The following is a 141,464-nucleotide window of genomic DNA, read 5'->3' as shown; positions in this document are numbered from 1 at the left end:
CATAGATGGCAGCCCACCAGGCTCCCCCATCCCTGGGATTCTCCAGGCAAGAATACTGGAGTGGGTTGCCATTGTCTTCTCCATGACATGATTTAGGGTCGGGGAAATATTGGTTTGGTGTGTGAGAGTTAGATAAGAAGGTAACTGGGGATATAAGCCCTGGATTCGTTGGTTTGCATATGAAAGGCGTGCTTATAAGCAAGTTATTTGTTGTTGTTTAGTTGCCAAGTCATGTCTGATTCTTTTGCAACCCCATGGACTGTGGCCTGCCAGATTCCTCTGTCTATGGAATTTTCCAAGGCAAGAATACTGGAGTGGGTTGCCATTTCCTTCTCCAGGAGAATCTTCCTGACCCAGGAATCGAACCCGGGTTTCCTGCGTTGAAGGAGAATTCTTGACCACTGAGCCACCTGGGAAGCCCAGGCAAGTTATTATCTTGCTGGGGCAGTTTCTCCCAGCAAGATAGTCTTTTTTTTTAAGATGTGCTGCTGCTGCTGCTGCTAAGTTGCTTCAGTCGTGTCCAACTCCGTGCGACCCCATAGACGGCAGCCCACCAGGCTCTGCCATCCCTGGGATTCTCCAAGCAAGAATACTGGAGTGGGTTGCCATTTCCTTCTCCAGTGCATGAAAGGGAAAAGTGAAAGTGAAGTCGCTCAGTCGTGTCCGACTCTTAGCGACCCCATGGACTGTAGCCTACCAGGCTCCTCCGTCCATGGGATTTTCCAAGCAAGAGTACTGGAGGGGGGTGCCATTGCCTTCTCCGTTTAAGATGTAAAATCATCATAATATACGGAACAATTTAAATATTTACATTACAATATGTTTATCTTTATATATATATGTATATTTATCTTTATATATGGGTCCTTGGCAGTGAATGCGTGAAATCCTAACCATTGGACCGCTGGGGAATTCCCTGATACATTTTAAACATACATTTTTTTTTTTGGTCCAAATCTTGTAATGTACTTTTAACTCATTCAATATATTGGCAAAGTCCATTCCTTTTGTCAAATGCTTCACCTTCCAATTAAAATAAGCAAGTTAATTGGGCTTCCCTGGTGGCCCAGTGGTTAAAAATCCACCTGTCAATGCAGGAACACGGGCTGGGTCCCTGGTCCGGGAAGACTCCACATGCCGAAAGGGCAGCTAAGCCTGTGCACCCCAACTACTGGACCCTCAGTCTCTAGAGCCCATGAGTGAAGTCTGGGCACCTAGAGCCCATGCTCCACAGCACAAGAAGCCACCGCGTTGAGATATCTGCACACCGCAGCTAGAGAGGAGCCCCAGCTCGCGGCAACTAGAGAAGCCCAAGCACAGTAATGAAGATCCAGCACAGCCAAAAATAGAATAAATAAAAATCAATGAATCTTAAACAAATAAACAGATTAGTAATGGCCCTGTGATGACAACACCTCACTCCGAAGTCTGATGCTAAATAAATTGAGAATATATGTCATCTTGTCATGAATTTACTCTTGAATGAAATAAGGTGACATCATCTGCTGTGTTTCTTACCTACATTCTCTTTGTTCTATTCTTGCAGGACCTCCACTCAGGAGGGTCTTTGATGGTAGTCAGGGAGCAGAAGAGGGAAGATGGCTGGGTAAAAATGACCATCCGTGCCACCACACTCCACAACATATCTGAATTCAGAACACCTCATCATGAGCCAAAATACCCTGTTGGTAATCATGCTTGCCCATGACAGAAACGTACACAATCATCCCTCTCACCTGCAGGGCATTGGTTCCAGGATCTCCATGGATACTAAAACCCAAGGATGCCCAAGTCCCTTGTATAAAATGGCATTGTGCCCTCAGCCCTCTGTATCTGTGGTTTGGCATATGTGGGTACATAGTGCCTGCTGTATAAGTCAGAAAGAGACAGCAAGTCCAACATAGAACCCTGAGTAAACAGGACTCTTTTGTTCTTGTTCCACAAAGTTTTACACACTAGGGAATTAAATCATGTTTTTCTGTTGAATTTTTTTCAGTTTTTTATTTTGAAATAATTATAGATTCACAGGAAGTTGCAAAGGATGTATAGAGAAATCCCCTGTATCCTTTATTCAGTTCTCCCACCCCCATGGCTACATTTTACATAACTATAGTACAATATCAACACCAGAAAACAGATTGGTACTATATGCATGTAAAGTTTCATATCATTTTATCAAGTGTAGATTTGTGTAACCAGCTTTGCAACCAAGATACAAAACTACTTACTTACCGAAAAGATCTCTCTCCTGATACTCTTTATAGTCACTGCCCCCCCCGCCCCAATTTCTGTCCTTGATTTCCGGTAATTAATTTTCTACTTCTGTAATTTTGTCATTTTGAGAATGTTATATAAGTGAAACCATGTGACATTTTGAGATTGTTTTCTTTTTCATTCGGCATAATGCCCTTGAGATCCACCCAAGCTGTTTTATGTATCATTTGCTCCTTTTTAATGTTGAGGAGTACTCCGTGATATGGATGTACCATAATTTGTTTTACCATTCACCTACAGGGGGACATCTGAATTGTTTTCAGTTTTTGGCTACTACAAATGAAGCTGCTGTGAACGTTCATGCATCAGTTTTACATGGGTGAAAATTGCTGTTTGGGAGGGATAAACATATAGGAGTGTGATTGCTGTATTATATGGTGTGTGTGTGTGCATGTGTGTTCAGTCGCTAGTTGTATCCCACTCTGCGACCCCATGGACTGCAGCCTGCCAAACTCCTCTGTCCATGGAATTTTCCAGGCAGAAATACTACAGTGGGTTGCCATTTCCTACTCCAGGGGATCTTCCTGACCCAGGGATCAAACCCACGTCTCCTGCGTCAGCAACATTGGCAGGTGGATTCTTTACCATTGCACTACCTGGGAAGCCTGTGTTATATGGTAAATATATACTTTGTTTTTTTGAATAACTGACCAACTATTTTCCAGAGTGACTATACCATTTTACTTTCTCATTAACAAATGTATCAGAGATTTGGAAATTCAGTTTCTCTGCATCATCACTAGCATTAGGAATTGTCATTAAAAAAAATTAGCTGTTCTAATAGGCCCAATTTTTTTTTTTTTTGTCACATTGTGTGGCTTGGAGGATCTTAGTTCCCTAAACAAGGAAGCCCTTGCCCCCTGCAGTGGAAGGGTGGAGTCCTAACCACAAAACCACTAGGGAATTCCCTCTCCTCTCATGATAGTCTTAATTTGCATTTCCTTGTTGGCTAGTGATGTTGAACATTTTTTCTGATATACTTATTTGTCACCTGTATATCCTCTTCACTGAAATCTCTCTTCAAGCTTTCTGCCCATTTTCTAGTGGGTTATTTGTTTTTTACTGTAGAGTTCAGTTCAGTTCAGTCACTCAGTTGCGTCCAACTCTTTGTCACCCTATGGACTGCAGCACACCAGGCCTCCCTGTCCATCAGCAACTCCCAGAGTTTGCTCAAACTCATGTCCATTGAGTCGTTGATGCCATCCAACCATCTCATCCTCTGTCGTCCCCTTCTCCTCCCACCTTCAATCTTTCCCAGCATCAGGGTCTTTTCAAATGAGTCGGCTAGTTATATATTTTTAGATAGTAGTATTTTTGTAAGATATGTGGTTTGCAAATATTTCCTCCCAACTTGTTTTCACATTCTCTCAATGGCTTTTCACAGAGCAAAAGTTTTTAAATTGATGAAGTCCAATTTATCGATCTTTTTTCTTTGTGGAGCACTTTTTTTTTTTTTTGCATATGTCTTTTATTTATTTATTTATTTTTGCTTTTAATTGTAGATTTTTCTTTTTTTTAATTTTAAATTAGTTTATTTATCTATTTTTTAACTTTACAATATTGTATTTGTTTTGCCATACATTGACATGCATCCACCATGGGCGTACATGTTTTCCCCCTCTAGAACCCCGCTCCCACCTCCCTCTCTATCCCATCCCTCCGGGTCATCCCGGTGCACCAGCCCCGAGCGCCCTGAATCATGCATTGAACCTGGACTGGCGATTCGTTTCACATACGATAATTTACATGCTTTAATGCCATTCTCCCATATCATCCCGCCCTCGCCCTCTCCCATAGAGTCCATAATAAAAAATATGGAACGCTTCACGAATTTGCGTGTCATCCTTGAGCAGGGGCCATGCTAACCTTCTCTGTATTGTTCCAATTTTAGTATATATGCTGCCGAAGCGAGCACGTGGAGCACGTTTTTGGAATCAAGTTTAACAACTCTTCTCTAGGCCCTAGGACCCAAAGATTTTCTCTTGTGTTTTCTTCTAGAAGTTTGTTAATTTCATGTTCTACATTTAAATCTGTGATACATTTTGCGTCAATTTTGGTTTAAGGTGTGAGATTTAGATTGAGATTCAATTTTTACTTTTTTCCCTATGTATATCCAGTTGCTCTAGCATTGTTTGTTGAAAAGACTGTCCTTCTGGACTTCCCTGGTGGTCCAGTGATTAAGACTCTGTGATTCCACTACAGGAGGATGTGGGTTCAGTCCCTGGTCAGGGAACTAAAGGCCTGGATGCTGCTTGACAAGGCCAAAATATATATGTATGTATGTATGTATGTATGTATGTATGTATATGTGTGTATGTGTGCACTTGTGCTCAGTCATGTCTGATTCTTTGCAACCACATGAACTGTAGCCCACCAGGCCCCAACGTCCATGGGATTCTCCAGGCAAGAATACTGGAGTGTGTTGCCATTTTCTTCTCCTATATATAAATATAGAGTAAAAGAAAGCCTTTAGAAAAAGACTATCCTGTTGATACCACACATTCTTGATAACTGTGGCTATATAATAAGTCTTGAAGTAAAGTAGAGTGACTCCTTCCACTTACCCTTCTTTTTCAAAATTATTTTAACTATTCTAACTCCTTTGCCTTTCCATATAAGTTTTAGAATACTCTTGTATACATTAAAAAATATTTGCTTTTTGGTGAGAATTATGTTAAACTTGTATACCAGTTTGGGAAGAATTGACACCTTTACTATGTTAAGTCTTCCAACCCATGAAAATCTCTCCATTCATTTAGATCTTCTTTGATCTCTTTCATCAGTGTTTTAGAGTATTTACCATACAAGTCCTGTACATGTTATGTTAGACTTACACCTATTTTTTTGAGTGACTTTAAATTGTGTTGTATTTAAAATTTTGTTTCTATATGTTTATTGCTAGATTATAGAAGTGAAACAGAATTTTGTGCAATTACCTTATATCTTAAAACTCCACTGAATTCAATTATTAGCTCTAGGGGTTTTTGTAGATTCCCTGAGATCTTCTGTGCAGATATTGTGTCGTCTGCAAATAGATCTATCTTCGCATCAGCTGGCCAAAGTATTGGAGTTTCAGCTTCAACATCAGTCCTTCCAACGAACATTCAGGACTGATCTCCTTTAGGATGGGCTGGTTGGATCTCCTTGCAGTCCAAGGGGCTCTTAAGAGTCTTCTCCAACACCACAGTTCAAAAGTATCAATTCTTCTGTGCTCAGCTTTCTTTATAGTCCAACTTTCACATCCATACATGACTACTGGAAAAACCAGAGCCTTGACTAGACAGATCTTTGTTGGCAAAGTAATGTCTCTGCTCTTTAATATGCTCTCTAGGTTGGTCACAACTTTTCCTCCAAGGAATAAGTGTCTTTTAATTTCATGGCTGCAGTCACCATCTGCAGTGATTTTGGAGCCCCCCAAAAATAAAATCTGCCACAGTCTCCACTGTGTCTCCATCTATTTTCCATGAAGTGACGAGACTGGATACCATGATCTTAGTTTTCTGAATGTTGAGCTTTAAGCCAACTTTTTCACTCTCCTCTTTCACTTTCATCAAGAGGATCTTTAGTTCTTTTTCACTTTCTGCCATAAGGGTGGTGTCATCCGCATATCTGAGGTTATTGATATTTCTCCCAGTAATCTTGATTCCAACTTGTGCTGTAGCCCGCCAGGCTCCTTTGTCCATGGGATTTCCCAGGGAAAAATACTGGAGTAGGTTGCTATTTTCTTCTGCAGAGGATCTTCCCAACCCAGGGATCGAACCCTTGACTTGGGTACTAGATCTCATTTTGGGAATTCCCTGCTGGTCCTGTGGTTGGGACTCCTTGCTTTCACTGCTGAGGGCCCAGGTTCAATCCCTTGTTGGGGAACTAAGATCCCACAGAAAAATGGTGTGGTCCAAAAAAATAAAGAAAGAAAGATCTCTTTTTCTTTCAACTACTCAAGGACATGGGGCCTGTCAGCCATTCACCACTGTATCTTCAGTTTGTCCCATCTCCATCAGCAAATATGTAAGGCTATAGTATTATTCACCTTTAATTGTTCTCATGCTTCATGATGTGGTTGGAGAGACTTAATTTAAAGGCTCAACAAGGTTTATAAATATACATAAACAACATATGAAAATGAAAATTTTAAGTACAGCAAATGATAATGTGCTAAATTGCACAGATTCTTTAATAATGCAATAGAAACTTTGAAAATATAGAGAAAACTGTGGTTTTAGGTGGGGTAGAAAAAGAGAGAACTGAGGACAGCTTTCTAAAATGCTATATTTGTCCGAGTTCTCTGTTGCAAGCAATGGAAATAGATTCTGATTTTAAGTTAAGCTAAAATAGCTCATAGAATCACTGGGAAAGCTGGAAAACCAGGCTCAGAGCCTAAACAGCTATCACCACAGCCAAAACCACTCCATAAATGGTGTCTGGTGAGGATACCACTGTCCACTAGATGTCACACCTCTCACTGTTGACACCATCAGGCAGGGACTTGAGCTTGGCACTGTTGCCACAGCTGCCATAGAAACAGGAAGTTGCTGCTGCCAGGAACACTGTTCCATTGACTCTGCCGCTTTTCACCAATAACTCCAGAGTCAAAGTCTAAAATAGCTGGGTCTGTTTGACCCAGCCTAGGTCAAGGCCAGCACTCAGCTTCCAGAGGGGGCTGGGAGAGCAAGTATCTGGCATTTTCAGCTTCTGTAGTGAAAAGTAGGGTCTGCTTCATAAAAGATTCATTAGATTGGACATTCTCAGATGCTGAGCAGCCTTCACCCACCCACCCACCCCAAAAAAGTAACAGTTGGCTGAAGCTAGAGGGCAGAAAAAGGAAGGAGATGGTTAGTTAAGAGATCAAGAACTGGTCCAGGGCAGCAGGAATGAGACTTGAAGGAGCCTGGGAGGAGCAATTGAGGAAGGAAAGGATAGAGGCCAAGAGCTTTGGAAAGTTCTAGGGAGAGTAACAGTGTGTAGTATTCGGATAGAGAGAGACGTCTTGAGACCAAGGGCACTTGAAGTGTAGAGGTAGAAACCAATTATAGGGAATTATGGAGAAAATGATTATAAAGACAGGAAGGAATCTGGTATTGAAAATGCTTGTCTCTTTTAATGATCGCAAAACCACAATCCAATGTGTGTTGATTACTTTATAAAGATGATCATCTTTTAGTGGTTTGATTCATTTTGGGGGCAATTATATTTCTCTTTTGTGAACTGCCCATTCATATATTTTGCTTATTTTTCTACTGAGGTCTTTATTTTTCTCCCAACAAATTGTAGGTGCTTTTTATAGATTAAAGGGCTAGATTGAGGGTATAAATTTTGAGGAAAGGAACTTTTTTTCCTGCTCAGCAGTAACAGTTTAAACAGGCAGTTTTCCTTACATTCTCCTGTGAAAAAGGGCCGATTTACTTTATTTTTCAAAATAACAAATTTATCAAAATACAATTCTGCTGCTGCTGCTAAGTCGCTTCAGTCGTGTCCGACTCTGTGCGACCCCATAGACGGCAGCCCACCGGGCTCCCCCGTCCCTGGGATTCTCCAGGCAAGAATACTGGAGTGGGTTGCCATTTCCTTCTCCAATGCATGAAAGTGAAAAGTGAAAGTGAAGCCGCTCAGTCGTGTCCGACCCCTAGCGACCCCATAGACTGCAGCCTACTAGGCTCCTCCGTCCATGGGATTTTCCAAGCAAGAGTACTGGAGTGGGTTGCCATTGCCTTCTCCGAAATATAATTCACATACCATAAAATTCATCTATTTTAAAGTTTACCATTCAATGGTTTTAGTATATCCACAGAGTTGTGCAAACATCACCACTAATTCCAGCAACTTTCATGCCCCTAAAGAGAAGCCATAAACCTAATAGTAGTCACTCCCCATTTCTCCTTCTCCGCAGTCTCTGGTGATCAGCAATCTTGATGTTGCTATTGATCAGCCTACTCTGGACATTTAAAGTAAATGGAATCATATAATATGTGTCCTTTTGTGTCTGAGTTATTTCATAAAATAATATTTTTAAAGTTTATCTGTGCTGTGATATATATCAAAACTTCATTCCTTTTTACTGCCAAACAACATTTCATTGTATGTGTATACTACATTTTGTTTAATCATTCATGAGTTAATGGAGATAATGATAGTAACAGATTATTGTTCATGGACTAGAATAGGAAACCACAAGTCTATAGTGATGTAAATAAATTGAATGTACAATGAGGAACAGGATATTTACAATTTCAAATACCTCTCCACAAAATACTTATTAATTACTAAAAAAAAAAAAAAAAAAAACTTCACAATGGCGATTCCTGGTAGACACTACCTTAATCAAGCAACAGAAGCAGACATTATCAGTACTGGGAGGGAATGTTTGAAATCCTGCACCACCTGAGAGGATGCAATGAGAGAAGTGCATCGTCTCTTTTATACTATTCCAACCAAAGATGCATAATCTGAACCCAATCACAAGGAAACTTCAGCAAACCCAAATTGATGGATATGAAATAAGACTTGCAACCTTTAAAAATGTCAAGGTTAGGAATGTCAAGCAAAGAGTGAAGAACTGTTCTTGATGAATAAGACTAAAGAGATAGGACAACAAAATATGATGTATAATTGAGTTGGATTTGGGGGGGATAACTAGAGACTCTGGAAAGGAGCCTGAGAATTAACTGGTATTTATGTATCAATGCTAATTTGTTTTGTATTGGAGTTATGTAAGAGAATGTCCTTATTTTGGGAAACATCTGCTAAAGTATTCAGGAGTGGTGGGTAACAGCAATTTACTCTCAAATTACTCAAAAACAAGAAAAGCTCTACAATTTTTACAATTTTCACTTTTTTCCAAAATAAAAATATGTAAGAAATACAAAATAAGAGGAAAAAAAACCAAGAAAAGCAGTACGTGCCTTAATCATCTTTGGATCAAGAGGAAATAAAAATGGAAATAAGGATTAATTAGGAAACATGGCTAGCCTCAGGGAATTGTTGTTGTTAAGGAGAAGGCAATGGCAACCCACTCCAGTACTCTTGCCTGGAAAATCCCATGGACGGAGCAACCTGGTAGGCTGCAGTCCTGGGGGTCGCTAGGAGTCGGACACGACTGAGCGACTTCACTTTCACTTTTTACTCTCACGTATTGGAGAAGGAAATGGCAACCCACTTCAGTATTCTTGCCTGGAGAATCCCAGGGACGGGGGAGCCTGGTGGGCTGCCGTCTATGGGGTCGCACAGAGTCGGACACGACTGAAGCGACTTAGCAGCAGCAGTCACTAAGTCATGTCCAACTCTCTTGCGACCCCAAGGACTGTAGCCCACAAGGCTCCTCTGTTCGTGGGATTTCCCAGGCAAGAATACTAGAGTGGGCTGCCATTGCCTTCTCCAGGGCATCTTCCTTACCCAGGGATGGAACCTGCGTCTCCTGCATCGGCAGACTGTTTCCTTTACCGCTGAGCCAGGAGGGAAGCCTCAGGGAATTCCTATCTGTTATTAGGCTAAATAGGTAGTCTATTATTGGGATAGATACCAAGTGTGCTAAAAATAAGCTAGATTGTAAAGTAATTAGCCCCCAACTAAAATAAAAAAAAAATAAGCTAGATTAACTCAGGTTTACAGTCTTAAATAAATATTTATTTAAATCACAGAATAACACTTTAAATTGGAATTTCTATAGGAAAATTCTTTGTTACTGCAAGGGTGAAATCCTTTAGGCCTATTTACCCCTGTGCATACGATTAGTTTAATGTTGCTATTCTTAATACATCATGGTTTCTGAGGTGTTACAGAAAAGATAGTTAGGTCTAAAGAATGTTTGTGTGTGTGTGTGTGTGTGTATAAATCAAGTTAATTACTTTAGGAAAGAGCTAAAGTTATGAGTGATTAATTTGTCTTGTTTTGAAATGCAATTATGTCTAGACTATAACTATTTAGAATTAAGGTCCTTGATTCTTTCTAATTTAATAATTGTTTTATTTGTAAAATTTTAAAAAATGAAGTGATAATCTAGAAAACTATGAAAAAAATTATATATAAAATCCCATAGGACACAGCAGAAGGAAATGCATAGCCTTAAATATTTCACTATGAAAGATTTTTTTTAAAAATTCATTGCCACTTTATGAAACTAGAAAAAGAGTGACAAAATAGACTCAAAGTGGAGAGAAACAATAAAGACAACAACAAAAAATAATGAATGAGAAAACAAAAAGAATAGTAGAAAGGAAAAAAATAAGTTCAAGTGTTAATTATTTGAAAAGACCAGCAAAATACATGAATATCTCATGAATCTGGTTAGGGAAAAAAAAAAGAGAGCAAAAATGTCATGGTTAAGAATAAGAAAAGAGATACATTCACAAACACAAAAGAGGTTGAAAGTTATGTGCAACTATATGGCAACAATGTGAACAACTAGAGGAAGTGGATAATTCAAAGAAAGAAAGTTACTGAAACTGACCTATGAAGAAACAGAAAAGGTTACCACAAAAGAGATCAGGAAGATTACTACAGATTTACCCTTCAAGACAGCACCAGACCCACGTGGTTTCACAGCTGCATTGTATCTATCTTTTAGCAGAGATGATTCCAATGATGTTTAATTATGCTAGAATATAGGGAAAACAAGTTTCACTCTTTTTATAAGCAGATCTTGTAACTACTGATTTAATTTCTTTAATGGTTATAGGTTTATTCAGGTTGTCTATGTCTCCTTGATATAATTGGGTAAATTGCATTTTTAATGGGAACTAATCATTTGCGTAAATTATCAAATTAATTGGCACAAAGTTCTTCATATTGCCTCATAGCTTTTTAAACTGATCCAGTACCGTCAGTATGGTTGTGTAGGTGGTTTTGTGCACAAGCTTATCTGGACAAGGAGTGAGTGGGAGCAGCCTGCATCCAGCTTTCCAAGTGGCAAGCCCTAGGTTAGGGTTGCAGCCACCCACAGGTGAAGTGAAAGTCGCTCAGTGGTGTCCGATTCCTTGCAACCCCATGAACTACACAGTCCATGGAATTCTCCAGGCCAGAATACTGGAGTAGGTAGCCTTTCCCTTCTCCAGGGGATCTTCCCAACCCAGGTCCCTGCATTGCAGGCAGGTTCTTTACCGACTGAGTGATCAGGGAAGCCCCACAGGCGAAACCTTTTCCTAATTCTCGCAAAGGCACTGTGAGGGTTAGTGATAGCCAGGCTATAACTTATCTATCTTCCCTGCTGGCTCAGACAATAAAGAATCTGCCTACAATGCAGGAAACTGGAATTCAATCCCTGGGTGGGGGAGATCCCCTGGAGAAGGAAATGGCTACCCACTCCCATATTTTTGCCTGGTAAATCCCAAGGACAGAGAGGAACCTGGCAGGCTATACAGTCCATGGGGTGGCAAGGAGTTGGACACAACTGAGCGACTGAACTGAGCTGAACTGAGTGACTCTTTCCTTTTTTTTCAATCCCTCTTTTTCAAGATTGTTTTCTTGCCCTCTCTCTTTTTTCTCTTGACCAATCAATTCTGCTAGTTTTGCTTGTTTTATTAGTTTATTTCAAAGAACTTTCTTTTGTCTTTTTTTAAATTTTAAACTTGTTATTTTGTATTGGGGTATAGATGATTACGATTAAAGAGACTTCTTTTGTCTTTCTACCATCTCTGTTGTATTCAATTAATTTCTGCCTTCATTTTTATTACTGCCACTCTTCCTCTTTCTTCAAGGTTATTGTGCTTGTTTTTTCCTTTAGTTTTTTAACTGGAAACTTAGCTGAGCAATTTTTTTAACTTTTCTTTTGTAATATAAACATTTAGGACTATACATTTTTCTCTATAAATCACTTTATCTGCATCTAATGAAGTTTTGGGGGGAGGAGTTGTTTCTATACTCATTATTTATTGAAGTATAGTTGATGTACAGTATTATATAAGTACAATATAGTGATCCACAATATGGTGAGGCTTTTACTTAATTCTGAAAATGTTCACACTTAAAAGTTGAAAGAATTGTACAGTGATACCCAAATGCGCAACACCTAATTTCTACAGTTAAGATTTTACTTTATCTGCTTTATCATACAAATTTCCATTTATTCATCCCTTCTATTGATTCAAGGGTTTTATTTTTTATTCACTTGGAAGGAAATGACAGATATTCGCACGTTTCACTCTTAAACACTTCAGCATGCATATCATTACATGGAGTTCATTATTTTTATTGATTGATTGAAATTTTAAGGTCAGTGTATTAAGCTCAATGATGAAAGCTGTGATAGGCTGTTTTCCTGAAAATTATTTTTTCTTATGAAAAAAAGAAAAGAAAATCAATACACACCCTCAGCATAGACACAGATGCTGTGGCAGTCAAGCCTCTCTAAGATGAGGATAGTTTACTAGTTGGTCAAGTCACTCTCTGGTCAGAAGGATTGTAGTCTGGATCGTCCTCCTTATTCTCTGGCTCCAAGTCATTTAATTTCTGGACCAGTGACTCATCTACCTCCACGTTGTATCCAGCATCTTCTAAGAACTGTATATTAGCTGTGTCAAGATTATGATCTGTTTCAAACAGCTGTTTCCCACTTAATTTACTTTTTCCTGCTTGTTCTTTTACTTTTATTCATTAAAAAAAATTTCCAAGAGTTCTGTATCAAACTTGGCCTTCCAACTTAAGAAATTTTGAATAGTAATAGGAGTACCATAAAATAATTGCTTTTCAGCTTCTGCTCTTCTTCTTGTCTATTTGATCTACCATTTCACTTAATTTTATTGCACAGCTATTGCTAAAGTTCATACTATAGAAAAACTTTCTTCTGCCTGTAATGCCAGTAACTTTAAAAATGTCTGAGACTTCATTATCTTCTTGGTTTTTCTGGGAGAGTATTTCTGAGATGGGAGCTTCATCTGGGTGCTTTTCCCTTCATGTAAACTTGAGGGGAGGCAGGACTGTTTCACTGTTTTCTCCAGCCTTATACATCACTGGTGAAGCTGGTTGGATTTTTCTGATACTTAGCTGAAACACTACCAAAGGAGAATATGATATCAGGAGAGTTCATTTGTATTTCGGAAGACCAGTTGTTAAGAGGATTGGATCAACATACAATCAAGCTCTGAAGGAGTCAGGGTAGATGGACTCCAGAGATTCCAGTTTTAAATATATATATATTTATTTATTTAATATTCTTTTCTATTATGGTTTATCACAGAATATTGAATATAGTTCCCTGTGCTATACATTAGGACTTGTTGTTTATCCATTCTAAATACAACAGTTTACATCTACCAGCCTCAAACACCCAGTCTATCCCTCTCCCTAACATACAGAAAAGTGCAAATATCCTAAGTGTACAGCTTGATGAATTATCACAAAATGAATACATCTAAATCAAGAAATAGAAAAGGATTCCAGAAACTCCCTTTATGTAACCACTACCTGGACTTCAGACACCATAATTAATTTTGTTTTCTTTTTGAACTTGGTGTAAATAAAATCATATAATTTGTATTTGTGTGTGTGTGGCTTTCTTTGGTACAACACTGTATCTGTGAAATCCATATAGTTGCATCTAGTGATAGTCTTCTTTTTCATTGCTATATGGTATGCCATTGTATGAATCTATTACAGCTGAAATTCTACAGTATTCATTCTACAGTTGAAATATTTACTACTATAAATAATGCCATAAGAACATTTTTGTGTGTCATTTTTATTGTGGTAAAACATGCATAATATTTCCCCTTTTATTTATTTTTAAATATACAATCCAGTGGCATTAAGTACATTCACAATATTGTACAACTATCACCACAATTCATTTCCAGAACTTTTTCTTATCTTTTTGATGTGCATAGGTGGATATTTCTCATGGGTATATACTTAGGAAATGCTGGATCACATTGTATATGTTCAACTTTACAAAAATATTTCCAGGCTTCCCTGGTGGCTCAGTGGTAAAGAATCCACCTGTCAATGCAGGAGACAGAGGTTTGATCCCTGATCCGGGAAAGATCCCACATGCTGCAGATCCCATGGTCCACAGCTATTGAGCCTGTGCTCTAGAGCCCAGGAGCCACAACTATTGAAGCCCAAGAGCCCAGAGCCCATGCTCTCCAACAAGAGAAGCCACCACAATGAGAAGCCCATGCACCACAACTAGAGAGTAGTCCCCATTCACCACTAGAGAAAACCCACGCAGCAACGAAGACCCAGCATGGTAAAAAAAAAAAAAAAAAGAAAGAAAGAAAGAAAGAAAAGATTATTGCCAGTGTTTCAAAGTGGCAATAGTAACTTACATGCCCACCAACCCTATATGATAGTTCCCATGGCTCTATGCCCCTTAAATTTTAATTTTTAATTATTTTAAATTTTAATTCTTTTATAAATTTGTTTTGTATCTTTTCTCACTTCTCTGATAACTGTTTAGCACCTTTTCATATACTCTATGGTCATTTAGACAATAAAAAGGGCCAAAGAAACAGAGAAGACACAACTGTATCTTATGAAATTTGAAGCTCAAGTTGTATTATTTGTGTGTTAGCGAGCAGTTTACATTTCTAATAGTATGTCTCGCATTGACTAAAATCAACCCCACAGGCCAATATCTCTCACACTTCCACACTGCACGTTTGAGATTATATCTTAAAAAAGAAACAAAATCCTTTACAGCCACTTGAGTGGGGTTTAGGGACTTAAGAGTGGCAAAGGCATGAATTGAATCCACCATGTTTAACAGAATATCATGCTTTCTAATTACTATTATTACCAAAAAGTGGGGTCTAGCTGCTCCCCGCTCAAAAACCAATAAACAGGCCAAGCTGGTGGAACGGAAAGTTTGCTTTATTTCAGAGGCCAGCAACTGTGGGGGAAGGGCAGACGTCTGTCTAAAGGCAAACTCCCCCCCTCCCCTCCGACGACCCCCTCTCCCCTGACAAGCAGAGGGTAAGAGCTTTTATAGACAGGGAGAGGGGGCTACGTACACAAAGCACAGTCAGCTCTGACAGTCATCTTCAAATTGGTCGTCGGTGGTCTTAGCAGCAGCATCTTGGTTATTTTAGGTACAGTTAATCTTCAGTTCCAGGGTCCATTTGTTCCCATTTCTTGAAGCCAGTTCTTGGAATTGTAGCAGCTTATGTCATGGGTACAGCCTAGTTATCATGCAGTTAGCTTCTTCCACCTGCCTGGGTTTCTTTTCTTAATTAATTAATTAATTAATTAATTTTAATTGGAGGTTAATTACTTTACAATATTATGGTGGTTTTTAATATCTATAAGACAGCTCATCTATAAGCCATATAGATATGGTTCAGAGCATTATCTATAGCCCCTGAGGAGGAACTAAAGGTGCTTAACTATGCTTAATCAGTACACCATTATTATTTGGTTTTGTTTGACTGTTTTCCTTTGTTTCTGCATGTTCTCACTCCTCTGATTAAACTTACTCTTTGCCTAAAGTTTTTCCACAGACAAAAGGCAGGCAGAGGACATGGGGGCCAAGGACCGTAGAATCCTGCTCTGTCTCATTATTACTGATATGTAGGGTATCACACTATTGCCATTCCACTCACAGGGAGTGCCTAGGCTCAGTTCTCATCTAAAGACTGTCAACATTTTTGTTCCATCCTCTCAGCACACAGCTTTCCATAAGGCCCCAGGCAGAAGGTTGACAATAGTTTTGTTCAGCTTGCATGTAGGGGCAAGGGTGTCCTTGGCTTCAAGCTGAAAATCCATCCCAGGTCCCCCACCTCCTGGGAGGCACAAATCTCTGACTGCTACCCTTGCTTCCAGACTTATTTCAGAGCACATGGGCTCTGTGGCTTCAGCAAATCCACAGAGTGTTGATGTTTTAAAGCTTAGATCTCTTTACCCTTTTCAAGTTTTATCTATCATTGCTATTTGTCTGCTACAGGGTGTGTGTGTGTGTGTGTTTGTGTGTGTGTGTAAAAGCTATAATCTATTTTCACCTATCTAGTAAGAGTTTCTCTCTCTTTTTTTTTGGCCACGCCGTGCAACATGTGGATCTTAGTTTCCCAATCAGGGATCGAAACTGCGCCCCCTGAATTGGCAGTGCAGAGTCTTAACCACTGGACCATCAGGGAAGTCCTAATAAGAGTTTCTTGAATTGATGACAGACAGGAGTTGTGACAGGATGTTACCTAGATGCTCCCTGTTGTCTTTGGAATTTCAGCAAAGGTCTCAAAGGCAGAAAGCAACACAATAGATGCCAGGCAACCTCTTCTCCCATCCACTTCAAGGGGAGATGGGATGAGATTGTGAACCTGTCTGCCAGCATTGCTATTAATAATTACCCGCACTGAATCAATATAAGAGAATGAGAATTGTGTTGGGAAGTTCCCTGTGAGCTCTACATTTCCTCTCCCACCATTCTGGGGTGGGAGAGGGGGATTTTCCCCTTTGTCTAAAGCCAAGTGGGGGCTTGGTGGCTGGTGGCTCAGACCGTTAAGAATCTGCCCATAATGTGGGAGATCTGGGTTTGACCCCTGGATTGGGAAGATCCCTTGGAGAAGGGAATGGCTACCCACTCCAGTAATCTTGCCTGGAGAATTCCAAGGACAGAGGAGCCTAGTGGGCTATGGCCCATGGGGTCACAAAGAGTTGGACATGACTGAGCAACTAACACACACACACACACACACACACACACAGAGCCAAGTGAGATAGAGACCTCCACTAGCACCTCACAGAATGTTTGGCTTAGATCTCCTGGATTTAGAAAGTCCATAGGAACTCATGTCCTAACTCCCACCTGAGGAAGTCCATATGCAAAATGCTGGCTGACCAGCTTTCCTGGGGTGGTGAGTAAGGTGGATTGCATGGAGAGTGAGCTGCACTGCCCTTGCCTGTAGGGCAAAGATGCACAAGTTGTCCTGTGGGACAAGTATACCTAGAAGGAAACAACTTGGAGTCATTAAAAAGGTCCTTCCCTTGAGGGATGCCCTGAGAGGAAAGGAGCCTCAGGAGAGTATATTTTACGTAAGATGAACATGCAGAAGGCCATGAACTTTGGGGCAGGGAGAGAGGAGTCATAGGCAGTTAACCAGAGGAGAGGCATTGCCTAGGTCCCAGTAAGAGAGCTAAAAAAGGCCCACAACAGTGACACAAACAAGAGAGAAAGAGCCAACTTTCGTGAGTCCTCCAACTCCACAGGGAACCAACTTTCAAAGATAACAGCATCCTGCCCTGATTGGAAAAAGCTATGGCCCTTTCCCCTAACCTCTTCTCTCATACCAAACCCTGGGGGAGGGGTTCAGAAATAGCAGCTGGCCAGCAAGAGAGGAGGAGTAAACTCTGAGGAGTAAAGGCCAGGAATGTGGAAAAAACTTGGCACACCTTCCTTTATCACAGCAAGACTCACACCTGAAGCAGGCAGGAGCTAGAGGAGGGGCAAACCTTTAGCTTGAATGAAGTTGAGAGTTGAATTATGTTTAGGGCAGGAGTGAAGAGGAAACAAGGGAGTTTTCCAATTATATACCCTGGGGGCCAGCTCCCCTGATAAAAATAATTATTCAATATTAGAGAAGGATTGAAGAGGAAAAGTTGATACAGTATAACTATCCCTGATTTAGCATATATGGACTCCAATGAGCTATAAACACCTATTCACATTTTCTTCATATTTGCTTCAGTTCAGTTCAGTTCAGTCGCTCAGTCGTGTCCGACTCTTTGCGACCCCATAAACCGCAGCACGCCAGGCCTCCCTGTCCATCACCAATTCCCGGAGTCCACCCAAACCCATGTCCACTGAGGTGGTGATGCCATCCAACCATCTCATCCTCTGTTGTCCCCTTCTCCTCCCGCCTTCAATCTTTCCCAGCATCAGGGTCTTTTCAAATGAGTCAGCTCTTCGCATCAGGTGGCCAAAGTATTGGAGTTTCAGCTTCAGCATCAGTCCTTCCAATGAACACCCAGGACTGATCTCCTTTAGGATGGACTGGTTGGATCTCCTTGCACTCCAAGGGACTCTCAAGAGTCTTCTCCAACACCACAGTGCAAAAGCTTAGATCACACCAAAAGCAACGGGTAACTAAAATTCATACACAGAATATTAAAGACCAAGTGTACACGTCTGGCAGAGTTTTAATTGGTACTCTGCTCCACACAGTCACTCAGGACCCAGGCTGACAGGCTGTACCTTCTGGAGCACGTAGCTTCCTCAGTTCCACAGAAAGGAAAGAAAGAGCATTTTATAACTACTCTTTCCTGATTGCCCAGAGGTGATACAAGGTGCTTGCATTCACAGCTGTAGTGACTAGAAATAGTCACAAGACTCCCCTTTTTGAAATGGGGAAGTAAGCATTCTTTTTATGGTGCTAAGCATGAGAGGAGCCCCAGATATGGTGCCTGAGTGCTCACTCACCCAGTTGCATCCGACTCTTTGCAACCCAACGAACTGTAGAGCAAGAATATACTGGCGTAGGTTGCCATTTCCTCCTCCAGGGGATCCTCCCAACCCAGGGATCGAACTGGTGTTTCCAGCATCTCCTGCATTGGCAGGTTCTTTACCACTCACAGATGACTAACACCAATTTCCAGGACATTGTACACGGCAGCCTCACTTACAGAGGCTGTCACCCTTCTCTGATAGGACTTTTACCTCCTGAGCTAGTGTATCTAAATCTTTGATTGCAGGTCTCTGTTGCACATGTTATGAAATATGTTCTTAGTCTGCTCAGAAACCTTGTACATAACTCATATTTTCTGGTTAAGAGTCATCACTTTCTCAGATTACTTTACTTTCTTTTACTTCTTTTACTACCATCAATCCTGGTAGTTTTCTTTTCACAGATAAATCACATTAAAGAAAGCTCTTTACTGTCACATTACACAGTTAAAAGAAAAGATTGGATTGAGATGTGGATAACTGGCATTTGACAGCGTTCATTCATTAGCTGATAATTCATTCCCTCATGATGACTTCCTAGTATACATGGATAATCCCAACTCACGTTTCAAACGAAATTGGCTATCCATCTGTGAAAAATAATCTCAGATTTAATTTAATGGACTATGCAAGGATTCATATAAAAAATTCCATGTAAACTGAATATGAGAAACAAAATCATTAAAAGTGTTAACAAACATGGAAGAACATATTAGGAATCTTGACATGATGAAGGCCTCCTTAGGCCACAAAATCCAAACTCAGCAACTGGAAATTCAAATGCCTATAGGGAGCAAGCAAGTAATGTTAAGTGTAGAAAGATGGGTGTGAGAGAAATCAATTAGTAAAATTTATTTTAATTTTACTGAGCTATGAGGTAAGCAAATGCCATTACACAAATATGTGAAATTGGATAGGCTCTAAATTTAATATGAAAAATATAAACTAGAAAATGGGAATCTTAGGGAATGCCCTGGCAGTCCAGTGGTTAGGGCTTAGCGTTTTCACTAAAAGGACAGGGTTCAATCCCTGGTCAGGAAGCTAAGATCCCACAAGCCCCACAGCTCTATCAAAAAAAAAAGAAAGAAAGAAAGCAAAGAAAAAGAAGAAGAAAGAAAGAAAAGAAAATGGAAATCTCTTATGAGTAATTTTTTCTTTGTCTTGTCTCTTCTTGCAAACAGAAACCTGATTTTCATACCAATTTCAGGCTTTGTGTTTCTAGTTGATAGAGGAAAACTTTCAAGCCATTAGTACTTTATTTTGAAGAGTTCAATTTAGCGTCAACATTTTTTTCATGTTTTGACCATTGTGTTTCTTCTTTTTTTATTTTTTAAACTTTTGTACTTAGTATGCAGGACCCTGAGTTTCTGTACTTAGTATACAAGGACTGCCACTGCACTCAAGTGTCCAGGAAAATTCTGGTCGCAGCCTGGAGGCTTCCAAATCGCTTGCAAAAACTCTCCAGGCCTCCTAGCTGTCACGATGTGGACCCCTAGCGGTGAGCGACGTTCTGGTTGAGACAGCAACAGTTTTACTCGGATGCCTGCTTTGGGTTTGATTCTCGCTCCCGAATCGCTCCCATTCTGCACTTCCTCATCCTCAATTTCAACTTCTGAAAAAGAGGCAAACTAGAAAGTAAATTGTTGGCCGTAGTGTGGCTTCTATGGGAGCCGGGATTTCGTCGGTCGCTCTTGCCGAGGTGCGTAGTCTCCCACATAAAGCCTTGCAGGTTTTTTATATTCCCATCACTTATAACCATTTCTTGTCCCCACATAAATTAACCGGGTTGCGGGCAGGGGAAAGGCAAAGAGGCTCCCGGCCCTCGAAGCCACCAGGGTCCCCAGGACTCGAGCACCCCCGGAAGAGTCAACTCCGCTCCCGCTAATCCTTTCCCTTCCGCTCGGCCCACCCCGGGTAGAGCCCTCGGGGTCACGTGTTCGCCGGAGGAGGGGAAGTGGGCGGCTCAGCGGCCGCCATCTTGCCGCTTTGGAGGCGGAGCGTGAGGAGCGCAGGTCGCGCGCTTCTCCTCCCCTCCCCTTGCCCAGCCTCGCACCGCCCTCCGTGCTCCTCCCCACTTCTGGCTCCCTTGGCCGCTCCCTGAGTGGAGGAACCGGGAGCCCCGGAGGGCGGGGGGGTGTGTCGGGCCCGTGCTCGCGCCCTCCAACCGCCAGCCGCGGCCGCGGGGGCGCGCTCGACCGGGCCCCAGCGGCGGCGCGGGGCTGAGGGGAGGGGGCTGCTCCGGCTGCGGGGGCGGCGCACTGCGGCCGTGGCGGCCGGGGTTGGGGTTGCAGCTGCAGCGGCAGGCTGGGGGCCCGCGTCCGGGGCGCCCCCAGGTCGGCGCTGCCGCCGTGGCCGCGGCTGCCAGAGCCATGTACCGCAGCGGCGCCCGCTCCTCCGTCTCTTCACACCGGCCTAAAGAGAGCGGTGGGGGCGACCCGCGCACCAGCCGCAGCTCCGGCTCCTCCTCAGGCCCGGCTCGCCGCACCTCACCGCCGTCCTCCTGCTCCTCCTCGTCGCGGACGCCGGCTCGCCGGCCCCGCTCTCCCTCAGGGCACCGCGGCCGCCGGGCCTCTCCGTCCCCTCCGCGGGGTCGCCGCGGCTCCCCGTCTCCGCCCCGCGGCCGCCGGGCCTCGCCGTCCCCGCCGCGGGGTCGTCGCGGCTCCCCGTCCCCGCCGCGGGCGCGTCGCGGCACCCCGTCGCCGCCTCGGGGCAGACGACTTTTCCCGCCGGGCTCGGCCGGCTTCCGAGGGAGCAGCCGAGGGGAGTCCCGCGCCGACTTCGCCAGGGACGGCCGCGGAGACCATCCAGGCGACAGTGGCAGCCGGGTAATCCCACCCCTCCACCCGGACTCGGTCTATACTCCAGCCCCCTCGCCCGGAATTCCCGCTTTCAGAAACGCTCGCCGCCCGGACGACCTGAGGCCTCCAGGCCGGGGTCCCCACATGGAAGGCCCTTCACCTCCATGGCCCCCATCAGCGACCCCCGAACCTGGAGGTTCCCGGTCAGTCCCGGGAACTTCACTTGCCCGATAACGGATTCGGGACGCGCCCGGGCGCCGGCTCGGGACGCCGTGCTGCGTTTCCTGGGAATAGGCTGCTTCTCTCCCTCTGTGTGAGGTGTGAAAAAGTTTGCCGGGCGAGGGGAAGCTCCTCCACGCTGTGTGCCTGGTACTTTTTCAGTAGTTGGTGTCCTTAGAGTTGGGTGGGTTTGTGTGTGTCCCTCTAGAACTGAGCTGCGCCCTGGATCTTGAAAAGGGTGAAATGTCTTTGTGGCGATTTAGGGTGGCTTAAACAGTTCCCAGGGTAGACACCGAGAGAATGTAAACTGTTAGTTCTCTGTGTTGGAGCTGCTGCTCCGAAATCGAAGTGTGGGTATCGTTGTAATAGCTGCCGCCACTTAACCTAGTTATGTGGCAGGAATGATGCTCAGCCCTTCACTTTACACGTTCTCTGTGAACATTCACAACCTTGAGGGGTGGGGAGGGTTCCTCCTTATCTAACAGCTGGAGAACTCTCAGAGGTTTAAGAAACTTAATCAAGGCAATGCCGGTAAGAAGTGGTGGAGTGTGATTAAATTCCTGGTTCCCAATACCTTAAATTTAGCTGTTATGTTTCCCTGCTGAAGGGACAGAGCATGAGGTTAAGAAGGTTAGTTTAGAGGTAATATTGACTTTTCACGCATCTTTCCATTAGTAGACCCTCTGGGCAGGATCTGGTGTTTTGGTATTTGTTTTTGTTATTAGTTAACCAGTCCTTTTAAAAAAAGTGACAAAGTTTCTCTTTTATTTAGTGGCTCTCTAACAGTATCTGGGTACTTCGGTCATGGGTGAATTGGCTTATTAAGATTTTAAGATTTTCATAGCTGAGTATGATAGTCTGAATGTTAATCACTACAGAGAAAGTAAGGAAAACAAAAAACGACAAGTTTCCGTAACTTCCCCTTTCTTCTCCAATGCACAACCTATTTGCTCCAGTCTTTTGTCTCAGTAAATGACATCACCCGTTGCTCAGCCAGAAACAGTGATCATCTCCCTTCTCCCACACAGTAAGGATAACTTCATCTATCTAAACTATCAGCTCTACCTCCAAAGTACATCCTCCAAACTCTTGTCCTCCTGCCATCATTCTTATCTAAACATTATTATCTCTTACTCAGTTTATTGCATTAGGCTCCATTACACTCCACTTTTGTTACCCTCCAGTTTTTTCTATACCTAGAAATCAAAATGATTTTTAAAGACCTCCATTTTATGTATTTGAGAAATATTTATTGAACGCTTACCATGCTGTTCTGGGCACTGGGAATATAATAATGAACAAGCCAGTCAAAAACCCTGCCCTAGTAGAGCTTATATTCTGACAGGAGGAGTTGGATAATAAGAGAAGTAAAATGTCCTGGCATGTTAAATATGATTAAGTGCTAAGAGAAAAAACAGGAGTTACAATTTTTGGTAAGGTAGCCAGAGAAGGCCTTCTGGGGAGGTGATTTCTTAATAAAGACCTGAAGAAGATGAGGATGTGAACAGAGTGAGCATCTAGAGGGAGTATGTAGTTATGTCACTCCCCTGATTGAACCCCTTCTGTGGCTTGTTAAACTAAGAATAAAAATCCAGATTGCCTAACTGTGGCTTCTGCCTGTTTGTGTAACTTCGCTGCAGTCACGCTGGCCACCTTTCTGTTCCCTGAAACATGCTAAGCTCATTACAGAGCATGCTCTTTTTGCCTGAAACATCTTCCATCTATTCTTTGCAAGACTGACATCTCATCATTCAGGCTTCGGATTAAATGGTATCACCTCAGAAAGCCTTCTCTAACCATCTTATCTGAAGTAGCTCCTTTTCCCCAGTCTTTCATGTTATCATGTTTTAATGACTTTATAACACTTCACAGTGCTATCAGAAATACTTTTTTTTTTTAACCTGTATTTGGCTTGTCTACTTTACTGGAAATGTAAAGATTCTGGTAGCAGACTTAATTTACTCCTCTGGCCCCATACCTGGTGCCAGGAAATTAAAGAATTTGGGAGGATTGGAAGTATGGACTTTCATCTAAGAAAATGATAATTAAAAAAAAAATATATATATATATATGTTTATTTATTTGGCTGCACAAGGTCTTAGTTGGAGCATGGGAACACTTTAATTGTGGCATGTGGGATCTAGTTCCCCAACCAGAAATGGAACCCAGGCCACTACACCACCAGTGAAGTTGTTGATAATTTTTTTAAAGTCCTTTATTTTTGGAGTAGTATCTTACCATAATCTCTCATCCTGTAGGACCATAGCTTTAGGAAGGAGAACAATTTTGAGTGTAGGAATGTCTTGACCCTATTGACTGTTACTATCTTTTACTTTTGTAGAGACGCTCTCCTGGTCTGCGATCTGACTCTTCTTTGGAACAGAGCTTACGGATCACTGTTGGCAATGACCACTTCTGTGTTGGCATACCAGAGCGGAGGCGGCTTAGTGATCGACTGGGGTCACCACTGGAAAATCTGGAGGATGCAGACAGGTAGGCTTCATCTGAGGCAGGGCACACCATACGAGTACTTGAAGGTAGTAATGTTGCTATTTTCTGAATGATGTATTTGAAAGGGTGGTGCCAGCACTGAAGTTTATGCCCTATGTCCAGTACAAAGTATAACATTGGAAAGAGTGGGGTAGACTCTTTTGCTGAAACAATTATGTAGAAAAAAAGACTTTAAAAGATCTAAGACTTCCCTAGTGGTCCAGTGGTTAAGACTCTGTGCTTCCACTGTAGGAGGCATGGGTTCTATCCCTGGCCAGGGAACTACAATCCTGAGTGCAGCATGGCATGGCCAAAAAAAAAAGGTCATCCTGGCCCCAACTGGAAAGGGGGAAGTTGAGGGAATATAAACAGTCGCCCAAATTAAAAACAGTTGTTATAATACAGATTCTAAAATAGTGGAACTAGGGGGTCCCTTCTGCAAAGGAAAGTTCTGGACAAAATAGGATAGCTAGGAAATCTGCTTATTTTTGCCTGCACTGGGTCTTCATTGCTGCAATCGAGCTTTCTGTAGTTGCGTTGAGTGGGGACTACTCTCGAGTTGCAACCCATGGGCTTCTCACTGCAGTGGCTTCTCTTGTTGCACAGCACAGGCTCTAGAGCTTGGTCTCAGTAGTTGGGGTACACTGGCTTAGTTGCCCCACAGCACATGGAATCTCCTAGACCAGGGATCAAACCTGTGTCCCCTGCATTAACTGACAGATTCTTAACCTCTGGACCACCAGGGACGTCCTTAGAAATCGTCTTTTAAATGGTGTTATTTTTCAGCTTGTCCAGCCTGAAATATATAGAGATTCAGAAAAGATTTGGATAAATTCATGTTTATTGTATACACACACACACATATAGGCACTAATAGAAAGTTAGAGATCTTTAAAAATGTTTAATTTCAGTTATTACTTTATAACCACTGAGGGCTAAGGAAGGGCAAATATACTCCACAGGGTGTTAAATATAGATCTCAGATACTAGAAACTTAGGTATGTATGGGAAGTAAATAATCGCATTACGTGTTTTTCACCTCACAAAAGTAAAAGAGTTAGAGTGGGAGTGCAGGGAAAGCACTCTTTCTGAGAACTGAGAACCATGTCTGTTAATGGTCCCTGCCAAGTATATTGGGAGTTTTCACAAATGTTTAGCAGTAGCAGTAAATCAATATAATGTTCTTTTAAACTGTGACTCTTCTTGAAGTAGTGCACAGAATATAGGCAGGCAGGCGGGGGACAGCTGGGCAGGAAGTATGAGGACCAGTGCTGCCCTTTGGTAATATTTACTCCAAAGCTTCAGTGGCTATTCAATGCAGTGAAGCAAGGCAGGACAGTCATATAACACTGAAGCTTCTGAAGACAGAGCTTCAAGGTATGTGACTATATCACTTAATTGAGGCAACAGCCCATGCCCTTCTGGCTGCTTCTATTTTGGGAGATGATTGAGTAGGCAGTCTGAGTAGGTGGTACATGTTGTGATTCTCTTCCTTCCTTAGGAGCTCAGGTTTTGAGGTGACTTTAGCATTTCCTCTTGCTAGTTCTAGGGTGTCAGCTCCCCTTTCCATAAACTTTGTTATGCATGTGTGCTTTAGGTAAACAATTGTCTGTTTATAAGTTATAAAAATTAAAAATTTCCTCTCAGTGTATTTGAGGTAGTAATTTTTTTTCTTGAATCCTATTTCAGAGAGAGAAATTTATTTTAGAGAAAGTGAGATTAAGGTTCTAAAAGGAGGTTCCAGGCCATTCTTTAGACTTTTTTGCCCTTAGCACTCTTGCTCAATCTGCTTTGTGTGGATAATTACTGTCTGCTAAAACCAGGCTATAGGAACGTTGGGATTCACAAAGTGTCTTCCTGACTGTGAGTCCAGTCTTCAGCTAATGAAACAGGCCATTTCCATCGTTTGTATGTAAGTGTGTGTTTATTTTTTCCTGAGACCCTGTATTCTTTCTCTTCCCATATTCGACCTGTTAAATTTTATACCAGGTTTGGGTTACAGCCAGATTGCCAGGGTTGCAGTCTCCTCACCGCGGCAGTTCTCTGTGCAGGACTATAACTTACTCTAAAAAGGAAATGTGAGTAGGTTGTGTGAAGACTCTGAGCTTCTGAATAAGTGTAGACATTAGGTTGATTTCCCTTGTTTATCAGAGTATTCTGCACATTATACGTTCCATTCGTGGTATTCTCATCTCCTAACTCCTCCTTGCCCTGATGTAGGGAGTAGGATTTTTTCCCTGTTACTTGCCTTAGGGAAAAGACAGAAGCACAACAGCTTTCTTCAGGCATTTTGAGGAATCAGCATAGGAAAATAATGGGAAGTTTGAGCTCTGGAGAACCTTTTTTTTCTTATATACATTTTTTAGCAGCTTTTTAATTTAGCCACAATTCCTATACCATGCAATTCATCCATTTAGAGGGTACAGTTCAGTGATTTTTAGTATATTCATAGAGTTGTACATATACCACTGTGATCAATTTTAGAATTTTTCTTTTTGCCTTATCCTTAGCTACTAGTCTCACCTACCTACCCCCCAGCCTATCACTAACCTTCTTCTGTATTTATTCTGGCCATTTCATATAAATAGTATCATACAATGTGTGGTCTTTTGTGACTGGCTTCTTTCACGTAGCATAATGTTTTCAAGATTCATTCATGTTTTTACATATAACAGTGCTTCATTTTTTTTATTGATGATAATAATTTCATTGTATGTATTTTGTTTATCTGTTCACCAGTGTTGAGTGGATGGATAGCATTTTAGTTGTTTCTACTTTTTGGCTGTTATGAATAATGATGCTATGAATATTGGTGTACAAATTTATGTGGACATATGTGTTTTTTTTAAACTTGCTTAAGGGAATTTGTAAACACAGGAAAAGTAGAATAATTCAGTGAGCCTCTATGTACCATCACCTACATCATTCAGTCAATTTTAAGAAAAGAGTTAACGTGACCAAAGCTTGCAGAGAAAGTTTGTCACTGGACTATTCTGAGCTGCAGGAGATGGGGCCCTTTTTAGGACTCACTTTTATTGCAGCCAGTTCTCTATCATCCTTTGGGAAAACTAGGGAAGGAGGACATAAGCTTCTAACAGGCAACCTGATTTCTGCCTGTATTTACCCATTAGCGCCATTCTTTGAGGCGCCATTCTTTGAGGTATCATTCTTTGATACCCATTCTTTTAACTGTTTCTATTCCTTCTTTTATTGGTTTTTGCCTCCTTTTGCAGGAGATTGGAGGTTTGGATTGAGTCTTTCTGAGGGCCATTTCATTATTTCTAGCTTCTCGATATTTAATGTTGGATTAGATTTGAGACTAGTATGTCTCTTGTTGGAGAAAGCTGAATGTAGGAGCAATGGATGAACTTGCCTACTACCCATGGAGCCTGTAATTTTCCCTACTCTAATGTGATCAGAGACTGTATATAGATGGTGTTTTGGCAGTGGAGTGACTCAACTCATGGACATTCCTCTCTGAAAAAAGATATGTTCATGGCTGGCAGATCTGCAGAGTAAAATATTTTACTCTAGTTATGTTTGATTTCAGAGATTATCTTTGGTCATTCTCATTCTTTCCTATTATTTCATAGTACATTGAGACCTCAAAATTCCCCAAATTCTTGGGGAGGAGGTGAGTAACAGGAACCTCGATTCCCATAGATAACATTCTTATAGAAGAGGTGATAAAATTTATCTTTTATAGACTTTAATAAAGTTACTTATAGCTGTAACCCCAGTCTAAAACTGAACAAGGGTTGTGCTAATGAGTGAGAAAAAGCAGCTCTTTGATGTTCTACTAACTTTAGTCCCAGAAATAGGAAAACAACTATTGTAAAAAAACAAGTCATTTCTCGAAACTTACGAAAAAGCAGAAGTAGCCACTAGAAACTGTAGAAGACAGTAATAATTACCATCCTGTGGATAGTAATTCACTTTGAAATAGTGACATGTAAGTTTTTCTAAGTTGTATGCTTAAAGTGTTTTGTTCTTGTTTAGTTGCTCAGTTGTGTCCAACTCTTTGTGACCCCATGGACTGCAGCCTGTCAGTCTCCTCTGCTATGGGATTTCCCAGATAGAAATACTGGAGAGGGTTGCTATTTCCTTCTCTGGGGGAGCTTCCCAACCTAGGGATCCAACCCACATCTCCTGCATTGCAGGTGGATTCTCTACCACTGAGACACCAGAAAAGCTTAAAGTGCTGGGGGATCTTTGTTTCTGTGATTTAAATAAGAAACTTTTAGGGGGCAGTAGAAACTCCCTGGGGCTTATCCAGTGGCTCAGCAGTAAAGAATACACCTGCCAATGCAGTAGATGCAGGTTTGATCCCTGGGTCAGGCGGATCCCCCAGGGAAGGAAAAAGCAACCCACCCCAGTATTCTTGCCTGGAGAGTTCCATGGACAGAGGAGTCTGACAGGGCTACAGTCCATGGAGTCTCAAAGAATCGGACAGAACTTAGCAACTAAACAGCAAAAACAGAAGCTCTGTGACCATAATGCCCCAGAAGAATAGGATACTGTGTGTGGTGTAGAGATCTGAGCTGAAAAGACAGATGTTCCATCCCGTATTTTTACCTTTATGACTTAAAAGTCTAAGACCTTTTTATTTCTATAATAAATATATCTCACTGTAATAGAAATATGTAGTGAGATAACCATCACATACGTTTTTCCTGGGTCCAAAATTAATGTTTATGGATATTCAGGCAAGGCAGAAAAGGGTATAACAAAACAGACTGTGAGGGAGTTTTATGGTTTTTAATATATGACCCAGTGAAACAAAACAATTGCAGAACCTTCTAAAACTTACAAGAAAATCATGCCAATTGGATAGATCAGTGGTTAAAAAAAAATTTTCCCACGGTGAAACTCTTTTTCTCCAACTGAAATATTCTACAGAATTTGACAATATAAACAGGTGAAGTTGGCCTGCTCTAACTCAAATTATGTTTTTACAATATTTGTTTTACACCTTAAAAAAATTTTTTTGGCTGCACCCAGCATGCAGGGTGGTACCTGAGACTGCATTTCTAAAAAAAGTTCGTGGAAAATACTGATGTTGCTTATTCAGACCACAGTTTTAGTAGCAAAGAGCTAGTGTGAAGTTGTGTGACCCAGGACTCTTTGTAGTCTGGTAGTGGTATTTTCATATCTCCAAGACCCTTGCATGAGATTCTGCATCCCCAAAGTCTGATCAAAGAAAGAATTCTGGCCAGATAGATGAGCAATCTCTTCCACTGGTTAGAGGCTGCAGCTGCTTATGCTCTGGGAAAAGGGAGAAGAAATGTTGCACGTATATATGTAGATTTGTTCTGACTTCATGATTACTGTCTTTTGTTCTAAGCATTCTACAGCCTCCTTGCCAGATGTCAGTCTCTTAGTCTTGTCTGGTCTTGCTCTTTCCAAGTCCATTATATTCAGTGATGCTTGTCTTTTTCCTCAGGGATGACCTGACTGATGATTCTGTCTTCACCCGAAGCTCCCAATGCTCTCGAGGTCTTGAACGATATATTTCCCGGGAGGAGGCACCTCTCAGTCCCTTCTTGGGACAACTTGATGAGGACTACCGAGCAAGAGAAACTTTCCTGCATCGATCTGATTATAGTCCTCATATCAGTTCTCATGATGAGCTGTTGCGGGGAACAGAACGGAATAGAGACAAACTCAAAGGCTCCTACTCTATACGACCTGAGGAAAGTAGCCGGGAGGCCAAACGGCCCCGATATGATGACACAGAGAAGATGCACAACATGGGAAGTGATCACCCAAGTTTTACATCAGGAACTCGCAACTATCGACAGCGTAGACGGAGCCCAAGCCCTAGGTTTTTAGACCCTGAGTTTCGAGAGCTGGACCTCGCCAGGCGAAAACGAGAGGAAGAGGAGGAACGAAGTAGGAGCTTGAGTCAGGAGCTGGTGGGAGTTGATAGTGGCGGCGCTAGTTGTCCCATCCCTGGATTGTCAGGTGTTCTAACAGCATCGGAGCCAGGATATTCTTTACATCGGCCTGAGGAAGTATCTGTGATGCCCAAGAAGTCAATTCTGAAAAAGCGGATTGAGGTGGACATGGAGCCTTCCTTGCAGGTCTATGCTGTGTTTCTTCTAGGGTGTCTTGCTCGTCTCTCTCAATATTTTAAAGCCTAGTTACTTTCCCGGGGGCTGTGTCCCTAAGGTATCTTTGGAATATATGTTGGTGCAACATTGTTATGCTTATGAGCTATACCTTTCGGTACTCTCAAAGGAAATTGTAGGCCTCATAATGCAATAACAGTGGGTTTCTATTGTCGTGTATTAGGCTTCCTAAGGGGCTTCCCTGGTGGCTCAGACCAAGGAAGAATCTGCCTGCAATGCAGGAGACCTGAGTTTAATCCCTGGGTCAGGAAGATCCCCTGGAGAAGGGAATGCAAACTGCACTCCAGTATTCTTGCCTGGAGAATCCCATGGACAGAGGAGCCTGGCGGGCTGCAGTCCATAGGGTTGCAAAGAGTCAGACATGACTGAGTGACTTAGCGCACAGGCTTTCTAGACAGACATTTTGGACAGTATCTATAATTTTTTTTTCTCCTCTAAGTTGGATAGTCCTGTAGGATCTTTGAATATGGGTTTCTTGGAAATGAAGCTTGAAAAGCAAAGGGAGGAGCTGATTGAATTTTCCTCATCTCTCTTTAAAGAGAAGAAAAAATGTATGAGTGGTAGGACACTAGACCAGAAATCAGATATTCTGGATCTGTCTCTATCACCACTTGCTATGCGATTTTTAGACAAGTCACCTAACCATTCTGGACCTTGATATTTTTTCCTCACTTACGGAAAGATGGTCAGACATGAGCACTTGTTTTTACTTGTTCTCTTAGGAGCTAAATGTTTCTGAAGTGCCTGAGGGCACTTAGGGAAGTAAGAGAAGGCTGATCAGTTAGGGATTGGAGTTTCCTGACTGTACTTAAGTCAAAGTAGCTCTGCTTGTATGTTTTTTTCTTTTGAAGATTCATAAAAAAAGAAAGCAAGTAAGCTAGGGCAACTCTAAGGTCCTTTTCAATTCAAATTCCTTGTTAAAGACTACAACAAATGGGTAAAAGTTAAGATCCAATCTGCCTTCTTTTCTACTTCCCTTTGCTACAGCAGAACCATCTGGAGAAACGGGAAACCGTATCTTGAACCTGGCTAAGGAACTCCCTTTCATCCACATGTATCTTTGCCCTGTTAATTCAAGAACAACAAAGTATTTATTTTAATCTCAGTTACTAGTTTTCTGAGATTCTCTGTAGAGGCTAATTTAGTTACATTTATCTTTGCAGCTTGAGAGTTTTCCTAGCAGTACCAGCTCCAGCCAGGATCACCCTCTTTACTCTGGATCTCTTCCACTAAGTGGTGCTATTGCTGCTTTTGCCTCAGAGGTTGAAAACAACAAAGGAACTATAGTAGAGACTACCCTGAAGGAATCTCAGGGCAACCTCTACCAATGGGGCCCCCTCCCTGGGATACCCAAAGACAACAGTCCCCTCAGAGAGAAGTTTGGAAGTTTTCTGTGCCACAAGGAAAAATTGGATATGAAGGCTGAGGGACCAGAGCGACACACAGACTTCTTGCTTCCTCATGAGAGAGCTAGCCAGGATGGCAGTGGTTTCTCCTGCATTCTGAGCATGTTAGCAGATTCTACCAGTACGCAGGAAAAAAGGCGACTTAGCTTCCCTGACATTGAGGATGAGGAGAAATTTCTCTATGGGGATGAAGAAGAGGATTTAAAAGCAGAATCTCCACCAAAGCCCGTTGGAAGCTCTGAAAGTGAAGTTATGAGGCAGAAGGCAAGCTCCCTACCCTCTTCAGCTCCAGCTGTAAAGCTAGAATCAATAGAAGAGACCAATCCAGAATATGCCAAGATTCATGACTTGCTCAAGACCATAGGGCTGGATATTGGGGTAGCCGAGATTAGTAAACTGGCTGCACGCACACAGGAAAGACTTCATGGCAAAAAGCCGTCTTGTTCCTCTGCTGACCGGCACTTTTCTGCAGACCGCTGTTCCTCAGTTGACCGCCGTTTCTCAGCTGATCGGCGCTCTGCAGATCCTCACAGACTGGAGAGCGGGGACATGCACCATAGCAATACCCACTCTCCAGAAGTGTCCCGTCCACACCAAGTCTCCCCTGTGGATCCTTACTTGCTCACAAAAAACAGCCCCCCGTTCCTAAAGTCGGACCATCCAGTGGGTCATATTGCAGGACCTGAGGTCGTTGGCAGTGGGTTTCAGTCATCTGTTGCAGTTAGGTGCATGTTGCCATCAGCCCCATCTGCCCCAGTCAGACTTCCACACCCTGCTTCTTTATCTCAGTTTCATGTGCCAAGGGCCTCTCAGTTTGCTGCAGCTCGGATACCTCCAAACTACCAGGGACCTGCCATCCCCCCTGCTTCCTTTGATGCCTATAGGCACTACATGGCATATGCAGCCTCAAGGTGGCCCATGTACCCTGCCTCCCAACCTTCAAATCACCCTCTACCAGACTCACACAGGACAATGCCAGTTAGCAAACAAGCTACCCGTAGCCGTCCCAACCTCCGTGTGATCCCCACTGTGACTCCTGATGAGCCCAAGCATGAGGAGTCAGTGCTGGGCTCAATTCCTACTGCCCAAGTGCCTGTGCATGTGTCCATCCCATCACTCATAAGATATAATCCGGAGAAGATTTCTGATGAGAAGAACCGTGCTTCCCAGAAACAGAAGGTGAGTGTTAGCTTTGGGCCTCCTGCGCCTGCATCTTCTATTTTAACATAAATTTGTATTTGTCTTTTAGAGGGAGCTAAAAATTTGCAAGGTCCAAGGCAATCTTCAGAGACTGCTGCTATTACCATAATTTTTTCTTTGATTGTTTTCTCATTTGGCCTAAAGTCTGGCCCTAGGTCCCACTGCGATTGCTAGACTTCTTTTTCCTAAGTTTGTTTCTCTGTCTCAATTACCAGCCTTAGGACACTATGGGTAGGAGCTGGGAGCCTTGAAGTCTTCAGTATGACTCATCAGAGAGTGAGGAACCAAAATTGGGTTCCTTTCCTGATTTCCATAGAAATCAAGAAATCTGTGTTTTATCCCAGTGAGTTTTGGATCTTTTTTTTCCTGTAGTGATTATGGGGTTTAAAAACTATTGACTAGTTGTTGCTTGGTAACTAAACCAAGAAATAAGCTTTGTTTGTTCTGGTTTAACTTCGAGTCCAGGAATAATAATATATTTTATGACACTTTTTTAAAGTAGTTTTTATACTGTCAAGGTTCATTGGGTTCCTTGACTATAGAAAGCAAGCAGTGGCTGGGGTAAAGATATAATAATTTTAGATGTTTTAAAGCAGTAGGTAAAAATTATGTAGAGATGAGGAATACAGAATAGAATTTTGAATAGAAAAATTAATATATACTGTTGATTTTAAAGGTACTTGATAGCTAACAACTCACTTTGTTAAACACAGTGACCTAAGGGCCATAAAATTGTAATATGTGTAAATTTGGTTTGCTAATAAAATAATTAAGACCTGAGGAGAAAAATAGAAAAGGTGAAATTGGAAGGCTAATCTGTTTTTTTTCCAGTTTAAAAGAAATTTAGCTACTCCTTGAGAAGACCAAAAACACCTCTTAATTTTCCATTGCACTTGGGTACCCTGAACTTCAGTGTTTTGTGTTTTCTTTTTGTTTTTTTGTTTTGAAGTCTCTTGGGAAAGAGGAGAAGAACTTCCATACGACAAAACCTAAGACTGCAGAGACACTCTCTGAAGACTAGTGCTTTTCCTTTCCTTTATCTTTAAGAACCTAGTTCTAAAGTCAGGGCTGACAGTACACAGGGTTTTCACTTGAGTTCCTTATGGACAAGCCATATTTGTTTTTCCCATTAGGTGATAGTAGTATAGTTGAAAGATCAGAGGCTGTAGGATATATATACCTGGATTTTAAATCATCTTACTATATGATCTTTGGAATTTTACTTAGTCTTTCGCAACCTCAGTTTTCTTACTGTGAAACAGATAATATCATGATTAAATAAGGTGATACATATAATGCAACTAACACAGTGCTTCATCCACAACACATATTTGTTCCCTTCTTGATGGTTCCTTTTGGACTCAGAACTACTATCTAATAGTGTAGTGCTTCTACAAAAATAGTAGTTTCCAATCAATAAAGTTCTGGAAAGGATAATTCTATTCTGGGACTTGGATTGGAATGAAATATCATCTTCATTATAAAGTCGGAGCCTCTGTGTGCAGGTGCTTGGATTCTTGCGTTCAGATATTATCTAGTATGAGGGTTTCTGGAAAAGAACAATAGAAAAGGGGGGATGTTGTAAACTAAAGGGTCTGTTACCATCTTTTATTTTGCAGGTTATTGAAGAGAGGGAAAAGCTGAAAAGTGATCGTGAAGCTCGCCAGAAAAAGATGTACTATCTTAGAACTGAGTTGGAGCGGCTTCATAAACAGCAAGGTATCAGACACTCCTTTGCGTGGCTGCCCTTTTTGTTGTAACTTTAGTAAGAGATCCAAATGAAGAGCTTTGGGGACTCTCAAACAGGTTTATTGACATTGAAGCTTCACTTTCAAAAAAAATTTTGATATAATTAGACTTATAGAAAAGTTGCATTAGTAGTGTAAAGAATTCTCAGGTGTTTTCCATGGTTATTAGCATTTTACTATATTTGCTGTATTTGTTTTTCTCTCTCAATTGTGTGTGTGTGTGTGTGAGTATAATTTTTCCTGAACTATTTAAGAGTAAGTTGTAAATATGATACTCCTTTACTCCTAAACACTTAAATGTGTATCTTCTTCTTCTTTTCTTAAATATTTAAAAAATTTTTGGCTGCACTATGCAGCATGTGGGGTCTTAGTTTCCCAACCAAGGATTGGGGTCTTAGTTTCCCAATCAAGGATTGGGGTCTTAGTTCCCCAACCGTGTCCTCTGCAGTGAAAGTGGGGAGTTCTAACTTCTGGACCACCAGGAAGGTCCCAAGTGTGTGTCTTCTGACTTTAAGAGTTCACTTGTATAACCATAGTACACTTACCAAATTAGAAAATTAACAGTAATATACTAGTCTACCAATCTTATTCATATTTCATCAGATGTTCCAATGATGTCCTGAAGCAAAAGAAAATTAAAGATTATGCATTGCATTCAGTTGTCATGTTCTTTTAGTCTCCTTTAATCTGTAACAGTTCCCAAATCTTAAGAGATCACATGTTTTGTAGAATGTCCTCTAATTTTGATTTGTCTGATGTTTCCTTATGATTAAATTCATGTTGTGCATTTTTAGCACAGGAACATCACAGAAATGATGCTAAGTTCGTATCAGGTGTTGATTTGTCCCATACTGGTGATGTCAGCTTTGGTCATTTGGTTAAGATGGTGTCTGCCAAGTTTCTCCACTGTAAGGTTACTATTTTACCCTTTTCAATTAATAAGTATCTTATAGGGGGGATACTTTGAGACTGTGTAAATACTCAGTTGCTGCTCAGACTTTGGCCCACTAGTTTTAGTATTCATTGATGATTTCTTGTCCAAATCAGTTATTGATTGTTAAATAATAATTTTCTAATTTCATCATTCCATTTACCTTAATTCCATTTACCTTTCTACTATAAGGAGGAGCTTTCTACCCACCCCTCCTCCCCCATTTATCCATTTATATAATATTTTACTATTATTATTTATCTTCATGCTCAAATTGCCCCAAATTTGGGTGTTGAGAGCCCCTTTAAGTTGGCTCCTGTGTCCTTTTTTTAAAAGTTATTTTTAATTGGGGGATAATTGCTTTACAATGTTGTATTGGTTTCTGCCATACATCAACACAAATCAGCCATAGGTTTATAAATGTCTTGTGTCCTTTTGATGTATCCCTATCATTTTTTGATTTGTGGGTGTACACAAAAAGATGTTGTGTACACCCACAACAAAAAGATGTTCCATTATGGCACAAAAAGATGTTCCATTATGCCTCTGTTAAGTATACCTCTTCACCAGTGCTTTAGGACTTCACATATACACTAAGGAAAGAACATTAAATATTACAGCTTGGTGATAACAGAAGAGCAGAGAGTGGGAGAAGATGTAATTTCTTGTTTGGCTTTGGACTTTTTGGGGATGAGAAACTTAGTTATTAATCCTGTGAGGATTAATTCATGAGAACCTGCAGTTTGGAATAAGAGATAACATTAGGTGAACTTAAAGCAAAATCTGAAACTCAATGGGTGTGTTGGTAAAGGGTCCTTCAATCAGATAAAGTCAAATATGTGAATAATTATTTGGTTCTCTGAAGAGGACAGCCACAGAATCCCATATTACAGTCACAGCTACAGCACATATTAACCTTTTTGGAGGACACATGCGCATAAACTTGTATATACCCTTTTAGGGACACAGGGAGTCTCTCTTTGAAACCTGTCCGTAGACCTTTAGCTAATAACCCCTACCTAAGAGATGATGTAATCACTCAACCGTTAGCTCCATGGGAGCTCCACCTAAACCAGCCCATGTGGAAGGCAAGTCTCACCTGCTTTTAGGATGTTTCATGGAGAGAGATTTTGTGACCATAAAGTCTTAAGAATTAGTATTTATGACTGAAAAATGACTTGTTAACTTTCCTATGTTTCTTTCTGTTGACATTTGACTACATAGGGGAAATGCTGCGTAAGAAACGAAGGGAGAAGGATGGTCACAAAGATCCACTCCTAGTAGAGGTGAGTCGGCTTCAGGATAACATTATGAAGGACATTGCAGAACTTCGACAAGAGGCAGAAGAGGCAGAAAAAAAGCAGTCTGAACTGGACAAAGTGGCTCAGATCTTGGGAATTAACATTTCCGATAAATCTCAGAAGTCTTCAAGTGACAGGGAGCCTACAGAGAAGACTGGGAAAGCAGAAAAATCCAAGAGCCCAGAAAAAGTGTCATCATCCTCAAATTCCTCATCCAACAGCAAGGTAACTACTCAACTTTTCCATTTCTATTATATCTTTTATTTCCATGGACTCCTAAAGCAGCCTTCTAACTAACCATTTTCTTAGCTTCCTTTTCCAATCTGTTCTTACTCTTGCTAGGTATTTCTGTAAAACATAGTTTAGATCGTGGTACTGTCCTTCAGAATTTTAGCAGTTCCCCATTGCCTCCAAAGTAGAGTCCTGGGCCCTCCATGTTCTGGATCTAGCATTTACACCTTAACTCACTCCAGTCCAGCTTCTAGTCTTCTCACAACTTGAAATGCCTTTTTGGTTCATGTTTAGTAACAAGGTCGCCACCATGTTGAACAACCTCAAATTTCAGTTCTCAAATCAGTATTTGATACAAGGAACCACTGTCTCCTAGAAACTGTCTTCTTCTTTTGGCTCCCATCACATTTCTTTTCCTTCTTGTATGTTAGCTGCTCCTGCTTAATTTCCTGATCTTTGAATATTTTAGTTCTTCAGGACTCAGTTCTAGCCCAGGTCTCCAGAATTCTGCTTTTTCCCTAGGTCATTACATTCAGTCCTATGCTGAAATACCATATTGACAACTTTCAGTTTTATATTCTAGCTCAGGTGATTCTTCTAAGGTTCAAGTCTGAGTGTCCAACAGACTACTCACTATTTCCACTCGATTGTCTCAAACACCTTAAAATCAATGTATCCTAAATTAAACTAAGATTGTGGTCAGCCTCCCTCTAACCTTTCTTCCTCCGCTGTGTTACCCATCTCAGTGAATGACATTACTGTCCAACAGTTTTTATGCCAACAACCTGAAAAGCATTCTTAGTGCTCCCCTTCCTAACTGCTCCACGGAATTACAGAGTCTGCCAATTCTCCATCCAAAATAAATCTCAGTTCCATTCGTCTCATCATCTCCATTGCCATCCAAGTTCAAGCCACCTTTAATTCTTGCTCGTACTGCTACGCTCTTAATTCTTTCTCCACATTCAGCCAATGATTATGACACTACTTTGCCTACCTCTTCAGCCTCATTTCAAATCTTATTTTTCCTTTGCTATCTGTAATTTCATTACTGGCATTTTCATGCCGTAAATGTTTCATGCTCTTTAATGTCTTTGTGTCTTCTCCTCCTGATTACCACTCTTCTTATCCTGTGTTCTAACTCAGATTCATTCTCAGATCGCAGTTTAAATTATTTCTCTGACTCCCTTTCTTGATTTTCCAGGTTGTTAAATTTGCCCGATATACACTCTCATACCTACATTTTCCTTCTTAGCATTTATGATGTTGTAATTATATTATTACATTTGTTCCCCAATTAGATTTTAAGGTTCAAGGGATCGGAGACCATATCTGTCTCATTCTCAGTATAGTCCCTAGTACACAGCTCAGTTCCTGCCACATAGCAAATAGATAGCGCTCAGGAAATCTGACACTGCACCTTATATTCCTGCCACCTCAGAATGCTTGCACTTTTCCACATGTGCAATATGCTATGTGCCTCTCTAATATTGCATTAATAATCCTCTTAGCCTGGAATAATCTTTCTCCCAACCCTACTCATCCACTAAGGCCCAACTTGAATACTCCCCTCCTTGGTGAAGAATTCCTGAATTTCACTGTGATTGAGTCAGACCTTTTTTTTTAGCATTCCCATAATATATTACTTTGTTCCTTTATAAAATGTATTTCATTCTGTCTTATTGAAAGCATGATTGAACTCATGCCTGATTTCATGCCTGTCTCTTGCACTAAATGAGAGCTTCTTGAGAATAACAGAATATAACTTACTTATTTTTGTGTTTTCCCGTGGCATCCAGTATGTCTAGTACATAGTAGATGATCAGTTAATATTGGGGTTAGAGAAGAAGATATTCTGTATTGTCTGTCAGCCAAGCTCTAATTTTTTTATGTCTTCCTGGGAGAGTTCTCTTTCTTAACCAAGTGGGACTATTTTCTTATACGAGGATCATTGAGTTGAGGGCCTTTGATGGGAGAACAGCTTGTAGTTGACTTATACATTCTTTGGGGTTCCGTTCAGGCACCAACCCCATGATAAACTATCATCTTGACTTGAGTGAGAGAATGTTCTCTGAAGTTAACAAGAATATGTTGCAATTCGATTTTCATTTCAGCAATAAGGAATGTTCTCTCTGCAAGCTCTGTTTCCTACCTGTCTTTGGTCTTTCTTCTTTCTTTGCCTCTTTTTAAAATGCATGGTTAGTTTGATTTTCTTTCTCTTAAATAGCTCATTTCATAAAAGTAAACACATGCACATTTCCACAGTTCCATTCACTTAGACACAGTTGTTACTAATAAGTTGATGTGTATTATTCCAAATTACCTCCTTCTGTTCATTCATTTAATAAGTATTTTTTGGTCTCCAAAAAAGTGCCAGACAGTGTTTAGATATGGGAAGTATAAAAGGGAACTATGTAGTTGGTGGTGGTGGTGGTTGTTCAATCGCTAAGTCTCTCTCTTTGCAACACCACAGACTATAGCATGCCAGGCTCCTCTGACCTCCACTCTCTCCCAGGGTTTCCTCAGATTCACATCCAGTGAGTTGGTGGTGCTAACTAACCATCTCACATCTTCTTTTGCCTTCAGTCTTTCTCAGCATCAGGGTCTTTTCCAGTGAGTTTGGTCTTCGCATCAGGTGGCCAAAGTATTGGAGCTTCAGCTTCAGCAACAGCCCTTCCAATGAATCCAGGTTTCTATGCAACATTGTTCTTTATGGCATTGGACTTTACTTCACCACCAGGCACATCCACAGCTAAGCGTCATTCCTGTTTTGGCCCAGGTGCTTCATTCTTACTGGAGCTATTAGTGATTGCCTTTCACTTATCCCCAGTAGAGCATATTGGACACCTTCCTATCTGCGGAACCTCATCTTCTGGTGTCAGATCTTTTTGCCATTTCATGCTGTTGATGGGATTCTCCAAGCAAGAATACTGGAGTTGGGTTGCTGTTTCCTTCTCCAGTGGACCATGTTTTTTCAGAACTATTCATTATGACCCTTCCATCTTGCCTGGCCCTGCATGGCATGGCTCATAGCTTCACTGAGTTACACAAGCCCCTTTGCATGAGAGGGTTGTGATCCTTGTGGCTCAGTGGTAAAGAATCTGCCTGCAATGTAGGAGATGTGGGTTCAATCCCTGAGTTGGGAAGATCCTCTGGAGAAGGAAATGGCCACTCCAGTATTCTTGCCTGGAAATCCCATGGACGGAAGAGCCTGGTGGACTACAGTCCATGGAGTCACAAAAGAGTCAGATGACAACTTAGCCACTAAACAGCTATGTAGACAAGGTCCTTATTGTCTTGAAATGGGAGATATGCAGGTTAGGTAATGACAAGTGCCTAAAAAAAGAAAACAGGCTAAGGAATATGGAGAAGTTAGGAAAAGTCTTTTGGATAAAGTGGCATTTGACATACTGTGCCTAGTCACATATCTGTATTGATTATTCAAATACATCTTTTAATAGATTTGTGTTTTTTAAAAAAAAAATTGGTTGCACTGGCTCTTTGTTGTTGTGCACAGGTTTTCTCTAGTTGCGGCAAGTGGGGGCTACTCTTCATTGTCATGCATGGGGTTCTCATGGTGGTGGCTTCTCTTGTGGAGCATGGTCTCCAGGGCACACGGGCTCAGCAGTTGTGGTTCACAGATCCTGGAGTGCTCGGGCTTCGGTAGTTATGGTGCATGGATTTAGTTGCTCCACAGCATGTGGAATATTACCAGACCAGAGATTGAACTGGTGTCCCCTGCATTGGCAGACAGATTCTTATCCACTGTACCACCAGGGAAGTCCTATTCAAATGTATTTTGTTATTTTGTTGTTATTCAGTTGCTAAGTCACGTTGACTCTTTCAACCCCATGGACTACAGCATGCCAGGCTCCTTTGTCTTCCACTAGCTCCCAGAGTTAGTGGGCGATAGTCACTCACATTCAGGTCCATTGAGTTGGTGATGCTATCTAACCATCTCATCCTCTGCCACCCCCTTCTCCTTTTGCCTTCAATCTTTCCCAGCAACAGGGTCTTTTCCAGTGAGTCAGCTCTTTGCATCACATGACCAGAATATTGGAACTTCAGCATCAGTCCTTCCAATGAATATTCAGGGTTGATTTCCTTGAGAATTGACTGGTTTGATCTGCTTGCAGTCCAAGAGACTCTGAAGCATCTTCTCCAACACCACAGTTCGAAAGCATTTGTTACTTACTCTTCTAGTATTTCATGACTATCTTTCCATGTCAATAAATAGACTTCTGTAATATCATTTTAGCAACCTTATTTTTATTGTTGTATGGATAACAAATTTAACCAGTTAAATCACCTGTAGTTTGACCTAATTTCCTAAGGGTAAATATCATGGAATAGAATTGCTTGGTCAAAGGTATAAAGAATTTTGAGGTATGTAATGTGTGTTCCTTAGTTATCTTCTGGAAAGGTGGTGTCAGTTAATACTCACCAGCAGTGTATGCATGTGCCCATCCCTTACCTGCTGGGTATGATCTCCTTAGTGACCCTTGAATGGGACTGTAAAAGGGAAAGATTATCTTTGAAATCTTCAGTTGTTTCCCTTTCTCCATTTCGTCTTCCTTTCCCCACCAGCCAATATTCCAGATGCTCTGTTCCCTGATCGTGTCTACTGTGGAACCTCCTTCATACTCACCTTCTCTGTGTTCCAGAATTATCTTTTTTATGTGCCTCACTCCTCAGTATTGTCCAGAATTCTCATTTCCTGAATACCTTGTTCTCAGCTTGCTGAAAAATGAATTCATATTATTTATTATTGATCACTTAATGTTGGAGAGTTGATATATTTTAAAAGAGGATTCATGTTAACCGAAAGATGTTAAATTCTAGTGGTGACATTTTAGGCAGTTAGAAACATTTTACCCAGATTCCTATAAGTCATCCTACATAGATGACTGTCCCCTTTATCTATGCCAGCCTTGTTCTCTAGTTTTCTATACTGGATGTGTCTGTGATAAGAGAGTTCACTATCATCTGGTTTGTTTGTTTTTTCACTTGCTTAATCTGTCAATTACCTTTTCCATTTCCTCTTCCCTTCCTAATTGTCATCGTGGTTGATAAACTTAACTAATGTATTTAGTTGTATAGGTAACACATTTAGCATTTACCAAAGGTGATACTATAGAAGATTCCTATCCACTCTTGTTCTCTACTCCCCCTCCCCAGAGGCAGCCAATGTTTCCATAATCCTGAGTAGTCTTCTAGATATTTTCGGATATATAAGTAAATATATTGTCATTATGATTTATTCTTCATGATGACATGACACTGGAATCAAATTAATTCTCTTTGAGTCTTGCAGACAGATTTCTCGGGTTTTTCCCAGTTTGTGCAGCTTTAGGCACTGGAAATATGATCATACAGTCCTATTTCTGTTATTGTGGTAGCTACTTGCTTTTTCTGAGGGAAGACAGATCTAGACGGTCTTGAATTCTTTCTTAATACAGGTTTTTTCCCTTCTAGGAATCAAAGGCAAACAATGAGAATTCCCGTACTAAGAGCCCCAAGCCTGCTGAGAGCCCCCAGCCAGCTAAGCAGTCTGATCAGCCCGTTGCTGCCTATGAGTATTATGATGCTGGCAATCACTGGTGCAAAGACTGCAACACCATCTGTGGGACCATGTTTGACTTTTTCACCCATATGCACAATAAGAAGCACACACAGGTAGGTATCTTGCCCTCTGTTATTTCCATTCTTGCCCTCCTTCCCCTCAAACTTCTATACCCCCATATGTATTACAAAGCTGGAAAATGAAACATTCTCATATGGGCAGGAGCCCCAATCTGAAGAGCCAAGAGGTACCAACAAAGGAGACACCATCCCCAGGGCTCAGTCCAGGGGACCTGCCTGTAACTAAACACCATGGCAAGTGTAAGTGAGGCTGCTGCCTCTTTTGATTCCTTGAGTACCTGATTATTTGTTTCATTTTATCCATTGCTAGTACTTGCTCTAACATATGTTTACCTTTTCCACAGGTGATTTCCGTTTAAACAGTTGGCAGAGTGGGTGGGGGTGGGCAGCTGGGGGCTTCTGGTCCCCCTGGTTGTTGGGGAGAAAAAGAAAAGTGGGTCATTGAGATTTTAGTGCTGTGTATGAGCGCCTCTGCCTCTTGCAAATAGACACTGGATCCCTACAACAGACCTTGGGCTTCAAAGACCCAGAATGAAGCCAAGCAAGATGCTGTAAAGCGCACTGACAAGATAACTGTTCCTGCAAAAGGTATGTTTCCTCCCTGCCATTTTTGTGGTTTCCTTACATTCAGTCAGGGAAGAGGTATCCCTGAACTAAGGTGCAAGGAAGCAGCATAGAGTGAGACATAACCATTACTTCTAGCAAAGCTGCAAGATTGTATTCCATATGCACAACTAGGTGCTAAAGAAATAAAGAGAGCTATAAGACAAGAACAATCTCTACCCATATGGCCAACAATATAACAGATGTTAAACACACACACATCACTCTAAAATAAAACTTTCTTTGTGCTCGCTTCAGCAGCACATGGACTAAAATATGACTTTCTTCACCACTGGCTTATGCACCAAAATCTTATTTGAAATCCAGGTGAAAAAGAACAGTAAGAGGTGCAAAATAACTGCCTTTCCAGCTAAGAACTATAAAATATTTTTGAATAGTTGCTATTAGGGGCTAAGTTGAGAAATAGAAAGTTTCTTTGTCTTTAAACTTCTCAGTTTCTTACCTTTGTAAGTAGTTAGTGCTTATACATCCTAAGATGCTTAGTGCTAGCTGGAATTTGAGGAGAATCAGCAACAGAAATGAGTCTGGCACAGAAAACTCCTAAATTAACCAGTTAGGGGATTAACCAGTTAGTGTTTCCAAAATGTAGAAGGGATAGAGGTCCTGAGTTCAGGCTTTAAGTTGGAAAAACATACCATTGAGATTCTAAATGCTCCTTCTGACTTGAAAGTGAGTAAAGTCCTCTCTACTGTTAATCATTTTACTGCAAAAGGGAAGTGGGATTTCCTTCGGTTGCTGTCATCTTGGGTAGAAGTGACTTACTTTCTTGACTTTGTTCCACTTCTTGCAGGCTCTGAGTTTCTGATTCCCATCACTGGATATTACTGCCAGCTCTGTGAGGAATTTTTGGGGGATCCAATTTCTGGAGAGCAACATGTGAAGGGTTATCAACACAATGAGAAATATAAGGTTGGTCTTTGTAGTAGCCTATGGAGTTTTCCCACTTTCTGCAGTAATCCTTTTGATGTTGACAAGCTCAGAGCTAGAAAAAGTCCTTAACACTTCAAATTCTGTATAACCACAAGGAAGTTCTCAATCCTAGTAAGAAATGCTAACCTGAGAGGACCATTTATCCTTGAGGAAGGTGACTCAGAATTTTCGCTAAAAGAGTTCTAATAGTGGTAGGGCCAAATTTTCTCTCTTACAGTATTTTGCCCAGTTATTGAGCCTTTATCTTTTCTCTTCCCTAGAAATATGTGGTTGAAAACCCATTGTATGAGGAGCGACGGAATCTGGACCGCCAGGCTGGCTTGGCTGTGGTCCTAGAGACAGAACGGCGGCGGCAGAGTGAGCTGAAGCGCAAATTCAGTGAGAAACCAAAGGAAGAGAAGAAAGAAAAAAAGGCAAAGATTATGAAGGAAGTAAAGGAGGATGACAGGGTGTCTGAGGAATTAGAGGACCAGCTTTCTGAGGGTGGAAACTCCCCTGAAAAGGGTGAAAATAGAAAGAAGCCTAGCATCAAACTCCAATTAAAAGAAGAAATAAAGAAAGAACCACCGACATCTTCCTCTTTCGGGAAATTCAGCTGGAAGAAGCCAGAAAAAGAGGAAGAAAAAAGTTTAGTGATCCCAAGTATTCCCAAAGAAGAGATTGTGGAAAGTGGTAAGGACAAAGAGGATGGCAAAGCTGATCCTGGGAGGGCAAAGCCTATCAAAATCAAACTCTCTGGGAAAACTGTTGTTGCACATACTAGTCCTTGGATGCCTGTAGTGACAACTTCAACCCAGACTAAGATACGACCCAACCTGCCTATCCCATCCACAGTCCTCCGCAAATCAGGTTCAGCCACAGTAAGCAAGCCAGCTCCACTTAACACCTTTCTATCCATCAAGTCTTCTGGAACCACTGCTAAGCCTCTGCCAGTGGTTAAAGAGTCTTCAGCTGATCTTCTCTTGCCTCCCGACATCATCTCTAAAGCATTTGGAGGGGAAGAGGTGATTTTGAAAGGGTCTCCAGAGGAAAAAATGGTGCTGGCTGAAAAGAATGAGCCATCACATATACCTGAACAAATGCTACCACCTCCTCCACCACCACCTCCACCGCCACCTCCACCACCCCCAGTTATACCTCATCCAGCTGCCCCATCTGCCCAAGCAAATGCTATTTTGGCTCCAGTAAAATCAAACCCAGCTGTATCTCACACTGTCATCCCTGGCTTCCTGGGTCCTAACATTTTGAACCCAGTATTACCGGTAGCCATCATGGCCTCAGCACAGCCCACTGCCATTCCTTCTGATGAGACCGCTCCTGGGGTGAGTGAGAGTGACCGGGACCAGACCCTATTCTCTGTGTTAGTGCGTCCTCCACCTCCCCTCTCAAGTGTGTTCAGTGAACAAGCCAAAAAATTGGAAAAGCGGAATTCGTGCTTAGCCACAGCCAATGCTAAGGATCTGTATGACATATTCTACAGTAGTGGTGGAAAAGGAGCCCCCGAGACTAAGCTGAGTGGTGGTCCATTGGCCAATGGGCAAAATAGAGCTGAAAATTCAGACACCTCTTCCACTTCGACTTTGAACAGCAGTGCATCCCAAGAGGAGTTGTCTTCAGGTGGAAATTTGGTCTCTGCTCCTTTGGTCAGCAACTCTGAAAAGCCCGTTTCAAAACCTCTGGTGTCCCTAGGAAGATTGTCAGTTGTAGAAAATGTAGATTCAAAAAACAGAGGCAGCAGCTATGGCTTCCTGCAGCCTCTGACAAGGTTGTGCCAAAACAGGCCTTATGAAACTATTACTCCAAAGACAGAGACTTTGGCCAAGTGGGGCTCTGGTTCCTTCCAGAGTGATGCTAATAAGGATGTAGCTCCAGTGAGGAAAATTGAACTTGACCTGGGAGACCCTGGGCCACCAGGTGTGGAGCCAGCCTCTGAGCTGTCAGATATACAGTGTCATACCATGCAATCTCAGAAGTTGGTAGAAACCCACCTTGTGGAATCTAGTAAGCAGCAAAGCCAGGAACTCCACCAATCTAAGGATTGTGGGAAAAGTGAAGTAGAGACAAGCACTGAACTAAAGGAAGAGGGAGTGAAACTCTCTGAGAGGACAGTGAGAGAGGGAACAGATACCAATGTTCGGCCCAATAGCATAGAGGACTCTAATTTGAACAGTGGGAACAGATGCATGTGGGAGGAAGAAGTAGAACAGCCCAACTCACATAGGACGGACAAAAAGGCTAACCAGTCCAGGAAATTGATAACAGAAAGTAAAACTGAAAGTGAAGTAGTACCTGAATTGAAGACACAAGCTGTCTCTTCCACAAAGACAAAAATAGACTCATTTCCGTCAGAAGCTAGGTCTTTACTCCAGAACACACAAGATGTGAAAATTTCTGCCCCAGAATTGCTTCTTCAGTCCCCAGCCAGATCAGATATGTGTTTGAAAGACCATGAACAGAAGAAAGGAGTTTCAACTGGTAGTGAGGAGTGGCTAGAAAATTCAGCACCAGAATCAGCTTCCAGAACTTCTAGGTACAGAAGCCTCAAACTGAAGAGAGAAAGATCAAAAGACTTGCAGGGTAAAATGACCTATAAACTGACTGTTTGGGATGAAAACAAGAAGCCAGAGACCTGGGAGAGCCCAGAGAAACCAAAAGCAGAAGCCCTGGAGCTTCGAGATGTCCATCCAGAACTAACAGTGACAATAGAGAGCAAGGCCTTAGAAAACTTTGAAGTTACAGACTTAAAAGTAGAAGAGCTCGATGCTCTGGGAAGCCTGGGGGATAGAGGTGTTGATTTCTGCAATACTCAGGTAGACCCAGCACAAAGATCTCCAGTTGCCCTGTCTCAGAAAGTATGTGAAGAAAATTCTGTGTCGCCTCTAGGAAGTAATCCTTCCACTCTGACCAACTTTGAACCAATATCATCCTTTTCTGAGTTTCCCTTAGATTCTCCCAAAACCCTGGTGCTGAACTTCGGAGCAGAGGGTGAACAAAACTCATCTAATCCCAGAACTGGGAGGATCGCTCCTAACATTTTGAAAACTGGACTTCCTATAGAAAATGTTGGTCTTGGCTTGGGGAGCCTAGAGGGAACACACCAGGCCCTGGACCTGTTAGCAGGAGGAATGATGCCTGAGGAAATAGAAGAAACATCTCAATTAGAGAAACAAGATTCACTCAGATTGGAATCAGAAACAGTTAATCCTTTAGGCCTTGGGCCATCTCCTTGCCTTCCAGACCTTGTTGATTTTGTCACACGGACATCTGGAGTTCAAAAAGAGAAGATATGTTCTCCTCTCTCTGAGCCAGGTGACCCTCCTGAGTGTAGTTCCCTGGAGATGGGACCACTGCAGCTAGAAATACCGAATGCATCCATCATGGAGGTAGCAGTTCCTCAAGTAGATGAGTACAGTGACAACTCTTTGAATGTGGTAAAATCTGTGGCTTCAGGGTCCCTTACAAGGGAACAGATAGCCGGAGGCAGTTCGGTCCCTCAGGAAATAGCTGCACAAAAAGTTGCAGTTGATGCCCTCCAGGACCACACGGAATCCAGTGTTCACAGCTGAGAAAGCACGTTCAGAGCTACTTGTGGATGAATCCTATTGGCTTCTAGAAATCAGGTGCCCAGGTGACCCAGGACTAGTTGGATCTCATCTGGAACCTACACTAAGAGACACAGTCAGCATCTTAGAGTAGATGTTCATGGAAGCTAAAAAATTTACCTCCGTTCCTTTTTTCCTTAAGAAACCAGACAAATCAATCATAATTTCTATACATATCTGTAAAAAAGTATTTTCTGTTAATTATTATTATTATTTTTTGCCAATTGATTTCCTCCAACTTTGTCATTAAAATCAAATGTCTATCTGGCTCACCACCTAGTGTGCTTTGATTGTATTTTGGCTTTGACTCTGCTATTTCTGGGGGAGGAGGGAGACAGAGCTGACTTCGCCAATTGCTGTGTTGTATTCCCACCCAATTTCTTGGGCAGCTGAGGGATCTCTGGGAGAAAGACAAGAAAGCCTGCTGAAATGGAAAACTACTGATGAAGGAAGGATTGTTCATCTCTTAGGCTTTCCATTTGGATGGGCCTGCCTTAACATTGTTTGAAATGCAGCGTGAGTAGCCCTTTTGTTTACTGTTTACTTCCTTGTGGCATGTCAGTCCCCACATTTCCTTCATTCTGTTGCCCTTGCTTGAGCTGGTCCTGCTAATCCACAAACCTATTTGGAAATGACCTCAGTAAACATGGAAGAAAATCTACCAGGCTCACTTTTGGAAGACAACGAATCGGTAAGGCTTATTCATGGCTCAGTGCCAGGAGCAGATAACGCTTTTTGGGTCCCTTTTGTTTTTGAAATAGCCTTTGTCCATTGTACTGTGATCCACTGACAATTTGTGCAAAATTATTTAGCAGCCATTTTCTGTTCTGAAGAGGTAGAAGATCTGAAACTTGTTTTGGGATTGCACTCATTCTCTGTTCCACACTCATATGTATTCCTTCCTCTACCTCTCCCTTTCCCATTTTTTCCTCCATAGTGTGATGTTTTGGGTTGTACATTTGTTCAAAAGATTAAAGATTTATGAGTTGACTTGGACAAGTTTAACTTTATTTTTATTGTGTTTATTACTTGGAATAAATGCATTAATCTCATGTTTCTTTCTGGATTTTTGTTTTGCAACCACACACATTTGAATTTCATGGGAAAGCTAGAACAATGAACTTCCTCTGCCCTATTGTCTGTCTCCCCCTCCCAACCTTCTTTCCCCAGTTGTTAGGGCTACTTTTGTTAGGTTATAGTCTGTGCCCCAGTGCTTGGATGGGTAGTGAGTAGGCAGCAGAGGTCTGGTTTTGGCATCTTTCTGTTATGCAGCTTTGTGTATACTTTTATGTTGACTCTCCCAGTGCTCCTCTGGGAACCGAGCTCCCCAAAATACTCATGTTCTTGCTGAGGGTGCTCTTGGGCAACAGGGAGCTTGGTCCTTAGATTTTCTATAATCTCTGTCCCAGTTTCCTCTTGACACTGTAACCTGGCTCAGTAGAGGCTCTGATGTCTTATTTTCCCACATACTTCAAAAGTAATGCAAAGTTGCTGATCTTTTTTCCTAAGAATTCTTGTTTTTCTGTTTCCTTGTGTGCAGAGCTGCAGAATCCCTGCGTTAAGTTTATGAAGGCTATTTTTCTTCACTGATTTAGAAATTTAGAAGTTGTCCTGGCCTCCCTTCTTCATTTTGTGGAAGGGGCACGGATTTGGAGTAGTTAGGTCCTTGGATGAGCCTCGGCCTTTTGCCTTACTGTGGTTTCAGACAGGTTGCTTTGCCACACTGTGCCATAGGGATTTTTTTTCTTTAATATGGAGGATCATTATCTCCATCTCACACCAGATGTGTACAGGATCAGCCATCCTGAGCCGTCTTCCAAAGTCTGCTTTTTAGGCTGAAACCTGAGTTCAGTGCATCTTTCTGGCCTAGAAACCATAAGCAGATTCAGAAGATCCCCTTTAACAAAACATAAACCCAGGTAAGCTTCAGAGATACATTTGTTTCTCCAGAAAACTGCTCCCTCTCCATTGTAGGAGTTTATTTACAGGAGTTTGGAGAACATAAGAGTTTAAAATGCCAGTTGTTACTGATTTTCAGGACTGTTCACTTAGTAAGTTCCACTTCCCTTTGGGGAGAGATGGGTGAGTTTAGGGTAAGCATGGAGAGGAGTTAATGCCATACGGATCCCAGTGACTCTTTCTGACTCTTCTGACTCTTTCTTTGAGTCAGAAGCGGGCCACTTGAGAAGGCTGGGGAAGGGGAAAGACAAAATTTGGGAAGGGCAGAACTCATTTAGGGTCAGGAAGGTCCCCTGGAGAAGGGCATGACAACCCACTCCAGTATTCTTGCCTGGAGAATCCCTTGGACAGAGGAGCCTTGTGGGCTACAGTCCATGGGGTCACAAAGAATCGGACACGACTGAAGTGACTTAGCATGCATACATGAACTAATTTAAGTAACTGGGGCTGGAGTACTTTGAGAAACTCCTCTTGTACTCTTGATAAAGGGCCCCTACCAATCTTAGGCTTTTTCTAGAATAATGCCCACTTTTAAGAGCTGAAGCAGTGGTGTTCTTCATGTTTGCCTTGAACCAGCAGAAGGAGAGCTTTTAGGATGCTGTAGTTTGGGTGGAAAGTGTTGGTAGCTTCCGCTTTGATCAGTGGGATAAGGTTTTGGAGCTTATCTAGAGAAGCCATTTGAAAGGAAGGGCAGAACTCAAAATCCAGTTGCTAGCACTTAAGAGTCAAGGACTGTTGCTTTTTATTCAGTACTATCACAGGACTGAGTAAATTTTCATCTTAGGAGACAGAGGCACATGCAAAGAGTGGACCCTAATCTTTACATGTGGCTTATGGTGTCACATAACTTTTAAATATCTGCAAACATCAGAAATAGTTTTTATTTGACTCCCTCAATTATGAAAACAGATGATCAGCAGTTAGTTTTAAATTTTGGCGAACTCCCATGTTTTACCTAGGTTGTGTAAATAACCTCCTAAAACTTCCCCTTGGCTTTGTGAATGGAGGCCTTTGCTTTGTAAACCTCTTTCTTCACAGCTAGCTTCAGGGCATATAATATTCTTAATAACTCTTCTGCTAAGTACACCAGTTTTACGCTATGCCACTCCATCTCTGAAAAACGTCAAAAAGTTAGCTAATGTTTTGGTAGCAAACACACCAGAGTGTATATTCATTTATCAGACTGCCAGGTTGAGACTGAGGAAGAATGGGGAGGTGGGGCTGGGGAGTTTGGACATATAGAATACAGGTGTCCAGTAGGGACATTAAGTGTTTTACTTAAAAAAAAAATGGGGGCAGGGGATCAGGGAGGAGACAGTAAGGTGGGATTTTGTAAAAATACATATTTCCAAGCCCTGGTTCTAACTTCCACAAAGCTTACCTTTATTCTAACCTACAAAGAACCTAAGCAAGGTCTTCATTAACAATTCTGTGAGAACATGGACAAATAAAAATAATTTGAGATTGTGAGCACATTTCTTCTTTATTTAGAGTTTAATTTTACAATAATGTCTAATTTTTAACCCCAAATTACCTGTACAATAACAGTGTTCATTGATATGCCAAGCGCCTGAACTTACAAGGAAAACCTACCCTTGAAAAAAATCATCACCCAGATTTGCCCTCAACCCTTAAACACTTTCGAAGACCATGTGCATTTACATTGTAGCACTTATTGTGGTTGTACTTTTATATTTATGTGTTTCTTTGCTTAGTATGTGTCTCTTTCCCACTCCCTTCCCCCAACTAGATTATAAGTTCTTGAGAGCAGGAAGTCTGTTGTTGCTTACTGTTTTTTATCGTTGTATTCACAGTACACAGTTGCCTGGCACATTTAAGAGTGCTTGATAAAAATTTGATTATGAATTAATGTGGTAGTAGTAGCTATTTTTTTAAATTAACTAATTTTTTTAAATTAACTCAATACTTAGCAATTTATAAGTGAGTAAAAGCTGTAGACTGCTGATTGTATTTGCTGGGTGCTTAATACTTCAGACGGAGAAGGCAATGGCACCCTCAGAAACTGACTGTCCTCTTGCTTCTGTCCTGGATCTTTATCTACAAGGCACTGTCTATAGCAGTGAGTGAATATTAAGGCTGCCATCATTCCAACAGCATTCCAGAATAGTGGTTGGTGTCAGGCTAGGAGGGGGACACTGCCCCTGAAGCTCCTAGAAGAAAAACAGGATGGGAAAGGGGCAGTGCATTGACTTTAGAGTTAACAGTAAAAGACTTTAGGGACTCTGATTTTCAGATGGCTCCTTTTCTCCTTCCAGCCAGATTTCATAGGCATGTTGAAGTAAATTAAACCCCAAATCCCTCTGATTTAGCTGAAGGAATAATTTAACCTTTCATAGCCCAGCATCCTGTTGTCACTTTATCAAAATTCTAAATCAAGCTGTCAATTTTATTTCTGGAAGGAGTCAACCAAAAGAGTTGCCTTTGGAAAAGGAAGGAGTGGTGCTTTCACTCTTTATTTTGTATATTTTTTGTTTGAACATTCTGACCATGAAAATTCATTTTATATAAAATACAAATATTTTATACCCATATAAAATATGTACACACACAGGGAATTTTTATGTCAGTGAGACTTATCTGGTGCTGAGAACTGTAGACCAGATTTTTTTGCCCCTTCTGTATACTTTTAAGTATTAAATTAATTTTTTTAAAAAGTTATCACTCAGGGCATTCCTGTCTTCATGGTCATAGTTTTCCATTATTACAAATAGGTCTTGCTGCTTTTCCCTCATGACTTCCTAAATTCCTCTATTTCCATCAAGGTGAGGCAATATACATTGAAGAATACCACTCTTCTCTTCCTCTTCCCTAGCTGTAGTTCCTATATCTGTGGAGCAGGTTATGCATTTCCATTCATGCTGTATGGGCACTTAGACATTAAATTATATAAATCAAAATACCTGTCTTTACAAAGCTTACTTTAATGCAGGTATACAAAAGATACCACAAAATCTTTGTTGCATTCAAAGGGACACAAGATAACATATCTAGATGTGCTGATTAAAAGCTTTACAGGCTTTTGTTCCTTCCACTCATGAAGGATCAGGCAAGAAAAGTGTTTTGCAGTAAACAAGGGAAGTGAGCATGTTTAAGAGAAGTGAATGAGCAGAATAAAAATAGAGACAGAGGGACTTCCCTGGCCGTTAAGTGGTTAGGACTCTGTGCTTCCACTGCTGGGGGCACAGGTTTGATCCCTGGTTGGAGAACTAGGATCCTCAGTGCTGCACGGTGTGGGCTGCCCCCTCTCCCAACCCATCAAAAAAAAGAGACAGTTACATTATGGTAGAGGAAGATAGCAAAAAAATTAAATTGACCATATTGGGGTACTGTTTTCTTTCATCTCTCTGATACTTTGCCCCTGCTAAAGTTCTGTCCAACCTTCCATAGCCTGCCTACATAAGGATGATTATGATGACATTTACCGACTCTAACCCACTTATCTTCCTTTTTTTCAGGAGCAATTGCAGAAGTCTAAAGATTTCTAGAAGGAAGGACCACAGAAGACGTTTTTGTTCAAGGGAGGCAGAGACAGAAGCCACAGGAACAATGAGTGCCCTTGGGGCCAGTGGGCAGCATCACCTCTAGGGTCTGACTTCCAGAAGGTGCGTATGATTGCTGGAGCAGGAATGGGTTGTGGAGAAGGTCCTCTTATTTTTGCTGCCAGGAAATGGTGAGTTGGGTGAGCAAAACACTATTTATGTCTGTATCTTTGTACCAGTAGAGGAGGAGCAAGATGAGGATAGACACAGAAAGCATATATTTTAAACTTGCCACTCCTCGTCTTAAATTATCTCCTAACTTCTATCTCTCATTTTGAGATTTCTTTTTATTTATTTATGGCTGCGCTGGGTGTTCGTTGCTGCATGCAGCCTTTGTCTAGTTGTGTCAAGCCGAGGCTACTCTTTAGTTGCGTGTGGGCTTCTTATTGTGGTGTCTGCTCTTGTGGAGCACAGACTCTAGAGTGAGCGGGCTTCAATAGTTGTGGCGCACAAGCTTAGATGCCCCATGGCGTGTGAAATCTTCCCAAACCAGGGATCAAATCCATGTCCCCTGCATTGGCAGGCAGATTCTTTTCCACTGAGCCACCAGGGAAGCCCCCATCTCTCATTTTATGCCCTGATGCTTATGTTACAGCTGTGGGATTCAGACCTTCTCATCCGTCCTAGGCCCTGGGCCCAATGTTCCTAGCTAATAGAACAACTCCCATCTCAGTTTTAGCCTTCCTTACTGGTCCATACAAGAATCAGGGTAAAAATTGGGTATGTCCTTGGAGGAATGGAAAGTGTTAGTCACTCAGTGGTGTCTGACTCTTTGAGACTCATGAACTGTAGCCCGCCAGGCTCCTCTATCCTTGGAATTTTCCAGGCAAGAATACTGGAGTGGGTTGCCATTTCCTTCTCCAGGGGACTTTCCCAACCCAGGAATCGAACACAGGTCTCCCTCATCACAGGCAGATTCTTTACTGTCTGAGCCACCAAGGAAGCCCATCCTTAGAGGAGTGGGATATAAATAGACAAAAGAGTCTTAAGAAAGGGGGGACAATCACAAAGGATATGTTTGAAAAATCCTAGGATTTCGGACTTCAAGACAACTATTAGCAGTTTCCACTCAGTCTTACTTTTCTTCTACACACGGTGAAACTTTTGGTATACAGAAAGAGGCAAGCATTTCAAAATACCAAGGAAACACCTTATTCTCTGTGCATCGAAAATGCCTGTAGGTGCTTCTTTTACTCCTTTTTGTGCTTTGAAACTGAACTCAAGAACACAGGATGAGAACCTGACTTTTAGGTCCTTCAAACTCTGAGATTTATTTAAATCTGAGCTGCCCCAACTCCAGATTTACCTTTAAAACTGTTAACCTAGTTTTGTTTATGATTTGTAAACCTGGTACTTTTAGAGCCCTTGAGGTCTACTGCCCAAATAAATCTGTAGTTTGGATAACTTTGAGGACTACTCATAACACTATATGGAGAAGGCAATGGCACCCCACTCCAGTACTCTTGCCTGGAGGGTCCCATGGACGGAGGAGCCTGGTGGGCTGCAGTCCATGTGGTCGCTGAGTGTCGGACACAACTGAGCGACTTCACTTTCACTTTTCACTTTCATGCATTGGAGAAGGAAATGGCAACCCACTCCAGTGTTCTTGCCTGGAGAATCCCAGGGACGGCGGAGCCCGGTGGGCTGCCGTCTATGGGGTCGCACAGAGTCGGACACGACTGAAGTGACTTAGCAGCAGCAGCAGCAGCATAACACTATAAATGTAAAGAACTTCATAATATACAACCAAAGCCATCGATAGAAGAAGAAAGAAGAAGTAAGAAGTGAAAAAAATCTCACAGGGCCTCTTTTTGCTGAACTTATATTCATTAAGGACTACTCATTCTTCAGACATGACCCTGTGGATGAAGCAGTGGAAAGCAGCCTGGTGCCAGGGCTGCCAGCACTTTGTCACCACTACTTTCTATCCCTTGCTCCAGCTCAAAATCTGTTTTTCATCAGCTACCAAATTCCTCTGCTCAGGGACAATCAATGGTATGGGTCACAGCTTTCATTCCAAAATGTGACTCACCTACCTACCAACCTCTGGTTTGCTGCTTAGACTTCCCTTCATCAGTGGTGTCTGGGGGGTCCACCTTTGAGATATGCTGATCTGGGGCATGGGCAAGGGAAAGCAAACATTTTTTAGAATAATATTTTTCCATTTGGAAAAAATTTTTCCCTTTTAAAATTTGGTTTGCTAGAGTTCACATATGTTGTTAATCATTAATAATAATTATTAATATTATTGATTAATAATAATTAAACCTTTTTAATTGAAATATTCATATAACATAAAATTTCACATAACAAGAATCATCATTTTAAAATGTATGGTTCAGTGGTTTTTTATTATCTTGAAGGTTGTGCAGTAACCCCCATTGTCTAATTCCAGAATATTTCCATCACTGTCTTAAAAACACATCCCAATTAGCAGACATTCCCAATTATCCCCTGCCCCAAAGCCACCAGCAGTCATCAATCTGCTTTCTGTCTTTATGAATTTACCTATTCTGGACAATTCATTATAAATGGAGTCATATAATATGTGGTCTTTTGTGTTTGGTTTCTTTCACTTAACATTTTCAAGGTTCATCCATGTTGTGCTATGTGTCAGTAATTCATTAGTATTTTGTAAGTGTAGGTGTTAGCTGCTCAGTTGTGTCTGACTCTTTGCAACCCTGTGGACTGCAGCCCGCCAGTCACCTCTGTCCATGGAATTCTCCAAGCAAGAATACTGGAGTAGGTTGCCGTTGAATAATATTCCACTGTATAGATATGCCACATTTTGTTTGCCCATTAGTTGGTAGACATTTGGATTATTTCCACTTTTTGGCTATTATGCTGCTGTGAGCATTTGTGTACAGGTATTTGTGTGGATATGTTTTTCAGTTCTCTTAGATATGTACTGACAACTCTTTTTAAAAAATACAATTTTTATTAAAGTATAAAGTGCATACAAAAAACAAAAGCACACACACCACAAGTGTTAAGCTCAGTACTTTTCACAAAGTGAGCACTTTGTGTAACGCTTTGGGTAACCAACACCCAAATCAAAAAACAATGTGACCAGCACCCCTGAAGCCTCTCTCATGTTCTCTTGGCAGTCACTACTTTCCTGAAGGTAACTGCTATCTCAAATGGGTTTTGTTTTTGTTTTTGTTTTTTGTTTTTGTTTTATGGAGGTGAAATTCACATAACATAGTTAGCCACTTTAAAGTGAACAATTCAGTGGCATTTAGTACATTCCCAATGTTGTACATCCAAAACCTCTGTCCAGTTCTAAAACATTTTCACTACCACAGAATAAAACTCTGGGTCCATTATGCAGTTAGTTCCATTCCTGCCTTCCCTGGCAATCACCAGTTTTCTTTCTGTCTCTCTGGATTTACATATTCTGGATATTTCATATACATGGAGTCATACAATCAGTGATTTTTCTGTCTTCTTTCACTTATAATAGTGTTTCTGAGGTTCATCGATATACCATGTATCAGTGTTCCATTACTTTTTTATGGCTGAATAATATTCCATTGTCTGTGTATACCACAATTTATTTATACATTCATCCATTGAGACATTTAGGTTGTTTCCACCTTTTGGCTATTGTGCATATTACTGTTATGAACATTTATGCATAAGTACTTGTTTTGAGTACCTGTCTTCAGTTATTTTCAGTATGTACCCAGAAGTGGAATTGCTGGGTCATATGTTATTATATATTCAACATTTTTAGGAACCACCAAACTGTTTTCCTAGCACCTGAATCATTTTACATCCCTTCCAACAATCCAGTTTCTCCATATTCATGTGTGCATGCATGTTTAATCACTCAGTTGTGTCCAACTCTTTGTGACCCCATAGTCTGTATCCCCCAAGTCTCCTCCATCCATGGGATTATCCCAGTGCAAGAATACTGGGTTGCCATTTCCTCCTACAGGGATCTTCCTGACCCAGGAGTCAAACTCGTGTCTCCTTTGGCTCCTGCATTGGCAGGCAGATTGTGCCACTGTGCCACCTGGGAAGCCCCTCCATATTCATAGCACTGGTTAATTTCCTTTTTCATGTATTATAACCATCCCAATATTTTATTGTGGTTTTGTTTTGTATTTCTTGATGACTAATGATATTGATCATCTCTTTGTGCTTTTTGGCCATTTATATATCTTTTTTGGAGAAATGTCTAATAAAGTTCTTTTCCATTTTTTAATTGTATTGTTTGCTTTTTATTGTAGAATTCTAAGAATTTTTAATATATTCTGGATACTAGACCTTTATCAGATACATGATTTGAATATATTTTCTCGCATTCTGTAAGTTGTCTTTTCACTTGATTTTGTTGGCTATTTTTTTCCTAGTCCCTCAAGGTGTAAGAGTGAGGTTGTTGATTTGAAGTCTTTTTAAAAATGTTTACTGGACTTGGATGGCAGTCCAGTATTAAGACTTTACCTTCCAGGGCAGGAGGTGTGGGTTTGATCCCTCGTTAGGGAGCTAAGATCCCACACGCCTGTGGCCAAAATCCCAAAACATAAACCAGAAGCAATATTGTAACAAATTCAATAAAGACTTTAAAAAAATATTTACAGCTTTAGTTTCCCTTTGAGCACTGTTTTCACTATACTCCATACATTTTGATTTGTTGTGTTTTTATTTTCACTCATCTCAAAGTGTTTTATAATTTCTCTTGTGAGTCCTTCTTTGAACTGTTGGTTCTTTAAGAATGTGCTGTTTGATTTCCACATTTTGTGAGTTTTCCTCCTGTTACTGATTTTTAGCTTTATTCCATTGTGGTTGGAGAAGATACTTTGTATAATTTTAATCTTTTTAAATGTAGTGAGACTTGTTTTGTGACTCAACATATAGTCTATCCTGGAAAATGTTTTATGTGAGCTTGATAAGAATGTGTATTCTGCTGTTTTTGGATAAAGTATTCTGTGTATATCTGTAAGATCTAGTTAATTTAGTATTGTTCAAGTCCTCTATTTCCTTAGTGAACTTCTGTCTAGATGTTCTGCTCATTATTGGAGTATTGGAATCTCCCAGTCTCCCACTATTGTTGTAGAACTGTTTCTCCCTTCAATTGTGTCAATATTTAATTCATATATTTTGGGTTTCTGTTTGATATGTATGCATTTATAGTTTCTATATCATCTTAATGAGCTGACTCTGTCAATGTATAGTGACTTTCTTTGCCCCTTAACAATTTTTTATTTTTTTTATTTTAAGTCTACTTTTTATTTTTATTTAAAGTCTAATTTTAACATGGCTACCTCAACTCTCTTTTGGTTACTATTTGCATGGAATATCTTTTTCCATCCTTTCAACTTATGTGTGTGTTAGGATCTAAAGTGAGTTTAAAGTGAGTCTCTTATAGACAGCATATAGTTGGATTTTTTTTTTCCATCCATCTGCCAGTTGCTGTCTTTTAATTGAGGGGTTTAATTTCTTTATATTTAAGATGATTATTGGTAAGAAAGAACTTATGATATCTTGCTATTTATTTTCTTCTATCTTATGTCTTATATCTTTTTTGTTCCTCAGTTCCTTCAATACTGTATTTTGTTTGATTAATTTATTCCCAATGTATTGTTTTGATCCTCTCTTTATTTTCTTTTCTATATATATTTTAGGTTTCCTCAGTGGTTACCATGGGGATTATAATTAACATTTTAAATTTTATAACAATCTCACTTGAACTGATACCAATTTAGCTTCAGTAGTGTACAAAAAATTCTTATTCTGCTCCTATATAGCTCCATCTCTCTCCTTATGTTTTGTCACAAATTACATCTTTATATATTATGTGCTGATTAACTAGTTTCATAATTATTGTTTTGTGTGTTTGTCTTTTTTTAAATTAATTTAATTGGAGGCTAATTACTTTACAATATTGTAGTGGTTTTTGCCATACATTGACATGAATCAGCCTGTTTGTCTTTTAAATCATATAGGAAACAAGGAGAGTGGTCACAAACCAAATAATACTGGTTTTTATATTTACCTATGTTACCTTTCTCAGATTTCTTTCTCTCTTTGTATGGCTTTGAGTTATTGAGTTACTGTCTGTTGTCCTTTCATTTCAGCCTAAAGACTTCCTTTAGCATTTCCTGTAGGGCAGGTCTAGTAGTGATAAACTCCCTCAGCTTTCACTCTCTAGGAAGGCTTAAGGTTTTAATTGCCTCTTTGTTGTGAAGGATAGTTTTGTTGGATACAGATTCTTGGTTGAGAATTTCTTCTTTTAACATTTTATGCCACCCTAGTCTTCTGACCTCCATGACTTTTGATGAGAAATCAGCTGTTAATCTTATTGAAGATCCCTTGTACATGATGAGTCACTTCTCTTGTGCTGCTTTCAGTTTTCTCTCTTTGTCTTTTGTCACTTTGATTGTAAAGTGATTTGGTCTGGATCTCTTTGAGTTTGGTCTGTTTGGAGTTTGTTCTACTTCTTGGATGTGTAGATTCATGTCTTTTGTTGAATTTGGAGAGTTTTCAACCATTATTTTTTGCCTCTTTTCACTCTCATCTCTTTCTGTAACTCCCGTAATGCATATGTTGGTCTGTTTGATGGTGTCCTGTGCGTCCTTTAGGCTGTTTATTTTTCCTAACCCTATTTTCTGTCTGATACTCAGATAATTTCAGTAGTTCGCTCTTCCAGTTCACTCATTTCTCTCCTGCCAACTTGAATCTAAAGCTGTTGAACCCCCATAGTGAGTTTTTTGTTTCACCACTGTACTTGTCAGTTCTAGAATTTTATTTGGTTCTTTTTATATCTTTGTATTGATATTTGTTCATTCTCTTGGGGTTTTTTTTTGTCCATTATTTTCTTTAGCTCTTTGAGCATATCCAAGCCAGTTGATTGAAAATATTTGCCTAGTAAGTCCAGTGTCTTGGCTTCCTTGGTGATGGTTTCTATAAATTTCTTTTTTCCTATGAATGAACCATATTATCTTTATTCTTTTTATACCTTGTGATTTTTTTGTTTAAAACTGGACATTTTGACTATTACAATATGTCATCCTGGGAATCAGATCCCCTTCCCAGGGTTTGCTGTTGATTATTGAAGTCTGTAGCCATCATTTGTTTATTGAATTTTCCAAACTGTTTTTGTTAAGACTGTATGCTTGTGTGTGGTCCTTAAATCTCTGTTCCATTATCACAGCAGTCAGTGACCTGATAGAGATTTCTTTAAATGCCTGGAGTGGAAAATTGAACAAAAACAGACTAAAACCCCACCTCTCCTGGTCTTTGCAGACACTGACCTGGGGGGCAATACTTCAGTGCTAAGCCAATTTTCCTAGAACTCTGCCTTAACCTTCACCTTCTGGCTGTATGAAGCCCAAAGTTTAGCTAAACATGCAAGCCTAAGGTCCTCTCAGGTCTTTTCTGAACCTTTATCTGTCCCTGGGCATGTATTTTTCATGCTGAATTTCCCCATACACCTGGTAGCCATTTAGAGTTCTTATTTCCCTGTGTGTCTTCCTCCTCAGTCTTCTCCTTTCCAGACTTTTAGATTTGTCTCCTGCTTGTTCCATTCATTGTTTCTTTATCTAGGCAGCCACTGGTAGTATATGTCTTTAAATGCTTTCAGTGAATGTTTTGAAAGCTGGTCCAGCTTGAGGGAAGCAAAACAGGGTCAGCCTTAGCACAGATACTTCAGGGAACCACCAAACAAGGCAAAATTCACAGCTACAATCTTTTGAGAACAAGGTGCGTATTGCCATATTGCTTTCTCCTGGTACTAGTGAGCTATACCAGAATGTGGACTGCTATCCCAGTTGCCACCTCCAAACTGTGGAATGAGGCATATTAGATAGATAAGCAAAAATGCTGCAATGCTTTTTTACTGAAATTTTGCAGCTACTTTTTTCATTAAGCACACCACTGGTTGGACTCCATTGTAAAATTTTTATTAGATTCCAAAGTTCTCAAGAAGTTGATTCTGTCAGTTTTTGCCAGCTTAATGATAACTTCAGTGGAGGAACTGATATTTGGAGCTCTCTGCTCTGCCATTTCTGTGACGTTACAGTATGTTACTTTTTGAGGAACTGTCAAGCTGTTTTCCACAGCAGCTGTACCACTTTACATTCCTACCAGAAATATGAGGTTTAATTTTTTCCACATCTTTCCAACACTTTTTTTTAATATATTTATTTTTTAATTTTTTTAATCTATTTATTTTTGGCTATGCTGGGCCTTCATTGCTGTGCATGGGCTTTCTCTAGTTGTGACAAGTGGGAGCTACTCTCTAGTCATGGTGTGTGGGCTTCTCATTGCAGTAGCTTCTCTTTTTTACAGAGTATTGGCTCTAAGGCGCACAGGCTTCATTAGTTGTGGCACATTGGCTTAGTTCCCTCATGGCATGTGGAATCTTCCCAGACCAGGGATCAAACCTTGTTCCTTGCATTGGCAAGAGGATTCTTAACCACTGGACCTCCAACACTTGTTACTTTCTGTTTTTCTTTTTTAATTATAGCTGTCCTAGTGGGTATGAAGTGGTATCCTTATTGTTTTGATTTGCATTTCTTTAATGACTAATGATGTCAAGCATCTCTTCATGTACTTATCAGCCATTTGTGTATCTTCTTTGGAGAACTGTCCAAATCCTTAATTAGGACTATTTCGGTTGTAACAAACTGAACTTACACAGCTTAAGAAAAAAATAAAATGAATAGGTGGTAATTTGTGGTTTGGTAACTGGGAAACCAAGTCAGAATTAGATCCAGGGTGTCAGAGGTGTCATTGGGCCTCTTTGTTCCCCATTTCCTCACCTCTGCTTAACTTCTCATTTTCTCTTCACTAAGGGGCAAGTTAACTCCTGCAGTCTCAACCCCTGCCATTGTTTTTACAGGCTTCTATGTAGGAAATGAGAGTGGATCTTTCCTTATAGCTCCAAAAAAATCTCAGGGAGGATGTTGATTCATGTGAATTGGGCTACATTTCTATCTTTGAACAATTACTGTTTCCAAGTGGATGAAGTATCCAGACCAAGCCCCGGTCATTAGCTCACCCTGAGAAGGCAGGGTCTACCTTACTGAGGAATCTAGACTAAGTGCACTAAGGAAAATGAGATTCTCCAAAAGAAATACTTCTAAGTGGAAAGTAAAATGGTCATTCAGTACCTTCTTTGTTTGTAGCTGCCTTCTTTGTGGCTTTTTATCAAAAGATGGGTGCTCAGGTTTTTATCTCCACTAAGATGCTAGTAATTGCTGCCCCTTTTTTGGTGGTGAGGTATGGGGTATGCTGCTAAGTCGCTTCAGTCATGTCCGACTCTGTGCAACCACGTGGACGGCAGCCCATCAGGTTCTGCCGTCCCTGGGATTCTCCAGGCAAGAACACTGGATTGGGTTGCCATTTCCTTCTCCAGTGCATGAAAGGGAAAAGTGAAAGTGAAGTCACTCAGTCGTGTCCGACTCTTAGCGACCCCATGGACTGTAGCCTACCAGATTTTCCAGGCAAGAGTACTGGAGTGGGGTGCCATGGTATGGGGTATAAGAGATTAGAAATAAAGACCTTATAGCTCTACGTGTTCCAAAAGCCCAGGAGAAGAGGAGAAAGAACCCAATCATTTTGGAGTTGGGAAGAGGGTAGAAGTTGGCTGCTGATTCTGTGAACTTGAACTTCATAGAGGAACTGAAAGACTTCTTTATAAAAAGGTAAGCATTTGCATTTATCTAAATTCATAAGATTAAACTGTTTTAGTTTTATTACAAAGTCTCATGACCTGGAAGGACTATTCTTGTGTATTATAAAAAAGAAAAAAATTACCCCCAGACCTTAGTGAGAAGATGAGGAAGTTGCAGATAGTTTCCACCAAGGAGCACTGTCACCGTCTATCAGATTTGTAAGTAAGCTGACCACCAAGTTTCACTCCTCTTCTCTGTTTCCAGCATATGGATACATTTTTAATGCTGCCGATTATTTGGAGGTCATTTTTTAAAATACACTTTCAGATGAAATGCACATTCCCAAGTAATACTTGAGAAGCCAAATCCATCTTCGCATGGAAAACCATCGTTTAAAGCTGTTATTGATTTCTTCACAAGCATATGTTTTGGGCTTCCCTGGTGGCCCAACGGTAAAGAATCCGCCTGCGATGCAGGAGACATGAGTTTGATCCCTGGGTTGGGAAGACCCCCTGGAGGAGGGTATGGCAACCAAATTCAGTATTCTTGCCTGGGAATTCCCTTGGGCAGAAGAGCCTGGTGGGTTACAGTCCACAAGCATACGTTTGAAGGCAGCCATGGTGAAGGATCAAGAAGTCCTTTCTGACAGTCTTGATTCTGAATTAGTTCAACTGATGCCACTGAATCACAAAATGTAGTTCACTCAGTTGCCCTAAGCAGCTAACCACAAGTAGCTAATACAGAGTGCTCTCAACAGGTTCACCTGATGGCGAATTGATGCTGGGAAACAAGGGAAAAATTGGACAGACTCTTGAAAGCTGCATAAATAATGTGTGATTATACAGCAGCAGTCATCTACAAGTGGGAGGATTGGTGTATTATAAGAAAGTATTTCAGTTTTGTGTGTATGTTTCTATTTTTGTGGGGGGTTTTTGTTTTGTTTTCACTTTTTGTTTATAAACTATAGAAAGTAAAGCTTTCTAGTTGGAGGGGATATTCAAAACATGGAGTGAGAAAGCACAAGTGTTATGGGTAATAAAGGTTGAAAAACACATTGATAAAGAGGTAAGACTGATTTTTCAATAATATACAGAACTGAGTGAAACCTTTTAAAGGAGTCATTGGAGATACAAATTTAAAAGTCACAAGCATATGACCATGTACTTGACCAAGTCTACAATAGTATAAAATGAATGATTTATAGTTGTAATTAAAACTCATTGCAGCACTAACCTGACACATGATAACAACCATATCAGTAAGGTGCTTTACAGTTTATATAACACTTTCCTGCAGTCTCTCCTTTGCCATATATTTAATGATGACATAATTGTGCTACCTGCTAATTCGACTTAATTAGTAAGTTCTTGTGAATGATTGTAATTAGAGGGACTGATTTATGGCCCAAGCAAATTTTCAGTTCTCTTTTTACTTTATTAGTTACCTAATATTTATATTCAGAATCAGTTTAAATCATATTCCATTTTGCATCATACATGCTGATCCTTATGTATATTAAGAAACAACTACTGATTCTTACTCCTTGACAGCTGAACTCCTCTTGCTCCAGGGCTTTTGTTATAACACAACTTTCAACCCCTACCAGTCCACTGATAACTGCACATATCTCCCACTGGTCCTCATCTACTCACACTGGAGGGATACTTGTGTGCAACATTTAACGTTCATTCACCAAAAAATATTTATTGAGCACCATGTGCCAGAAATTGAGCAAGACACTGGAAGCATACATAGTCCTGGGTCCTGCCTTCACAGGGTCACAGACTAATGGGGTAGACAGAGCTTAGATTGTGGTGAGGGAGGTGGGCAGGAAGTTGGCAGACCTGTTTTTCCTCACTTGATACAGCACTCAGGAAGGGAAAACATAGCTATCATAGGTTGCACTCCCTCTACCCCCAGCACAGGGCTATAGGAGGGAGTGCCCAGGGCCAATAGCCTTGTACTAAATAGGTGAGAGGGAGAGCTGAGGTTAGGCAAGAATTAGTGAGGTGAAGATATTGGAGAAGCAAGTTCCCAGAAAAGAGGTAGCATTTGCAAAGGCCCTAATGCAGGAAAGAACTTGGCAGATTTAAGAAGCTCATATAGTATAATTACAGAAATTGAGGCAACAGGAGAAATGGCTTAGAAGACTGGAAAGATGGAGAATGCTAGAGCCAAGTTAAAAATTTTATCTTGAGGGACTTCCCAGGTGGTCCAGTGGTTGAGAATCCGCCTGTTAGTGCAGGGGACACAAGTTTGATCCCTGGTCTAGGAAGATCCCACATACTGCAGGGCAACTGAGCCCATGCACCACAACTACTGAAGCCTACATGCCTAGAGCCTGTGCTCTGCAACAAGAGAAGCCACCACAATGAAGAGTACCCCCCAGCGCCACAACTACAGAAGCCCTGCACATAGCAACGAAGACCCAATATAGCCAAAAATACATTAATTAAAACAAAACAATACTTTATCTTGAAGGTGCTAAGAAGCCATGGAAAAGTTTTAATGACATTTCCCTGCCTCTTGTATCTCAACCCATTAGTTATCTGGATAGGCCCTCTTTTCTTCAGGTACAGAGATGCTGTGCAGACAAGTATAGTATCCTTTCAGACTGAAACACATGGATAGCTTAGCAGAAACCATACTTAGGAGCATCAGGTAGGAAAAGGATGAACTTAAGAGTCAGAATGCTTGAAGATCTATAATGTATAATGTTGAACACATTTCTTAACCTCTCCAAGCCACTTTCCTTTTCTGTACAGTTGGTAATGTAACATTTAAATCCCTCATCATATTGTTGTTGGATCAGAAATAACAAGTACAGTGCCTGTAATCAGCATTCCATAGGTGTTATCTGCCACTATTTTAGCAATGCTCCCTTGCTAACATAAATTTCAAACCCTCTTGGGGGATGGAATCACAAAATAATATATCATCAAATTGTGAAGAAACCTTAAAGATGTCTGTATATGATGCTTGGATTCTTTCTGCAACACTGATGAACAGTTTGTTCAGGTTTGTTCTCCAGGATTACTTGTAACATCCAAAGACAGGAAGCTCACTACTGTCTGAAGCAGCCACTCCATGTTTGGCTGTATTAGCAGGTTCTTTCTTGGACTGAATCCAAATCTGCTTCCCTATGACTTCTATTCAGGGATCTCAGTAGTAGACTCAGTAGTAGTAACACCTCTTCCCTGTGACAGTCCTCCAGGTATTGGAGGTCATTATCTCCATTTACCACTCACCTGTATTTGAAAAGCTTGTTTCTTCACCCTAACTACAACAATAAAAGGGTCGATTAATCGAGACAACAACAATTATAAAACCTATATATACCTAACAATACAACATAAAGTGTTAATGGGAGATTTTCATGGTAGTAGTTGTTCAGTTGCTCAGTCATGTCTGACTCTGCGATCCCATGGACTGCAGCATGCCAGGCTTCCCTGTCCTTCACTATTTCCTGGAGTTTGCTCAAACTCATGTTCCATTGAGTTGGTGATGCCATCCAACCATCTAATCCTCTGTCGTCCCCTTCTCTTGCCTTCAATCTTTCCCAGCATCAAGGTCTTTTCCAGTGAGTTGGCTCTTCCCATCAGTTCAGTTCAGTCGCTCAGTCGTGTCCGACTCTCTGCGACCCCATGAATTGCAGCATGCAGGCCTCTCTGTCCACCACCAACTCCCGGAGTCTACCCAAACCCATGTTCATCGAGTCGGTGATGCCATCCAACCATCTCATCCTCTGTCGTCCCCTTCTCCTCCCGCCCCCAATCCTACCCGGCATTAGGGTCTTTTCCAATGAGTCAACCCTTCGCATGAGGTGGCCAAAGTATTGGAGCTTCAGCTTCAACATCAGACCTTCCAATGAACACCCAGGATTGATCTCTTTTAGGATGGATTGATTGGATCTCCTTGCAGTCCAAGGGACTCTCAAGAGTCTTCTCCAACACCACAGTTCAAAAGCATCAATTCTGCGGCGCTCAGCTTTCTTCACCGTCCAACTCTCACATCCATACATGACGACTGGAAAAACCATAGCCTTGACTAGACGGACTTTTGTTGGCAAAGTGATGTCTCTGCTTTTAAACATGCTATCTAGGTTGGCCATAAAGGAGTAAGCGTCTTTTAATTTCATGGCTGCAGTCACCATCAGCAGTGATTCTGGAGACCAAAAAAGTAAAGTCTGACACTGTTTCCACTGTTTCCCCATCTATTTCCCATGGAGTGATGGGACCAGATGCCATGATCTTAGTTTTCTGAATGTTGAGCTTTAAGCCAACTTTTTCACTCTCCTCCTTCACCTTCATCAAGAGGCTCTTTAGTTCTTCTTCACTTTCTGCCATAAGGGTGGTGTCATCTGCATATCTGAGGTTATTGATATTTCTCCCGGCAATCTTGATTTCAGCCTGTGTTTCTTCCAGCCCAGCATTTCTCATGATGTACTCTGCATATAAGTTAAATAAGCAGGGTGACAATATACAGCTTTGACGTACTCCTTTTCCTATTTGGAACCAGTCTGTTGTTCCATGTCCAGTTCTAACTGTTGCTTCCTGACCTGCATACAGGTTTCTCAAGAGACAGGTCAGATGGTCTGGTATTCCCGTCTCTTTCAGAATTTTCCACAGTTTATTGTGATCCACACAGTTAAAGGCTTTGGCATAGTCAATAAAGCAGAAAGATGTTTTTCTGGAACTCTCTTGCTTTTTCGATGATCCAGAGGATATTGGCAATTTGATCTCTGGTTCCTCTGCCTTTTCTAAAACCAGCTTGAACATCTGGAAGTTCACGGTTCACGTATTGCTGAAGCCTGGCTTGGAGAATTTTGAGCATTACTTTACTAGCATGTGAGATGAGTACAATTGTGCGGTAGTTTGAGCATTCTTTGGCATTGCCTTTCTTTGGGATTGGAATGAAAACTGACCTTTTCCAGTCCTGTGGCCACTGCTGAGTTTTCCAAATTTGCTGGCATATCGAGTGCAGCACTTTCACAGCATCACCTTTGAGGATTTGAAATAGCTCAACTGGAATTCCATCACCTCCACTAGCTTTGTTTGTAGTGATGCTTTCTAAGGCCCACTTGACTTCACATTCCAGGATGTCTGGCTCTAGGTGAGTGATCACACCATCGTGATTATCTGGGTCGTGAAGATCTTTTTTGTACAGTTCTTCTGTGTATTCTTGCCACCTCTTCTTAATATCTTCTGCTTCTGTTAGGTCCATACCATTTCTGTCCTTTATCGAGCCTATCTTTGCATGAAATGTTCCTTTGGTATCTAATTTTCTTGAAGAGGTCTCTAGTCTTTCCCAATCTGTTGTTTTCCTCTATTTGTTTGCACTGATCGCTGAAGAAGGCTTTCTTATCTCTCCTTGCTATTCTTTGGAACTCTGCATTCAGATGAGAATATCTTTCCTTTTCTCCTTTGCTTTTCGCTTCTCTTCTCTTCCCAGCTATCTGTAAGGCCTCCTCAGACAGCCATTTTGCTTTTTTGCATTTCTTTTCCATGGGGATTTTCTTGATCCCTGTCTCCTGTACAATGTCACGAACCTCTGTCCATAGTTCATCAGGCACTCTGTCTATCAGGTCTAGTCCCTTAAATCTATTTGTCACTTCCACTGTATACTCATAAGGGATTTGATCTAGGTCATACCTGAATGGTCTAGTGGTTTTCCCTACTTTCTTCAATTTAAGTCTGAATTTGGCAATAGTTTCAGCTTCAGCATCAGTCCTTCCAATGAATATGCAAGGTTGATTTCCTTTAGGATTGACTGGTTTGAGCTCCTTGCAGTCCAAGGGACTCTCAAAAGTTTTATGCAGCGCCACAGTCAAAAGCATCAGTTCTTCAGCACTCAGCCCTCTTTGTGGTCCAGCTCTCACATCCATACATGACTACTGGAAAAACCATAGCTTTGACTGTATGGACCTTTGTCAGCAAAGTAATGTCTCTGCTTTTTAATATGCTGTCTAGGTTTGTCATAGCTTTTCTTCCAAAGAGTAAGTGTCTTTTAATTTCATGGAGGCAGTCACCATCCACAGTGATTTTGGAGCCCAAGAAAATAAAGTCTGTCACTGTTTCCATTGTTTCCCCATCTATGCCATGAAGTGATGGGACTGGATGCCATGATCTTTGTTTTTTAAACATTGAGTTTTAAGCCAGCCTTTTCACTCTCCTAGTAGTGGTGTACTAGTAATAATAACTATCATTTGCTGAGCACTCCCACTAAACTTGGTACTATAGATACACTCATAAGTAAGTCTCAACCTGTCAACTGAAGCAAGTTAGAAAAGTAAACAAGTGTAACACAACATTACAGATACTATGACAGGAATGTGTAGGAAAAAGCAGGGGGCAATTAGGGGAATAGTTATCTTGATAAAATAGGGGCCTGCCTCTTAGATGATACAAACTACACCCTCTCAGTTGAGTAGGTAATACTTACACTCAACTGGACTTATTTGTGGTATTTGTTAAAATATTTTAGAGGCTTTAGTCACACAAAGTATTCAAAACAGCCACTGTCAGTAACTGCAAATGCATTCTTACAAGAGATGTTAATTTTCCCTGTTAATATTCTTTACAAAGACTCTTGGGTTAGAGTCAGAATAATGGAAGCCAGGCAAGGAAGAAGAGTGGAATAATGTGATTTGCTGTACCTGTACATGGATGGCAAATACTTGGAAAGGAGTATTTGAAAGTATTTGAAAGATAGACTCAGCTAGTCTTTCATAAGCGTTGAAATAGAAAAGATGAGGCATATTATGTTTGTTGTGGCCATTCAATATAGGAAGGCCACAGAAGATGGGGAGCAGTAAAGGACCTACCCACTGACTCCTTGCAAATTGTATGAAAGCAGCATGGTAGTCACAGTTCAATGCTTGTTTCTCTGTGTGGAGCCCTATACTGGATGCCAGGGTAAAGATAACCCAACTAGGAGGCTGAGGCATGGGCACAAGGTGACCCAATGCAGAAAGAGGTAGGGAACCTTAGAAAAGGATTATTTGATGTGCCCTGGAAATTCTGAGGACAGATCCTTGGACTGATGAAGTTAGCCTTCCTAAAGGAGGCAGCATCTCCAGGAATAAAACAATGAAGTCCTCCCAAACTCCTAATGTGGGACTTTCTTCAGAGAGCCATAGAGTGCAAAAGGCAGTGAACCTCAAACTGCCTTTATGAAGAAGAAACACATGAAAGAGCCAGAAACATGACAGTAAAATATCAGTGGAAAGTAATTTTTCAAGTTTATTGAAGAATCCTTTCAAGAAACAATTACAAAACTAAGGATCTTGAGTATTCCCCCAAACAAGAAATGATGAGAAAGCGTAGAAAAGTTTATTTCACAATGTGTAAGTCTTCCACCTTTAGAAGTCACTAAGGAAGATAAAACAAGTGTTGTTAGAAGCAGAAAATACTCACAGAGACAAGTGAGGAAACAGGAGTGTTGAATAGAAGTTCAGACAACAGTCATATCCCCATTGCCCAGATGAGGAGACTGAAGTTCAGAGACATTCTCTGACTCCTAAGACACAAATAGGACTCCTTTTCCCACAACAGGGCAGTTGCAGCCCAGTGATGGGTTTAGCGCACATGCCCCCTTCAGCCTTTTCTGGACGGACTTGACAAAACAGAGGCACATACTCCCAAAAACTCTAAATGATATTTCATCAGGGGACTGTCTCCTCAGCTGGGGCCCTGCTGCAAAGTAATCTCTCTTCTGCCACTCATTTGCTAAACTACCATTTTTTTAAAAAAAGTAGTTCCCTTCAGGCATTATTATTATTAAGACATTATCCACATACCATAAATGTCACCCTTTTAAAGTGTACAAACCTATGATCTTTAGTATATTCACAAGCTATCACCACTGTCTAATGCCAGATCATTTTCATTTCCCTGTGAGGAGACCTGGTCCTCACTAGTAGATACTTCCAACTGTCCCTCCCCTAAACCCCTGGGAACAACTAATCTACTTTCTGTCTTTATGGATTTTCCTGTTCTGGATGTTTCATATAAATGAAATCATACAATACATGGTGTTATGTGTCCAGCTTCTTAACAATGTTTTTATGGTTCACTCATGTTGTAGCTTGAATCAGTACTTCATTTCTTTTTATGGCCAAACAATAGTCTATCATAGATAGTCTATCATAGAGTGCGTTTTGTTTATGCATTCATCAGTTGATGGACTTTGGGTTTTTCTACCTTTTGGCTATTGTGAACAGCAGTTAGTATAGTACTATGAACATTCGTGTTCAAGTTTTTGTGTGGACAAATGCTTTTTGTGTTTGTGTAGTCAGTTGTACCTAGGGCTGCAATTGCTGGGTCATATGGTAACTCTAAGTTTAACTTTTTGAAGAATTGCCCAACTATTTTTCAAAGGGCTACACATTTTACATTCCCATCAACATTGTATGAGGAGTTCAATTTTGCCACATCCTCACTAGCACTCATCTTTTTTATGATAGCCATTTAGTAGGTATAAAATAATATCTCCTTGTGGTACTGATTTTCATTTTCCGAGCATCATTTCATGTGTTGTTAACCTTTGTATATCTTCTTTGGAAAAATGTCTATTCAAATTTTTTTCCCAGTTTTTAATTGGGTTGTCTTTTTATTGTTAGGTCATAAAAGTCCTTTATGCTGATTACAAGATCCTTATCAGATATATGTTTGCAAATACTTTCTCTCATTTTGTGGGTTTATATTTCTTTGAAATGTCCTTTGAAGCATTGCTGGACTACTTTTAACAAATACTAAAACATCTTAAACTAAATTAGGAATATGTAATTGTTGTTTGAATTATACTTTTAAATTTAATAAGCATTATAATTTTCTGAGCAAGCCGTGTTTTGACCACGTTTTGGGGCTTCCAAACTAAGAGTTTTGAATTCATTATGGGATCTATCATAATGATAGTTATCACTTTATAGCATTTAGGTGCCAGGTGCTGTTTGAGCACTTTGCACATATTAACTTATCTAATTCTCACCACAATCCTATGAGGGAGAAACTTATTTCACTACTCATTGTACAGATAAGAATGGAGGCAGGTGCTCACTTTGGCAGCACATACACTAAAACTGGAACAATACAGAGAAGATTAGTATGGCCCCTGCGCAAGGAAATTGGAGAACCATTCCATATTTTTACAAATTGAAAGAGTAGCATTGAAACATGTATATTACTGTATGTAAAATTAGATGGCCAGTGGAAATTTGCTGTATGAGGCAGGAATTCATATCTGGTGCTCTGTGACAGCATAGAGGTGTGGGATGGGGTGGGAGGTTGTGGGGGGAGGTTCAAGAAGGAGGGGGCATATGTATACCTACGGCTGATTCATGATGATTTATGGCAGCAACCAACACACTATTGTAAAGCAATTATTTTCCAATTTTTTAAAAACAGAATGGAGGCAGAGGAAGGTTAAGTAATTTGCCTGAAGCCAAGCAATCAGTAACAGAGATGAGCTCCGGTTTCCGTTCTTAACCATCTGCTACTGATGAGGCGAAATTAAACCATTTCAAAGAATGCCTAACTCCTCACTTTGGGGGAATTGATAGTGTTTTCCTGGCGTCTACATTCTGAACAGTTTTCCCCTCTTTACCAAGCCAGAAACTGTTGCCACCTTTCCAGGCGTCCTCATTACACCGTCCCCTCCCAGTCTAGCCTCAGGGCCTTCTCTCCTGTCCACTGGTCCGAGACAGTTGTTGGAAGTAAAAGTCGCCTGCGTTCCCCAGGTGGAGTGAGTCTAAATTTCTGCCGGCCGGTTGGAACCAAGAAGCCGCAGATTCCGCCCTAAGAGGCTCGGGGCCAAGCCGTGGGCGGGGCCAGCAGAGGGGGCGGGAACTGAGCCCCGGCTGACTTGCCTACACTGTACGGCGCCTGCAGCCCAGAGCGGAGCCATGAGCTGGACCTGCCCGCGTTGTCAGCAACCCGTTTTCTTTGGTGAGGCCTGGGTGGAGAAAGGGGAGAAGACGGGGCAAGTGAGAGCTACTGGGTTTCCTGAGGACGCAAGGAGCTGGCGACTAGTTCCGGACCTGTGGGGTGTAGGGCTCTCGGGCAGAATGGAGCTGGCCTCCCGGAGACACTCCCCCTCGCCTCTAGGAGCCAGGGTGGGTGGGAACAAGAGGGGAAAGGAGGGCGCCTTCTGCTTGGCCTGGCTCCCCTCTGCCCGATTCCACCTTGTCCTCCACAGCGGAGAAGGTGAGCTCCCTGGGCAAGAGCTGGCACCCATTCTGCCTGAAATGTGAGCACTGCCACAGCGTCCTGTCCCCAGGAGGGCATGCAGAGGTGAGGCCTGGCTAGGGCGCACAGCTCTGTATCTGTCACTATCCCTGAGATACCAGCACCCCCCCACCCCGTTTCAGCCCCATCTGCCCACCAAAGGCAGCCTCAGCAGCCAACTCCCAAGATCACCTACCCAATAGGCACCACACGAACCAGGATGTGGGAAGCCTGAATTGTGCTGATAGATCCCGTGCCTTTTGTGGGGTAGGGGAGGGAAGCAGCTGTGCTTCCTGATCTGCTGTTTCCCTTTTTCCCCCAGCCGCTGTGGCAATTCTGGCATGCCAGCTCACCCCTCACTCCTCCCATTCCCTCCAGCCCAGGCCAGTAGACAGCCACACCTGGCAGCCTGTCTTGGGGGAAAGCCTCTGGGGCACAGGAGAGGCCCTGCTGGGCCCTAAGCAGTCCTCTTCCCTCTGCTTGTACCTAGCACAACGGAAGGCCGTATTGCCACAAACCATGCTATGGGGCTCTCTTTGGACCCAGAGGTAAGTACCAGTCTGGAAAGGGCCAGGGGACAGCAAAACCCTCTGTGTGGCTGGGAGCTGGAGACTCAAGCGGGACCTCCCCTCTTCTCTCTGCAGGGGTGAACATTGGTGGTGTGGGCTCCTACCTCTACAAACCTCCCACTCCCACACCTGCCAGCACCACTCGCCTTAGCCCCAGCAGCTTCAGCGCCCCCAGGCCCAAGACTGGCCTCCCTCGGGGCAAGAAAAGTAAGTGAGATTGGGCCGCAGCTAAGGAACTCCTCCTCCTGACCCTTCCCCAGGATGGAGCAGGAGGTGGGACCAGGTGGCGGTATCCCACCTAGTCCTCTGCTTCACACGCCTACAACTTTGTTCACGGCAAAGTCTTCTCCGTGGCTCCTTTTCTGGTATTTCCTCATGTCAGCTGCTGAGTAAGAGGTAAATTGGGCAGATGGCATTATCACCCCCACTTTACAGGTGAGGAAACTATGGTCTATAGAGGGCACGTGAACTTGTGCAGTCACACAGCTAATCAGAGGCAAAGCTGGCCTAGAACTCAGGCCTCTCCCAGGTCAGGGCCATAGAAGGAATAACCTAGTGTGAAGGGTCACTGAGATGGGCCAGCCCCTCACATTCTTTCATTTCTCTCCCTCCCTGTTCCTTCATCCCCTGAGTGGACAGTGACACTGTGCTCCCCAACACCTGACACCCTTGCCCTGGCCAGCTCCTGTATCAGCTCAGGTTTCCTGAGGATTGGGTTGCTGACAGAGTTGGGCTGGTGGGCACCTGAGCCCCTGGGAGGATGAGAAGGAAGCAGGTGGTCCCTCCTGCAGACAGGGATGGGGCAGGAGATGGAGTCAGAGGGGACTCACCTCTGCCTGAGAAAAGCAGGCTCATGTCCATGTGGGTGGGAGGCTGTGGGATGAGCCTGGCTTTTGGAAGAGGACAGTGCCATATACAAGCCAGGGCTGATGGGCCCTGTTTAGGCCTGGCTCCCACCTTAGCCCTAGCTGGGGGCCTCTTCCTCTTAAAGGCCCTCCCCACATGAAGACATTCACTGGGGAGACTTCGTTGTGCCCAGGCTGTGAGGAACCCGTCTATTTTGGTAAGTGACAACAGAAGGCTAGGGGAGGGAGGTGGTGCCAGGCAAGTGGGTCTCCCTGCTCTGCCCCTGAAACTACCACCTCTCTTCCACTAGCTGAGAAGGTGATGTCTTTGGGCAGAAATTGGCACCGACCCTGTCTGAGGTGCCAGCGGTGCCGGAAGACCCTGACTGCTGGGAGTCACGCTGAGGTGAGCAGGGCAGGGGTGGGTGACTATGCTGGGAGGGAGGCTGGAGATGGGAAAAGAGCCAAGCTGAGACGTCTCTCTTTCTCTCTGTGTCCCAGCATGACGGCGCCCCCTACTGCCACATTCCCTGCTATGGCTACCTGTTTGGCCCCAAAGGTGGGCAGCCCCACCCCAGACACTGGGCCTGAAGTATGGCATGTGGGTCTGTGTGGACAATTTCCCCTGTGGTCAAAAACACTGCAGGCCCCTCCCAGTTCCCTCCAGCCTTCAGCCCAGCAACCCCCAACCCCAAGGCCCTTGGTGATGGGGTTCTCTCCTTCAGGTGTGAACATTGGTGATGTGGGCTGCTACATCTATGACCCCGTGGAGATAAAATCTAAATGAAATACTCACAGGAGAGGTCACACTAACCTGGGTCTTCCATCAACCCCTCCATGGTCCAATGGAAGCTACAGAATTTTCTAGTCCCATGAGAGTGGGAGAAGGTGGGATTCTGGCGGCCTGGGCCTAGGCTCCATGGTAGACCAGAGTCTAGACTTCCTCTGCCAACTCCTCCCTCTCCCATTCCTATCTGGTCAGGGGACACAGGCCACCTCACTTGAAGGGTAGCCTCTTGGTCTTTCCAATCCCTTGACCCAGCAAATTCTGTAACTTCAAGGTACTCATAAAACTTGTGTTTATTTTTGCTTCTCCAATAAAATGTCAGCTCCCATGCCTTCAATTCTTCTTTAGACATGAGGCCTAAACAGTGGGTTGCAGGGTGGGGAGTGTAGGGGTGAGGGGGTGCATTAACCTGAAGAGTGCCTGGGAGGTAGCAAAGTCAGCCACAGGAACAAAGAGCTCTGTTCTCCTGGCTCCCTAGCTCTGGCACTGGGCAGCCCCAGCCCCACACAGTGGACAGCATGCCCACCAGCCCTACTGGTACCAGAAGTATCATAGGACAGTTATTTCTTTAGCACCATTTCTAGAAGAAGCACCTTAGCATCTCATTTGAGCATGAGAGGAGATAGATCCTGTGGTGAGGTCTGCTAAGAGGCTTCATTATCCATTTGAGAGATCACCAGAAAGACCCAGAAAGGGAAAGTCACAAGCCCAGCGTCTCCCAGAAATCAGTGACAAAGCTGGGACCAGAACCCAGGGCCAGACTCAGTGGCTTCTCATCCAGGGCTTATCCCACAGCTCTAGGGGCACCTCTATTTACAAAATCCTCCCAGCCATGAGAGGGGTACCAGACTTCCCCAGCAGCCCACTGCATTCTGGGAAGCTACTGTGTTGCTGGAGGCCAAATAGGCAGGCTGGATGAGAACAGAGAGGGGGCAACTGCAGCCCCAGGCAGGAGACTTGCTGCCCCCGCCCAGTCCCAGGGCCTGCCCTTCTGTTCTCTCAGCCCCTGCTGCAGAACTTCTGTAGAGGGCCTGCCCTTGATACCACTCAGTCCTGGACCTGCTTCATGGGCATCTCTTCCTCCTGAAGACTGGATGGGGAACTGGGGAGGAAGGAGTCATGAGCAATGGTGGGGTTTAGCCTCCCAGCCAACCACCCCAGCCTGCCCCTGAGGGCTGGCCTAGGGCTTCCCCCCAGCTCCTGACTTGCAAACACATGTGCTCCCACAAGTGACTCCCACACATGCCTGACACATCCCTGACATGTAGGCATACCTGAGTGTGTGTACACATCCTCTTCTTCCTGGACACACACACAGGTATGGGCTCATGGAGACTTTTATACACATCCCAGGTCATGCTCCCATGCACACTCGCATACATGACCGAATACACATGTCCTGTCATGGCTTCCTCTCTGAATCTTATCTAAGATGTCAGGTACCTGGGCACCCATACCCACATGCACATGCTCACACAGACACAGTCCTGTGCACACACCTCTTCCTCTCCACATCTTGGATGGTCTCTGGCAACTGTGCCTGCTTTGTCTCTGGTAGCAGGAGGACAGTGCAGGCAGCCAGCAGGGCGATCCCCCCATAAGCGAGCTTGGGCAGTGACAGCCATACTCCATCCAGCAAGGCTGCCAGTGGGGCCAAAGACCCCCCTAGCCGGCCCACCAGTGCAGTCAGCCCCATCCCCGTCTGTCTGTTCAGAGAGAGGACAGAGGAGAGGGCTGGTACTTGAAATTACTTGCAGTCATGCCTCACAGGGCTCCCCTTTTGGGCTGGCAGGCCCTGGTGCCCCCCTTTCCCCAGACAGTTAAGAAAACTGGGGCTTCTTTCAGGTGGTCTTCCCACCCACCCCCAAGCCCAGGGGCCCCCAAGCCAGCACCCACAGGAGGATGGGTCCCCGTTCTGATACTACCAATCAGGTACTGCAGAAGGAAAAAAAAGAAGTCATTAGAAAGAGGATGGGGAGAGGGTGGTGTGAAAGGAAGAGGCCAGCAGCTGGAACAGACTCTGCTGTGCTAGAGGAGACAGAGGGCTTTCTGAACATACCCAGCTGTCTGCCCATCTCCTCCCCACCTGTCAAAGCTACCTGAAAGAGCCTTATGTCCAGAGACAACCCCGCAAGGGCAGCTCTGCTTGGGCTGTGTTGAGTAGGATGGGATGGGTTGCACAGATAGGGCCTTTTGCGACTGTTTTCTTTTAAAGGAGACCCAGAGAAGTTGTCTGACTTTGCTCAAGGTCACTTAGTAAAGATTAAATGCCCCACCTCTTCCCAGATTTAGGCAAACGCAGACGGCTCAGATTAGGTCTGTAAGGGATGGATGACAGGGACGGGGTACGGTGTATGTGTCTAGGATGTTAGTAAGAGATGTGAGTAACCAGCCCTCCCGCCAGGTGGCTTGCCTGGGACCCTTCACCTGAGCACAGTAGGGTACAACTCCGACGTGAACAGGTAGGCAGTGGTGAAGGCAGCTTCAGAAAAACCTTTCCCCATCACCGCCAGGGCGGTGCTCCAGGACTTCATCTCTGGAGGGAAAGGGGTTCAGGCAGTGAGCAGGCCTTGCCGGATAACCGAGGTTCTCTCCCAGGATAGGAGGTGCAGTCTCTGGAGAGGGCGGGACTTAACTGGCCTTGAGTCGGGGATTCCGGGATGGGGTGGGGCGGGTTCTCGGCCAGGGGGTGGGGCCTACTGGAATGGGCGGGGCTCACCGGGGGACACCAGTAGCCTGAAGCCCAAGGCGAGCGCGGCGCCAAGCAGCGTTCCCGCCATCGTGAGGCGGCGTCCCGCGTGGCGCACCGACAGATAGACCAGCAGCTTGGAGGGCAGCTCCACGGCCCCGAACACCAGCTGCGTCAGGTAGACGTTTAGGCCCAGTCCCGACACGTCCAGGCTCACGCCGTAGTAAGAGAAGTTCACTCCAAACCTGAAGGGGTCGGGATGCCACTCAGGGGTCCTCCTTCGCGCCCCATTGTCTTCTCAGGAGCTTTGGGCCTTTTATAGGGACCATCTCCCCCCACCTTCGAAGCCCACTGCCCATGACCTTCCCAGTCCCCATAATCCCTTCTGAGTGTGCAGCACATGCCGGTGGCCCAAACGCCCTTACCTAATCTTCACAACAACCCCATGAGATAGGAACTAATAGCGTCCGGTCGTACAGCAGAGGCACTGAGGCTCAGGGTGCTAAGTGACCTACCTGTCCAAGGGCTCACAGTAAGGAAGCGGCAGAGCTTGCATTTGACCCCACGTATCTCTGACGCCGGCTCCATCCTGACCTTCCAGAGTCCAATCCCCCCAGAAGCTGACCCTCCCCGCCATCCGCAGTTACAGTTTGACTTGTCCCGTGTCCTCTCACACTCAGCACCAGCTGGAGCCCGCCGCTCCCCCACCCGCCCGGCCCAGGTCAGGCTCCCTCCTCACCACGCCACCATGCAGCACAGTGAGATGTATCGCAACCGTGGTGTCCGGAACAGGTCTAAATACGAGGGTCTTCGGACCATCCGCTCCGTGGCAGCCACTTTGTTCAGGGCCTGATGGGGGAGGAGGAGGGTTTGTGACGCCGGAGTCGGCTGTGCGGCCTGAGCAAGGTGCCTTGTTCTCCCTGGATCTCTGTCCTTCTCGTCTGCAGTAGAGGGGGAGGGGACACCGGTGGGAGCTGAGTAGGGTGGGGCCTGAGCAAAGGGGGTGGTCCACCAGGGCCAGTCGAGTTTGGGACATTCTGCTGGGGTCCAGGAGCTTTTCTTGCACAGTGTGGACCCCAGGAAGGGGACCCTTGACACACCCTGCTGACGCTCACGCTCACACACAAACATGCACATGCACGTCATGCATTCACTCTCACCTCCCGGCTCAGGCTGTCCTCACCCACAGGCCGCCCATTGAGCCTGGCACAGTGGAGCAGGTACCTGTGGGCCTCTTCCACACGGCCCTGGGTCAGAAGCCAGCGGGCAGATTCAGGCACCCACCTGGGGGACAGGAGGAGGCCCTTTCAGTCAGAGTTACGGCCCTAAGCCACATCTCCCTCCTGGGCACACCTGTCAGCCTTCAGGCTCTTCCCCACACAGTACCCTCAGCCTGGAATATGTTCCCTTCCCAAGCCCTCCTCATCTAATGAACTATTCATCCGTTAAGGTCCAATTTCAAAGACACCTCTGCCCACTCTTCTTTGCCCAGGCCTAGGTACCCCACAGCCTGGGATTCCCTGCTCTGCTCACCTGAATTGGTCTCACTCCCCAAACCTCAGCCCCCAGCACTAGCTATCACTTCTCCCACAGGTGACCAGGAGGGCATAGGATGAAAGAGAGACAGACTCACAGACGTACCCAGAGGGATCATCCAAAACCAGTTCATTTGGGGGAGGCAATGAAATGCCCACCTCACCCAGCCTCTCACCCTCCTGTTTGGGCTCCTGTGCTGGCTTTGCCCCCACCCCCATTTGTCCGGGGCACCAGCTTGTTTGTGCTTAGCTCTGTCTCTCCATCCCCATCTCTCCCGTCACTCTGTCTGTGCCTCTGAATCTGCCTTTCAGTCCTGGTCTCTCACTGTCTCTCAGCGGTTCTGTCTCTGTCACTCCATCTCTGTCTGTCTATATTTTGTTCTCTCTTTGTCTGCTTCACATGCCCGATGCCATCCTCTTTATACTGATGTTTGTCTCTCTTTCTCTCTCTTGGTCACTGACTGTTTCTCTTCATCTCTTTCTCTTTCAAATCTTGTCCATGTGTGTGTGCTCAGTTGCTCAGCTGTGTCCAACTCTTTGCAACCCCATGGACTATAGCCCACCAGGCTCCTCTGTACATGGGATTCTCCAGGCAAGAATACTGGAGTGGGTTGCCATTTCCTCCTCCAGGGAATCTTCCTGACCCAGGGATCAAACCCGCGTCTCCTGCATTGGCAGGCGGATTCTTTACCTCTGAGACACCTGGGAAGTGATTCATTCTGTTTCTGGCTTCTGTATCTCCCACTCCCCAGTTGCCCACAAGTCTCACCAGAGGGTAAGGATGCCTGGGGCACAAGGCAGGGTGACAGTCAGCAGAAGCCATCGCCAATCCCGTATCAGGTAGCCAATCAGTGCCAACAGCATCACACCCCCTGTCCAGAAGGTGCTGCTCAGGACACCTGCCACGGTCCGGTGTCTCACGTCCAGCCACTCCAGTTCTGGGCCAGGCAGGGGTTGGAGGCAGGAAGACAGTTAGCAAGGGCCAGATGGGCTCAGTCTCACCTTTGACTGCTGCTTCCTTTCAGTCCTCTAGGCCCTACCCATTCTTTGCATGCCTTACCCAGTGGCATCACAATGATGGTGAAGCCAGCCAGAGCCATGCCAGTGAGGGTGCGAGTGATGGCAAACATGATGTAGCTGACCGAGGCTGCAGACGCCAGGCTCAGCACCAGGGAGCTCACGTAGGCCACCAGCAGCAGGCGGCGCCGCCCAAACCTGCACAGGGGTCACGCAGGGTCAGCACCCTGTAGACGGGAAGTCCCATACCACAGTTAGTGGAAGAGGGTTCCCCACCCCACTCCGAATTGGCCCACTCCACCTCACCCCACCTGTCAGACAGGTATCCGTAGGCCACGGCCCCCACCAGCACACCAGCGAAGAAGAAGGTGGAAGTGGCTTTGTTCAGGCCTTTCTGCTCACACACAAGGTCCCACTGCAGGAACAGGCAGGGAGGGGCCTCCTATGGGCACAGGCCCCTTCCAGCTGGTACCTGTCCCTCTTCTCCCAGACCCTGGGGCTTTCTGAGGTCAACTGTGCCATCCTGGTACCTCCATGTAAGATAATAAGTCCCCAACTATTCCCTCCAGCTTGGGGGGTGGAAAATTTTGCCCCCTGTCCAGTCCTGCAACCTCAATTTTTTCCCATGGGAAGCCTTGACTATGACAACAAGAGTTCTGCTCCTTCCCAGACATACTGTTCCCCACCTCCTCCTCCATCCTCTAGATGAATTATATAAATCCTAGACCTGGAGCCTGGAACAAAGAAGGGAAAGGAGTCCTCTATTGTTTTTCCACCTCTTACAATGGAAAAACCCTTCTCAAATCTCTGCCCCAGCTCCCTGGAGCCGACTTACCCCTCCCTTGCCCTAATCACCTCCCAAGTGGTAATAACAGCTCTCACAAAGGGTCTTTACCACAAGCCAGGAACTAAACTCAGTGCTTTAAAGTTATAGACTCCATCTACAGGTTGGTAAACGGAGACTCTCAAAGGTAAAGTAATGTATCTAATGCCCACATGGTAATCACTCAAGGCAATGGCAGACTCATTCACTCACATGTCCCCCAACCTCCCAGCTCGAGTACCTCGGTTGCAATGGTGGAGGAGAATTCCGAGTGGTTGTACTCCCAGCCCTGAGGACAGGGCACTGTGGAGGGCTCACCCTCTGGTTGCTCCCCAGGGTTCTGCCCCTCTCCCCACAATGTGCTGTTGGGGGGAGCCTGCGGATGGGTGAAGCGGAGGCAGGAGCTGAGCCTGCCGTCAGGCTCCCGGGGCAGATGGGCCTCCAGCCACGCATCCTGGTTACTGAAGTTGTCAGGGGCTCCAGGCAGGGCACAGCGGTGGGCTGGCACAGCAGCCAGGAAGATGGGCAGGAGGAAGTGCATGGGCAGCAGCACCCGGGGCAAGGCCAGCAGGGCCACATTCCGCAGCTGGAAGGGCCCAAAGCCGCCCACCTTGTCTAGCAGCTCCTCGAATCCCATGCTGCTTATCCACCAACCTTCTCCTGCGCGGACTCCCTCTATAGTGCCCAGCACAGCTCAAACCACCCACCACTTGAACCCTTGGACTCTGGAGGCGGGAGAGACAGACTGATGAGCAGAGAGCCTTCAGTCAGAATCCAGCCCTCAGGGGCTGGCCCAGCATGGGGCCCTCCCAGGCCACCCAGGTCTCCAGGGATCCCTGCCTGTCTGGCTTAGTTCCCGGGGGTTGGGGGGGTAGGGGTGGGGGTGGGGGGGAGGGGCTGCCATCCACTCAGAAGTCACTGACATTGTGGCTCTGGGACTTACGTATTGGTGCTCAAGGACCAAGTGGGGTAACCTTGAGCTGCCAGGGGGTAGCTGGGTGTGTGGGAGATGAGGCCCTAGCCCCTTGGTCAACAGTGCTTCCAAGGGTCCCTAAAAGGAGAAGTCCCCTGGGGCACAGTGCCAGCTCTCCCTGGATGCCCTTTGTCCTATGAAGCCTTAGTTCATCTGTGTCTATTTGTAGCCACAGCCTGGCCGGCAGCTTGGGATTCAAGACCGAGATCTAGGTCCTAACCAGGTGAAGGGTTCTTCTGGCTGAGAACCCTTCTCATACACAGGAAGGGAACACGAGGCCTTCCTGTACTCCTACCTGGAGCGTATGTCCCAGCCAGAGACACACCTGAAACCGTACCTGACAGCCTGGCTGACCTGGGGATCCCAGACCCATCACCCTTCCATTTTTTCACTCAGGGTCTCTTCCCATACACACAGTCCCATCTGCCTGTCCTCTGACCCTATTTCTGGAGCTTCCTGGATTACCCCGTGGTGGGTGGGGGGTGGTGGTAGGGAAGGAAGGAGTTTGCCAAGGTCCTGGCATATTTGCCTGCAGTGAATGCCTAAGACTCAGAATTTGTCTGATCTCCCCACTCAGTTCTCATTCATGGCCCCTGCCACAAAAGCACAGTGGAAGCCAGCAATGTCAGACTCATTCTGATCTGATCCTACCAGGTTGGCAAAGCTGGAAGATTGTCACATCGTATTCCAATTGCTCCAGATTTCTAAGCAGATAAGCTTCTCAAGGGCCCAAGCTAAAAAAAAAATTTTTTTTTTAAATCTCTCATTTAATCTAGCCCTGCTTTGAATAGCGGAGAAGGCAATGGCACCCCACTCCAGTACTCTTGCCTGGAAAATCCCATGGACGGAGGAGCCTGGTAGGCTACAGTCCATGGGGTCGCTAAGAGTCGGACACGACTGAGCGACTTCACTTTCACTTTTCCTTTTCATGCACTGGAGAAGGAAATGGCAACCCACTCCAGTATTCTTGCCTGGAGAATCCCAGGGACGGCAGAGCCTGATGGGCTACCGTCTATGGGGTCGCACAGAGTCGGACACGACTGAAGCGACTTAGCAGCAGCAGCAGCAGCTTTGAATAGATAAGGAGAACGATTTGGGAGGCTGAGAACACCTCTGGCTGGGGTCACCCAGTGATTCAGCAGCAGAGAAACGACCTGGACCCCTGACTCTGGCCCCAGTCTTTAACCCAAGCTGCTGAGCTGGAGATGTTCCAATCTGCACTAGGCTGGACTCCCTGAGAAAGCTCTGGGGAAAGAGCTAAATTGTTGATGTGGTGTGTGTTACTGGTGGTGCTAGTAAACTTGGGAGTGATTTGGTGGTAATGACGGGAGGTGATAGTAGTATTAACAAGAGTTGTTGAGTCTCTAATGCAACCTCAGCATTTTGTAAGATAGAGAGATGCCTCTGCCACAGTCCCTGCCCTCAGTGAACACGCAGTCTGGCAGGAGGGTTAAAACAAATGATACAAGCCCCTCCCACCGGCTCCAGTCTCACCCCTCTCAAACCCCCCACCCCCGACACACCCACTGGAATGAACATTTTAAAACACAGATCCAACAGGGTAATGTCTCTGTTTAAAATCCTTTATCAGACAACCCAAAACCTATGGGACACTGTAAAAGCAATACTAAGGGGAAGGTTCATAGCAATACAGGCGTACCTCAAGAAACAAGAAAAAAATCAAATAAATCAACTAACTCTACACCTAAAGCAACTAGAGAAGGAAGAAATGAAAAACCCCAGGGTCAGTAGAAGGAAAGAAATCTTAAAAATTAGGGCAGAAATAAATGCAAAAGAAACAAAAGAGACCATAGCAAAAATCAACAAAACTAAAAGCTGGTTTTTCGAGAAGATAAACAAAATTGATAAGCCATTAGCCAGACTCATCAAGAAACAAAGGGAGAAGAATCAGATCAACAAAATTAGAAATGAAAATGGAGAGATCACAACAGACTCCACAGAAATACAAAGGATCATAAGAGACTACTACCAACAGCTATATGCCAATAAAATGGACAACTTGGAAGAAATGGACAAATTCTTAGAAAAGTATAACTTTCCAAAACTGAACCAGGAAGAAATAGAAGATCTTAACAGACCCATCACAAGCACGGAAATCGAAACTGTAATCAGAAATCTTCCAGCAAACAAAAGCCCAGGACCAGATGGCTTCACAGCGGAATTCTACCAAAAATTTAGAGAAGAGCTAACACCTATCCTACTCAAACTCTTCCAGAAAATTGCAGAAGATGGTAAACTTCCAAACTCATTCTATGAGGCCACCATCACCCTAATTCCAAAACCAGACAAAGATGTCACAAAAAAGGAAAACTACAGGCCAATATCACTGATGAACATAGATGCAAAAATCCTTAATAAAATTCTAGCAAACAGAATCCAACATCATATTAAAAAGATCATACATCATGACCAAGTGGGCTTTATCCCAGGAATGCAAGGTTTTTTTAACATCCGCAAATCAATCAATGTAATACACCACATTAACAAATTGAAAGAAAAAAACCATATGGTTATCTCAATAGATGCAGAAAAAGCCTTTGACAAAATTCAGCATCCATTTATGATTAAAACCCTCCAGAAAGCAGGAATAGAAGGAACATATCTCAACATAATAAAAGCTATATATGACAAACCCACAGCAAACATTATCCTCAATGGTGAAAAATTGAAAGCATTTCCCCTAAAGTCAGGAACAAGGCAAGGATGCCCACTTTCACCACTACTATTCAACATAGTTTTGGAAGTTTTGGCCACAGCAATCAGAGCTGAAAAAGAAATAAAAGGAATACAGATAGGAAAAGAAGAAGTAAAACTCTCACTGTTTGCAGATGACATGATCCTCTACATAGAAAACCCTAAAGACTCTACTAGAAAATTACTAGAGTTGATCAATGAATATAGTAAAGTTGCAGGATATAAAATTAACACACAGAAATCCCTTGCATTCCTATACTCCAATAATGAGAAAACAGAAAGAGAAATTAAGGAAACAATACCATTCACCATTGCAACAAAAAGAATAAAATATTTAGGAATATATCTACCTAAAGAAACAAAAGACTTATATATAGAAAACTATAAAACACTGATGAAAGAAATCAAAGAGGACACAAACAGATGGAGAAATATACCGTGTTCATGGATTGGAAGAATTAATATAGTGAAAATGAGTATACTACCCAAAGCAATCTATAGATTCAATGCAATCCCTATCAAGCTACCAATGGTATTTTTCACAGAACTGGAACAAATCATCTCACAATTTGTATGGAAATATAAGAAACCTCGAATAGCCAAAGCAATCTTGAGGAAGAAGAATGGAACTGGAGGAATCAACCTGCCTGACTTCAGGCTCTACTACAAAGCCACAGTCATCAAGACAGTATGGTACTGGCACAAAGATAGAAATATAGATCAATGGAACAAAATAGAAAGCCCAGAGATAAACCCACGCACATATGGACACCTTATCTTCGACAAAGGAGGCAAGAATATACAATGGAGAAAAAACAATCTCTTTAATAAGTGGTGCTGGGAAAACTGGTCAACCACTTGTAAAAGAATGAAACTAGAACACTTCCTAACACCGTACACAAAAATAAACTCAAAATGGATTAAAGATCTAAACGTAAGACCAGAAACAATAAAACTCCTAGAGGAAAACATAGGCAAAACACTCTCCGACATAAATCACAGCAGGATCCTCCATGACCCACCTCCCAGAATATTGGAAATAAAAGCAAAAATAAGCAAATGGGACCTAATTAAAATTAAAAGCTTTTGCACAACAAAGGAAACTATAAACAAGGTGAAAAGACAGCCTTCAGAATGGGAGAAAATAATAGCAAATGAAGCAACAGACAAACAATTAATATCAAAAATATACAAGCAACTTCTGCAGCTGAATTCCCGAAAAATAAACGACCCAATCAAAAAATGGGCCAAAGAACTAAACAGACATTTCTCCAAAGAAGACATACAGATGGCTAACAAACACATGAAAAGATGCTCAACATCACTCATTATTAGAGAAATGCAAATCAAAACCACAATGAGGTATCATTTCACACCAGTCAGAATGGCTGCTATCCAAAAGTCTACAAGCAATAAATGCTGGAGAGGGTGTGGAGAAAAGGGAACCCTCTTACACTGTTGGTGGGAATGCAAACTAGTACAGCCACTATGGAGAACAGTGTGGAGATTCCTTAAAAAACTGGAAATAGAACTGCCATATGACCCAGCAATCCCACTGCTGGGCATATACACCGAGGAAACCAGAATTGAAAGAGACGCGTGTACCCCAATGTTCATCGCAGCACTGTTTACAATAGCCAGGACATGGAAGCAACCTAGATGTCCATCAGCAGACGAATGGATAAGGAAGCTGTGGTACATATACACAATGGAATATTACTCAGCCATTAAAAAAAATACATTTGAATCGGTTCTACTGAGATGGATGAAACTGGAGCCCATTATACAGAGTGAAGTAAGCCAGAAAGAAAAACAACAATACAGTATACTAATGCATATATATGGAATTTGAAAGATGGTAACGATAACCCTATATGCGAGACAATAAGAGACACAGATGCATGGAACAATTTTATGGACTCTGAGGGAGAAGGTGAGGGTGGGACGTTCTGGGAGAATAGCATTGAAACATGTATATTATCATATGAGAAACAGAACACCATTCCATGCTCGATGCATGTGACAAGGGCTCAGGGCCGGGGCAATGGGATGATCCAGAAAGATGGGATGGGGAGGGAGGTGGGTGGGGGGTCCAGGAAGGGGAACACATGTAAACCCATGGCTGATTCATGTCAGTGTATGGCAAAAACTATTACAATATTGTAAAGTAATTAGCCCCCAACTAAAATAAATAAATTTATTAAAAAAAAAAAATAGAAAAAAAAAAATCCTTTATCAGGGACTTCCCTGGTGGTCCAATGGGTAAGACTCCGTGTTCCCAACGAAGGGAGTCCAAGTTCGATTTCTGGTCAGGGAACTAGATTCCATATGCCACAGCTAAGATCCCACAACATGCAACTGAGAGTTCACATGCCACAGCTTAAAGATCCTGCATGTTACAACTAAGACCTGACATAAATAAATAAATAAATAAATAAATAAATAAATAAATACTAAGGAAATAATCATAGTAGCCAAAAGGTAGAAGCAACCCAGAGTCTATCAGTCGATGAATGGATAAACAAAATGTGGTCTATCCATACAACAGAATATCATTCAGCCTTAAAAAGGAATGAAGTACTGACAAGACCTAAACATGGGTGAACCTTGGAAATGAGCTGTGTAACAAAGGCAGTCACAAAGAGCCACGTATGGTGTGATTCCAATGATATGAAATGCCCAAAATAGGCAAATGATACAGACACAGAAAATAGACTAGTGGTTGCCTCGGGCTTCAGGGGTTGGGGAGAAATGGGAGTGATTGCTGATAAGTATGGAGTTTCTTTCTGGGGCTGATGAAAATATTCTAACTTTGATCGTGATGACTGGTTGTACAACTCTATGACATACTAAAAACAAGGAAGATCTGTATTTTAAGATGTTGGGTGTAAAAATCGTGTTTCAGGATAGTAGGTATAATATGCTCCTCTATTTATAAGAAATACATACGGAAAGAGTGCTATTATTATAAACCTAGAAGGTCTGAGATGTTACACACCAAGGGGTTCACAAGGATTGCCTCTAGATGGTCACGTTTGTGGATGGGAGGCTTTTGTGTTTTATTTTATATGCTTTTAGCACTTGCCTGTTTATTACAAACATGACCTGCTTTTGACATTTTTGAACAAGAAGGAAGGTAAAAGCATGTGGAGGTCCCACTGAAAGCTAGTGAATCAGGCCCTAGAGCTCCCTTGCATCATGTCAAAAGAAAGGAGAAACAGGAGATGGTTACACAGGCTCTGGGATGTCAGAGCTGTGGTGGGGTGGTCTTCTCCGAGGGGGAGCAGAACATCAAAGCCTGGGTCCTTTTCCCTGGGATCCCAGGCAGCACTGGGAGTCTGCCCTAGGACAGAAGTTGGTTGTGTATTGTCTTGGTGAAAGATTCACACATACTGAACCTAGGGTCCAAAATGCAGAAAATATAGCAAGTACACTCCACTGCAGCCTCCCTTCCCCCCCACCCCCCCACCCCCGGCCTCCCAAAGCAACCAGAGGCCTCTAACTCCTCTAAATAGGTGGACATTTCACATACAGTCCTTTTACTAGATACAAAAAGCCACCTCCTTCATAGCAGAGCTTCACAGCACCCCACAACATCACATGCTCTACTAACAGGGCCCCATTAAATGGACATTTAGATTGTTTCTCAGTGCTTGCTTTTTACAGATTTACAGTCTCTGATCCAAGCAACTGAAAATCTTTTAGAATTCAGAATACATTTAGAGTTAGAAAGGCAACTCAGTGCATAATCCATGTATTAGGAAGCGCCCCAATAGGACCTAAGGCAGCATCCCATAATCAAACACATTAATACTTCACTGCAAATATGTATGATAAGTGGAATTAATAAAGAGTATAAATGGTCTTGTCAGGTTTCAATACCAAATGAGTCGATGCTGATCTAATGGGATGTCTGTCTCCCAGTTTTCAGAATTTTCTGGCTTTTGGAATTGCAGATGAAGCTTTGTGGAGCTCAAAGGATGCTGCCATGAATCACTTAGAATATATAATTTTGCGAGTTTACAAGTATATCTATAAGATACATTTCTAGGAGTGGAGATGCTGGGTCAGAGGCTCTGTTCATTTGTGATTTTCATAGATTTTGCTAGAATAATGACCATTATTCTTCCTTGCCTATCAGCTGCTGTACTTTCTGGTTTTCCAAACACTTGTGCTTTTGTCTGTTAACTTGGGGGCAATGAAAATTCTTCCCTCTTCCCTCTCTGCACAAAGCTAGACTTAAAAGTCTCTTGGAGCCAGGGTAGCAGAGAGAGCCTGAGCTTTGCTATCAGAGACAGCAGGGCCATCTCCTTCCGCCCGTGTGACCCTGCCAAAGTTACCTGTATGCACCCTGAGCTTCCATGTCCTCTTCTGTAGACAACCAGCCTCCAAGACAGTCCCTCCTCACATTCCCACCAGCCTGCTCTCTCCCCGCTGCCTACTCCCAGCCCCAAGGCCTGGGCTTTGCCCTAACCCCCAAAGGAAAAAGAGTCCAGGCCAACAGAAAGAAAGGTCCACAGGCTTTTTAATGGTGTGATGGCTACTTCCCTTCCGAGACCCGATCTAATCAATCATGACAGCGGCTTCCAGGGTGTTGAGGTGGGGATGGACAGGTGCAAGGTGGGCAGAGGCCATGCAGTGACTAGGAGGGGTGGGGGAGGGTGTTACATTCTGTTTGGCATGTAAACATTCTTCAGTGGCTTCCCCAGGGAGGGGAAGGGCAACTTCCTGCCCCTCACCCCATGCTCAACAGGGCTGGTTCCCCCTGACCCCACCCCAGCTGAGAAGACTGAGCAAGCCAGGCCCCTGCAAGGAGCTGGGAAAGGGGGCAGCCCACATACTGGGGGCACAGCTCCTCACCTGCACCCTCTTCGTGCACAGTGCGGCTGGGGAGGGGAGGCATGTTCTGGGGTGAGCAGACCTGCATCTGAGCAGTGACACAGGTTGTGGCGATGGGGAAATGCTGGAGGGTGTAGTGGTGGTGGTGTGACACTCTTTTATAGAGAAGGGGCTCAGGACTGGGAGGGCTTGGTAGGCGTGAATGGGTGCCCAAGGGGGAAGAGACTGCAGTGGGAGGTGGGGGCACTGGAAGGTGTGTTTTCCTCTGCCCTAGACCCTTCCGGGGGGGGGGGAGGAGCAGAGTCAGTCCCCTAGACCCCCATACTTGGCCCCTCCCCTCCTCCCCCACCTCGGTGACATTCAATGACGCAGAGGCCTGAGGTCAGTTGGGAGCCCTAGGGAGGTCCGGAATCCCAAGGGCAGACAGGGTTTTGCGTCTCTGCCCAGCTCGAGTGCTGGGTGAAGCTAGAGTGTGGGATGGGTTTGGGGCTCTCTCAGGCTGCCCCCTTTTTCCTCCCAACACCAAACCAGGGTGTTGTTGGTCCTGGGGCAGGGGTGAGGCTGGGGGGCCCTACATTCACGGTTCGGTTGGTGGCAAGGAGCAGGCCCAGGACCTGGGCACCAGGGGTCATGCCCTGGTCCCCACCTGGCACGAGCTGATTGTCATTCAAAGAAGCTCTAGGTGGGAAGGAGTGGCCCCTCCTCCACCCCCTCTGCTGGACCCAGAGGGCAGTAGAGGCCTTGGGATGGGATGGGTCCCAGGTTGACAAAGAGGGCTCTGTCCGGAGAGGTTTCCTGAGTGTTCTGGGAGCTTCTGCGTCAGTGAAGGGTGAACCTTGAAGGCCATCCACCCTAGAGTCCTCCCCTGGGCTGGTCTGCAGAGAAACCACCACCTTGGCATAGAAGCAGCTGCCCAAGCCTGCCGACTCTCCATCAGGGGCTTCAGCTGGCACCACCAGGCTTCTCTCAGGGCCGATTTCCTCACAGGCATCCTTCTGAGTGATGGAGGCTGGATGCTGCCAGACCACTAGGGCAGGCTGGGGCCTTTATTCCTCTTCCCCGGGTTGTCTTGCCCTGCTCTCTGTGACCCAGGGAAGAACAGAGGGGCCATGCCAGGGACAGAGGCTGTGGGTGCCAAGGATGGAGGAGGACTGCAGGGGACCTGTCCCAAATGGGCAGGGTTGACTATCCCCTCTGCAACCCCTTGGCCCAGATGTAGGCAGCTGAGGCTGATGATGAGTGGGGATGAGCTATGCAGGAGCCAGACCCAGGAGGAGGCCCCGTATCCATTCATGGAGCAGCGCAGGCCTCACCCTCGGCAGGGACTGCTCAGCCGCATGGGCTGGATTAGGACAAGAGGGGACAGGCTGAAGGGTGAGCTGGAGGCGGAGGGGACTGGGGCTGGACCCATCATAGAAACGTACAATCCAGAAGTGAGAAGGGCCTTTCTGCCTCGAGTCCAGGGGCCAGCTGTCTGTCTGTCTGTCTGCCTATTTCTGCTCTCTCTCCCGCTGAGGGACATGATGGTCTGATCCAGCCCACTCTCCAGGGCCAGGAGGACAGGGAGGGTGATGCAGCCAGAACTGAGTCCCTGAATCTCCAAAGGGCCAGTGCAGAGATGATGATGACCGGTCATTCTCCACCCCCACTGAATTCAGGAGAGAGAGAAGTTGGCTGAAACTGCAGTAGGCAAGATTGAGGTTAGATGGCAAGAAGGAATTCCTGATGGTGAGGGGTCCTGAGCACTAGATCAGGGGACCAAGGGAAGGGGTGAAACGTTTTTTAAAGCCCCCTCCCAACTTCCCACTGGGAAACACTTGCCCAGGAAAGCAGCCCCCGCACACTTGATGGTTCCCACACAAACTTAGGGGAAGGGGGTCGTTGTACCCTAGAGGTGCGAGGGAGCACCCTTCTCCCATCACCTGCCCACTGCTTCCCACAGGGTGTCAAGGACGGTGCTGACTCTGGGGCAGGTCAGACCTGCCCCCTCACACCTGAGTAGACCAATGGCTCCTAGGTCTCACCTCCCCAACTCCAGTCTGGCAGCTGAGAAGAGGTCTTTCCAACCACCTGAGCTCCCAAGGGATGGAGGGATTAGCCCCTAGTGGGAGGCTGGAGCCTCCATTTCTGGAATTTGAGGCTGCTTTTCAGAAAAGAGGGGCAGGTGGGGTGGGGACTTTGGCTGGAAGAGGGTCAGAAGGAGGAAAAAGACGCCGCAGGATGTGTAAGCAGAGTTCCCTAGGGGAGCATGGGGAACAGCAGAGGCCTGGTGGGTGAGCAGGGGTCCCCATTAGTGGAGTCCTTGGTGAAAAGTCGCTGAGCCTTCCCCGGGGCGGAGGGTGAGCCTGCCCCACCTGAAGGGCAGCAGGAGGAGTGGCGGAGAAGGGAAGGATGGGGAGGCGGGCGCTCCCCCGGGCCCAGTGCCCCAGTCGGCAGGGCCGGTGGGTGGTCGCTGCGTGTGCTGGCGCGCGTCCTCGCGGGTGCAGGCGGGAAGCTGGGTGCACGGGTGGCGCGCGTCAGGCGCCTAAGGCTGTGCTGGGAGCTGTTTCAGTGTGGCCGGCTGCGGGTGGGGTCCGGGGTGAGGGTAGGGGGCCGCAGAGAGCCGCGCGCATCATTATCTGGCCCCCGCCCGGCTCTCCGCGACCCCCGCCCGGCCTTTGGTTGCTGCACGCTGAGTCTGGACTTTCCCTCTGGGTCCTTTCTTGGGGCCTCCCAAAGGGGAGGGGGTGCCTTCAGGCTGCGCCCGGGCCTGCGGGGCGCCCCGGGGTGGGGCGGGCCCGGGCCGGGCCTGGTGCGAAGGGGAGGGGCTCTCTTTTCGGGACAAGGACCGGCTCCGCGGGGATGCGCTGGGATGGTGCGCGGAGGAGGTGGGGAGGCCAGGACTGCGCGGGGCTGGGGGCCTGGTGCCGGCTGGGGCTCGCCCGGGGCCCGGGCCTCGGCCGGAGGGCTGTTTGGGACGGAGGTCAGCAGCAATGGCCGTCCCTGGGGGCTTCTGCAGCTGGAGCCTGCGGAAGATGGGAGAGGAGGGCAAAGAAACAAAAAGGGAGACAGTTTCAGAATCTCCCTGGGCACTGAGCCCCTGAGTCGTGCATCCTCAGAGGTGGATGAGCCCGAGGATGAGACCTTGGCACAGACAATCAAACCGAGGCAAACAAACTGAGGCGTGGTGCCCCGTCCTCTAGGACGGGGCCTCTAAGGGCCACCCTCCCCCACCCCATCCCCCCAACTCCCCACCCCGGGCTGCTAAAAAAAGTGCTTGCTGCATGCTTTCTCTGATGTCTCTGTTTCATCTTTACATTCGACTGTATTATATACGCATGCTTATATTAATAAGGGTAATGTTTTCTCCCAACTATTCTAGCCTTTATCTTTGAGCCTCAAATGCCCCGTGGCACACCAGAGACTGTATGTGGACCCCGCTATCTCCCATCAACCTTTCCCAAGCCTGCCTCCTTGACATCCCTCCAGACACTCCCTTGAGCCGAGTCAGAGGAGAGATTTGGTTGGGAGGTGTGTGGCTGAATTATCAGTATCCCTTGCCTCCAGGGAAGCCTCCCCTGAAGGAAGCCTTCTGTGGTCACCCTCTGCCACCCCACCCCTCCACGCCCCCCGGGACTGACAGCGGTTTCTCACCTGCTGGTGATGGCTGTGTCAGATGCTGGGGCCGCACCTTGGGGTCTGTCGGGGGGCTGCTGGGCTGTGGCAGGCGTGGGCATGCGGACGCTAATGGGGCGGGGGATCCGGCTCCGGGTGGCAGCTGCCCGCCCGGCTTTCCTGGGCACTGCAGGCTCGGAGGCAGGCGTGTCCTCCTCGGAGCCTGTGCCTGAGAGAGTCTCAGAGGCGCGGCGTTGCTCCTCGCTGGAAGAAGACGAGGCCCCAGAGGCCAGGCGCAGTAGCAGGCGGCCCTGCCTCTTTTCCATTACCAGCCGCGCCAGGTCTTGCTGTGGTCGGGCCCTCTTGCCCCACCGCTCTTTGGCCGACAGTGAGCCGGAGGGCTCCGAGCCCGTGTCCTCCTCGGACAGCAGGACAGGGATTCGGCTCCTGGGGCGAGGGCCTGGCACAGCGTGGCGACTAGGAGAGATGGTGGCCAGTTTTTCGGGGCCTGGCTCCAGCAGGGATGCGGGGGCAGGCCCATCAGCCAGGGCTGGGCCGTTGGGCAGTGAGTCTGTGGTCACCTCCAAGGGGCCACTCCCCGGGGGTGCTGACAGGACACAGCTCTCCAGCCCTGACAGGGCAATGCCATTCTCCAGGTGTGCGGAGGCCCCTTCCTCCGCCACCCTCCCATCAGAGGGCACCTCCAGGCCCAGCTCGCCCCCAGAGCTGAGCTCCTCAGACCGGGAGGCTTGTCCACCGGAAGACATGACATTGAGGTGGGTTTTCTCTGCAATGTGCACAAAGGTCCTCTCGACTTTGGTGAAGGGTGAGGAGGTGACTGCCACTCCCCCTGCCCCGATGGCCACCGCTCCTGTCCCCTGCCCTGCCCCAGGCCCGGGGGGCTTGGGCTCGGACTTGAGGACGGAGGACAAGGTGCCTGGCTCCGACACATCCAGCTGGCTGCCAGTGGGCTGGGGCCGCTCCTGCTGAGGGGTGAGGGCGGCCAGAGTGCCCAGGTCGGGGTCGGGGGCCAGGTCGACATGGACGGGGGACTTCTTCATGTCACCAGGGGAGACGAGCACCAGCGTTTTAGAGCCCTCCTCAGGCTCCAGGTCCCCGTCAGCCACCGAGGCCCGGCCCCTGGACTCTTTCTGATCGTCGGCCAGCAGTGTAGAAGGTGCGCCCTCCTGGCTGCGGTCTGTGCTCCTCTCGCTGCCCTCGCTGCTGGAGCCGCTATGTGGCCCCAGAACCTCCCCCAGGGCCACTGCCTCCTCCTCCTCCTCATCTTCCTCTTCCTCCTCCTCGTCCTCTTCTTCTTCCTCCTCCTCTTCCTCCTCTTCTTCCTCTTCCTCCTCCTCCTCCTCCTCCTCTTCCTCCTTCCCATTTGTTTGAGGCTGAACAGGAGCCAGTGGGACCTGGGGGGGTGTGAGTAGCATGTGCGAGAAGCCCACCCTCCGGACCCTGTTGAGCAGCCGAGCCCGTTCGCGGTAATCGGAGAGATCCTTCTTGAAGTCCTGGTAGGGCAGGCTCAGGGGCACAGCTCGTGCAAGACCGTTCACCTCAAACGGGGGTGCCACGGAGAATACCTGCAAGGGGCACACACAGGGACCCACTGAGGTCACTGCCCTGCTCCTGGCCTGACTGCACCCCCAGTCTTGGAGGCCCGCCAGAGTGTGAGTTCCACTAGAGCAGGCATGGAGGCTTGTTTTGTTCATTGTTCCATCCCCGGAGCCTAGGCTGGTCCCTGGGACCTAGTAACTGCTCAGTAAATCTCTGATGACTGTTTCCATGCTCCAAGTCCCCTGGAAGGCCCAGGCCTTTATCCTGGTGGCTTTTCCATCTCCCAGTCTCCCCTTTACCCCCACTCCTCTCCTGTATCCCACATGTACCCTGAAACCCGAGCCAACTGTAGTTCAGTCAACAGAAGAAAATGAAAACTGCAAGCCATCATAGCCACCATATAGATCCACCCTTCCTTTTGCAGGTGAGGAAACCAGGTCCAGAGAGGAGCAGCAAGTGTCTGGGTTGCCCTCACTGCCTGCTCATAGAGTACAGTTCCTCTGTAGCCAGGGAGCTGGCCGCAGGGCCACCAGAACCTGTCAGACAGGGCAAAGTTTGGGCCGTCCTCCACCCCGCAAAGTGCAGGCTGGGTCCCTGGAGCTCCAGTCCCCTTCCCACCTGCCTGTCAGCCAGGAATTTTCCAATCCTCTGTAGGTGCATTTTGAGTCCCCACTTCTCCAGAAAGTCACAGCCAGCCTATGAAAGACAGTTCCTTTTCACTTGATTACTTTTGTCCCTTGGAAGTTTTGGGCAGAGTCCTTGGCCATGCAATGGCATGTCCTTGGTTTTCTAGACTCTTGCCACATCTCCCCTCAGCCTTCTTCCTTCCAGACTCAAAAGACCTGAGCATCTTACCAGGGCCTCCGCTGCTATGTCTTCTCTAGCTCCACCCTTGTCAATCACACACATCCCTGGGCACCCACACAGCACCAGGCCCCATCAGGGCTGACATGGCTTTGTTCCTGGGGGGATGGTATCGACGGTATCCAGCACTTTGGTAGCCTTTTGAACACACAGGGCTTCTGTTTTCTGAAACACAGCCCTTGCAGACTCGAAGCCCTGGAAGGACTCCAACACCATCAGGGGCCATCCAGACTCTCAGGGAGTCCTGCCAGGCATTCCTCTTGAACATCTGTGTCTGCTGTCCTATCCCCATGGGCACAGCCCTGTCCTTCCTGGTGGTTCCCCAGCCACCAGCCTGTTTTTGTTTTTGTTTTTTTTTCCATTCTACATTGCCATCCGTTCTTCCTACAGCTGCCCAAGTGATCTTCCTGAAACTTAAGTCGGATCTCATTTCCCCCTGTTTCAAACCTGCAGAAACCTATGGTGGGGCCCACAGTCCTCAGGAGATAGCCCCAATCCTTGGCTTGGCATATGTACATCCTCACTCCTCCCCACCCCTCCCTACCTCACCCCACCTCATCCCAGCCCATGATCTGGTTCCTACCTTTTGCTCCAACCTCACTTTGCTCCCCTGCTTACGTTCAAGCCATTCTCAAAATGCAGTTTTCTCATACTTCTGATCCTTCCCTAGGCAGCTTCCTCTGCCCAGGGGTCCAGCTCTCTCTACTGACATGACGAACTCCTATTCTTCTTCCAGCACCCAGCTCAAACAGCTCATTTTCCCAAAAGTATCTTGTCCACCCACCAAGCAGACTTCACCACTCTCCTTGTTTTCCCACATCCTTCCTTCACAGAACCTTCTACCCTCTATTTCACAGGCACACCTTTACATGGTTCTCTCTCCTGATAAATGGTGAGCCCCTTAAAGGTTTTTCATTCATTCATGCATGCGTAAAGTCCTTGAATGTCTATTGTCTTGGCCACTGTGTTAGAGGCTGTAAATTAGAGGATCAACAAGACAGACCTGGTCCTTGTTTTCATGGAGTGTGAAGTGTCTAGATTAGGAAGTGAGATGGGGATAATGCATACTCCACGAAGGCTGTAACCAGAAGTGAGGTCATATAAGCAATGGGTCTGGCTTATAGCAGTGGATTGATAAATGTTAGCTCCTTCCCAACCCCATCCCACCCCCACCTCCTACCCTCTGCTCTGGCTTACCCTGGTTTGAAGATCATTACCTCCCTCCTCAATCCCAGAAACTCCTGGATGCCATACCTATGGAGGCAGGGAAAGAAGAGGCTCTCCAGCTGAGGTCTCTGTGCACTCAGCCCATAGGCAGGTGGAGAAGAAGGACTCTGCAAGGCCAAGATTTGCTCAAGGCTGTGACTTCTCCCCTCCTTAACTATCATAATCTTCCTCATGCAAGACAAGGTAGTGTCAGACACCAGACAGGACCCCAGCACACTCAGGAGTGTGTTCTGATTATGTGTTTTGGCTGTCTGGCTCAGAACCCACCCACTCAGCACCAGATACATCCTACTCAGCAGGGGTATCCTTCAACCCCACCAAACCACTCTTTCTCAGCAGAACCTCAGCCTATTTTCCTGCCCGTCTCTGACTTTTTGGGCATACCTGTTAGAACGATCTTTGCCCCTGCCATTTGACCAGTTCTTGGATCTCTCTGGAAAAGCTCCATCCAAAGGATGGAGCCTCTGCTCACAGTGCCCACGTTAGATGCTCATAGGTGGAATCCTCCCCGCTTCCGTCTCAAAGCCCCCCCCTCCCATTACATGGGAGGGATGAGGGATCCGCACTGGAAATCAGGCATCACTGATAATATCAGACTGGGAAACTGAGGCCTGGAGAAAGGCATCAATAGGCCTGAGTCACAAAGGCACACCAGTCAGGCTAGCCCAGAACTCAGAATTCTTTCCACTGCCTCACTGGCCTCTCACCCTCCCAAGTGGCGAAACTCAAGACCCTCTGCCCTTCAGCAGAGCTGTGAACCTCAGAGAAGAGACATATTTACCCTAAGGGTCACCCTGGCCTGGGCATGCTTGGTTTTCTGTTTCCAAGCCCCTTCCCATCTGGCTCCAATTTGGGGAGCACCAGGCCTGGAGGCACCCCTCCTCCTCCCCAGAAGGCAGGAAATTCTCCCTCACCCTTTCCGGGCTCTCCTGGATGCTTAAGTCCAGTGAGTATTCACCTGTTCACCCAGGTGATCCTGTTCCCATTCAATCAGCCAGCGATCCCTGGACAGGCCCTGTGTGCTTGGCCCTCCAGGCCTGAGGACGCCACGGGAGGGGGACAGCAGTGACACTCCCCTATTCTACCTCAGAGGGAAGAGACAGTGCTGGGTGTTAGTGAGGGGAAGCCAGCGTCCGGGGCAGCTCACACCTTCCTGCTCCCTTCTCAGGGCAGGGACACAGGATGACTTCAATTTGCTTCCTGTGGTTCTCCAGCCTGCTTGGCACAGCATTACTTGGGGATGCTTTTTAAAAATACAGAGCTCCAAGTCCTACTCTGCAGACTCTGTTAGGTCAGAGATAAGGCCCAGAAATCTGTTTCAAAGCTCCCTGGTGACTCGGATGGAGTTGAGCCAAAGGCAGATGCGGTGAGGGTGTGGGAGGAGGGGAGGCAGGCCTTCGGAGCTGAGACACTCAGATAGAATGAAAGCCTTAGCCCTCCCCCTGCGTCTGCTGAGCCCCGAGCAGAGGCATGTGGCCTTGTCAGCTTCAGAGCTCAGCCCAAGTCCATGTTTACTCCAGTCAGCCAGAAAAGTGAACAGAGGCAGACGGACCAGACTCCAAACTGACCCTGCCACCAGCAAAACCAGGTTCTCCTCAGCCTTGACTCCCCTGCTATTGACACTGGAGACAGGTTACTCCCCACACCCCCCATCCGCACACAGCACCCATTGAGCAACTCTCTGACCTGGATCCAGGCCAAGCCCAGACTCATCAGTCCACAGTCCCAAGGTCAAAGAAGGCGGGCTGCCCGGGGACAAGAGGACTATGAGCTCTAACACCCCCACCCCACCCTCACTGCCCGGTGGAGAGGGCTTTGTGCCTCTCACAGCAGCGCCCCCCACCCCCAGAGCAGCTGCCCAGCACATACCTCCCCGCCCCCACCACGTAAACCCCCACTCCCATTGCCATAACTGCCTAGACTGACAGAGATGAGAGGTCAGCAGGGTACCTCCTCTGCTGGACTCTGCCTTTCCCAAAGTCTTTGCCCATCTGTCTGGGTCTCTACACTCAAACCACATCTGCCAGGCCAAGAGCCCTCCCTCTGCTCTTCACCCCACATCCAGGGGTGCCACCCACACCGGGCACCCTGGCCCGTGGCAGTCATCTGAGGGAAAGGGGTAAGATGACCTGGGAAGACAGCTGCTACCCTAGGTCTCTACAGATCCTCACACACTTGACCCCAGATCTCAGTGCCCGCCCCGGCTGCCCCAGGGCAAGGATCTCTCAATGCTCTACGGGTCAAAAAATGCAGCTGTAGCTTGCCCTTTCTCGCCCCCACACTTGCTTTAGGCTCCAAGGGGAAACATATTAGTATCTTCCTCTTTTGGCGCTATGGCTGCAGGCCTGTGGGGGTGGAGTGGGGGACAGTGAGATGGTGAGCCCCCCTCCCCTTTGACCCCCTCTCTCTGCAATCTCTACAGTCTCTGCGACCCTCTTCTTTGGTCCCACCCTCTCCTTGACCTAGTTCTCCCTCAACAGGCATTCTAGCCCTGAGTTCCCTGGGTTCTGCACAATCCAGTCTCTCACTGATTCCCCTCAACAGACCATTCTCCCCCAGGCCGGGGCTCCTTCAGATCCTCCATCAGGGCAGGGGACAGGAAGCAGGGGAAGGCTCCCTGAGGTCTCCTCACAGGGGTTCTCTGCTATTCTGGCTTCCCACCCCCACTGCACACTTGGCCATAATTGTCTGATCCACCGAGAACTGATTACCACCTTCCGGCTCCCCTTTCCCCCTCCAGCAAGCTGGCCATTTCCAATCAGGCCAGAGACCAGAGTCCACCCACAAAGCCCTCCTCCGGATGAAAGGAGACAGCCAGCCAGCCACAGCAGTAAGTGTTGCTCAAGTCCAACTAGGTTGAAACTTCCTAGGGTTCCCTCCCTCTCCCTGCTTTGGCCTGTCTTAGCTGCTGGCTAAGGTAGGAGTGGGGCTGGAATTTGTCATCCCCCATCCACCACCCCATCTCAGTCAGCAAAAGACTAGCCCCTGGCCTCTGTGCAGTCCTGCGACCCCAAAAGTGGTGGGTTACAAAGGAGGAGGAGGAAAGAAAGCAGGCAAGGCGCAGGTTCCTGGAAGGCGTCTTTAATCAGAATTTGGTAGTACACAAGCTCTCCGGATTGTCTGCATTAACATACAGGGACTTTAAAAGGCACAAGATCCCTTGCACAGCGACGCCTGACGGCGGGGCGCCCCCCACTCCCGCCCTGCGTGGCCATGTGCGCGGGGGTGCAGAGTCCGTGTCCTACCCCCTCCCCACCCCCCGGCGGCGCCGCGCGTGCGTGTCGGTTTCAAGTGTTGGATTTGTACAGTACTCGCAGTCTAGGGGCAGGGGCTCGGTGCATGCTCGTCTACCTGGGCCCTGGGGGTGGGGGTGGGGGGCCCTGACGCCACCCTGTACACTGAGGACACACCCCGGAGAGAAAGAAAGAAAAAAAAAAAGCGTCCCATCTTCGCGTGTGTGTGGTTTTGAAGTTTTTCGTGCATGCTTATGGCTGGCCAGGGTCGGGAAATAGTGCAAGCTTATAATACAGTATTATTGCAGTACAAAATGGGGGGCGGGGAGTTATGATGGGATGGGGAGGCCCAGGAATAAACAGGCTGGGATTCGGGACCTCCAGGAGGATCCTCTCGCCAACCCCCTTCCCATCCCTGTCTCCCAACGCTGGGAGGGGGCTCCTCGGGCCCCTGGAGGGAAAAGGCTGCACTGGGCCCTCGGGCCCAGCTTCCCCTATCCCACCAGACAAACTTCACAGAGGGCCAGGGGCCAGCCCTCTCCTCGTTCAATACTGACAGCCACAAGGGCCCAGAACCCCACTCCTCTCCCACCGAAGCCCCTCCAAGTGGTTGGGGGTGGGGGTGGGGAAGGAGTCGACAGAGCAAGTGCAAAGGAAGCAGATGTTGGTCCCTGAGTTTTATTTGCGGGGATGGGGAGAGAGAAGAGCTGGAAGTGGGGGCATGTTTGGGGACCCCCAGGGCCCTCTGTGGAATAAGTTGGGTGGGGCAGGAGACACGGAGGCTGGGGCTTGGGCCAAAAGCGGGGTGTTGGGTGGCTCTGAGAGACCTAGGCTCAAAGCTTGGCTCCCCCTCAACTCTGGGCTCTTTGGCATCCAATTGCAAGGCCAATTATTTGGGGCAGGGAGGGGATAGGGCAGCCCTGTAGGCGGTGAGGTAACAGGAATCCGGTGTGGGCGACCCGGGCTCTTGAAGCCCGGGAATTGGCCAGCTCCCCTCCCAGCCCTAGTTAGCACCCTGCCCTAGAGCACGGAGGGGCGAGCCTTCACACCCGCCCCGCCCCGGGCCGGGACCCGGCGGCCCAGAGCCAGCGGAGGGGAGCCAACTCAACCTTAGCGCGGGGCGGGGCGGGAGGCGGCGGGCGGCTGGGGGGGCGAAAATCCGGGGAGGATTTTAGCAGCAGGCAGCTCGGCGGGGGCGGGTAGCAGAGGCTGGCGCCTGGGGGCGCCCGGGAGGGTTACTCTGGCGACGTGAGCGGCGTGCGTAGAGCTGGGGGGCTCGGACCGGCCACGCCGCGTAGCAGCTAGTTAAAAAGACTGGAACGTACATTCGTGGTGCAACGGCCGCGGGGGCGGGGACAGAAGGGAATGTAGTGGATGGGGGTCCCGATACAGTGATAAACCTGCCAGAGGGGCCCGGAAACACGATCCTCGTGCTCTCCTGGGCCGGGCCGCTAGTTTGCTGTCCGGAGAGTGCATGAAGTGTGCGCGCAGCTACGGGTGTGTGTGTGTGTGTGTGTGCGCGTGTAGCAGAGAGAGAGAGCCTGTTAGTCGTGGCAAGGTAAACCCCAGACCCCGCACCCCACAGACTGTGCGGGTAAAAGGGAGGGTAGGTGGTGGGACGCACGGCGGAACCAAGTGGAAGCGGAGATCTCGGAAGGTTTCCATAGTCCTTTGGGCTTCATTGCCCCTCCTCCCCATGGCTTCTCAACTCTTCACTTGGGGGCTGGGGCCGCCGTTCAGGCCCAGGGGCTCCCTAAACTGGGAAGCCCACTGGGTGGTGTGGGAAACCATTGGGGATGTTTGAGGGTTGTGGTCCTCAGTCTAGGAGCCTCTCCCTTAGGGAGAAGGATGCTTTAAATTTTTCAGAGGCTGATCCCACCAGTCCTGGGGGCACCTCTGTCCCTAATAGGAATAATGCAAACTTTGGGGACGTGCCCCCCAACTCAAGGAGAGTGATCTGCCACTCTCCTTGTTACCAAGGACTGCCCACGGGCGTGGGCTGATTCCTGCCCTATGGGGTGGAATCCAGTGGAGTTTGAGGGTGAGGTGGGGTGGTGTTCAGGCTTTCCTTAGAGGTCTATGCCTCCATCCTCAGATACCAAATCAACCCGAGGACAGCAGGGGATACGGCGTTCTCTATGCTTCCACAGCCAGGGACCCCCAGAGCCTCCCTACGCATGGTCCTCTCCTCTGATCACCCAATACAGACACACTGCCACAGCTCCTCTGCTCACCCCAGTAGCCCAGGCCTCCCAACCACTGCCTGGGCAGACAGCACCACCCCTTCCCAGAAAAGCGGACCTAAACAGGGCAGAAGAGAAATAGCAAAGGAGGGTCCTGGGACTTCCCACAAAGAGGAACACAGCTTTTCCTGGGATTGAAGAGGCCTGCCCCTCCTGGCTGGGGGAGCAAGGGTTAATGTACCAGCATGGCTCAGAGATTCCACCATTCCTCCTTATGCTGGGCAGGGCCATTCCTTTTTTCCCCACAACTGGAATTGCAAAGGAGATGGCTGGGATTGGGATGCTAGAGGTTGTGGTGAGTATTTACTGGTTATTGCTGTGACCCAAGCTGCCTTAAGTGGGTGGGGGTGTCTATTCATTACTGAGAATTTACTAGTGCATTTTTCACTGACCTAGGATCCTGTCCTACAGAGAAAACACTGGTCCTTTGAGGAGGACCCCACTTAACACGAACAAACCCACTGGCCCACACACATACTTAGGCATACACACCATGAACTCAATGACATGTACACACAGCACACACCACACATCCCCACTGGTCGTGAGCTGCCTGTTCTTAAGAAGCCCACCTAGTTTGTGTTCCTGGGGAAGAACACTGTCCCCATTTGAGTGCTTACAGCCTTGGATAGATGGGTGTAGGGGGATCCTCAGGCTCAGAGTTTGCTCAGAGAGGTTGCAAACTGAGTTCAGAGTCTCTGCTTGTAAACCAATTTTGTTTAGTTCACACAGTGATTTTTCTTTAAAAAGTTGTTTTTTAAAAAATTAGATGCCAATATTTAAAAATAGTGAGATTTCACATTAAAGATGGTAGATACTGGCAACAGTTGGTTGAGCTGAGGATGGTGAGGGTCCCTTTGTTTACCACAGTCCCCACAAGTGCCCTCTCCCTGACACTGCTTGGCTCCTATTGACATGAGTTGAGATGAGTTGGTGACACTCATCTCAAATCTCCATGGTCAGTGGTATGGTGCCAGTATCTGCCCTGCCTGTGAGCCTGACCCCAGGGATCCCACTGATACCACTGAAGACAGGGTTTTGAGCACCTACTTTCTCACTGGAACTCTTACTCCACCCACCTAATCCTCAGATCTGCTCTGGGAATGCCTGGGGCCATGTGGAACTGAGAGGTTGGGGGTCTCTGGAGAGACAGGGTCCAGCCATTTCAACCAACACCAGAACTCTGGAGTGACCACCCATCCACCCCCAACTCCATCCCATGCCCAGGTGGGATGGAGAAGGAAGGAGAGTCTGATTCATAGATAACTTCCTTCTTCCTCAATAGAGCAAGGAGGGGCCAACCAGTAAGCACAGTAAATAATAAACAGACCAATACACAGACTGAAACGCTTTAAAACTCCTATCAAACAAGTCCTCAGTTATTCGGCATTGGCAGGGGTCTTTAATACGCTTTTGTAAATTAGATATTCTGATTAATCCATTTAATGCAGATAATACTGGGATCTACTTCCTAGGCTATTACGAGGATTAAATGAGTTATTTTTGTAAAGTGCTTAGATCACTGCTTGGCACATGATAAGCTCTGTGTGCCAGGGACTGTTAAATAAAATAAATTAATTAATAATTGGAAGCCACCACTACATGCAGGGTATGACTTTAAAGTACAAAAATAGCATCTTCCAATACAATAGTGAGTCCTGCTCCTTTTCAAAGCTGACCTCGGAGAAGCTATGTGTTTTCCCCAAGCAGGGTATCTTTTCTTGAAACAAACACTCTGGCATCTTCCTTGGGAAACCCTTAAGAAAAAAGAGCTTGACAGCACTGCAGGCTCACAACTTCCCTGCCCAGCCCAGGACCTGGAGACAGGCAACTGGACTTCAAACCACACAGGGATCTGCTGAGCTTCATATGAACTTGCTCCAATACACATGGCTTCAAATAGCCTTAGATGTTCCAAAAGTCAGAGCTACCTTCAAAAGGTAATAATATCAAGATCACTTCCTGTTAGCTCAGAGCTTTATGGCTTATAAGACAGTTTCTCCTCCACTACGGAGGGCATATAAAAAGATGTCCCGCAAAGGACAAAATGTTTTGAGTCATGATCTCTAAAGGACACACTCTTTCCCACAATAATCAGTTCTGGTGTGTGTGTGTGTGTGTGTTTGAAAATTCAGCTACTTTGGGAATGCTAAACAGGATTCCCCACCTCCAAAACCTTTGGAAACACTGAAGAAGTGAAAGTGAAAGTTGCTTAGTTGTGTCCGACTCTGTGACTCCATGGACTACAGTCCATGGAATTCTCCAGGCCAGAATACTGGAGTGGGTAAGCTTTCCCTTCGCCAGGGGATCTTCCCAACCAGGGATTGAATCCAGGTCTCCTGCATTGCAGGTGGATTCTTTACCAGCTGAGCCACCAAAGAAGCCCTAATACGTGTCTGATGCTTAATCAAGGCTGAAGGTAGTGCCATCATCTTTGATAGGTCACAAGGCACTTTAGGATCTTAGAGTACCGCAGAGTTCTGGTCGCGGTATGGGAGCTGTGCTCAGGGTCAGGTAGTAGAACCCTCTGGAAGGAAATGCCGGATAACAGAGGGCTTGGTTACATCTAATCCCAGATAGCGGGGGCCCTGCCCCACTGCTGCTGATTGTGGAGTGGCTGGTGGACAGACTCCCCTTCATTTCAGCCCCTGTCACTAGCTCTACGCCAGCCTGAGAGGATGGAAAGAGGGCCAGAGGGGAGCGGGGAGGGAGACGGGCAGTGCCAGAAGGTGGGGAGTAGGGCTACTGGCCATCCCACCTCGCAACTTTGTGCTTTGATTTTTCTCTCTTTTCTTGAAGGGTCTACCCTGACCCCTCCTCTGCCTTCAGCCACCACAGGGCGCAGAGCCACCCAAAACAGCCCAGAGGGCAACAGAGTCTTGGACCTGGGGAGGTTCAAAAATGAGCAGTCAGGATGGAGGCTTTCATTCTCAAATGGGGAGGGTGCTCTTGGCCCAGCTATCCTCAAAAAAGAAACAGATTTTGGAGAAAGGAGTGAGGTGAATATAGGCTTAGCTCACGTGGATGAGCCACCTATGAGAACAGTTTGACTCAGGGCACTGTTCACTGACTGTGGCACCCCTAGGTTGAGGCAGGGGTCCTGAGGCCTCTGCTGGAACCAGAGACAGGAGATGAAGGGAGATGAGTTGGGAGGGAAGCAGATGTCAAGTGAAGAAGGAAGGAGAAAGAGGAGCCAGGATGATAGTAGGTACATAGGAAACTACCAAGGATTGCACAAACATCTTTCTGATTCCCTAAGAGACACACACACTCACACTCATACACACCCACCCACACAGAACTGGAGCACTGGGCAACTTCAGTGGGTGCCATTCATATCAGGGTCTATGTAACTGACACTCCCTAGAATTGTGCAGTGCACAGCCTGAGCATCTATCCATGGCAACCCTGCCTCATGCACACATTCTCATACATAACCACACTCATACTCATAAGTGTACTAGCACACAAGCACACACACAGAGGCAACCTTATGGCAATAAACATTCGCAGACCTTCAGGCCTCCTCCTCTCCTTCCCTTCTTGTACTGGTACCGCCCTTCCTGGAGTCATCTTCACCACTGCCCCATTCCCCTCGGGCAACATTCCCCCAAGGGGAACAGAGGTGCTGGATGACATGAGCAGAAATGAAGACAGAGGACCTTGGGGTCCCTGCAGTGACAGGTTGGGTGCTAAGAAACAGGCAGAAAGAGCAATCTGGCATCCTGATCCCCCTCCCATCTCCCGATCCCCCTCTGATCAGCCTACCAGGTGTTCTGTCTTCACCAACGCCCCTGGGGACCAAAAAGCTTGGCTGAGCACCCACTGGAAGGAGTCACCCTCTAAGAGGGACAGTGGTGGGACTGCTGCTGTCTGGAATTTGTCCTGAGCTCACAGGTCTCACCTCATCCTTAACAACCACCCTCTCTGCCACTGCTACTAGGTAGGGTCCATCACCCCGAGGCCCCAGCTTGCTTTGAGGGGCAGACCCCAGACTCCTCCCTGTATGTCCCTCCCCAGCTCCTAAGGAGCTGGGCCAGGCAGCATATGCCCTGGGGGAGGGGCAGCCTACAGTGGGCTGAGCTCCAGGACTCCTGGGTTGATATGCAGGAGGGCAGGGCCCTGTCCTCCGTGACCGTGGCCTGGGAAGGGCTCACTGGGTCACAGGGCCACTTCCTCCCACGTCACTGAGTACAGAGGCACTTTCCCACCAAACCCCAAAGCTGGCTGGCCAGGCCCCTATCTCATACACAGGGCCACACACCTCGCCCTGCCCCGAGAGACAGACGCACAGCACACCAAGAGTGATCGTCTGCTGGCACCCCCTCCCCAAGGGTGGACCGTGCCCAGCCATGCCAAGAGATCACAGATTAAACAGAATAAGTGCCATCCCAGACTGACTCTGACCCAGCACGCCTCTCCCTGACACCTTGGTTTCCACCGGACTCTGGACCCACTGGTGGCTCCAGCCCAGGGCCCCTGTCCTGTCCCAGGAACTGCACCAACAGCCCCACCCCTCCCTGCACCATTTGGCTGGCACCAAGCAGAGGGAGACGATGGAGGGGGTGAGGGGTGGGGGGTTACAGTACCTTGGGCCAACGTTATAGGGGCTGTATTGCATGACAGGGAGGGTCAGGGTGTATGAGTGTGTGATTATTGCGTCCTGGGAAGGAACCACGGTCTCTGCCTTCTCCCCACCCCCCCCACCTGCCCCCTCCAGGAGGGGGGGGGCCCAGCCTAGGTCTTGTGGGTGAAGCGGGCCCACACCTGCTGCAGCTGTGACCGCGAGATGCGGAGCACCGAGGGCACGAGTCTGTGGTTGCCGGCGGCCAGGGGCGCGTGGCGCCGGTGGGGCGCCCGCACGGGGCTGCTCTCCGCCGAGCGGCTGCGCTGAATGAGGGAACCGGAGGAGCCGCCGCCGCCAGGGTGAGGGTAATGCTCGGTCTCCAGCGTGGAGGAGGAGAACACGGAGGACGCCAGTCGTCGCAGGGGGCTGTACCGCGGGAGGGAGTGCCCCGAGAGTCTGTCCTCCTCCAACTGAAAGAGACCAAAAGAGTGGAGGGAAAAGAGGTGTCAGGCACAGACTCGATCGACAGCTCCGTCTCGGGGGCCACCCACCGCTGACAGCCCCTGCGGCGCCGGCGTCACGGGCAGGTGGGCAGGGTCCGGACCGTCCCATTCTGCCTCACCACCTAGGCTCCGGCCTCCAACGCCCTTCCCCCGCCTCCTCCTCACACCATGGTCTCCTTCCAGAGACCTTGCTCATTCACCTTCTCCAGGAAGCCTTCCTGGCTTAGCTCTATATAGCTTGGAGTTCCCTCTGGGCTGGGGAAATCCTGCCCCCTCCCCCTAGAAAGACCGCTCTAAAATGTATTGGCATCTGTGCACCATCTGTCTCCCCAGCTGGACTCGGCCCTTCATGAGGTCGCGAGAACACCAGCTAAGTGTCCTCTGTGATAACAGTCCTGCCCCCATGGTCAGTGTCTCAGTGATGATGTGGCAGAAGGGAAGGACTCTGAAGTCCAACTACACGTTTGAATTCCAACTCCACCACTTAATACCTGGGTGACCTCAAGCAAGTTACTTTACTTCTTCATGCCTCAGCTTTCTCATCTGTAAAATGGGGGTAACTATGGTTTCCTAAGACTCTTATGAGGATTAGGTGTTATAATATGCAAAGCCCTTAGAATAGTGCTGGCCATGGTGTAAATGCTGTGTCATGTGAGTTGTTTATCACTCTCAAGAATGAAGGAAGAGTTTAGAGGGTTGGGGGGTGGAGGAGCAAGTTGAAGTCATTTCTTCCAGGCAGGTTTTCCCTGTCCTCTCTAAAGTTGAGAGACATGGCAGGGCTTGGTGAGGGCTGCCTCACCTGGCCACCCATGCCCTGCTGCCCTCATGCCCTCAGAGAGAAAAGGGAAAATGAGCTCCATGTCCCAGGCATGTGGGGACAGGAACGATGACTTAGCTGTCATCAGACCTTGCTCATCCTGACCCCAAGCTCTTCCTGGGACCGAGGCCAGTTTACACAGCAGTGAGGACTGGCTGGGCCAGCTGCTAGAGGGCTGAGGAGGAGGGCACCCCTGCGGCCACTGAATAGGGGGTCCAGGGACTCAGCACAGAAAGGGGAAGAAAGAGAATATTCTGTAGGTTTATCTTAGACTCACTGCCCTCACCATGTTTCCCCCTCCTGCTTCTTTGTGGCCAAGTCTAGGATCCTTCTGAACTAGTCCTATCTGCACTGAGGGTTAGGTGTCCAAGGCTCACGTGGGGATACCGAGGGCCAGCGGAACCCACCGTTGTTCACACCCTTCTCAAAGCACATGTGGGGGGCTCCAGTTCAGCATCTCAGCAGAGTTTGGTCAGCTGCCAAAGGGATTTAGTTCCAGCACATCCTGCCCTTTCAGACCAGGCACCACTTGTGGCCACCTCTCTGTCCTCTGTGCCCAGCTGAAGTGTCACACCTGTGAAGCCACCACAGCTTTCCTGGCAGGCTGGTTCCATTCCAAGCAGACAAGAGTCCACCGTTATCTCCCTGTGGCCCTTGGGTGTAAACACCATCTCCACCTTTGCATCCTCACCCCACCCCCTTGCCTGTGAGCCTGATTCATCTTTGTCCCCCAGCCCCTTGCACACGTGGCAGGAAAATGCTCTAGGGGCTGCCAAACAAATGTCCATGTCCTCAGGAAATGTTGATCTGCTGGGTTATCAGCCAGAGACAACTGGTGAAGGAAGGTAAACATCCCTCCCCCAGATCCCACACTGTCCACTGCCCTCCCCTCTGGCCTAGCTTTCCCGGCCACTTCTGATTTGCATGGTGAATTCCAGAGAGGAGAAATCGAGGTGTGTGTAAGAAAAAAAAAATTCAAGTGTCATGGTACGCACACCAAAGAACAACAGATGCCCTAAGACTGCCTGGTTCCACATTATCCTTGTCCTTGCTCCCCACGGCGTAGGTGACACACGTGCAAGTGTTCCTGTCTTTAAATATTGGTTTTAGGAGGAAGTTCACACATCAGACCCCGAGCAGACAGAGCTGGGACTCGGAGGGGCTTCCTTGCACAAAGGTGGTAGGGTGAGATCCCTACAGGGACTTTCTGGCTGCCCTGAGCCACTTCATCTAGTCATGTTACAGGATGCGGTGAGTTCCACAAACTGTGATTCCGTGTGCAGTTAGGTGTGGAGCCCTCACCCAGGCTCAAGACTCTTTCCAGACCAAAAGAAGGAAAAAAATATGCCAATCCATTCCTCCCTCTTCCCCTGCCCTCGGCGAAGGAAGGGCTAGGCTTCACCCTGCTGCACCGAAACGCTGGACAAAACATTTGCCCCATGTGCTCACACCCAGACACACACAGAGATACCACCACACACACCGACATGCCCACAGGCACACCTGCTGCAATGGCCCAGGCAGCAGGTGCATACATGTGTGCACACACAACACAAACACATACCCACACACTGCAAAGGCTCTTTTTGACCCTGCACAGACCATCTGCTCGCTCTGATCTGTTTGCTTCTCTCTCTCTTTTTTTGGGGGGGCACATGGCTTGTGGGTTCTTAGTTCCCCAACCAGAGACAGAACATGCACCCTCTGAAGTGGAAGCACAGAGTCTTAACCACTAGACCACCTGGGCAGTCCCAGACTCAGCCTTGTCTTTTTTTTTTTTTTCCGTCTGCACTGCATGGCTTGTGGGATCTTAGTTCCCCAACCAGGGATCGAACTTGCCCCCTTGGCAGTGAACATGCCTAACCACTGGACCACCAGGGAAGTCCCTGATCCTCTCTTAAACACACAGCCCTCAGACTGTGTGGCTCTGAGCACAGCCCTGAAGCCAGCTGCCTGGATTCAAATCCTGCTTCTACCCCTTAGCAGCTGGTGACCCTGGGCTACACACTTAGCTCCTCTGAGCCTCAGCTTCCTCACCCTGTAAACAGGGGTGGCCTCTGCACTGTGTCATCGTGAGGATTACGTGGGAAGAATACAGAAGCTCAGGAGCAGCGCTGCTGTTTATTCTCATTAGAACCATCACTGTGGCGACTACCCTGCCAGCTGGGACACTGTAGACGTCCGGGTTTCTCCACGCACCACACGCTCTATAGATACTCTGAAGGTGCACCCACATGTGTGTATGCGGACACATGGACACATCCACACACTCTTGGGTAAGCTGACACAGAAAAGCACACACACGGCTGTAGAATGCTGCCCAAGCTTGCTTCTGTGGACTGTGGGGAAACCAAGGCCCACACAACCTAACACCCCATCCAGACTTGCATGACCCATTGCTCGCAGAGATGGGCAGTGCCCATCCTTGTCACCAGCAGGACCTGAGCCCCAGACTGACCATACCGCAGGCCTGTGTCTGCTCCCCCAAATCTCACCCCCTTGGCTGGCGTTCCCCAATGTGAGGCTGACTCCTAGGACCAGGGGGGCATCTGAAGGTGAGAAAAACCTCCCAGATGGCTCAGCTGCACAACTCTGAGACCCGCTCTGGCCTACGGTCACCAGGAAGAGACTGGAAGGGCCCAGGTCCCAAACTCAGCCTCTTGACTTTAATTCTGGGCTTTCTCTCCACCCCACACACACCACTGCCATCTGTCCCCTTTCCTAGACTCTGCACCTCCTGAGGGCCCAGCCTGTTGTGTGTCTGATCTCTGATGCCTCTGGTCTCTGACACAGAGGAGCAGTAGGTGTGGAATGACGAGGTTATGAATGAATGAGAGGGGATCAAGGGAGCCCAGACGGATCCTGCGCCTCTTCCTGCTTACCCAGTGCTGGTTCTGGTGGGAACAGAGCCCAGGTCAGCAACATAGCCATGCTGCCCAAACCCTGCCCTGGCTGAGCCTCCAACTCAGGCTGGCTAGGACCTCTCAGGGTGGAGGTTCGTGGTCCCCACTTTTTGAGCCTCCAGTTTTCCAGCACCCAGGACAAGGCCAGGACGCACAGTCTCAGGATCTCACGTTAGAGACTCTTCTACACACCGAGATGGGGCCTAAAGACAGTCCTGTCTGGAGCCACCTTCTCCGGGGCTCTGGGGTCTCCCAGCCAGGCCTCCTGATCTGAGCACTCAGTGGAACTGGCCCTGCACCTGGCATCTCCCAGAGCCTTCCACGTGCAGGCCCCTGCACGGGACAGTCGAGTGGAACGCACACAGCCCCTGAGCCCTCCAGCATCACTTCCTTGGCTCTCCCCAGTCCTCTGAGGGGACATGGACCTCAGTCAGCACCCAGGGTGAGTGGTGGAGCCAATTCCTGGGTCAGAGGTCAATCTCTGCACCACACAGAGAAACCCAAGCAAGCCAGGGGCCTTCTGCCTGTTTGGACACCCCATATTTGCCAAAAAAACCCCAGAATACCATGAGACGGGCTGCGGCCCCTCACCCCAGCATTTATGATGCAACCACCACCAGGCTCCTCTCTGCCCATCCTGTCTCACCCGTCAGCCCTCCCACACGAGAAGGCGCCACAGCAACCTGACCGGGTCCTCCCAGGGCTCCCAACATGCCGGCCCCTGTGCCCAGTTTAGGGTCTTCCCTGCCCTGGCTCCTTTCCTCCCCATCACTGTCCGACATCCTGACTCTCAGAGCTCACCCTGCCCTGACCACAGGACACCCCCCACTGCCCTCACCCCTCTTCAGCAAGCTCCTTCTCGACTCCCGGGCGCCCTCTCCCCAGGCTCCTCTCCCGGGAGCCTGTTGCAGGCTCTCGCCCCTTCGTCTCACTCGTTTTCAAGGCGTGAATGTTTCCCAGCTCTGCCTTCACCCTGGGCTCTCCCCACTCCACATAGTCCTCTTGAGTGACACCACCCACTCCTGTGGACTATGAGATCCCCAAATCCATATCTCTCACTGAGATCTCTCTCCTGAACCCCAGTGCCTCCACAGTGGACATCCCCCAGGTACCATGAGGTCATTGCGTCCAAATCTGAGTTGATGCGCCCTTTAAAACCACTCAGTGACAGCACCGCTGCCCACCCAGAACGCCGGGTGTCAGCGACGACTCCCTCAGTCCTCTCCCCAACACCCCCAGGCTCCATCCACCCTGCCCCGTATCCAGAGTCCCCACCCTGCTCCATGCCACCAGGGCACTCTCCTGCTGGCGCCTGCCACGTGGCATTCCTACTGATAGGTTTGTGCCCCTTCAATCCATTTTCCACACAGCAGCCAGAGGGATCCTTCAAAAATATCAATGTCATCATGTCGCACCCCTGCTTAAAAGCCTGCCACGCCATGCCGTGCTAAGTTGCTTCCGTTGTGTCCAACTGTGCGACCCCATGAACTGCAGCCCACCAGGCTCCTCTGTCCTAAGTGGCTCATCAAGCCTTCAGAATCCAGCCCCAAGGCCAAAGCCCTCCCGGACGGGGCCCTGGGACCCAGCTTGCAGCCTCGTCTGCTGCAACAAGCCAAGCAGTGTTTCTGATTGCCACCTCCGGGCCTTTGCACACCCTGTCCCCATGCTCTGGGAGGTCTTTCTCCTGTTTTGTCACCTGGCTGAAGTTGCCGCGAAGGCGAGATTCAACTCAGAAATGGGAGGGTGCTTCCTCTGGGAAGCCTTGTCTGCCCCCCACAAGCATGCTTGCAGACCCTTAAACCTGTTTCCCTTCATCACGGCTGCAACCGTTGGGTGCTAGCCGGCAGCCCCCAGGGAGCACACGGGAGCACTCTCGGCTGCACGCCAGGACTGTGGGTGTCGGGGATGGGGAATGGGGTGCAAGCCCAGCCTTACCTGTCTCTGCGGGCCCGTGGGATCCGACTCTCTCCGTCGGGGGCGGGGTCCGGAGTGCAGGGGCGAGTGGGAAGGGCTGCCAGGTGTGGGGGGCTGTGATGTCTCTGACCGGCCTTCGGCCTGGCTCAGCAGGGGTGGCGGGGGCTGGGCAGGCGTCAGCCGCAGGTCCTCCTCGGCCAGTGTGTGCATGCCGCGACCCCGGGGCCGGACGGCAGGCTCTGGCCCTGGCCGCCGCCGCTCCTCAGCCTCCTCAGGCAGCGGCCGCAGCTCCTCGGGCTCCTCGTCCGTGGTGCCTGACGTGCTAGGCTCAGCCCCCGGGGGGAAGTCCTTCAGCTCCGTCTCCTTGTCGATGATGACCCACTCCTTGCTGTCGAAGTCCTCCTCCTCGGCCAGTGGCACGGAGCGGAAGGCGTTGCTCAGGGCCTCCTGCTCGACGGAGGCTGACACATCCATGCGGCCGCTGGCCTGCCGGTCGGCGTGGCCTGTGTCCACTGACAGCATCTGGGCCGGCTGCGAGGAGCAGGCTTGGCGCGACGGTGAGCCAGGCAGATCCATCCGTGACCTGCAAAGCCACCCCATGTGGGGCTCAGTGCCTGGCCTCTCTGGATCCCCAAGGACCCCAAGGTGGAGCCCTATGCCTGGGACCTCCTGACTCTGCCCTTCTCCCACCCCGGGCCAGGCTCAGCCACCTCCTAGGTTTCCACCTTGCAACCTCAGTCCTTGCAAAGGTCTCATGTGTTCATTCAACACACATTTTTGAATGCTTACTGTGTTCCAGGAATCTAAACACGCAGTAAGTAAAATTCTTGGGCTCAAGGAACACTGTCCTCCAGACCATTCCCAGAAATTTGGATCTTCCTAAAGATAACTTGATGCTTGCCCAGTCAGGCCTTCCACCCCACCCAGGCTTGTACCCGATGTGCCCAAGACAAACACACCCATCTGGCCCTCGAGTGTGCTGATGATTTTCTGGCCTCTTCTACCATCACCCTTCAGGCCTACCTGGCTGGTTTCACCACCTCCAATAAACTCCAGTGACCGCCCCCCCCGCCCCCCGCCAGCCCAGGACAAAGTCCACATGCCTTAGTCTGGCATTCAAGGCCCCTGGCAGCCAGACAGAGGCCCTGTTTCCCATTTACCCTAGCCAGACTCATCTCAAAATCACCTGCTTTTTCCTGAATTTTTCACACCTCTGTGCCTTTATAAATGCCGCTCCCCCCACACGACCTGCCCTTCCACCCTGTGCTGTCCACCCCAGCTCGGTGTCACCTCCTGTAGGGAGCTGTTCCCTCCTGCATTGACTGGGGGCTAGTTTGCCCTGGGGGTGCTAGTTTGCCCTGGGGGGGCTAGTTGGCCCTCCCAGGGCTGCCTGTGTCTCCTCACGTCACAGCACGTGTGTGTTTATGAGTCTGCCACCCCAGGAGGCGATGAGTTCTGCCAGGCAGGGGCTGGGTCCCCTCTGGCTTTTGCCTCTGGGACACTAATTCTACCTGGGGACATCTCTTTCATTGTTATCTTAACCTGTGCTGTGAATCTCACATGACTTGCTGAGGCTCTCAACTGGGGTTTACCAGCCCCAAGTTGAGGCTATTCCTCAGGAATGCTACACAAGGAAGAACTGTCCTCCCACACACTCCGGGGTGCCCTGCTGAGAAGCACGGAGAGCTCACTCACACTCAGGCTGTGGGCAGGGGGCTAACTGCCATCCTCCCCTCAGTATCGAACCTGTGAGGGGAGGGGTGCAGATCAAAGCCTCCTGTCGGCCTTTCTCAGCATCCTCCCACTCTGGCCTATGTGGGCCCCGCCAACACTAATCTGCACAGCATTTTTATGGATTTGTTCATAAACTTAAAAAATAACAAAGGGAGGTCACCCGGCTCTTACATTCACACTCCCATTTAAGTGGCTGGCATCACTTGCTTTCCCCAAGAGCATGGCTTGTTTTGATGGACATGAAGGAGAGAGGGGGCCAGAGGAGGAGAGGCTGAAGATGAGGGGGCGGGGATTGAAGAGAGCAGGGAGTGGGCACACCCCGATCCCATCTGCTTCATACACTCTCCTGCTCCCATGTGCCCCAGAGCCCCCCAAACCCTCTGCCCTGCTTGAGATCCTGACCTTCCCTTCCAGAAAATCTCCCCTTGACCCTCTCCTCTCCTAAAACAAGGGTTCACTCTGGGCCAGACCAAGGTGCTCTCCAGGACTGTCTTTACTCAGGGCATTTTCCACCTCCCTCCTCCACTCATCTCCCTTCCAAACTGCCCTTCCTCACTCCTCCCTGTTTCCTGAACCCTCTGGGGGACCGGGAGGAAAATGTGGTCTTCTGTCCTGGGGATTCAACCTGTGAGAGTGTGAGTGTGGTGAGTGTGTGTGGATATGAGTGTGTGTGTGAGGGCTGATGGCTCCCTCAGGACAGGGCCTGCGTCCCTCTGTCCTGGGGTCACCAGAGGGATTGGCACAGGGCTGCCCTGTCTTGAGCACCCCAGAGGGGCACTGTGCCTGTCCCGGAGGTAGAGCGCAGTTTGGGGCAGAATCCAGAGGGGGGATGGTGGCTGAGGTGGGGCAGAAGGAGACAAGGGTGTGGACAGGACCCCCTACTCCGGGACTGGGCCTCAGGCAGTGACTCCTTTCCTGGTGCAGAGAAGGCCCCGACCTCGCTGTAAAGCCCCGCCCCAAACCAAGGGAGGTGGGGTCATCTTTCCCACCGGAGGTGGTCCCACCCACCAGATGAGGATCCGGCCCACCTACCATCTTAGCCTTCACCTCCTCCTATGCCTGCGCCACACCCCATGCCCCTTCCTGGCCTGAGCTGGGCCCTCTACACCACCACCCCCTCTCCAGGGCTGGTCACTGACTCTAACCGAGTCCCCAGGCCCAAGCGTAAACCTTGTAACCCTTCTAGGGTCCCCCACCTCTGCCTGGAAGCTGCCCTTCCTCCAGACCAGCTGTGAGAAGCTGACTGGGGCAGGGGTGGGGACGGGGCCCTGGACCGTCCCCCTGGCTCCAGACCCACCTCCTGTCATGAAGGTCCACCCGCCCGTCCGCTGTGGACAGCCTCTCGGACTCGGGGCTGTTGACCCTCCGGTAGCGCAGAGAACGGACTGGGGTTGTGGGCGAGTCCGGGGGAGCCCGCACCGGGGAGCTGGGGACCCCCACACCGCGGCTCTGCTCCTCCTCCACCACAGCGGGGGTCTGCAGGAGAGGGGAGTCCCATGAGCTGGGGCTGACGGGGCGGCTGTGGGGCCCTGGTTTTCTCCGGGCGAAGGAGGGAGCGGGAGGTCCGAACACTGGGTGCCAGTGATCCTGGGAGGGCGCCAGGCCAAGGAGGTGGGTGAGCAGGCAGGTGGCTGGGAAGAGGGGCCCGCGGGTGGGGAGCAATGGGAGGGGGAGAAGAACACCCACGTCGCCCTCCCTGGCTGCAGTTACTTTTCCAATGTTGATCCGGAGTTTGTTCCGGTTGACATCCGTCTCCTCCCAGACTTCAGCCTCAGGACCCCCAGGGTGGGGGACAAGGTGGGGGCTGGGACCCAGCCCCTCGGGGGGCCGTCCAGGCAGGATCGGGGGTGCATTCTCCTGGTCACTCAGGTGCTCGCCCTGCAACACGTCCTCGGTGTTCTCCCGGAGCAGGTCACCGGGCACTGGCGTCACGTTGACCACCCTGTGGAGGCCAGGAGGAGGCCGTGGGCAAGGCTGGTGGGGGGCTGCCCTCTCCTATAGCCCTGGAGACCACCCACCACCCGTGGGCGGGGGCACAGGAGAGGTCTGGCAGGTTGGGGGTGTCCATAGGCCCATCTCCATCTCTGGTTCGTAGACCCTCTGGGACCATACCACCGTCAGGTGGCTCCGGTGGGCAGAGGCTTGGAGGTAGGCTACAGCACCACCTGGCTCTCTTTATTTAGGAGGTTCACTGCTTCACGGCCCTGCCAGCTCCATATTGCAGTTTGCTGGCCTGATTCCTCGAGGCAAGGCGTATGTACCTGCTAAGTCGCATCAGTCATGTCTGACTCCATACGACCCCATGGACTGTAGCCCGCCAGGCTCCTCTGTCCATGGGATTCTCCAGGCAAGAATACTGGAGTGGGTTGCCATTTCCTTCTCCAGGGAATCTTCCCTACCCAGGGATAAAACCTGCGGTACCACTAGTACCACCTGGAAAGCCCTTGAGACTAGGAAATGGGTCTAAAAAAGAATCACTTTGGAATTCCTCAAGCAACGTCGTCACAGAGTTGGCACCACGTGTGCTGGCAAGTCCTGCCAAGTCTCCCCAGCAGGTCCCCTGGCTCACTCCTGGGACGGTGGGCAGGGGGAAACCTTCTCACTCGGGCCCCTCCCTGGGCCACTCAGTCTTTGTGCTTTTCACTTGGATCTGAGTTCGCCGACTCATCGATTACAAACATCCTCAACTCAACTGAGAGCATTTTGGGGTCAGAGGCTGTTAAATTTCTTCTCTGAGCCCTACAGGGCCCAGAGCTGGGGCTCAAGACCTGGCTGTGTGTGATCACCAAACTGTGGGCCCTGGGGAACCTCACTCAAGGATTCCTGTTCCCCAGGAATGTTAAGAATTCCAAATAAGGACGCCCATGGCATCCCCAGATTGAAGGTGGAGATGTGATAGGACTTCCTGGGATTCAAGAGCCCTGCTTCTGAGCACCGAGAACAGGAGAGACAGCCAGGTGTGTGTCTGGGTAGGAAGAGGAGGAGAGGGCTGGCTTCCCAGGTGACACCTAGGAGCAGGGGTCGTTTGCCCCCCACAGGGCCATCGCCCCTCCCGAGACTCACCCAAACATGGCTGCTGTCTGCCGAGTGTTCTGCTGGGGCGGGGTGGAGGTGCTTGTGGACAGGAGGGCATCATTGCCTGCCTTCTCCCAGTCAAAGGCCTCGTTCTCGGCAATGCCCCGCTCCTTCATGCTGTTCTCAAACACTGACATGATCAACTGCAGGGGGCGGGGGTGGCGGGAGGACAGAGAGGTGACCCCGGGGGCTAGCCAGGAGGAGGGGGCAGGTGCTGGGGTCGCAGAGGGGAAGACAGGGGCCTTCCAGGACAGGGAGGGGCCAAGAGGGGGCATTGGAAGGAGAAGGGCACATTGATTTTAAATGAAAACATGCACACAATATGCAAATCAGCATGCAAATTATTGTCTGGACTTTAGCTCCCCCTGGCTGGACACGAGCCCTTGGAGATGTGTCCCCCTCATTCCTGCCCCCAGCCTCCTCTGCCATCGCCACCAGCTCAGCAGACACAGCAGCAGCAGTAGTTTCCCAAACCCACCATCTGGGGTCATACCTCTGCACAGAATGCTCGTCTGCCTGCAGTGCCCGGCCCACCATTCTCTCCCATCTGAAGCCTTCCCTGATTCCCTCGCCCACACAGCTTCAGTTTGAACTGTTCACAGGCCTATCTGCCGCCTCTACATTTCTAGCAGCCAGCCGCAGGGCCCAGCACAGGGTGTGCTGGAAGCTGTGTGGTCTGGGGGACCCCATGAGGCTCAGTTAGGACTAAGGGGCATGGTCTCCCAACTACCCGAGTAAGGGATCTCTGCCAACAACCGGATCTCTGGGTTTTGGAGGTGGCAGTCCCCCAGACATTCCTGCTCTGACTTAGCTTTCTCTCCAGACGGTTCTCTCTGCTAGCGGGACCCCCTTTACTGTGGGCCCACTGTGGGCCTGACACTCTCCGTGCTCCTGAGGGGTGTGGCCATGCCTGACACACAGCGGATCCTGGCAGAACACTGTTTCCCCCATTCTTTGATCAAGGTCAGCAGGTCCCATAGGAACGTGGTGAGGGCACCTTGCAAAGAGCACTGGACTTGGAGGCAAGTGTGCCTGAGCCCTGCCCCTACTCCTCACCAGGCTACCAGGCCTCAGTTTCCTCATCTGTGAAATGGGGACAATCATCCCACTTGGTCTCTTACAGAGTTTTGATGTAAAGTCCTTGAAAGCACTTGGTTTCATTAATGATTAAGTGCTGGAATAATAACATGAAGAACACGCAATGTTACCAAAGGCTTGTTTTAAAGCTTAAATGAATTAAGCCAGGAAAAGCGCTGAGAGCAGGGTGAGCTCTTGATAAATCGGAGCTGTGACTGCTGTTTACAAGAGCAGAGAACAGTTTCTTTCGTGCAGTTGGACGAGCAAGGGAAGTGCTCAGGACCAAGCCGGCAGGGGCGTGGGGCCTCAGCAGGATAGATGGTGCTGGAGATGGTCACCCATAGAGAAGGGGGTGCAGGAGCGGGTGGCAGGCTCCCACCTGGTAATCAGGCTTCGTGAAGTAGTCGAGGCTGGCGATGTGGTCCAGGAAGAGGTGGAACTCGGAGGGCATGTGCTTCAGCAGCATCCGGTGCTCATACTTCTCTTTGATCATCCCTACCTGCTCCTGGAGGCAAGAGGGCACCGGGAGATGGAGCCCCGGCTGCCCTCCATGCCCTTGCCACCTCCCAGGCCCAGCTGTACTGGCCTCACCTTGTCCTTGATCTTCCTCCAAGGCAGCTGACCCACTGCAAACTCCACCAGCATGTAGAAAAGGGACCACAGGTCATCGTGGCGGCCCATCTCCTGGGGGTGGGGGTGCGGAGGGGGGTCACCCACGGCTCTCAGGTCCTTCCCTGGGAGTGGGGGCTGACCTTCACTGAGGGACCTCAGTCAGGGTGCCTGTGGGCAGAGCTCGGGTCTCCCTGAAGCCATGACTCCACTCCTGACCCACCAACACACAGGATCCCTCAGTCAAAAGTTCTGTGTGAGTTTTCTCATCCTCCAGAGATGCGTGGTGGGGACAGAGAGGAAGGGATCCCCCAAGGAAGGAAGAAGGTGACATCAAGGGGAGACACCAGGGGAGCCCTCCTCCAGGGTCTCTGGAGGGGCAGCTTCCAGCCCCTGCCTCGGGCTCCTCTCCACCCCGCCAACAGCTGCACACCCCACCCCTGACCTGTACCTGTACTGTCTTACCTCCCTGAGTCCCAGCCCTGCCACTCACCCGGTTCTTGTGGGCATTGACCGAGGCATAGCGAACAGTCCCCCGAAACCCGGCCACATTCCGAGGCTGCAGAGGGGAGGACACCACCAGGAATGTCAGCCGCTGCCCCTGACCGTGGCCACATCTCAACCCTGCTTACCAAGCCTCCTCAGCCTACTCTAGCCCTGACGGCCTCCCCCTCTGCCCCCAACCCCACCCCTGCTCCAGATCACGTGGGTCAAGAGCAACCTGACACACAAGCCCAGTCTTAAACCTGCCTCCTACCCCTGCTTGATGCCCCTGCTCGTCCATCCTTGACCAGAGTGGGCAGACAGACCACAGGGCGTGGAAGTGGCCTGCACTCAGGCCCAGGGGGAGAGGGAACGGGCCGCATGTGGATTCAGCACTGAGTGACACTGAGGCCAGGCAGCTTCAGGAAAGGCTGGTAAAGGGTCCCCAGATCAGGGGGTGAGGTGAGGACGCCAGGATTCCGGTGAGCAGCGGTACTCACAGGCCGGACGTCCCCCGTGGTGTTGGTGTACTGCCGGGCCAGCCCAAAATCCAACATGTAGCACTTTCGGTAGGTGGAGGGCAGCCTGCCCATGGCAAAGTTTGACTGGGGGAAGACAGCAGCTGTGAGGCCACCTGAGAGCTCCAAGCCCACCTGGCCCACCTCAGGAGACACCAAAAACAGCTCTGGTGAGGGCCCCGCCGCCCCCTCCCCCATACTCACATGAGAGTAAAACACCACCATGTACAGCAGGTCACGGACCCTCGTCTGAGGGGCAGGTGTGGTTATCCTCATTTTAGAGAGGAGGAAACTGAAGGCAAACTGGGGGCTTCTCCCAGATCACACAGCAAGAGGCGACCCAGAGGAGGCCCGCCTGGCTCGGAGCCCGTGGGACTCCCGGCAGGACCATGGGGCCTAGTGTAGCCGTCCTGCTCTGAGGCATCAGGCGGCCAGCATTGTTCTTGCTGTGTGACTTTGGGCCATTCAACCAACCTTTCTGGTCCTGTTTTCAATTCTTTTTTAAATTTGTTATTTATTTATTTGGGCCTTAGTGGCAGCACGTGGAATCTAGTTCCCTGCCTAGGGATCGAACCTGGGCCCCCTGAATTGGGAGTGCAGAGTCTTAGCCGCTGGACCACCAGGCAAGTCCCTCCACTTTAAATCAGAGGTTTTTTCGCAGCACCAAGATCCAAGATGTCACAAAATTAGCTACTTAGAATCTCTTACCAAACCCCAGCCCCTAGGTCCTCTTCCTCAATCCCTCCATCTTTCCCCAACCCCTTCACCTTTCCAGGTTCAAGGACTATTTAGGTTAGGGGTGAGAAAAGGGAAGAGGAGAGAAGAGAGAGGAGGCCACGGGCATGGCCAAGGGTGGGCAGAGGTGCTCCTGGGAGGCAGGGAAGAGGAGGAAATGGTGCTGGGGATGGAGAGCAGGAGGAGGGGACAAGCAGAAGAAGCTGTCCCGGCCCCAACCACTGCTCTGGAGAAGAAACAGGGGACCCAGGGAAGGAGAGAAGGTGGGGTGAGCTGTAGAGGAGGGGACCAGCCTCACCGGCTTGATGTCGCGGTGCAGGAAGCCCACGGAGTGGATGGCCTCGATGGACTCCAGGATCTGCTTGCCCAGCCGCAGTGTGGTACTCAGCGTGAAGGTGCCCCGCGGCTGACTGCGGCGCAGGTCAGCCAGGTTCCGGCCCTGCGGTGAGGGTGGGGCCCTGCTCAGCTGCCACCCAGCAGCCCACCACCACCATGACACTCTTCCCAGCCTTGCCCTCCTGCAAGGCTCGTGCCTACTCCCCGCTCCTCCAGAGTCCACCATCTCCATCCTACCCCAGGTGTACCCGCCAGATCTCTTGGGGGAGAGAGAAGGGAGGATGGGCCGTGGGGGCTCACCTGGAGCTGCATCACCACGTAGTTGAACTTCTCGTTCCGGCCACAGCCAATGAACCTGCACACGTGGTCTTTCCCTGAGGGGCACAGACAGGGGTCTCCCAATTCCCACTCCTTCTTCCCTATTTCCAGCCCTAAGGTGGGCTCCTGGGGTGCTCTTGATTCCTGGTCCCCCAGCCCTGGGCCCTGGCTACTTCTCCCACCTCCCCCTGCACCTTAAGCCCATCGTGGTTCTTGGACTCGGGTCCCATGGCCCCTGGCCCGTCACCTATCAGCCCCGGACTCCATCACCCCTCCCCGCCCCTCCTGCCCTGGACCCACACCTTGCAGCTTTTTGAGCACAGCCACCTCCATCTTGAGGACCTGCTTGGGTTGCTGGGCCGACTCCACCTTGAGGGCCACATTCTCCCTGGTCAGCAGGTCCATGGCCTCGTAGATCTCACCAAAGCCCCCGCCCCCGATCTTTTTGAGCTACAGAGACAGGGGAGAGGGGAAGAGGGGGCACGAGGATCAGGCTGAGTAGCTCTCCACCCAACCCACCGCTGGCTCACGTCCTTCAGTGTCCTTGGAAGAGAGAATCCCCCACCCACCAGTGCTCCCACCTCCTCTCCTAGTGCTAGAGACAGACAGCTCAGCGCCACCCCCCCACCACACACAGGACCACATGTCACGTGGGCAGGGGGGAAAGTTATGAGACCTGAGATTCCACAGAGACAGGAAGACAAACCCATGCAGGATTCTGAAGAGATAATGGGCTGTTGTGAGCCATTTAAAGGTCATAAATACCACGCTCCTCCCATCCCCCACCTACACTGAGCAGCCTCCACCCAGAAGCAAAACTAATTTCCAGAACCTCGCAGTTTCAGGTGGGTCCCCCAAGGAGGCCAGCCCTTTCTGGGGTTGGCAGTCTCCTGAAAGACACCAGGGGCAGAGAGCATCTCGAGGAGAGTGTCTGGGAGTGGGGACTCAGCAAAGGGTGTTCTCTGCCCACGTCACTCCTGAGGCCCCAGGTCAGATGCCTAAAACCAGAGTGAGTCTCCTCTCCCGGGGAACACGGTGGGGATGGAAGTTTGGAGAAAATCTGTCTGTTCTCAGGGAACACTGCAGTGGATCTCTGACCCTCAGGGCCCCCCTCTTCCAGTATCCCCAGGCGGGGAGTGAGAAAAGACAGAGGGGAGAACTGTGAGCAAAGAAGAATTGGCCAGGGGAGATGAGCAAAGCTGAGTTAAGGGGCAGGATTAAAAGTCATTTCAAGTCAGGGGCCCAGGGCTTTGGAGAGTGAGGGTGCTGCTGGCAATGATGAGGGGACAGGGGAGAAGGTACCGAGTTCTAAGTGGGGACTTATTTAGTTTAAGAAAGATGCACACATGTTTCTGCCATCTTTCCATGCCACCAAAATGATGTGCATGAAGGTTCTGGCCGATGCTCTCAAGAGCATCAACAATGACAAAAAGAGAGGCAAATGCTAGGTTCATATCAGGCTATGCTCTAGAGTCATCATCCAGTTCCTAACTGTGGTGAGCTTGAAATCATCAGTGCTCACAGAGCTGGCAAAATTGTTGTGAATGTCATGGGTAGGCTAAACAAGTGTAGGGGGATCAGTCACAGATTTGAGGAGCAACTCAAAGGTCTAGAAAAATGGCAGAATAACCTATTCCCGCTCCGTCAGTGTGGTTTCATTGTACTGATAACCCCAGCTGGCATCATGAAATGTGAGGAAGCAAGACAAAAAAACACAGGAGGGAAAATCCTGAGATTCTTTTTCTAGGATTGTAACACATCCAGGCAAATAAAATGCCTCACTAGGGAAAAAAAAGAAAGAAAGCTGTACAGTTCCGTTCTCTCCTCCCAAGGAAGCCCATCCATCATGGATAGCTTGCTCTCTTCCTGAGCCCTTACTCCTGTCCTGTTGGCTTGTAACTGGCTTGTAACACACCAGCCGCAGCTAGGCTTACTCACGATTGGATGGAGACTGCTCTGGTCATCCAGTCTGTAAACTCCTGACTCTGAGCCTCCCGCATCTTCGAACCCTCTTTGTAGCATTTACTCAGCACTCACATGCCCAATAAATGTTTAATGGTGGTTAAAACATGGGAACGGCAGAGGAAAGGGGGCAGGGCAGAGCTGAGGACTGGGAGTTCCCAGCAGGTCACAGTGGTAAACACTCTAGAAAGAGAGAGGAGGATACAGGGAAGGTTGAGAAGACAAGTGGAAAGCTGGTTGGGTTCTTGTGCCCAAGAAAGAGGATGGAGGAAGAACAGGGAGACACCAGGGTACTCTCTGCTTGAGATAAAAGGTAAGGTCAGGCTTCTAGAAGAATTTTGAACAGGAGAAGACAGAGGCAGGCTCAAGGGAACCCATGGCAGGTCTTCTTCTGGGGAATGTTAAGCTCAGGGGAGATTCTAGTATCTTCTAGATTCCTTTATGGTTTTCTTTGTGGCATATGGAGGAAAGGGCGAGGGAGAGGGTACAACCACCCTTGGGTTCTCTCTGCTCCAGACTCACAGATTTCATCTCAGCTCATCCCCAGAGGCTCCTGACAACTCACAGGAGTTGTCATTTTGCACAAAAGGAAAACTAAGGCACAGAGAGTTAAGTACCTTGCCCCAGTTCGCACTGCTAGTAAGTAGCAAAGCCAGGTTTCATTTAAATCCAAGCAATGGTAAAGAACTCGCTTGCCAATGCAAGAGACCCGGGTTTGATCCCTGGGTTGGGAAGGTCCCGTGGAGGAGGACATGACAACCCACTCCAGTATTCTTGCCTGGAGAATCCCATGAACAGAGGAGCCTGGCAGGCCATGGTCCATAGGATTGCTAAGAGTCAGACATGACTGAAGTGACTTAGCACATGCAATCTAATGCAGAACCCACGCTCTTAACTGCAATTTTGTAGGAACTGTTGACCATATTGGCATTAACAGTATGAGTGCTGAGATTCAAGCCCAGATTTGCCAGGTTCCAAAATCCTTGTTAGAGGTGGTAAGGAGGGCTCGGGGCACCCAAGACATTTCTGACATCTACTCCCGAATTTCCCAGGACACCAAAGGGTATTTCTCTACCACCTCCACTTCCAAATAGTTTTTCTCCTCTCTTAGTTCCCTACTCACTCCTACCCAGAGAAGGCAATGGCACCCCACTCCAGTATTCTTGCCTGGAAAACCCCATGGATGGAGGAGCCTGGTAGGCTACAGTCCATGGGGTCGCTAAGAGTCGGACATGACTGAGCGACTTCACTTTCACTTTTCACTTTCATGCACTGGAGAAGGATATGGCAACCCACTCCAGTGTTCTTGCCTGGAGAATCCCAGGGACGGCGGAGCCTGGTGGGCTGCCGTCTATGGGGTCACACAGAGTTGGACACGACTGAAGCGACTTAGCTGCTGCTGCTGCACTCCTACCCACCCATTACAGAACCTCTGGGGGCAGGAGAGTACACTGGGCACAGAGGCTAGTTCCCTAATATACTTTTAGAAGGCCATGAAAATGTTCTAATTTCTTTTAAAGTCAGAAGGGGAATAAATGAACTTTTAGATAAAATTTGTATTATATAATATTAATTTATTCCTTATTATAGCAGTGCAATCACACAGTTGCAATTTTTGGTACTTTATTATGTTGGAAGAGGCCAGTGGAGGCAAAACTGACTGCCCAAGCCCCACAAAAGTCACAGAACAGCTTTGCCCACGCCCAGTAACAGGAGCATTCTCACAACTAGACCCTGTTCCTTCCCTCCTACATTTTTTCAGGAGCCCCTCCGCTGCTGAAGGACCTCGATACAATAGGACACAATAGGACCAGCATTCACTTAGGAAAAAGGAAACCTGGTTTCTTGGTCCAGGGTGACCCAAGATGAATTTCTGCTTTTCTCCTTCTGTAAATGAGAATGGGACTACAATAGGTCACAATTCTCCCTCGGCTCTGTGATTTTGATTCTTGGAGAGGCTAATTTTTGGGAAATTAATGGCATAGCTCTGTGACTGTTGCACCAGCAATCAGACAGACCTGGTTTCACCAGCCAGTCATGGGAATCTGGCAAGTTAGCTCATCTTTGTGTCTCAGTTTCCATACCTGTGAAATAGGAATAATAATGATATCTATCCCATAGGCTGTTGAGGTCAGACATGTAAGGGACTTTACACGTTGCCTGGCCACAATAAGTGCTCAAAATAAATGCTAAGTTTTTATTGTTATTATAGTTTTTTATTCTGATTCTGAGAGGCACCCCTCAAGAAGAAAGCTGTCATTTTTAAATACTCTACCTAGTGCCATGGACCCTCCTTTTTTCCTGGCATAGACCATCTGGGTGGTTTGTTCTTGGTTCCTGAGCTGTGCCTCACTCCTGTCCCTCACGGAGACTGGCTGAGAGGGGGTGCATCTGGCACCCCACGCTCTCTATTTCTCCAGGGCCCAGGGAGGGAGTGAGGGGAAACAGAGTTCACTCTGGCAAAGACTAAGGGCTTGCTCCCTGTCCCCCTATCCAACCTCTGCCACTTCTCTCCCCACTCATCTCCCACCCCCTCCCTCAGAAAGCACAGGAAAGTTCTAACCCAAACTCATGCTGGTGAACATCCTCTTTTTCTCACCTCTTCAGTGCAAAAGTCCTCCTGCCCCCAGTCTGCCAGAAACTACCCTGAGCAGGACCTGGTGGGGTGGGGCCTTGGAGGAACACTCCTCATTTGCCAGACCCTCATTCCTTTGATTCCTGCCCTGGATCCTCCTCTCTTGATTTCTGTCCCCTCCCTTTCCCTCTCAGGAAGCCCCCTCTGGGACACAGACAGCCCATTCCCTTGCTCTCTGGCTTCTCCACCTCCCTTCTCACCCCCTGCTCCCAGTCCCAGGGACATCTCTGACAATGCGTTGAGGCTTTTGCCCTTCTTCCTGGGCCACTGGCAAATCAGCCCATGGGGTGGTTGTTGCCATGGTAACATTCAGGGCAATCGGGCCGCCCCACTCTCCTTTCAACCCTGCACCTCTAGTGAGTTGAGCCCCCACCCTCTGTCCAGTGGTTAGGACTGTGTTTCCACTGCCGGGGGGCAAGGTTTGATCCCTCGTTGGGGAACTAAGATTCCCGCGTTACCAACAACAACAACAACAACAAATCAGTATTTCTGCAGTAGGTTCCGTTCAGCATACTCTGCACTGCCTTTGCCTCACGCACCCTCACGCGTCTCCCTCCCATCCGAGGCCCAAAGCCATGAGGAGGCTCGGACTACAATTCCCAGCAGGCCGAGCAGCCTGAAGTCCTGGGCTGGAGGAGCAAGGCACGCCGGGAGATGGAGTCTCGGCATGTTGCACCTGCCGCAGGAAGCCGTGAGGGGAGGAGGGTGGATGGAGAAGATGGAGTGCGGATGCGGTGGGAGCCGCCTGCAGGGCCTCTTTCCCCGAACCCAGGCTTTTCTGTCCTCTGCGGAAGAGGAGGGGCTCACTCACTGCCCTTCTCCAAGGTCCAACAGAGAAAGAGCCCCCTCCCCCACCCCCGCCCTCCTCCCCTCCCTGAGCTCTGCAGCTCCCGCTCCGACATCCAACCAAGAGTTGTTTCAGGCTGGGCCCAACCAACATGACCTAGCGGGGAAAGGGGTGAGAGACGGCGGGGTTGGAGATGGGGGCACCAGGAGAAAGCGATGGTCCACAAGTGTAGGCAAAAGAACGACCTGCATGCCATGTGCAAATGAGCTCAGGGGCACCTCCCTCTTAGGGTAGGACCGCCGCAGGCACCTGTTTTAACAGATCTCCAAGCCCTCCCCTTCCATCCTCCCCGCTCCCCTCCCTCTGCCTCGCCGGGTCACTCACTCACCACCTTCCAGCGATCCTTGACCACGTAGTTGGCCGGCAGGATGTCGGCCTGCTCCCCTCCCCCACTCATGTTGGTTTCGTCCTTAAGAGCGGCCGCTAGGCACTGCATTCGCCAGCCGGAGGGAGGGGTGTCCGCAGGGCCTGCCCTGAGGGGGCCATCTACCTGGGGAGTGGGGAGGGACTGTGAGGGAGGCGGGCTAGGACCCGGGACCCACTTGCAGATATGGAAGAGGCGACTTTCGTTCTCCTGGCTGGCATCCTTCCCTGGCACACTGGGTAGATGCTCCAGGGGTCACTGGGGGAAGCATTGTGTAAAAACCCAGGTAGAAGTCCACAAATGCCGTTCAGGGGAAAAGAGATGCAAACTATAAACTGGAGATGTGAAAACCAGCAATGGTGACACGCATGTGATGGAAAAAGGAGAGGAAAATGATGTGTGAATAGACTGTGGGGAAAGCGTTTCCCAAAGAGACAAATGCTAACAAATGTGGGGAAGACTTGCTAACTGAGGAGGACACAAGACTGGAATGGGTGCTTGGGCAGGGAGACCAGAGCCAAGAAGGACCAGCATGAGGATCCGATCTGTGGTCCCCACACCCACATATTTTCCATGCCACACCATGCCCAGGAAACTGTGCTTCTGAGGATCATTGAAAGGGGAGACTTGCTGACCAAAGGGTGACCCAGGGAAGACCCACACCGCAATGACAGGGTGCTCTAATCGACCGTGGGAGAGGTGATCATCTGAAAATGAGGTGCTACCCAACAGCCCCTTGAGGATGGTGCTGAGTGATGAGTCTGTCACCATTCTCAGAGCTGAGCCCGAACTACTGCCACGGCCACGGGGGGTGAGAAGCAAGGATGTGAACTATGGGGTGGACATCAGGCAATGGACTCAAGATGTGGATTTTAGAGGTAAGGCAGCCCTGTGGTCACTCAGAGGGAGAGAGGGAGCTAAACTGGGGGGAAGTGAGGAGAGTGGGGAAGTGGAAGCAGTCTAAGAGAAGGCAGGAGGAATGCTGGGCAACAGGGGGTCTGGATGGACAGTGGACGAGAGAGTCTCTGCCCATGCTTTTCTGTATCAGCTCAGGAAGGAACACAGCTCTTGTCACCTTTGGATAGGTAGAAGTTGGATGTCAGGAGGAGTGTGAGGGCTGGGAAAGCCAGCCAGTGTTACCCAAGGAAATGTCACTGGTGTGCATGCATGTGTCTGTGTGTGCACCTTCTGTGTGAGTGTGTTTATGTCTTTGTGTGTCTTTCTGTGTATGTGTGTCTATGTGTCTTTGTGTACATCTGTATCCATGTGTGCTTATATGTGCTTTTGTGTCTGCTGGTGGGTGAGGTGCCTCTGTGTAGGCAGTGGCCAAAAGAGATGGCTTTTTGAGATCTCTGCAAACCCAGTACAGGAATGGGTCTTTTCCTCTCTTCTTTCCCTCTACACTTTTTATAAGCACACGGCTCTGCCCTCCCAGTGACCCTGGACAGTCACAGATGGAAGGAAGTTCCTCAGGCTGGGTATGGTGGGGGAGGTGGAGAGGAGGAAAGTGCTTAAGATACCTATGGATGGGGCAGGAACTCCATGAGCCTCAGTTTACTTGGGATGGACTCGTTGCCCAGGGCTCCTGTGTCTGACCATCCAGGCAGTGTGGGATAGTGAAGGCGGGGAAACCACCTTCAACAGGTCATGGTGTGCCATGAGGGATCTACAGGGGGAGGAACATTGCCACTCTTTTTCTGCCAAATGACTCAGCTGACTGTTTCCTCCAATCCACGCAACTTCAGAGTATCAGGACTGTGAGGCTATCAAATAAGCTTCTGCCTTCCTTCTGCCAAGTGGCAAATGGGGCATCAGGAATTCAGAGGGCAATGGGGGCAATGGCAGGAGGGGGAGGGATGGGGCAATCTGGAATAAAGGTGGAGGAGACAGGTGGGGGACAAGATTGAAGAAGCAATTGAACCAGGAGGGAGGGAGCCTTAAGGAATTAAGCAGGGTGACCTCTGATAGGCCCTCCGAGTCCTGTGATGGTGGAGTCTACAGACTGAAGAGGACGACGTGAGTCCTGATCCCATTCTATAGGTGGACAAGCAAAGAAGGAATAGGTGAGGTGGGAAAAGGTGGAGTGGAGGCAAGTGGATAAATGAGGGTTCCCTGCCTCTCCCTGCCCGCCAGCCTCCCCACTCTCTGCCTCAGAGGACTGCACTCAGCCCAGGCTAGGGTGGGATGACACGACACAAAGAACTTGGCTGCCCCATGATTGCCCCCTCAGGACCCTTTGGTGTGTAGAGGCATAGATGTGTTGTGAGAGAGGGCTTGTGGAGGAGGTTTTATGAGTATCTGTCAGCGACTGTGCATGTATGAGAGAATGGGACCAATGATGTGTGTGTGTGTGGTGGGGGGCTGTACCCAGGTGGCTGGGAGCTCATCATGGCGTATGCACATATAGGTGTTGATGTGCACCTGTGCAAGGTATGAGCCAGGTGTGTGTAGGAATGTGGGAGCCCAGGTAAAGAGAAGTGAGAGAGATTGGAGAGGAGTAATGGGAAGAGGTGAAGAGAGGTGTGGAAGGGGGCAGAGGGGAATGGAAGGGACAAGGGGAGACAGGATCAAAGGAGGGGGTACCTCGGACAGAGACAGGTGAGGGATAAGCATGACAGGTGAGGAGGGGACAGGACTGTGAGAGGGGCTCCTGGGCACAGTTGAGGGGTGAGGAAGTGGGTAAGGAGGCTGCTGGGAGGAATGAAGTGACTGAGGACAAGGGAGAGAGGTTATGGAGACAGCGGAGAGGACTGTCAGGGATGCCAGGAGAGTGGAGCCACAGGGACTGGGACTGTCGCGGCGAGGAGCAGCACCCCGGGAGGACCGGCTGGAGAGGGTGGGTAAGTGCGGGGGGCAGGGCGCCGTTCCAGGCCTCGGGATGCGGCCCAGGCTGTGTAGGCCAGCGTCCCAGCTCGGGTGGAGACGGAGACAGAGGGGGAGCTGGAGAAGGCTGCACTGGGAGCTGAGCCAGGCCGAGGCCCGATGGGTCCCCAGAAGGAGCCCCCTCCCCGACCCCCGCCCGGCCCGCCGGCCGCGCCCCGCCCCGCCTCGCCTCGCCTCTCCTCGCCTCACCTGCTCTGTGCCCGCTGCGGCTGCGGCTGCGGCGGCGGAGGCAGCGGCTCGGGGCGGCGCATCCCCCGGGGCCGGGGCGGAGCGGGGACGGGGGCGGCTCAGTGCGGCGCTGGGTGGCCCGCTCCCTCGGGCGGCGGTGGCGGCGGCCTCCCGACCGGGACCATCCCGGCCCGGTCCGGCCCGGCCCCGATCCTTCTCGGGCGACAGCGGCGGCAGCAGCAGAGCGGGGAGCTGCCCACAATGCACTGCGCCGCCAGCATCAGCACCAGCCCTGACATCACCTCCTCACCGCCCCGGCTCTTACATCATCGTCCTTGCTCTGACATCACATTCCACTCTGCTCCTTTCTCCACTCCTGCGACTCTACGACTCGCTCTCGGATCGAACTGCTCCGGCTCCGAGGTTCTTCTTACTGGCCTCTGCCATTCACTTGACCTCCATCCCCCAGCAATGCCCTGTCACTCTTTACCTGTCCCCACAAACCTCACCTGTCTCCATCACCCTTTATCTTCTCCAATCCCAGCGTGTCCCCATCACTCCTCACCTGTTCCCATCAGCCTCAACTGATTCTCCCATAACATCTTCCATACATTCATATTACTTTCCTCTAAATTCATTTCCCCTCACCTGTACCCATCCTCTCATAAGTCCCCTCCCCTTTTCTTCTAACACTATCCCTCACCTATAACTCTCACCTCCCTACCTCCTGGCTCAACCTGGCCCTTTCTTTCTTTGGCCCTTTCTCCCATCTGTTGACAAACTCTCTTTGTTTCTCTCACCAAATGGGATGCACACTCTTTACCATGACATAAAACATTCTTCTCAATATGAGCCCAGAGAAGCTATTAATACCCTTCTGGACGTATTGGATTACTCAACATTCCCTGAACATACTTTGCATTTTGTCTCTCTCAGGTCCCTTCCTTCCACCCTTCTTGTCCTCAACAAATGCACACTAATTTCAACAATCATGATGACAGCAATAATAATAACAGTAACAATTTACTCCTGCCAGACACCATTCTGAATTTTCACATGTTAATTCATTTAACCCTCATAACAACCCTTTGAGGTAGCATACTAATGTTATACCCATTTTACTTTATAAATTAGCTTTAATTAATTAATTTGGCTGTGTTGGGTCTTTGTTGCTACATGGGCTTTCACTAGCTGCAGCCAGCAGGGGCTACTCTCTTATAATGTGCCAGCTTCTCACTGCTATGGCTTCTCTTGTTTGCAGAGCACGGGCTCTAGAGCGAGCGGGCTTCAGTAGTTGGGGCACACAGGTTTAGTTGCCCCCTGGTATGTGGGATCTTCCCAGACGAGGGATTGAACCAGTGTCCCCTGCATTGGGAGGAGGATTCTTAACCACAGGACCACTAGGGCAGTCCTTAAATTACTTTTGATTGGAGTATAGTTGCTTTATAATGTTGTGTTAGTTTCTTCTGTATAGCAAAGTGAATCAGCTGTAATATATACATATATGCTCTCTTTTCTGGATTCCCTTTCCATTTAGGTCACCACAGAGCACTGAATAGAGTTCCCTGTGCTATACAGTAGGTTCTCATGAGTTATTTATATTATGCATAGTGTCAATAGTGTATATATGTCAATCTCAATCTCCCAGTTCATCCTTTCCCACCTGTATTCTCTAGGTCTGTGTTGTTATGCCCATTTTATAGATGAGGAAACTGAGATGCAGAGAGGTGGAGTAATTTGCCTTAAGTTACACACACACACAGCTAACAAGTGGCAGAGCTGAAATTCAAACCCTGGTCGCAGGGTCTGTGCTCCTAACCTCCATGCTGGGAAGAACGGTCACTGAATCTGCAAGAGTAGTCATAGGAGGCTTCTTGCAGGAGGTGCACTCAACTGCAATTTGAAGAATATGTAGGGATTTTTCAATTGATGAGTGGGGCCAGGGCAAAGGGTGGGAAGGACTTCCAGGCTGAGAAGACAGCATGTGGTGAGCTGGGGGTGACTTTGTGCCAGGTCATGAATGAAGGGCTTTGTGTGCTGGGCTAAGGAGATTGCTTCCTCTCCATTTAGTTTTTGAAAGCTGGATAATGTGATGAGCCCATCCAGATACCCCTTCAGAACCCAGGGACTCACTTCCCTGGCTCCCTGGGGTGCTGAAGACCAGCTCTCACAGCTCACTCCCTCTCTAGAATTGCCCTTGACCAAGAGAGTTGCCATCCCCAAGATCACGTGCGCTTCTGGGGGACATCCCATAGCTAGTTGATGATAGAGCTGTGAGTACAAAGGCCTGGCCCCCTCATCCCACCTCAGGGCAGCTCTGAAGGGACATCCCATTTATAAACCCCCCATAGGATGAGGCAAGGCATCTGTTGAGGCTGCATCAAAGCTCAGCGTCTCCTCTGCCCAGTGCTTCTTCCTTCACTCCTCCCCAGATGTTGATCTCAGAGCACTTCCCAATAAGCCTGCTGCATGAGCATCCCTGTCCCAGACTCAGTGTCCAGGAGACCCAGACCTTTTAAGAAGAAATCACTGAAGAATTTTAAGCAGAGATAAGACACAGTCTGGTCATAGTATTAGGTTAGAACTCTAGGTTGACTTTTCTTTTTAAGGTTTTTACATTTTTTATTAAAAAAAATTTTTTTTTTTGCTGCACTGCAAGTAAGATCTCAGTTCCCTGACCAGGGATTGAACCTGCAGCTCCTGCAGTGGCAGTGTGAAGTCTTAATCACTGGACCACCAGGGAAGTTCAAGCTTTATTAGTATTTTAGAAGTGTTGCTGTGCTGTCTTCTAGCTTGCATTGCTTCTGATAAAAGATCTGCAGTTATCCTTATCTTTGCTGTTCTGTGTGTAATGTTTTCTACCCTGGCTACTTTTACAAGTTTCTCTTGATCACTGGTTTTAAGCTATTTGATGATGTACCTTGGTGTAGTTTCTTGCACTTGGAGTTTGTTGAGCTTCTTGTAAATGTGGATTTATAGTTTTCATCAAGTTTGGAAAATTTTGGGCCATGATTTACTCAAATATTTTTTCTGCTCTTCTCTTTCCTTCAGGGACTGCAATACCCTGTCTACTAGGCTGCTTGAAGTTGTCCTGCAGCTCACTGATGCTTTGTTCATTTTTTCTCAGTCTTTTCTCTCACTGTGTTTCATTTTGGATAGCTTCCACTGTTATGTATTCAAGTTTCTTAATCTTTGCTTTTGCAGCATCTAATCTGGTTTGAATCCCATCCAGTGTATTTTTTTAACTGTAGTTTATATCTCTAGAAGTTCCATCTGGGTCTTTTAAATTTTTTTCCATGTTTAATTTTCCTTCTAACTTCTTAAACATATAGGATAGTTATAATAACTCTTTTAATGTACTTGTGTACGAATTTATTATCTGATAAATTTCTGAATCCATTTCGGTTGATGTTTCTCTGCACCATAGGTCATATTTTTCTGCTCCTTTCCAGTCCATAATTTTTTGGGGTGCCAAATATTGCTAATTTTATCTTCTGGGGTCCTGGATATTTTTGTGCTTCAGTAAATATTGTTGAGCTTTGTTCTGGGGTGCAATTAACTTACCTAATTTGATCCATTCAAGGCTTACTTTTTACGTCTTTGTTAGGAGGGAAATGAGCAGCGTCTAGTCTGGGCCTAATTTTCCCAGCTACTGAGGCAAACCCTTTGGTATCAAAGTGCACCATGTATTATGAGGTTTTCCATGCCAGCTGGAGGGAAAGGCATGATATCTCGCTTGTGTGAGCTCTGAAGTTTGTTCGCTCTGCTCCTTTCAGATGGTTGTTTTCCCACCTCAGATAGTTTCCTCACACACGTGTGCTGATCAGTCCTCAGCTGCCTTTCATGGAGAACCCTCTGAAATTCCAGGACTCTCTCCTATCCTGTACTCTGTCCTGCAGACTAGCTGCCTTGGACCCCCTGGACTCCCCACTCTGTTTCCTCGGATCCCTCCTACCTGCAGCCTAGAAACCCTGTGGGCAGTCCTCCACCTGGCTTGTTTCCATCTTTCAGGAATCACTGTCCTAGGCTGCCTGATGGCCAATGTTCAGCCATCATTATTTTATGTATCCCCTCAGGTTTTTTTGCCTTGCTTCACCGATGGGTCAGATGGTAAAGAATTTGCCTGCAATGCGGGAGACCAGGGTTCCATCCCTGGGTCAGGAAGAGCCCCTGGAGAAGGAAATGGCTACCCACTCCAGCATTCTTGCCTGGAGAATTCCATGGACAGAGGAGCCTGGTGGGCTACAGAAGTCCACGGGGTCGCAAAGAGTCAGATAGGACTGAGCAGCTAACACTTCCACTTTTCAACATACAGCAAAGGAAACTATCAACAAGATGAAAAGGCAATCTACAAAGTGGGAGAAAATATTGCAAAACATATATCTGATGAGGGGCTAATATCTAAAAAATATACATAATTCATACAACTTTTAAAAGTCCAATTTAAAAATGGGTAGAGGGGCCTTCCCTGGTGGTCCAGTGGTTAAGAATCCACCTGCCAATACAGGGTACACAGGTTCAATCCCTGGTCCCTGGAGATTCCACATATTGCGGGACAACTAAACCCACGTGCCACAACTACTGGGCCCAAGTGCCCTAGAGCCTGTGCTCTGCAACAAAAGAAGCCACAGCAAGGAGAAGCCCCTGCACTGCAAGGAAGAATAGCCCCAATGCACCGCAACTAAGAAAGCCCGTGTGCAGTAATGAAGACCCAGTGCAGCCAACTAATTAATTAATTGAATTGAATTGAAAATATTTTTTAAAAGTGGGCAGAGGATTTGAATAGACATTTTTTCAAAGAAGACATGTAAATGGCCAACATGTATGTGAAAAGGTGCCTAACATGCTGAGGATCAATTAAGCCTGTGCACAGCAACTACTGAACCTGTGCTCTAGAACCTGGAAACTGCAATTGCTGAGCCCTTGTGCCACAGCTGTTGAAGCCTGCCCACCTAGAGCCCATGCTCTGCAACTGGAAAAGCCACGGCAACCAGAAGCCCAAGCACAGCAACTAGAGAATAGCCCCTGATTGCCGCAACTCAGGGAAATGTAAATCAAAACCACAATGAGATGCTACCTCACACTTGTCAGGATGGGTATTATCAAAAAGACAAGAGAGAGTTCCCTGGAAGTCCAGTGGTTAGAACTCTGCACTTTCGCTGCCATGGACCTGGAATCACTCCCTGGGCAGGGAACTAAGATACCACAGGACGTGCAGTGCAGACAAAAAAATAATTCACTAAAAGACAAGAAATAACAAGTGTTGGTGAGGATATGAAGAAAAGGGAACACTTGTGAACTGTTGGTAAAGATTGTGTGTGTGTGTGTGTGTGTGCGCACACACGCGCAATGGAATATTATTCAGCCATAGAAAAGGAAATCCAGCCAGTCCCAGCAACATGGATGGAATTTGAAGGCATTAAACCAAGTGAACTAAGTCAGACAGAAAAGCACAAATACTGTATCATATCACTTATATGTGAAATCTGAAAAAAAAAATGACATCATAGATACAGAGAAAAGATTGGTAGTTACCAGAAGTGGAGGGATTCCCTGATAGCTCAGACAGCAAAGAGTCTACCTGCAGTGCGGGAGACCTGAGCTTGATCCCTGGGTCTGGAAGATCTCCTGGAGAAGGAAATGGCAACCCACTTCAGTATTCTTGCCTGGAAAATCCCATAGACGGAGGAGCCTGGCAGGCTACAGTCCAAAGAATCACAAAGAGTCAGACACGACTGAGCAACTTCACTTGCACTTTCCCAAGTGGGGTGTGGTGGTGGGTGAAGTGAGTTGAGGTGGTCAAAAGGTAGAAACTTCCAGTAATAAGATGACTAAGTCCTGGTAATGGTGACTGTTGTTAACAAACTGTATTATATACTTGAAATTTGTTAAAGTTGGACATTACTTTGCTGACAAAGATCCGTATAGTCAAAGCTATGGTTTTTCCAGCAGTCATGTATGGATGTGAGAGTTAGACCTTAAAGAAAGCTGAGTGCTGAAAAACTGATGCATTTGAACTGTGGTGTTGGAGAAGACTCTTGAGAGTCCCTTGGACTGCAAGATCAAACCAGTCAATCCTAAAGGGAATCAGTCCTGAATATTCACTGGAAGGATTGATGCTGAAACTGAAACTCTAATACTTTGGCCGCCTGATGCGAAGAACTGACTCATTGGAAAAGACCCTGATGCTGGGAAAAACTAAAGGCAGGAGGAAAAGGGGATGACAGAAGACAAGGTGGTTGGATAGCATTACCAACTCGATGTACATGAGTTTGAGCAAGCTCTGAGAGTTGGTGATGGACAGGGAAGCCTGGCGTGCTGCAGTCCATGGGGTCGCAAAGAGTCGGACACGACTGAGTGACTGAACTGAACTGAACTGAGCAAACCATTTGTTATAGTTTTAGTTTTCAAATGTTCTATATCCTTACTATTTTTTTCCTATTTGATTTATCAATTACTGGGGTAATTCTGCTAAACTCTCCCTGCAGTCAGCTCCCACTCCCAGCCCAGCCCTCCATGGTCTGCTTTCTGTTTCTCTTAAATACACCCTTTCTGGACATTTCATCTAAATGCAGTCATGCACTGGGCAGTCTTCTGGTCCTGATACCGGGACATAAGTTGGATACACTGACCTGCACACCACCCTGGCTCCCCCTCCATCACTTAGTGCCCCACCCCTCCAACTCAGGCCTCTGCACTGAGCCAAGGATCTGAGCTGCCAGCCATGGCCGGCTCTGCATCCTGATCACCTCAACTGTGGACACAGAATAAGTCGAAGGGCCTTGTTTCCCATCTGGAGAAACAGACAAGATATCCCTCTCCTCTTTCTCCTTCAGCCTGAGGTGGAATGGGGATGCCAGACCCCTCAGAAGGGTGGGCCCTAAGGACATGGCGGCTGGCCTCTTTTCTTGAGGACACAGAGGCGGAAGCAAGATGCTCTGTGTCTCTGTGCACGTGCTCCTCCTGGGAGGCGAGAACCACAGGACAGTGTGACTGAGGGTGAAGGGGGTGCCCTCAAGGTCTCTGGCAGCTGGGGCCCACCTCCTAAGGGTGCGTGTGTGACTGTGTGTGAGAAGATGCCGGGCGCACTGGTGCACAGCTGTGCACACGTTTCCCCCATGGTCTTATCTTAAGCACTGAGCCCATCAGAGGACACAGGTAGTCTAAGATTTCTTTGCCTTCTCTTTGTGTCCTTGGATGTTAAAAAATGATAATTGTGTCTGCTCTGTCACTCCATGTGTGGGTAATTCATAGTTTAATCAGGAGGAATTCATAGGAAACCGCCAATGACACTCTCCTCTGAGAAATGGGATTGGGGGTCTCAGGACTCCCTTTCCACCGCATACTCTCTCATTACTTTTGAAATTCTTGTCCTAAGTTTGTGTAATTTTCATTGGAAAATGAAAATTGTTCTTAGAAGTGAGACATGATGTGTTTGCCTGGCTCCCTGCAGATCCTGCTTCCATCAGATTAGCTTAGGGCTGAGCAGATTACAAAGTACTACCAAATGCAGCTGCTCATTTCATCCACTCATTCATTCAACAAACATCTGATGAATGTTTCCTACAGGCCAGGCACAACTCTAGAAGCTGGGGATAAAGCAGTCAACAGAGAAAAATGTCTGCCTTCCTGGGGACTTATGTTCTACTGGGTGGAGAAAGACATACAACAAAATAAATCAATTATATGATAGTGAGAAAAGACCAGGCAGAGGAGGGTGGTGGGGATGAGAGGCTGCCACAATGAAGAGGGTGGTCAGGAAGGTAACCTGAACAGACTTGAAGGAGGAGAGGGAGTGACTGGGAACCGCTCTGGGAGAAAAAGGCTCCTGCCTGCTAAGGCACCTCAGTTGTGTTCAACTCTGTGCGACCCCATGGACTGTAGCCCACCAGGCTCCTCTGTCCATGGGATTCTCCAGGCAAGAATACTGGAGTGGGTTGCCATGCCCTCCTCCAGGGGATCTTCCTGACCCAGGGATTGAAGTTGTGTCTCTTAAGTCTCCTGCATCAATAGATGGGTTCTTTACCACTAGCACCACCTGGGAAGCCTGAAAAGGGCTCCAGAAAATAGCAAATGACAAGGATCTGAGGCAAGAACATGCCCAGCTTGAGGAAGAGGCAGGAAGGCAGCATGGCTGCAGAACAGACACTGAGGCTAAAGGAGCTGGGATGACAGAGGTGAGAGAGGCACCAGGTCCTGTGGGGCTGCTGAGCCCCTGAGGGGGTTTGGGGTTTTACCCCAAGTGAGATGGGAGCCTCTGGAGGTTTGGCTAAAGAGGGTCATGACCTAACTACTGGGTTTACAGGTCCCCCTGCTGGAGACCAGACTGTGTAGCAGGAAAGGGGGTCGACTGAGGAGGCTGTTGAGAGAGGTGGTGGAAGCTTGGAGAAAGGGGTGGCAGTGGAGATGGTGGGTGTGGTCCCCCCCAGGACCTTATTGGGTCTTCCAGGGCCAGACCCCTCTCAATATCCTCTGCTTTAGCTCCTCTCTGAAGTACCTACTACTGCACAACTGCAATCATTTCACACACTAGCAAAGTAATGCTCAAAATTCTCCAAGCTAGGCTTCAACAGTAGGTGAACCCAGAACTTCCAAATGTTCAAGCCTGATTTAGAAAAGGCAGAGAGGAACCAGAAATTAAATTGCCAACATCCACTGGATCATAGAAAAAGCAAGAGAATTCCAGAAAAGCATCTTCTTCTGCTTCATTGACTACACTAAAGCCTTTGACTGTGTGGATCACAACTCTGCAAAATTCTTAAAGAGATGGGAATACCAGACCACCTTATCTGCCTCCTGAGAAACCTGTATGCAGATCAAGAAGCAACAGTTAGAACCGAAAATGGAACAACAGACTGGTTCAAAATTGGGGAAGGAATACAACAAGGCTGTATATTTTCACCCTGCTTATTTAACTTATATGCAGAGTACATCATGCAAAATGCCAGACTGGATGAAACACAAGCTGGAATCAATATTGTGGGAGAAATATCAATAACCTCAGATATGCAGATGACACTATCCCTATGGCAGAAAGCAAAGAGGAACTGAAGAGCCTCTTGATGAAGGTGAAAGAGGAAAGTGAAAAGACTGGCTTAAAACTCAGCATTCAAAAAACTAATATCATGCCATCCAGTCCCATCACTTCATGGCAAATAGATGGGGAAACAATGGAAACAGTGACAGACTTTATTTTCTTGGACTCCAAAATCACTGCAGATGGTGACTGCAGTCATGAAATTAAAAGACACTTACTCCTTGAAAGAAAAGCTATGACTAACCTAGACAGCATATTAAAAAGCAAAGACAAAACTTTGCCAACAAAGGTCCGTATAGTCAAAGCTATGATTTTTCCAGTAGTCATGTATGGATGTGAGAGTTGGACCATAAAGAAGGCTGAGCACTGAAGAATTGATGCTTTTCAACCATGGTGTTTGAGAAGACTCTTGAGAGTCCCTTGGACAGTAAGGAGATCAAACCAGTCAATCCTAAAAAGGAAATCAGTCCTGAATATTCATTGGAAGGACTGATGCTGAAGCTGAAGCACCAATACTTTGACCACCTGATGTGAAGAACCAACTCATGAGAAAAGACCCTGATGGTGGGAAAGATTGAAGGCAGGAGGAGAAGGGACAGCAGAGGACGAGATGGTTGGATGGCATCACTGACTCCATGGGCATGAGTTTGAGCAAGCTCCGGGAGATAGTGAAGGACAGGGAAGCCTGACGTGCTGCAGTCTATGGGGCTCCAGATTGAGCGACTGAACAGCAACAACTGGGCCCAACCCCTCTCCCAAATCCTCTGCTTTAGCTCCTCTCTGAAGTACCTAGATAATAGTATCTGCCCGCTTTCTGAGTTGTTTGGCAGATGCTCAAGCCATCACCCACCAAATGGAAGAAATTACCTACCTGATGACCATGAGCACTTGGCCCACAGACCTATTAGAACCTTAACCCCTGACACCACGCTGTTACCTAAGCATCAACCAATCAGAGAATTGTGCAGTAACATACCCTGGGACTCCCGGCCCTCACCTGGCCTTAAAAATGCTCTCTTGTACCCCAACAGGGAGTTTGGGTGTTTTGAGCCCCCCTGTCCTGAATTCCCTGCTTTTGGGGCCTGGCAGTAATCTCTACCGTTTCCTTCACCCACTAACCCGCGTCGGCAGAGGGGCTTTACTGGGAAACCAGGAGCTGACCCAAGGCTGGCTGCTCAACAGGCTGGCTTCAAAGTCTGGAGATATTTGGAAAAAA

The 141,464-nt window shown here is 47.3% G+C and overlaps 4 protein-coding genes, 1 non-coding gene and 2 pseudogenes across 10 annotated transcripts; 3 read left to right on the top strand and 4 right to left on the bottom strand.

Moving 5' to 3' along the window:
• Window positions 1–4,082: 4,082 nt before the first annotated feature.
• Window positions 4,083–4,189, bottom strand: LOC145519231 (U6 spliceosomal RNA). The gene has a single exon (XR_014063648.1). It is a non-coding gene; the product is annotated as a U6 spliceosomal RNA (small nuclear RNA).
• Window positions 4,190–12,639: 8,450 nt separating this feature from the next.
• On the bottom strand, window positions 12,640–13,212 carry LOC145519014 (RWD domain-containing protein 1 pseudogene; annotated as a pseudogene).
• A 6,908-nt stretch (window positions 13,213–20,120) lies between these two features.
• Window positions 20,121–48,160, top strand: ZNF318 (zinc finger protein 318). Of its 2 annotated transcripts, none has more exons than XM_081518812.1 (10): window positions 20,121–20,333; window positions 23,993–24,144; window positions 29,585–30,224; window positions 31,436–32,857; window positions 34,498–34,597; window positions 36,782–37,083; window positions 42,562–42,762; window positions 43,218–43,317; window positions 44,144–44,262; window positions 44,544–48,160. In XM_081518812.1, the coding sequence occupies exons 1-10, from the start codon at window positions 20,298–20,300 to the stop codon at window positions 47,847–47,849; spliced, it is 6,378 nt and encodes a 2,125-aa protein (XP_081374938.1). In that variant the 5' UTR covers window positions 20,121–20,297; the 3' UTR covers window positions 47,850–48,160. The 2 variants fall into 2 exon arrangements, with proteins under 2 accessions (XP_081374938.1, XP_081374937.1); XM_081518811.1 differs by lacking the exon at window positions 20,121–20,333 and adding an exon at window positions 20,808–21,459.
• A 23,916-nt stretch (window positions 48,161–72,076) lies between these two features.
• On the top strand, window positions 72,077–72,174 carry LOC145519257 (U6 spliceosomal RNA; annotated as a pseudogene).
• Window positions 72,175–72,896: 722 nt separating this feature from the next.
• CRIP3 (cysteine rich protein 3) lies at window positions 72,897–75,779 on the top strand. 2 transcript variants are annotated; one of them, XM_081518815.1, is made up of 8 exons: window positions 72,897–72,971; window positions 73,222–73,316; window positions 73,741–73,798; window positions 73,895–74,026; window positions 74,811–74,882; window positions 74,976–75,070; window positions 75,166–75,223; window positions 75,390–75,779. In XM_081518815.1, exons 1-8 carry the CDS (start codon window positions 72,929–72,931, stop codon window positions 75,449–75,451), a joined length of 615 nt encoding a protein of 204 aa, XP_081374941.1. In that variant the 5' UTR covers window positions 72,897–72,928; the 3' UTR covers window positions 75,452–75,779. The 2 variants fall into 2 exon arrangements, with proteins under 2 accessions (XP_081374941.1, XP_081374942.1); XM_081518816.1 differs by lacking the exon at window positions 75,166–75,223.
• On the bottom strand, window positions 75,729–82,152 carry SLC22A7 (solute carrier family 22 member 7). Of its 2 annotated transcripts, none has more exons than XM_081518813.1 (10): window positions 81,757–82,152; window positions 81,004–81,131; window positions 80,736–80,890; window positions 80,445–80,613; window positions 79,301–79,424; window positions 78,880–78,989; window positions 78,171–78,385; window positions 77,879–77,987; window positions 76,951–77,157; window positions 75,729–76,553 (listed from the first exon to the last, which is right to left on the bottom strand). In XM_081518813.1, the coding sequence occupies exons 1-10, from the start codon at window positions 82,150–82,152 to the stop codon at window positions 76,499–76,501; spliced, it is 1,668 nt and encodes a 555-aa protein (XP_081374939.1). In that variant the 3' UTR covers window positions 75,729–76,498. The 2 variants fall into 2 exon arrangements, with proteins under 2 accessions (XP_081374939.1, XP_081374940.1); XM_081518814.1 differs by having other exon boundaries at window positions 81,004–81,107.
• A 7,559-nt stretch (window positions 82,153–89,711) lies between these two features.
• TTBK1 (tau tubulin kinase 1) lies at window positions 89,712–131,475 on the bottom strand. 3 transcript variants are annotated; one of them, XR_014061851.1, is made up of 16 exons: window positions 122,934–123,032; window positions 122,655–122,802; window positions 122,335–122,408; window positions 121,997–122,137; window positions 120,946–121,050; window positions 120,456–120,521; window positions 119,945–120,037; window positions 119,733–119,858; window positions 118,265–118,419; window positions 116,912–117,143; window positions 116,499–116,677; window positions 113,489–114,050; window positions 93,676–95,222; window positions 92,067–93,047; window positions 91,467–91,690; window positions 89,712–91,123 (listed from the first exon to the last, which is right to left on the bottom strand). XR_014061851.1 is itself a non-coding variant. In XM_081518808.1 (16 exons), exons 2-16 carry the CDS (start codon window positions 128,230–128,232, stop codon window positions 92,657–92,659), a joined length of 4,197 nt encoding a protein of 1,398 aa, XP_081374934.1. In that variant the 5' UTR covers window positions 128,233–128,286; window positions 131,233–131,475; the 3' UTR covers window positions 89,712–92,656. The 3 variants fall into 3 exon arrangements, 2 of the variants coding, with proteins under 2 accessions (XP_081374934.1, XP_081374936.1); XM_081518808.1 differs by lacking the exon at window positions 122,934–123,032 and adding exons at window positions 107,531–107,800; window positions 128,125–128,286; window positions 131,233–131,475 and having other exon boundaries at window positions 89,712–93,047; XM_081518810.1 differs by lacking the exon at window positions 122,934–123,032 and adding an exon at window positions 128,125–128,148 and having other exon boundaries at window positions 89,712–93,047; window positions 119,733–119,852; window positions 122,653–122,802.
• Between the last annotated feature and the right edge of the window lie 9,989 nt (window positions 131,476–141,464).

Source organism: Giraffa tippelskirchi, chromosome 8 (assembly GCF_054371585.1).
Source record: "Giraffa tippelskirchi isolate mGirTip1 chromosome 8, T2T-mGirTip1v1.2.pri, whole genome shotgun sequence".
In the NCBI taxonomy this organism is placed as follows: domain Eukaryota; kingdom Metazoa; phylum Chordata; class Mammalia; order Artiodactyla; family Giraffidae; genus Giraffa; species Giraffa tippelskirchi.
Note: the sequence above shows the minus strand (reverse complement) of the source record. Positions and strands in the feature narration are given on the sequence as shown.

Coding starts and splice junctions, on each gene's coding strand:
- ZNF318 (XM_081518811.1), top strand. CDS start 21,004: ATGTACCGCAGCGGCGCCCGCTCCTCCGTCTCTTCACACCGGCCTAAA. Junction 34,598..36,781: donor GCGGCTTCATAAACAGCAAG/GTATCAGACACT, acceptor TTGACTACATAG/GGGAAATGCTGCGTAAGAAA. Junction 42,763..43,217: donor ACAATAAGAAGCACACACAG/GTAGGTATCTTG, acceptor TCTTGCAAATAG/ACACTGGATCCCTACAACAG.
- TTBK1 (XM_081518808.1), bottom strand. CDS start 128,232: ATGCAGTGCCTAGCGGCCGCTCTTAAGGACGAAACCAACATGAGTGGG. Junction 122,138..122,334: donor ACGTGGTGATGCAGCTCCAG/GTGAGCCCCCAC, acceptor CCCTCACCGCAG/GGCCGGAACCTGGCTGACCT. Junction 120,038..120,455: donor TCAATGCCCACAAGAACCGG/GTGAGTGGCAGG, acceptor CCCCACCCCCAG/GAGATGGGCCGCCACGATGA.
- SLC22A7 (XM_081518813.1), bottom strand. CDS start 82,152: ATGGGATTCGAGGAGCTGCTAGACAAGGTGGGCGGCTTTGGGCCCTTC. Junction 77,988..78,170: donor CAGGCTACTGGTGTCCCCCG/GTGAGCCCCGCC, acceptor CTTTCCCTCCAG/AGATGAAGTCCTGGAGCACC. Junction 76,554..76,950: donor CAAGATGTGGAGAGGAAGAG/GTGTGTGCACAG, acceptor CTTCCTCCCCAG/TTCCCCATCCAGTCTTCAGG.
- CRIP3 (XM_081518815.1), top strand. CDS start 72,929: ATGAGCTGGACCTGCCCGCGTTGTCAGCAACCCGTTTTCTTTG. Junction 74,027..74,810: donor CCTCCCTCGGGGCAAGAAAA/GTAAGTGAGATT, acceptor TTCCTCTTAAAG/GCCCTCCCCACATGAAGACA. Junction 75,224..75,389: donor CTACCTGTTTGGCCCCAAAG/GTGGGCAGCCCC, acceptor TCTCTCCTTCAG/GTGTGAACATTGGTGATGTG.